The following is a 139,716-nucleotide window of genomic DNA, read 5'->3' as shown; positions in this document are numbered from 1 at the left end:
CACACATTTTAAAATTCAAATATTCCATTTAATATTTATCGCACCGGAGTCAAGCTTCTTGCAATTTTATTTACTCAACGAGCATAAAATTTTTCCATGTATAAGTAAGTATAGGAACGGGAGACAGCATTAAAAGTTGGATTTCTTCATTTATCAATTTATTCAAAATTAATTCTTTTTTAAACTTGAGATTTCGAAAACGTGAATATTTTCGTTAATTAAAGCACCCGTATAACCGGAAGTGCCGCGTAGTTATAATTAAACTTCCTCTCTAAACGGCATCCTACAGCGCAAACGGGTGAACGGAATGCAACGAAATTTTATATATGGGCTATACACGAGACGCGCTCACGGAATTTCGAAAAAAAAAATTTTAGTTCCAAAATGTCCACTAGAGCGCGCCTTTTCGGGAAAAACATGAAATTTAACACAGTAAACGACCAAAACAGAACGCAGAAACAATATTAAAAATCCAGAAATAAGAATTATGAGTAATAAAATGCAAAATCGGGAAAAGCTGTCAGTTGTAGGAGAAAAATGTCGAGATTTGCATCCTTCGGGAGAAGAGAAAACAGGTTAGGGTATACAACGTTTGCAGACGTTGTCATATAGCGAAGCTTCATTTTGCTATTTTTAAGCTAAGGATAAGCAAATCGTCTCATTTTTGTGAGATTAAAAATCTTGGAACTAAATACTCGGTTCTGTAGCATAATGTTTATTGATCACCCTTCTCGCTTAAAATGTTACTCAGAAACGATATAAGTTTAAACTACTAGTCTGTTATACAATGTTGTATAATGTTAATTTAGGAGAAAAATAGTAGTTAAAAGTCTTTCTTTTTAATTCAGAATTGAATTAATTTTTTCAAACACTAAATTTTCCCGCTTCTTATTTCGAAAAAGGTACTGAGCGCCGCCTGAGATAACCACTGACCTGACTTTGTTGTAAAAGTCTTACAGTGTTAGTAGTCATCCTGGCAGAAGGGAAAATTTCCTCCGTGTAAAAATATACATATAAATATTACATAGTCATACAAGGCCTGTGAATAAGCATAGATATGTTGATTACAATCATTATCTTGTACAAGTTACATATGACAGATACATAAAATCATGACAGCTATGTGTACATTTAGACATTATATGAATTCATATTTACAATATTTTTACTGAGATAATCAAAATTAAACTTGTAATTCATTTACACATTGACTGGATTTTCAATATCATTTAAACTGCTTTACAATATTATTTTTATCAAGTACATACAAACTGGATAGTAATATGCTTACATTACAATAGTTTTGCTCTTACAGTCCTGTTATTATTCTACAGGGTGAGCTAATTTTCCTAGTGTGGATGTTCAGTTGTTGTAGTATTTTGAATTGCTATTAAAATTATGCTGTGAAGATACAATTCTCAAGAGAGGGGGAGAATTTCTTAGTATCTTGCTGAGCAAATCCTGATTACCTCCTCTATTTTAGTTTTCGTCTGCTTGCAGCCAGTATTCACTGCTTGGCATTTTTAAATGCAGTTTGTCGGTTTGTGGGCAGTTGAAGAGGAAGTGATCTGCATCACCTACCGCACCACATTCACACAAATCTGATGCTCGTATGCCGAATCTCTTAAGGTAATGTGGGAAGGGACCATGGCCAGTGTAGAATTGAGTTTGTGCTCCGCTGTATGTATTAACTGAGCACGTGACTTTTGGAAAGAACTTGTAGGTTCTCCTCCCTGTGCTTTCCCTTTCTCAACAGTCCCATATACAAAATATACATATTTACATATTTAGGTGTTCTACTGCTAATCGTTTTCGAGTTTTGTGAGATACATTACGAAAAACACCATTTTCAATACATTTAAAACCTGTTGTCGAATAAAAAGTTCTTTAGTCTGTCCGTAGATACAGAACATGACGTAAAAAAATAGTCAAACTGGATTCGGGAACTGTCAAAATGCATATTTCAGCTGAAATCCGAAAACGAAATTTTTCTCTATCACAGTGCTTCCTTTTCTTCGCATAAGGCAGTAAAAAGGTATTACCATTTTTTAAATCACTTGTTTACATTTTGTGCATTTAAAAATTATTCCTTGTCATTGGTAATAAATTTGCCAACAAATAAGTTACAATTCAAATTTGTAAAAGACTAAGGTCCTGTATGAAATTAAAGGAAAGAAAACATATATATGAATTTGTCCATATGAAATCTGACTTTCATATGGACCTCCTGGTTCTTATGCTGCGTACATTTTCGAAAATGTTATGCTCATTATAAAAAATGAAAAACAAAAATTTTTCTCTCCATATGATGAAAATTGCTCTAGATATTTACGAATAGTTTCAAACTTTTGGATATCTGATGTCATTTTCAACTTTTTTAATTATATTTCTTTTCGGATTTACTAGTAAGTTACATTCTTTAATTTATAAATTTATTGCATTTGACGCACCGAAAAAATTTCGCACAAAATTTATAAATTTTCAAACGCTAAAAATAAGTTATTAAGATTCTCACGCAGTTTTATTACTTTAGAACCACAATTCAATAATCATGCAAAAATTTCTTTAATGCACAAATATTTTTTTATTTTTATTTTTAATTTTAATTAGCAATGTTGAGAGTTATCTATGCGCTAGTATTGGAGGCTGTGTTTTCAAAAATACGAATTGGCCCACCAGCGACCGATCGATAAACTTGCTGAACACTATAGTTTCGGTCCAAGGTTCGAATCCAGTGAACCGCCTGGCTGCACGGGCGTTTTTGTAGTTTTCACCATATGTAACATATATACGAGCCAATTTCCTTTAGAAAGTCCTCCGCGAAGACATTCGTACCCTTAGGCAGATAGTCCTCGAAGCTTTGCCATAATGAAATGAAAACAAAACTATTAATTATATAAAACTTTGTTAATAAAATTTTCTTTTTGAAAGAAATTATGTTCATCAGCGTTTTCTTTTCAATGCAAATATGCGCATAAATCCTCGTCACTTAATATATTTAACATCAGAACCTTTTCTTAAATTAATGTTTTAATTTTATTAAACACAAATGGAAGCACTTCGTCTTCTAGTTTGTACACGCCCCTTGGATACGATGTGTAACTTTGAAATGAAACATCTTGGCTAATTTTTGTCGTTCGGGTATTAATCTTTTTTTTTTTTTTTTTTTTTTTTTTTAATAGTGAGTATAAAAATGTTCGCAAAACCGGGAAACCGGTAGAAACCGGGGAAAAATACAAAATAATTAAATTTCGTCATTTTTTATACAACAGTTTTTTTTTTTTAATTTAAAATTTCCAAAACATAAATAATTGCGTCATTTAAAACACTTTTGTAACCTGAACTACAGAAGTTTTTAACACTTTTAGAATAATTTCTTTAAATAATTTTAAAAAAGGAAGCAAATGTTTTGGAATGAAAATTTCGGGCAACAGCTTACTATTTGAAATGAGAAATATCTGCTACTTTTTTAATTTATTCTTCTTTCAGAATGTCGCATGCAAATACGTTGGGGTTTGAAAGCATGTGTTTCTCAGCCCCGCTCACGATTATTACAATTTTTGCCAAAAGATGGAGCCACGTTTACTAGACTTCTAGAGACCCTGCACTAGGAGCAAAAAGTGCGTTCCATCTTTCTAGATTCAACTCATCATTAAAGATACCCTATTTATGATATATTGGTAAAGGCCGCACTAGGCCGATTGCCTCTTAATTGCGTTACGACATAGACATAGACATAGCATGTGTTTATGCGCATTTCAACGATAAATGTTCCTGTTCCATCATTTAAAAGCGCTGTGAAATTTACGCATAGTATTAAAAATTTTTAATTTAAAATAAGCATCGTTATTAATCAGAAAAGGAAAAGCTTTCAATCATTTTTTCTGCATGGAAAGAAGACTCCAAAGAATACCGGAAAAAGGTACGTACCGTTTTTAACGTTTCTAAAATTAACTCGATTGTAATAAGCCATAAAAAGTAGTCTATACATTTTAGACATAAATTAAACGGCCTCAAAAATCGTTCTAAAATTGTATAAACACCGTCTCTATATATAGTTATGATCAACAGTTGTTAAACTAAAGGCCGTATAAGGAAATTTCTGGACACGTGCTTAGTTACATAATCATTTAAAGATGTAAAGCTGCTAAGAGTTTAATTTTCATTTGAGTCCATTTGAGTCATTCTACAACAACACGTTTTTTCATTTTTTTTTTTTTTTTTTTTTTTTTTTTTTTTTTTCCATTTACTGATTTTCTACGAGTTTCTTCTGCTACAGGTTTTCTACAACAAGTTTCTTATCTTATACTGATTTTCTACAAGTTTCTTCTGCTACAACTGTTTCAAATGCTTCATTTTACAGCTGTGCCTGGGAGATGAGATTTCCTTCTGCTCTTTCAGCTTCGTACATATCTAGCAACTTCCTGGAAGTTGTTTAACGCTAATGTCCAATTAGAGCAAGAGTGATAGATGATGGGAGATAGGAACATGATAAGGTTTGGAAGCTGTTATGCAGAGTCTAACAACGTGGTTTTAACGTGAGCAGAAACAGATGTGAGTGTGCGATCAATGAGAGTAACAGTCAGTATCGAAAGTGCTGCAGTCCCTTCGTGCAGAGATGGCTTTCATCTTGCTTATGTCGTGGATATCAGTGTTGCTTGTACTCACCACGCTCCCATTTCAATACGGATGCCCTACGACTCCGAATCCTGTTTCATACCGCTGCGAGGGTATAACCATCCCGCTGTGCCAAGCACTTTATAATGAAACCATCATTCCAAATTGGCTTCACCACCAGAATCAGGAAGAGGCCAGTCTGGCACTCCAGCAGTTATACCCTTTGATTGAGATGCAGTGCAGTCCGAATTTGAAATATTTTTTGTGTCTTCTGTATGTCCCTGTGTGCCTTGAAATCAAAATAGTCATACCACATTGCAAAGAACTTTGTACTAAAGTTTATAATGATTGTAGGCAATCCATGATTAACTCTGGATTTCAGTGGCCAACATATTTGAACTGTGGCGAATTTCCAAAAGCTGGAGGCGAATATTTGTGTGTTACGAACAGAGATTTCGTAATAGAAATGTAGATAATTGGCACTTCAGCGAAGTTCACCAAACAAGTTTCTTCACTTATACTGATTTTCTACAAGTTTCTTCTGCTACAAGTCTTCTACAACAACACGTTTATGCGCATTTCACGCGAGGGTATAACCATCCCGCTGTGCCAAGCACTTTATAATGAAACCATCATTCCAAATTGGCTTCACCACCAGAATCAGGAAGAGGCCAGTCTGGCACTCCAGCAGTTATACCCTTTGATTGAAATGCAGTGCAGTCCGAATTTGAAATATTTTCTGTGTCTTCTGTATGTCCCTGTGTGCCTTGAAATCAAAATAGTCATACCACATTGCAAAGAACTTTGTACTAAAGTTTATAATGATTGTAGGCAATCCATGATTAACTCTGGATTTCAGTGGCCAACATATTTGAACTGTGGCGAATTTCCAAAAGCTGGAGGCGAATATTTGTGTGTTACGAACAGAGATTTCGTAATAGAAATGTAGATAATTGGCACTTCAGCGAAGTTCACCAAACAAGTTTCTTCACTTATACTGATTTTCTACAAGTTTCTTCTGCTACAAGTCTTCTACAACAACACGTTTATGCGCATTTCACGCGAGGGTATAACCATCCCGCTGTGCCAAGCACTTTATAATGAAACCATCATTCCAAATTGGCTTCACCACCAGAATCAGGAAGAGGCCAGTCTGGCACTCCAGCAGTTATACCCTTTGATTGAAATGCAGTGCAGTCCGAATTTGAAATATTTTCTGTGTCTTCTGTATGTCCCTGTGTGCCTTGAAATCAAAATAGTCATACCACCTTGCAAAGAACTTTGTACTAAAGTTTATAATGATTGTAGGCAATCCATGATTAACTCTGGATTTCAGTGGCCAACATATTTGAACTGTGGCGAATTTCCAAAAGCTGGAGGCGAATATTTGTGTGTTACGAACAGAGATTTCGTAATAGAAATGTAGATAATTGGCACTTCAGCGAAGTTCACCAAACAAGTTTCTTCACTTATACTGATTTTCTACAAGTTTCTTCTGCTACAAGTCTTCTACAACAACACGTTTTATCACTTATACTGATTTTCTAAGAGTTTCTTCTGCTACAGGTTTTCTACAACAAGTTTCTTCACTTATACTGATTTTCTACAAGTTTCTTCTGCTACAAGCCTTCTACAACAACACGTTTTTTCCCTTTTTTTTTTTCATTTACTGATTTTCTACGAGTTTCTTCTGCTACAGGTTTTCTACAACAAGTTTCTTCACTTATAATGATTTTCTACAAGTTTCTTCTGCTACAAGTCTTCTACAACAACACGTTTTTTCACTTTTTTTTTTCATTTACTGATTTTCTACGAGTTTCTTCTGCTACAGGTTTTCTACAACAAGTTTCTTCACTTATACTGATTTTCTACAAGTTTCTTCTGCTACAAGTCTTCTACAACAACACGTTTTTTCACTTTTTTTTCATTTACTGATTTTCTACGAGTTTCTACGAGTCTTCTGCTACAGGTTTTCTACAAGTTTCTTCACTTATACTGATTTTCTACAAGTTTCTTCTGCTACAAGTCTTCTACAACAACACGTTTTTTCACTTTTTTTTTTCATTTACTGATTTTCTACGAGTTTCTTCTGCTACAGGTTTTCTACAAGTTTCTTCACTTATACTGATTTTCTACAAGTTTCTTCAGCTACAAGTCTTCTACAACAACACGTTTTTTCACTTATACTGATTTTCTACGAGTTTCTTCTGCTACAAGTTTCTTCACTTATACTGATTTTCTACAAGTTTCTCTGCTTCAAGACTTCTACTACAACAAGTTTCTTCACTTCACCAAACAAGTTTCTTCACTTCTATTATTTGCATATCTTCTTTTGTTTTCAATATTGATTTAACTTACGTAACCAGATTAAATTATTCACCATATTAAATTATTCGAAAGTGCAGGTACATTACATTGCTAACAGTATTTTTTTCTGTTAATAAGAACATCGGTTATTCCCCTTTTCTGTATTTTTTTCAGGTACGCTCGGGTTAAATGTGATTTTCAACTAACTGTAGACAATGTTTCTAATATTATCTTGATAAATGAGGAGCTGAAGTTCCTTTTTGTGGTTTAATAACTTTGAAATGTTTAAAAATATATTTTTCTGCTTTTAACGTGATTCTGTTTTCCGTTGGATGTATTTAAACTGAACAAAAAAAAATATCTGAATCAAAATGCATTGCACTCTAAAGATAAGGAAGAAAAAAGCTGCATTGACTAAACAGACTTTTATTCCTTCATTTAAGACATCTTCTAATTTTTATGATATATTCTAAATGTATTCTTAATTTTTATAAACATTCTAAATTTACAAATGTATTCTAATATTTTCGAAATGTTATAGAGTCATTACAATGCGGTAAAAATGATTTACGCTAATATAAATTAACAAGTATTTCTAATGAAAAGGAATACTCGCATTGTAAAAATATTATGTATTTAAAAAAGCTAAAAAAATAAAATATTGCTTTTAAGCATGGATTATGTGTGTGGAGGGTGCTGGTTGTCATAAATATATTGATTAAATCATAAAAATATGTTACCATAGTTTCAATCTATTGCTTATATTTTGAGTATTTAAAAAATATTTCTTACCATTGATAATAAATTTACCAGCAAATAATTTACATTTCAAATTACTGACAATTTTGCAAATTTTTATGACTTTTCTTTTTAAATTATTCATCATTTTTAATGCAATTATTTAGAGTAAATGAAAATAATACCTGCTTAAATACCGAGTGAATGAAAATAAAATGGAAAACAGCCTGACCAAAGAGAATGAACCTAGAATTTGATTATGTAGAATACCTAAAAATTGTCATAATTTTTTTATCTTTTAATTCTAGATGATTGAAGCTGCCAACTTTCATGATTCAATGATGGATAAATTTCACGGTCGATGAGTAATACCCATCGACCGTGACCAAATTTCACGGTCGATGGTGTATCTGTAATTATTCTATACGGTATGGTAATTAATTTTCTTCTTCTCATTCTGCAGTTTTATTAAAAGCCAAATTCAAAACAGCCTTTTATAAGCCCTGCCGCTTTTGGAACAAAAGTATAACATGAGTTTTTTTTAAGTAAATTCACTTCTTCGAATACGGTGAAAAGTCTCTGCATTCCTTCATCCGCTGTAGTTCGCATAAAACGAGCTTTCAGTTAGAATCCCGGCCATTTAAAAGTGTTACAGTTTTAAGCGCTAGTAGGAAATTCGAAAACATTCTTTATTTTGAAAAGGCAAAATTTCTTCAGACTGCTGACGATAAATGGAAATGAACTTATATAACACTAAGCAAATAATGCATAGCATAAAATTTCACAGAAAGTATATTTTCAGTTCCCGTACAAGTACCTCAAGCGGATGATCTTTAAATTACAGTAAATTATAATAAATATACAGTAAATAAGTAATTTACAGTAAATTACAGTAAATAAATATATTTGTAATTTTACAACAACAAAGTTACATCATAAATTTTAAACATCCATATATGTATATGAGTTTAAATGTGTTACAACACATTTAACATATAAATATGTATATGTGTTATAACTTTGCACTTTTGCACAGTAAAACTCGGCAAGGTCAAAAAGAAACAAGAGTTTGTTTTGATTTTTTTTTTTTTTTTTTTTTTTTTTTTTTTTTTTTGTCAAACAAAAAAAATTTCAAACAATATATTGCCGAGAGAGGATTCTACCTATGTTTTTTAAATGCATATTTTGTATTTGAATTTAAAAGATTTTGTACTTGAATTGCATTTGTGCTTCATTCTTTTCAGCATGTTACCTTTTTTTATGGAATATACTCCGATTAATCTTTGGATTATGGTAACTTGGCGATTTTTTGGCGACCAACAATGCTACAGCAACCTTCTAGATTTTGTTTGGACGCCATTTTGTTTTCACGAAGTAAAGGCATTTTTTTTTTTAACTCAACATTTCCAACATTTTTTTCCAACAATCTGCTAGCCGAATTACGCTTATGCTAGAACTTTTATGGAACAAAAGTGCTTAATCATGACAAAGATTAGGTGCGAAATTGGGACAAAGTGCAGAATCGCCCACTGCTTGCCGCGTTTTTAAGAATTGCACATACACGGTATCATCCATGTACACGTCGACCTATTTTCACTCAAAAAAAAAAAAAAAATCTCAGAATTGCACAAAAACGGCATTGCGCACACTCTTGACTATATCCATGTACACTGCTAAAGTCCTAGTTAGTACCCTTTATCGCCTTACCAAAATGTCGCCAAACTACCTGTTACCATATTCCAAAGATTAGCCATACTCCTGATAATATTGCTTAATACGTAAGCCTGAAGTTACTTAAAACTTGTCAATGAATCTTTTGAAAGTTTTTTTTTTTTTTTTTTTTTTTTTTTTTTTCAACACTTCAATTTAAATGTTTGTAAAGATTTTTAACTTTGTATTCTATTTCAGGTAAGCAAACTCCCTAATTTGTTAAATAAAGTTTTCATAGTTATATTAACTTATGATTCTTTTATAAAACTGCTAAATAGAGGATAGTGTACTGAAACGATTTAATTATGTTAAATGCACGACATATCAGTTTAAGCTACAAAAATTTCCTCTTTCAGGATTAAATTATAATACCTGAGTTTCCTATTTTATGTTAATAATTTTCGATTCTTTTTTTAGAATATAATTGTCTTTACGCTCATGTTTATTGAACTGCATTCCCTAATTCTTTTTCTTGTATGCGTTCTTAGAAAACTAATATATTATAAGAACTATGTTGGTATGCGTCGTTTGATAACGTATTCATAGAGTAGTTTATACGAATATTGCAAAATCCAGATACTTATAATCTAATTTAAACGAATATTTTCCATTTCCTAGGGAGACGTTAAAGTTCTCTCTAAAACTGTTGAGAACATTCATAAATTATTTCTATTATTATAACTATCTTTAACAATATTACTTGTGACGAATATTTTTTTCCCCTTTTTTTCTTCCTAGTACGAAGCAAAGGAAATATTGTAATCTCAAAAAATTTCGGGTATCATATTTCAATAGAAATATCCATTTCCTCGGTTACCGAATCCTTCTGGAGGATTTTTTTTGTACTTGATATCTGTAAGTACGGACAGAATAAAGAACTGATTTTTTTCAAAATGAACTGTAGAATGAATTTAAAATGGATTAAAAATAGATTTTTTATCATATCCGAGACGTATACCAGGACCCGTATCGTGTATACCTATACCAGGACCCGTATCGTGTATCTCGTAATAACTCAAAAACGATTAGCCGTAGAACGTTGAAATTTTGTATATAGGACTACTATAATATCTAGTTGTGTACCTTTCTTTTTTATTGCAATGTATAGTACGAAAAGTGTAAATTTAAATTCTTAACAAATACGTATAAAAGTAAAGAAAGTAAAAAAAGCAAATTTAAATTCTAAAAAAAAGAAAAAAAGCCAAAATAATTTAAAATAATTTTAAAATATGCAAACATGTAAAAGATTTAATTCTCGAACTATATATATGTAATTAATAAAGTTCATAGTCAAGAATACACTTAAAAGTCCCGCCTTTTCTACACGTACAGTTATAGAATGTTCTGGAAATATCTAAAGCGAACTGGATTGGCTGACGAGGCTGACGTCATTTCTTGGAAGCTCCGCCTTTCCAGAGGCTATAAAAGGACTCGCAAAAGAATATCGGGGGCTTTTTCTTAAATGTCACGATGCAGTAAACTTCATACAAAAAGTTATTAGTAATTCTTTTTATTTACTCCGGATATCTGATTTCGTAACTGCTATTTCTCCTGAATAATAATAAATGGATCCTGTTTTTTTTTTTTTTTTTTTTTTTTTTTTTTTTTTTTTTTTTTTAACTTATCGTCTGATAATTTAAGCTACGACTAAAGCTTTGTACATCACATATATGTAAGGTTAAAAAATATATAAATCAAAGTTGTAATTTAAAAAGCCTCTTAGTGGATTATTTTTTAATTTGGGTATTTCCTCTTTAGTAATAGCTTTCTCGAAACTGCGTCATATCTGAAAACTAATTCCGTATTGTGTCATCTTAAACTTCTGTACTGTCTATAAATTTTAGCCAATCGGATTAACAAAAAATTTTACTATACATACCGTTGCAATCCAAGTACCCCCCCCTCTTTCTCTACCCATGCTTGCTTAAGGACGTCTCTTGCTTAGCTGTTTCTATTAAAAATGTAATGCGTCATCACCAAAATTGTGGAGTGTAAATTGGCCCCCATTGTGCTGTGTCATTTAATAGAATAATCAGCAAGTCATAAAGCTATATTTGGGTTATTAAGTGATTTTTGTCATTCTTCAAAAGTGGCCCCGCATCTTCTACTAAGTAATTGATATTTTATTTAAATTTAATCCTCATTCCACTCGCGACTGCAAATTAATGTCTTCCCTAGTCAAGCACTTATCTCACATCAAGTCACTGCAAAGAACTAAAGTCATATCATTACATACATACCCACCTCTTTACACTGCTAATAAGCCTTACCCGACCTTTATTTCCTCAATCATTGGTCGTAGTCATCTTCCAGTTATCCATTTGCGGAAGTGTTTTAAATTACGAAATTTTCATGTTTTCGCAGTATCAAATTTTTAAAAAAAACCTAATTTTGGACAAATAACTTTTAATGAGGTCTCTCAGTTTCTACACTTATATAAGGGAAGTTTTATAACTCGTTATGAAAAATTAAAATTATAAGAAGTATGACTCTCGTAAGACAAAAATTGCTTGCGATATTTAATTTAAAAATTTGCACTTTTTGATATAATTTTAAACTTATCTTGAACGATCGGTTTATTAAGTTAGAATAATTCGACGAAATAGTAAGTTTAAATGAAGCCCAGGGAAAAGTGTGTGTAATTTAATAGGCCGTTCAAGGAAGTCATGTGATGTCCGCATCATATTTTTTTTTTTCATTCAAAATGTAATTGAAATTAACCATGTTCAAGCTGAAGAATTTGTAGTTCAAAATTTATTTTTTTTATTCGCTAAATGTTTGATAAAAGTGGAAGAAAGAAATAAGAAAAAAAAAAAAAAAGCGCACTGCCGTGACCAGGATTCGAACCTGGGTTATTGCGGCCACAACGCAATGTACTAACCACTATACGATCACGGCACGTTAATTCCGTACTTTTAAAAGGAATACTTCGAATTAAAAGGAAATAAAAACCTCTAGAAGAAGTGCAAAAGGAAATGGAGCATTGCAGTAATCTGAACTAGTTGCCGTTAGAGGGCAGCACTAAAATCCTTGATTAAAATAATTTTTCATATCCTCTAAATCCCTTGTAAATTTATTTTGCCACTAATACCACATAATTTTCAATACGAACACCACACAAAGATATTAACTTTAATGCTTTAAGCAATTCAAATCTTATTAGAAATTTCTTAGGTAATTGCATTCTGAAGATTCTTTTATTACACATATTTGCCAAAAAAAAGGTGAGGGGGAATTACAGAATTTTTCTTGAGAAATTCCGTATACACGATTCATTGTTAAATCTGGTCGACGAAATTCTTTGTTTTCAGTTTTGTCAACTAAAGAATTTCTTTAAGTGTATAATCTTTTTGAAATAAAGGCGATAAAAAATAATTCAGTATTTGTTAATAATATTAAGCTATATAGCTCTTAACATTTAAAATGTATTCCTTCTAAGTAATCTTAGAATTTTCTCAACTCTTCTCGAACTTAAAAACCTTGGGGAAAAAAAAGCAGACATGCAAATCCACTCTCCAAATTAAAAATAAATAAATAATTGTTTTCAGAAAGCAGTTCGAATTCAATATTATTGAACGCAACTTTCCTACTTCAAAAGCTATCAAGTTGCGGGGTACCAGTAGCGGAGCAGTTCAGACCGCTGGTAGTTCGATCTCGACTGGAATTCCGGAGAACTAGCTACCTGAAGAGGAACTTTCACGGCTTTCCCGAGGTATGGTGTAAATAAAGAAATCCCCCACAAAAGCATCTTTCTTGTCGTGCAAAGAGACTTCATATGTTTTCCTGTAAACAAACAAACAACTTCACGAGTTTCAAAATCTCTAGCATGTATTATTATCGTATTACAATGACTTCACATCTCGGATTGTAGGGTACAGCTCCATATATCCGTATCCCATTTCAGGATTTCCCCCGAAAAATGTTTTACATTCCGTAAATATTTTGTATATTATTTGAAGCCTATCATGAAACTCAGCTACGTCAAAAACAAACGAGCGCCAAACGATATATTGGCGAGAAAGGATTCTACATATATTTTTTAGGTGCAGAAGTCTTAAAAAGGTTTTGTGCTTATATTGTATTTGTGCTTCATTCTTTTCAGCATGTTACCTTCTTTTATAGAATATACCTTCTTAACAATTTACATTCAAGTTACTTCAAAACATCTTTCGAAATAGAACTTACTAAGTATGGATTCACTCTTTTCAGATAATTCTACTGTAATTAATCTTAGGAGATAATATAATCAATATTATTTAGTAAACACACACACAATAAAATATACTTGAAGCAAGTAAACATATATATATGTTTACCTGCTTCAAGTATATTTTAAATATTTTTTATGTAGTGTTTAAGTATTTTCTAGATATGAAATTTTTAAGTATATATTTGTTTTTTTAAAAATTACGAATTAGTTCTTTTTGTTTCTTATTGGTTTTTATAAATTATGTCTAGTTCCTTTTTAGTTTCTTTTTATTGATATGCATATTCGTGTCGGGGAGGTTTCTGTAACCAAGGGTTTCTAAAATGCATTGGTTTCTGAATTAATTTTTCTGAAAAATTAATTTTTTTTTAATTTTAATTTTTAACTTTTAAAAAGTTTAATTTAATACTTGACTTTACATTGCTTATTTCTCAAAAGGCTTTATTGGTATTTTTCTTTTAGAAATTTAATTTTTAATTGCTAATTTCTAAAGGTACCACTTTATTGGTATTTCTTTTTGGACATTCTTCACTCTTTACTTTTGGTTTTGACTTTTTACCCTTGCCTGCATGAATGACGAAACACGAATTGAATGATTGGAGAGTTAGGTTTGGAGGCAACTTCCCCTTGATAAGTCTGTCTCCTGCCTGCTCAACAGTCATTCACTTATGCATTTTTAAAAAATTTTTTAGATTAATTTTAATTTGCTAAATTGGTGAATTTATTTTCATGGTTTGGTTTTGCACTTGATTTACTTATGCTATCTGAATTTAAATGATATTGTAGATTAGTTCGAAAATTAAATCTTTTATATGTTCGCACATTTTTTAATTATTTTAACTTTCAATTTGCTTTTTTACGTATATACATGTTTGTTAAAATTTTAATTTGTTTAAATTTAAATTTCAGTCCTTGCAGCAATGGCGCAAAGGATTAATTAAATTTGTATTTAAATTAAATTTATTTAAATTCAATTTATTCTTATGTTTAGAAGCATATATATATATATATATATATATGTTTACTAAATGATATTAGTATATATATATATATATATATATATGTTTACTAAATGATATTAGTATATATATATATATATATACACTAAGTTTGTTTTCGTTTCGCATCTATATTAATGTTCATATTTTCCCAAAGCTACTTATGTACTGCTGTGTACATCTTTCCGTCCGTACTATTGTGTACATCTTCCCTTTCTGCCTGACAGTTTCCATTACTAGCTCGAACAGCTACAAATCTCTCGCCATCCACACCAGGTGTTCTGTTTTTGTTTTATATTAACCACCAATGGCCGAGAGCATTACCATCTACAGATTAGAACAGCAGTGTCTGTATGCCTGTTCGACCCATCATGGTCAAAAATCAGTGGTCGGTACTCATTGCACCATGAATGCTAAAAAAACGGTATAAAAGGGAATTTTGACATATGTATGACATCTGAATTTACCAGTGAAATTTATAGGTGTTTCTAGCAGCATTACCACCACCAGTGGTCGAGCTAGAACACTGGTTACTGGAAGTTCGACACGGGTTCGAACCCAAATGAACGGCAACTGCATGATTAATTTTTGGAGTTTTGGCCATGTGTAACCTGATTACGAGCTAATTTTCCTTATCAAGTCCTCCACGAAGGAATCCCTTCCTTAATGTAGATACTTCTTTATGAGCTTTTTCGTATTCATATAATCTAGTTAATCTAGCAGCAATGTGTGCAGTGTTTTGCCGATTTAATGATGCTTTTTTTCCAAATCCAAACGTCTTTTAATGTAAATAGCTATTATTTATGTCAAATCTGCGCATACGTACGTAAGTAGACTCGATAACAATTAATTTTGCGTATTAGTACGGATTAAATTATTTCTGAAGGAGAAAACGTATATAATAGCAGTAAAGTATTCTCAGAAATTGGGTCGATAAAATGAGTACCAAGTTCGCTTGGGGACTAAACACTGGCGGTCCTGCGACCAAGCTGACCACTTGTTCAGGGCATATGCTTACGCACCCCGGGGCCCACGGTCAAGAAAGCAGATTTCGGGCACTGCAGGCCTTGCCCCATTACACCTATTAGGCCACTGAGTTTAGTTTAGTTTATTCTCAGAAACGTTTCCCTCACATGGGTGCATCAGAAGATAAAAATGATAAAGATATCTTTTCAGGTCCCTTATTTGTTTTTTAATGCAACAATTGTTCTTTTATTCTGAATATAAACTTAAAAATAATGATATTTCTGAAGGGAAAAATGCAAAAACGCACATCTGCGTTGACCAGGATTCGAACCTGGGTTATTGCGGCCACAACGCAATGTACTAACCACTATACGATCACGGCACGTCCGAAACCTATCCCAGAAAGGTATTGATTCATTGCTTTGAGGAAAAGATAAAGTTTATAAATAGGAAATTTTTCTGGAACAATTGGAGCATTACGTTTAAATGCATCTTGAATGATCACCACTAGATGGCAGCACTATTCGTTGTGACTGAAACGAGCAATCAAAAATGGGAACGGAACATATGAGTAAAATTACAGAATGAAAATTTTTGATGACTCCTAGTTCATACTGCTACAAAATAAGGTTTCTTTGAACCATGTTACTGAACGAGCCAAAATTCCAATTTCTTTCTGTATATTTTACAGTTATAACAACAGTACACTGGGGAGATGGGGCATCTAGATATGGCTTCATTTAAGTGCTTTACTCGATTAATAGCCCAATCCCTGCAGGCGATTCAAGGAGGACTAACCCGCCCCCCCCAGTCACCAAGGTGCTAGGTCAACAACACAAATCAAAAGCAAGCAATTGGATACTAATGAGAAATGAAAGTGACTGCTCTAATGGTATTACTTTCCATTATAAAGAAACGTATGAAATAAAATAAAAGAATATTTCTGTTCATTAAAAACTGTTCTTTTATTATTCTGCTTTATTATCAAATAACAGAAGATTAAAGAATTATAGAAGGTTCAGCAGGAAAAAAACAATCAAATAAGTTTGACAAAATTTCAGACTAGATTCTAAGAAAGGTTTGGAACATTTTGCGAGGCTTGGATTTAAGATCTATTTTGTATTTGCATCTGTACTGTCGCAAACTCTAAAGTAGAAAAAGGGGAAAATTGAGGAGTAAGGAAATTAAAATGATAATTTTAATTATCCTTGCAGAACTCTTAAATTTCTACTGCTGCCGAAATACTCAATTTTAATAATGATGATAAATTTTCTTCTCTATGTCTTTGATCTAAAATCATATTAGGAAAAAAAATTAGACAGGGAACCCTCTCCTAGCAACCTACTTACTAATACCATCATCAGCGAAAACTAGAATTCTAAGCACAAGAATAAATATCGGTATTGAACGTCAGCTCTCTAAAATGGCCACCTTTACAGAACAAAATCATCTGGAACTGTTAGTGGTTGTCTTTGACAGAGTTCTTAGTATATCCTTAATAATCGAGAACTAAGATATACACAGTCTTGTAATATTTTCAGTGTTAATTTTTTTTTCAGGGGGAAATGCTAAAAATTCATTTGAAATAAATTTATCTATAAAAAAATAAGTAAAAATTAGAAGCAGCATTTCAGTTAATTTCAGATATCAGTTATCAATATAGTTATCTTAAAATAATATTTTTTATTCAAACCATGATAATTGTTAGAAAATACAACAGAAAATAAAACTTGCTATAATAAATACTAATGATTGAAAAATATAATAAAAAATGTGTTAATAAAAAATAATAATGTTAAAAGAAATTTTTAATTCACCTAACAATATCTTATTATTAATAAGTTATTAGTATTTCCCACTAGTGTTAACTTTCTTCAAAAATTTTACCATTCACTGCTATTAAGTTCATTTTTCATTTTGCATTTTGCAACTCAGTAAAGCTTTTACTGTTGATACAGACATTCTACCTCTTCCTTCAGAACATATGATATCTGAGAATACACTTTCAACCGGTTCCTATGTGCCTGGCGAGCTGAAGGTACATTCTGTTATTTGAAAAATACTGGGTAATGAAAAGTTTTTTCCCTTCGAAATCACTGAAATCACCGAAAATACACTTTTCTGCCCAACTTTTATTTTTCCAAATTTCATAATTAACTGAACAAACTGTTCTTGCAATCATTACTTGTTCAAATAGATGATCTATATTTATTGTATTATTTGGGACAGTTCCATTAACTTTTTCCCCCTAAAGCTTCATTTCATACCATGTTAATTTACTGTTTTTTTATTTCTAATCCAAATAAAAGATTTTGCTCCACCAAAACTGTTTTCTCATAACTCAATATAAGGCAGACATCTGTCAAAAATGCTTTAAATACTTCTACGATTGTAATGATATTAACTGTGCATGTTCCACGAGCAGGAACAAAATGATCAACTGGCCTGGACGCAAGGATCCCATGGTGAAACAGGGATATTCCCACTCAAAGTGAGAAGTAGTAGTAAGCTTAGTTATAAGCACGCTTATTTCATTTCAATAATTATATTAGTTCAAAGGGCGCTAGCCCAGAAGGGCTATTAATTTCGTTTTGGCATTTTGCGTTCAATTACTTTTTGCATTGATTCACTTCTCAAAGTGTTGTCACCAAATATTATCGCCATGTATCATATTTAAAGAAACTAAATAATGAAGAATCTGCATGAATGCATTAATGTTTCTCGCACTGTGATAAAACACTGGTACCTAGAGCCATCAAATTTTGAATAACGTAATCTTCGACTGAATATGGGCATCTGGAAGCCCTAATTTGGAATTTGTTTTATTATTGATTTCGTAATTTGTGACACTTTAACGAATTTTTTGGTTAACAAACTCAACGATTTCAGCGAAAATAAAACTCTGAAACATTCTCTTTTAACGGGGAATTCTGCACGTATGAATGTCACTATGATCCTAATAGTTGATATTCGGGGGAAAGTGCAGAATCGCCCACTGTTCGGCGTGTTTTTAAGAATTGCACATACTCGGTATCCATGTACACATCGACCTATTTTCACTTAAAAAAAATCCCAGAATTGCACAAAAATGGCATTGTGCACTCCCTTGACTTTATCCATGTACTGTATTGTATTCTGCAGTAATTAACAAAACAGATAAACTTCTTACTAAAACATAAATTTTATTTTTAGTTTATGGAGATATATAATTTGTATACAAATCTTAAGTGGCAAAATTTTGATACATCCGCTAGCTGGTCAAACTTCAGAATTCCAATCTTAAAACAATTTCTTACGTTGCTGATCAACGGTTACATAATACAATTATGGCGTTGCCACTTCAACAATAAATATAGTTATTTGATAAATAACAAAATATTACAGTACACATCGACCTACTTTCACTTACAAAGTCAAAGAAAATTGACAAAAATCCAATTGTTTTTACCCTTGTAAAAAGCGCCAAAAAAATAATCGGGCGATTCTGCACTTTAGCCGATATTCGTAATTTTCATTAAAAATTTTTGACAGACTAAAAAATATATAATAGCTGTTGAAATCTCGTGGTAAATGCTCAAATACTAATAATTCAATATTAGAATAAAAATTATTACTATAATGCTTCAAGCGAATAATGCCCCTAGGCGGACTGCTCTCTCTCTAACTACGCCTCTAACCAAGCGTACATATATAAAAATGGAACCCTTAATAATTTAATGTATTTGTATTGGTTAAATCATTTCTAAATGAGAATGCATATAAAACATATATACGAGCTATAATATATTCTTAGAAATATTCATCACATCTGTGTGCTTTATGATGGTAAAAATTGTAGAAATATCTTCTCAAATTCCTGATTTATTTTTAAATGCATCAACAGCTCTTTTATTTGGAACGTAAATTTTAAAAAAGATGATATTTCTGACGTGAAATGAGTAAAAATGTGAGCATGCCGTGACCAGGATTCGAACCTGGGTTATTGCGGCCACAACGCAATGTACTAACCACTATACGATCACGGCTTATTGAAAATGTTTCCTTTAAAGTTCAAATTCGATCTGTAAAAGAATTCGGGAAGTTTCAAAAAATGAAAATTTTCTGAAACAAATGGAGCATTTCAATGAAATTCTCTTCAAGGAGATCACTAGATGGCAGCACCAATCTTAACTCTCTCGTTGGATATGAGTACAATTAAAGAACTTCAGCAATGTGTATTCAGATAATTTTTTTACAGGCTGGACCTTTATTAATCAGTTGCTTTAAAAGATGAGATTCAAAATTCATTCCTATTGATCAATTGCTAAAGAGACAGGAAAGTATTCTTTTAAACAAAATTTCTAATTCTTAGAGTGTTTTTTTTTTTTTTTTTTTTTTTTTTTTTTTTTTTTTTTGTGCATTAGTAAGAACTTAGTCGCTATACAGCCCAGAATTGACGTACCGTTCAGAAAATGAAAATCCTTGAAATCAACAGCTTTTATATAGGTTCCTTCTTTAGATCTGTAACGCATTTGAAAATGTTATATTTATCAGCTCAATGAAATGCAATAAAGAATGTAAGTAAGATGGAAAGTGTTTTAATAAATATTTTATACTTTAAATAAAATTGTAAAATATATTACCAGATATACAGTAACAAAATTTCAAGCTACCTCCCTACTAAGCCTGCTAGCCCCAGCCCTAAAAAATAAGTTTGATTCCTGCATTAAGACTCGCCAAGTGCAAGTTTGCTTTATTCCTCCTTCCTCGCGGGTGCAATATCGGTTGCAATCTGTGGATGGCTGTGATGTACCCTGGAAAACGTTTGCGGTAATGAGAAGGTTCAATGATCAACTGGTTCGCATTCGACAACATATGCTTATAAGCAAGTGTTCGGCCATTAGAAAAGCTAAATAAGGAAATTAAATCTCAAACTCTAAGTAGTATTGCTCATTTCGAGTGTGAAATGATTTCAGTAATGAATTATGTGTGCTGCAATTTTATCAGTTGGAGTTTTATACATTTTTGGTTTCTTCAATGACATCACAACGTGTCTAGGTAGATGTTCTCAAACTATGTCTTCTTTATCCTTACTCTCAGTCACGGGATGCGGGGAATGCGTCAGTTAAGGATTTCGGAACATCAAAACTTTTTTTTAAGCCGAATGAGGCGTTAGACCCAAAGGGCTACTAGTCTCAAAACGGCGCCTTGTGTCATTTCACTTTCTGCGTTGGCTTGTTTTTCAAACTGTTGCTACCATATATTATATTATAGTTAAAGAAACTAAATAATGAAGAATCTGCATGAATGTTTCTCGCACTGTGAAAAAACAACGGTACCTAGAGCATACAATTTTAAATAACGTAATCCTCCAACAGAGTACGGGCACTTGGAAGCCCAAATTTTGAATTTTGAATATGTTTTGTCATCTATTTCAAATTTTGTAAAACTTTAACGAAATTTTGATTAACAAACTCAACGATTTCAAAGCGAACAATGACAACATTGTACAAAAAAAAAATTGTCTCCAGCGCACGAGACTGGGTTTCCCTTGGCAACAGCCTTAAGCCCCTTTCAGGTGACAGTTCTGATTTATGCTTAAATTCATCAACATCTTCAGTAGCTCTTTGATTTCTGATATAAACTTAAAAACAAATAATATATATAAAAAAAAATCAATTCCTACTTAGGTCAACAAAAAAATTTAAAAATACTAAAAAAAAATTTTTAATAAAAATTTTAAACATTTCAAAAATGTTTAATATATGAAAAAACTGTATTAACGTCAAGTGTCACCCACTACAAGTTTAAAAAAGTGTATTTGAACAAGGTACAGAGAGAGTGTGAGATAATACAGTCAAAAGCCCTTAATCCGGACGTCCATAATCCGAAATGATCTATAATCCGGACCTCAAAGCTACAAACTTTCTGCGCATGCGTAAACGAATTATGCGTTTAATGTATAACGGACGGTATAAGCTAAGCTAAAATTATCTAATTATCTATTTCAGTTAATGTTGCAGATTGCGTTGTTCCTTAATCTTCGAATTAGATCCGGCTTATTATTTTCTGCAGACTGTTAGAGCAATTTTATAAAAGTAAGCTTGAACTTTCGATTATGTCAAATAGAATTTCCGATTCTGGAGCTGCCAAAGGATCAACACAGCGAAGGCATGTTCCGATGTCCATTAAACAAAAAGTGGAATTGCTGCAAAAAATGGATAAAGGCAGGAAGAAAGTGACAGAGAGGTGATTTGTTTCTCTAACCATTCCGAAATCTGTTTGGGGGTGGATTTCGCGGTGCCCAATGAACTGGAAGTTGATCTGTCAGCACTATCCTCATCTTCAGCGCAGATGTTTTTATTTTATTCGGCTTATAATTCCTTACTAAATGTAGTGTTTCATCTCGATGAACTCCGCTATGATTTAAATCAGTTTCCTCGTCATTATAAATATCACGAATACACATCAAATAGTTTTCTGGTTGCAATTTTCTAATTTCGACTATGCGTAATGTATGCTTTACGCATGCGCGTGTTTAAACAAATGTTTAATAAAGTAAACAAATAAATATTAAGCTTTTTTTGTAAATTTTGATACCCTTTAGATCACAATTGCTCTTTATTTCATAAATTACGATTTCATATTTTTAATTGTATAATTTCTGCATGCCATCTTACCAGACTAAACTGATGATCTATAATCCGGAAGAACCGATAATCCGGAATCGCCGAAGTCCCGATGAGTCCGAATTAAAGACTTTTGACTATAGTAGGAATTTAATAATCAAGGCCCGTCCACACGACCACCCTCGAAACGGAGCGGATGAACACGCTTTTACGTTACGAGCCAAAAAGCGTCCAAACGAGCAAGCTTGCAAAGAGTGCGTTTAACCAATAGAATTATTTTGCGCAAAAATTACGTGGCGCTGTAATATAGCGTCAACGGAGCTGTATCTTCCAAGTTCCTCTTGAAGCTGCGATTTAAACGTTATTACTAGATATGTTAGCATATTAAACGCATGCCTGGAACGCAACTATTTCCCAGATAAATGGAAAAATGCCAAAGTTATTTTGTTACCTAAGCCAGGAAAAAATGCTACTACCCCAGAGGGTTATAGACCTATAAGCTTACTGCAGGCTTGGGCAAAATCTTTGAGCGTGTAATTTATAAAAGAATTGAATCCTCATGGATGATCTGAATAATTGATTTTTGTTTGGCTTTTAAGTATGTTTACCAATTAAAAATGGAAACCCAGTGTTAGATACGAAAGTAAATATTCCCCATTTTGTCCATTTATAAACTTATTTCTACCTAAATAATATCTGTAAAAATTTACACATAACCAAACAAGTTTATTCTACCAAAATAACGTTTTACAACTGCTGTCACTTAAAGCAAAACTAAAGGGAAAATGATACACTGCTTAATAATTCTACACTGGTTGAATGCTACACTCAACATCCAGCTACGTAGGTTTCGTAAAAATGAGGAGGTTCCGAGAAATGTTTCTTTCGACCTGTGTCCCAGACAGGAAAAGCAGAAGTGATAGCGATTTTAGGGCTTCCTCTAGATGAGCTGATTCTAAAGTGGACTCATGGCAAAATGTATGGAAACCGCTGCTGTCGATAATTTTTAACAAAGAATTATTTAATCTGTTTTCCCATTAAGCTATATAATAAACGATTCTCTGCATTTCATTAATTTGTAGCCTTGGCTACTAATGTTTAAAATTATTTTATTACTAGTAACAGCATGAATTATAAACAAATAGCTAAGTTATTGCATTTTATTTTCCGGCTGTCGAAATGCGACGTTACGAGCAACGTTTTGAAACCAAAACCTCGCAATCATGAATCAGAACTAGAACTAGTTGCCATTCAGCATAAAGAAATTTAAATATAAATATGAACTACTTATTGCCATTCAGCATAAAAGAAATGTAAATATGAATATTAACAAAATATTAAAGTTAATTTTATAAAATAATTAAATATATGAACAAATATATGAAATAAAAAATAATTATTTCTCATGCACTAACTGGGCCACTACACTACTCCCCCACCAGTAACTAAGTTACGTTACGAAGATGGAGAAATAGGTAGTAACTAGTATTGCAGTGTTAACCACTATCAAAATAATTTAGTCAGTCCTTGAATCTAACAGGTAAACGTATAATTCTGCCTGTGAGAGAATGTTTTTGATTCACATCCGAATTTGAGTCCGGTCTCTGCAAATTAGTGTAGTCAGGTTGTATCAACTGAGAATTTTCCTCAGCTAAAATATATGCTGGTTTCAAGCGATCCAGGGATACATTAACATGTTTTCCTTTTATGCTAATAGTAAAATATTTGTCCTTGCGATCAATAACAGGAAATGGTCCTTCATAAGGAGGTTCCAGAGGTTTTTTTTACCCGATCTATTCGCTGAAACACATGAGAACAAGTTTTTAAGTCTTTATGTACAAATATCTGTTCAGAGGAATTTTTGCGAATTAGTCTCGGTCCAACAACTTCCATCTGTTTCTTGAGTTTATTAGCAAAAGTCTCCGATGATGTCTGGATACTTGGTTCGCTGAACTCTCCAGGAAGTCTGAGACTCTGGCCATAAACTACTTGCGCAATAGAATGATTGGTATCTTCTTGAATAGCAGTACGCAAACCCAAAAGTACTGTTGGTAACGTGTCCGTCCAAGATATGTTGTTGTGGGCTTTTAATGCTGTTTTTAATGTTCGATGAAGGCGCTCAACTTTGCCATTACACGAGGGGTGGTAGGCAGTAGTGTGTTGTAAATTGATGCCACAGATTTTGGACAAAGCTCGTAATGTATCACTTTTAAATTGGGATCCACGATCACTAATGAGTTTACTTGGCGTTCCGAAACGCGCAATCCAGTTGCTATAAAAGGCTCTTGCGACGTTCTCAGCGGAAATATTTTCTAAAGGAATTGCTTCCATCCAATTCTAAAATCTATCTATGCAAGTAAGGCAATAAATATTCCCTTTAGATGGTGGAAGTGGTCCTATGAGATCGATATGGATGACAGAAAATCTTCCTGGTGGTACTTCAAACTCACCTAATTTTGTTTTGGTGTGCCGACTGATTTTAGCTTTTTGGCAAGGAATGCAGGTTCTTGTCCACAACTGTACATCTTTTTTTATGTTAGGCCAAATGAATTTTGATGTCATTAATTTCATAGTCGATTTTATTCCTGGATGTGATAAACCATGAATTCGTTGAAAGACGTGTTGTCTGAAAGCCTGAGGAATATACGGCCGAACATGTTTAGTTGATGTATCACACCACAAATATTTCCCCGAAGGTAGAGAACATTGCTTGAAATTCAAGGAAGTAGTGGTTTGCAAACTTTTCAGTTCTTCATCTTGAGTTTGTTCATCAGCTATTTTATCATAATCTATCGATGAAATTTCATTAACTCTAGATAATGTATCCGCCACAATATTATTCTCACCTTTTACATATTTGATATCAGTCGAAAACTGGGAGATGTATTGAAGTTGGCGAGCCTGTCTAGGTGCTGCTTTGTCAAGTTTTTGACGAAAGGCGAATATTAAGGGCTTGTGATCTGTATAAATTGTAAATACTCTTCCTTCTAGATAATGCTTAAAGTGTCTAACTGAAAGATATATGCTTAATAGTTCTCTATCATAGGTGCTATATTTTTGCTGAGTATTACTTAATTTTTTAGAAAAAATGCTATTGGCTTCCACGAGGAGTTTTCATATTGTTGCAACACTGAGCCAATCGCCGTATCTGAAGCATCTGAAAATAACGCCAGAGGTAATTCAGAGTTGGGAAAAGCCAACAGTGCCGTGTTCACCAGGTCATTCTTGCACGTTTCAAACTGTTTTTCAGCTTCTTCAGTCCATTCGATTTTACGTTTGTCCCTCTTTTTAGCTCCCTTGAGATACGCATGTAACAATGCTTGATTCTTCGCTGCATCCTTTATATAACGACGATAAAAGTTAAGTATTCCAAGAAAAGTTCTAAGTTCATGAATTGTTTCTGGTCGTTTGTAGTTAGTAATAGCTTGAACTCTTTCTGGCAAAGGACGGGAACCCTTAGGTGTAATTAGGTAGCCTAGAAACTCGATTTGGGGAACAGAAAATACAGATTTTGAAACATTAATTCTTAACCCAAATGTATGTAATCTTTCGAAAACTAATGTAAGGTGATTTTCGTGTTCTTCATGGGTACTGGATGCAATGAGTATATCGTCTAAATAGGGAAAAACGAATTCTAATCCTCTAAAGACTTCATGAATAAATCTTTGGAACGTTGCAGGAGCATTTTTTAAACCGAAACTCATTACATTAAATTTGTATAAACCGAAAGGAGTGATGATAGCCGTTTTACATTTGTCTTCTTCTGCAATGGGAATTTGAAAATAAGCTTTGAATAAATCAATTTTAGAAAAAATATTTGTACCTCTTAAAATATGATGAAAATCTTCAATGCGAGGAATTGGGTATCGATCAGGTATCGTCTGCGCATTCAATCGTCGGTAGTCTCCGCAAGGACGATATGAACCATCCTTTTTCGTAACAAGGTGCAAGGGGCTTGACCACTGGGAGTTTGATGGACGAATTATTTCATTGTCAAGCATAAATTTAAATTCCTCTTTAGCTATAGCTAAGCGTTTTGGATCGAGCTGTCGTGCCTTTGAATAAACGGGTTGACCATCAGTCGTAATAAAATGTGTAACACCATGTTTAATTTGTGTAGGAAAAAGGTTAGGTTTAGAAATTTCGGGATATTTCGACAGTAAATCGAAAATTTTTATGGATTTATTTAATGTGGTTACTGAGTAATCACTGGAAATAGCAGCGACATCACACTGGACACAAAGCTGTGTTACGCCATCAATTAACTTTTTCTTATTTATATCGATACGCAATTTATATTTGTGAAGAAAGTCAGCTCCTAAAATACCTTTTGTGACATCAGCAATTATGAATGGAAACTGAAAATCACGACGTAATCCCAAATCAAGAGTTAGCGTTTTTATGCCATAAGTGGAAATATCGGTGCCATTAGCTGCATACAGTTTATATTCAGTTTTACATTTATTTTGTGAAGTAGCAGGAATTATGCTTACGTCAGCTCCGCTATCAATAAGAAAGTGCAAATTTGATCTTCGGTCACGAACGAATAAACGAAATTTGCGACAATCCTTATTTCATATTTTCTGCAGCAGCGTTTGCCGCTGAACCTACTGCAGATTCGAGTTTTCCTGGTTTTTGAAATCGTTTTTTACCCAAGCACACGGAGGCTTGCATTTCTCTGGAATGCATTTTGCTCCAAAACGAAAGTGATAAAGACAAAATTTGCCAGTAGTGTCATATCGTTTACGAGATCGGCTTCGAGATCGTGAACGTGAATTACGTAAATCCGAGTCCCTGCGTCTTGAGCGAATGGTTATTTGATCAATTTTTTGTTCATGAAAGGTAATTCTTTGCAACAAATCATTTGCGGGAACGGAAGGAGCATTAGTACTAAATACTTCTGGTTTCCGATTCATATCACTAATTTTATCTGCCATAGACGCTAACTTGGTTACATCTTCATCACTAACTAATAATAAATTTTTTATGGAGTCAGGTAGCTTCTCCAGCCATAAAGTTTTGATTACATTTTCAGACACATCTGTAGTAGCAACTGATCTCAACTTCTGCAAAAGTTGGCTTGGTTTTATGTCTCCAAGTTCGATACCAGTAATTAAACGTTTAATCCGTACATTTTCACTTTCTTTGAATAAATGTAATAACCTAATTTTAGCATCCGAATATTTTGTGGCACTATCGTTCGTTACAATGTCCCAAATATTTTCGACGAACTTAGGTTCCAGATGTGAAACTAAATAATTAAATTTCGTTTCTTCTGAAACGATATTACTAATTTTGAACTGAGCTTCAACTTGAAAAAACCATATTTCCGGTTTATCAATCCAAAAAGGAAGTATTTTTACACTCACCTTATGAAGCTCCGGTGACTGCATCGTATCTTTCATAGCAGTTTCAGAAGAGTCATTTGTTGACATTTCGAAAATTAATCAGGGTCACCACGATGTAGCCTTGGCTACTAATGTTTAAAATTAATTTATGACTAGTAACAGCATGAATTATAAACAAATAGCTAAGTTATTGCATTTTATTTTCCGGCTGTCGAAATGCGACGTTCCGAGCAACGTTTTGAAACCAAAACCTCGCAATCATGAATCAGAACTAGAACTAGTTGCCATTCAACATAAAGAAATTTAAATATAAATATGAACTACTTATTGCCATTCAGCATAAAAGAAATGTAAATATGAATATTAACAAAATATTAAAGTTAATTTTATAAAATAATTAAATATATGAAATAAAAAATAATTATTTCTCATACACTAACTGGGCCACTACAAATTATTTGAGTTTTGAATTAAAGCTTATTTTTTTATTATTTATTATTTTACTGGTCTAATTATTATTTTTTTTTTTCATTCCATTGGTACAAAGCCGTAGCAGGTGCAAAACTATGAACCGATGGGACATCTGTATTGTTCAAGAATCTTGGGGGATTGGCGGGAACTTTGGGGTAGTTTTCAGACTAGGATTATTTGCTATTAAAATCAAGACTTTTATGTTCAGTTTTTTTTTTTTTTTTTTATGTAACATTGCAAGAAAGGTAAATATACTCTATACGCGTATAAATGTTTTATCGACTTTATTCTGATATTTAACCTCTAACTGCTGTGACAATTTTGTCGGCATAATTACTGTGAGGGGTAATATATAATATATTTTTAACATAAACCATTTAATTTTACGCAGTTAAATTCATATGAAAAAATGACGATTTTTTTCGTTTTAAGGAACAAAGCTTTTAAAGAACAAAATATTTTATTAAACATGCATGAAAATATGTGACTTTATTAAGCATTACTGTCAATTAAACCATAATTCTACAACAATGAATTTAATTATTAAAAATAATAGATTAGTATATCTTTGTTTACAAAGATGAATCGTAAGATGGTATGCAGTCAAAAGACATTTTTTGAAAGAGCATTGAAGACACTCTTCCCTTTTTCCTCTTCTCACAAGGTTGGTGCAGACTACATGTTTTTCTTCTAACAACGCCATTGAAAAATTTTCGTTTTCATTTTCTTTGAGATTCTAGGGTGGAATCAAGCAATAAAATTATACTTATTTATTTTTTTTAAATTATTATTTACAATTTTGTGAGATTTCATCGTACTTTTCCGTTTCGCTGCCGCAAATCTCGCCAAGCAGGCTTTATTGGCGACAACACACTGTGTACACATAAAAAATGTTAATAAATGTTAGTTCTAAAAATTTTTTATTTTTAAGGCATTTTAATATCGTTTAAAATTTTTTAAAAAGTTAATAAATAAAGACAATAAGTTTCTAAAAAGACATTAATTTACGAATTTACTATTTTTTCATGGTACAACATCCTGATTCGCTGGTTCGTATCACATGACTCCAAGTGAACGTATCACATGACTCTCATCTCACGTAAACTATGCTTCAAAAATTAATTCTCTCAGTAATTATCTACATTAATTTCAAGTTAAATCTTAATTTGGAATACAAGTTTAAATTCAAGAATGTTTGTAATTCTTAGGGATAGCTTACTCAGAAATTATGTAAAACCACAGTGCTTTACTTCGCTAGTGCATTCTCATTAGAATTGATGAATTTAACCTTTGACTTAGCCTTTTCTATATTTTCACCTTCAAGTGAACGTGGACAAAAATGATGTATGTTTTCAACTCAGTATTTAGGGTTACCATAAATAACAAGGTTATCATGGTTTGGTTTGGTTTGGTTTATTAGATTATGGCAAAGCACTCGAGGGCTATCTGCCTTAAGGGAGGGATGCCTTCGTGGAGGACTTTTTAAGGGAAACTGGCTCGTATACACGTTACACATGGGGAAAACCACGAAAACACCCATGCAGCCAACCCGTTCGCGGGATTCGAACCTCGGACCGAACTACCAGTGTTCAGCGACGTTACCGCTCGGCCGCTGGTGGGCCAAGGTTATCATGATTTTCATTTATCACGCCGAAATGTCGCCAAAAAGGACTAATACTAAAGCTGTGCCATGTAAACTTTATATATATAAACTTTATTCAAGTTTTTGGATTTATCAACTTTTTTTATGTTTTTTAATTTATAAAGCAAGTTGAAAATAATCTAAAATTAAAGGAATTTATGTATGTATTTTTCAAGTTTTGGAAAGGAGGGGAGGGAATGATCTTTTACCAGTAGTTGAAAGGGGTGCATGGGACAAAGAAGTTGAGAACCACTATACTAACATAATGTAAATTATAAAGAGTAGAATGATGCAAATACCTAAATACCTAATTGCAAATACCTAATTACACAATATGGGAATAGAAATTCAGGCTGTTTTATGTTTGTATAATTTGGGCAAGAATTTATATAGCTGTGCTCTTAAATTTAGAAGCTTAGTAAGGATGCGTGTACCTAAGCTATGAGCATAGAGCATGGTCTCAAAATAGTGTTTCATTTATAAGCTATATGGATACATATTTCAATAGTATGCTCTATGCTCACAGCTGAGGTATGTATACAGCTTAAGAATGGTTAGAATGGAAATAAGCCAAATTTCCAATGATGTAGAGCTTTGAATTTTCTCTCACTTCCACGTTTACAACAATGATGTACCATGTAAATTTTTTTCTGTCTTTTTTGTAGCTTCTTTTTTATTAAAACTTTTTTTTGAGAGATGTCTGTTCTTTTAATACCATTTGATGGCTCTAATGTTGCAATAATAATAATGTAATTTTTTATATTTATCTATCCTTTCTGTGTTTAAATGAAATTCAAGGCTGTGTAAATGGAATTTCTTCCACTCTTCAACCATGTTAAACCAAAACTGTAAATAGAATGCCAGGTAAATCAAAGGTTACCTATATTTTATCATGTGAATCTTTTCTTCGATCCAATAAAATGCTTTCCTTTTTCAGTGAATTATCTAAAGTTTATACTTTATTCTGGAATTTCTTGCCAACAATATTTATTAAAGTAATCTCAGTGTACCATATTATCAAATTAAATGTAAATATAAAACTATCAGTTTCAATACAAAAATATTTTCTTGGTGCTCTTTTCAATTAATGTTGCCAAAAAAATTCTCGCCAAAAAGGACTAATACTAAAGCTGTGCCAAATTATGATTCCTAATTTATAATGTTTTTCATAATATTGCATAATAAATTTCCCATATATGCTAACTTAAATGTTGAATTGTTTTGGTCAATATCTGATGTATCATTTATTAGTAAATTTACTGTATGAGTAACAGACAGACTATAAAAATGCCCTTGGATCTGCATTTTATAATTTTCACATTAATTTTCTCTTTACTTATTCACTTCATTGCAATAACCTTGAGTCTCACATCATGAGAAGTAATATATTTTTCCGAAATGTTTAATTATTGCTTTAGATATGTGATTACATCTAAGTCATCAATGTCCAGAAACTCCTGAATGTTCTTGCCGACTTTGATTCTTCCATTAACTATACCTTCAGGATGGAGACTAGAATTTTTATTTTTTAGTAATTTCTTATGAAGACCTTAAAAGTAGTATTTCTTGAATAATAATTATAATTTGCATTTTTTTCCATGATAGACAATCTTAAATTATTTAGAAATGAAAATGATAACAAGTAAATGATAAAAACAGCTTTTATATCAGGTTTGCCACTCTACCTGGAAAACCTAAAAAGCCAGGAAAACTCGGGAAATTCAAAAATTGTCTAAAAACATTAGGGAAAAGTCAGGGAATTGAAATATTTTAGTCAAAATCTGGAAAAGTCGGGGGAATTTTCCCCCAAAAAACAATTTTTACACCAATGTTGGAAGTGATCACGTTCTTGACGAATTGTGTATTGCATGAGCATCATTTGGACAGCTAGGGTAGAGCCAGTTTTCGCAGCTCCAATTAGATTTTCTTTTCAAAAGGCAAAACAAGTTTCCGGCAACTTTGGTTTCCAATAACCTCGAGAATCGAGAGATTCACATGTCCATGTGCTGTGCATGTTGAACTGAAGAAAATACCTTCCCATTCTCATAAAAAACAAAATCGCTTTAATCCTAATATACTGTGCGCATGGGATTTGACGACATTATGATGAGCAGTAAACAGCTCATTTTGGTGTTGGTGACAGTTTTCAAAATCATGCCAAGGCCGTACCATATACTAGGATTTTACCACAAAATCTTTAAAACTTTTTTTTAAATTTTAATATATGCCTTATTTGTCATTTTGCATTAAAATAAAAAACTGGTAATCAGTCATTTAGACTAATCATTTAATACAATTATATTTGCCAAAATATTGTTTATTATTGTAATTAAATTTTTTAAATAAATATTGTAATTAAATTTAAATTTAAAGTCATTAACTTTAAGTAATTAACTTTATCTTAACGTTATTTGTAACCTTTCATGTGGCTTATTCCTTCTAAATTTATTTATTATTAGTTAATAATACTTTTAAATTTCGGACAGTTTTCTCTGGTATACATACTCTTGAAACTAATTCTAGCAGTATGATGACATATCATCACAAAATTTAATGCACATATCTTTTGCTTATGTATGCTGCTAAATAAATACAGTCAAAAGTCGATAATTCAGACACCCATAATCCGGAATGATCTATAATCCGGACCTCAAATCTACAAACTTTCTGCGCATGCGTCGCGTTGCATAAGACCTTTACGGCTGAGAATATGCTTGTGCGCGTGTGCAAAATACGTTTATGAGTGCACGTTTAATGTATAACGGACGGTATAAGCTAAGCTAAAATTATCTATTTCAGTTAATGTTGCAGATTGCGTTGTTCCTTAATCTTCGAATTGGATCCGGCTTATTATTTTTTGCAGACTGTTAAAGCAATTTTATAAAAGTAAGCTTGAACTTTCGACTTTCGATTATGTCAAATAGAATTTCTGATATATATTTATTAATATGTAAGGATCTACAAAGCGAAAGTATATTTCGAAGTTCATTAAACAGAAAGTGGAATTGCTGCAAAAAATGAATAAAGGCATATCCTTTGTTTATCTTTAACGCCGCGGCACACAATGAAGTGGAAGTTGATCTGTCAGCACTATCCTTATCTTCAGGTCAGATGTTTTTATTTTATTTGGCTTATAATTCCTTACTAAATGTAGTATTTCATCTCGATGTACTCCGTCTTTGATATGATTTAAATCAAATTCCTCATCATTATAATTCGCTTCCGATAGCGAAGAAAGTGACAGAGGTTATTGAAAACGAAGAAATTTCAATTGACAAATTAGTCGGTAGACACAGCAATTATAGGACTTGAACAGCGGAACTTTGTAACTGAACAAGAAATTATGTCTGTTTATAGAATTAAAGAGAATGTATTATCACATAAAAAACGAAGCAACTTAAACAACTTACATTGAAAGAAATGTTTAATAAAGTAAACAAATAAATATTAAGCTTTTTTTTGTAAATTTTGATACCCTTTAGATCATAATTGTTCTTTATTTCATAAATTACGGTTTCATATTTTTAATTTTATAATTTCTGCATGCCATCTTATGAGATTTAAACTGATTATCTATAATCCGGAATCGAAGTCCCGACGAGTCCGGATTAACGACTTTTGACTGTATAAAATACCTAGATTTATTTTAAAATATAAAGAAGATTTATTTCTTTCAGTTAGCTGCAAAATGTCTGAAAAAAAAGAAAAAAAAAAGACTTTTTAAATCCAGATTGGGCAGATTCTAATTATATTCTTCAGTGGAGAAAACAAATTCTGTGATAGTTATAATAGCAATGCTTTGGGGATAAGTCATATGTAATTGGAAAATTTTTGTGTTTTCATGTGGTGCCATAATTAATTTACCCCTCAGCACATCTAACATGCACTACAGAACTAGACTGGAATTTTCTTAAAACATGCCTGGAAAACCTGGAAAAGTCGGCGAATTTCATTCTCATGTTTGAGTGGCAACCCTATAATATGATTATTAAAAATTAAAATAAGATATAATTGTTAAAACTGTTATATCTTATAATACTGTAGTATCATGTAACTGATAATAAGATATGGTTGTGAAAAATAAAATGAACTCTTGTAGCTCTTGGTGTTCTGGAAAATCAAAAGATCTATGAAAAGCATATAAAACAAATCCACCACAAGAATAAGGCACTGACATTAGCATCTTATTCTTGTAAATTACATTTACATAAAGAGGAATATCTTAAATTATATTAAAAGATATACAGAATTATATATGGGGAATAATTTTTTTTCTTTCATTTGTACTACAAAAACTGCCTTGAATAAAGTTAAATTTGAAACAAAACACGTTACTTTTTGGGTGAAAGCATTATAATTTTTACACATTCTTTTTGCTGATAACAATTACATAGGTAAAGAGCCTAAGATAATATTTAATAACCTTTAGAATAAACATATCTACACCATATTATATTACTTAAAAGTTTCCAAATTACTCAATGTTAAATTGAAGTTTTGCTTTCTTTAAAAATAAAGAAACAGGTGCAGCAGTTTTAATTCTGATTCTTCTTCAATAAGGATTTCCATAATTAAAATTGTGAATAATTCATGATGTATTTTATCTAACAAAGAATTCATTGAAATTTAATGAATTTTTTTATATGCAACATGTTCAATAATCCCTGAAGAGGTTCATTTGGACACCAGAGAACTATTACTTTTATTTCATATATGTATTGCAGTTAAAAATTGAAAGTGGTGGTTTTTTTTTAAATTTTGTTCTAAAAAATTTTCTGTGTATCACACTATTTCTGTACCGTTGTAAAGGTGTGGTAGGCTTACTGTAAAATCTGTTAAAAGTTTGTATGAAGCATTCCAGATAGACCTTGTGTAATTTTCAGATTTTATCTTAAAATTTTGAAAATGGATCAGTTATTTTGTTCCATTTAATAATTCTTTGCCAAGATTTAAGAATAGTGCCACAAACTAATGACGTCATATTTTTAAGAAACTAAATGTAAAAGTATGTATTGTAATATAAAAGTCACTTATTTTAAATTGTTATTAACCTTCTCTAAAATGACTATCAATAATTTCAGATTAATTTATTCTTTTGTGGAATTGTTCGTTTTAGAAAGCTAGTATTTAGCATGTATGTATATTCAATAGCAGTGCTTATTTCCATTTTAACATTGATTGCTTTCAAAAGTAGTTGTCTTAAGGAGTTTAGTGCATAGAAAGCATTCAGTCTATTTTCGCAGTTTTTATATAAGTAAATCTTAATTGAACCGGAAGATGTAAAAAAAGGGCTAAGTATGTCAAATTTTACAAAAAAAAAAAAAAAAAAAGAAAAGAAAAAAAAGAAAGAAAACTCATTTCTCACAAGAATGTCATGCGAATTTGTTAACTCAGAAATGGTAATTTCATGTCTTATGCTAGCTCAGTTTATTTTTAGTAGAAAATGAAACAAAGTTACTGATTTGCTTAATACAATCCAGCAGCAGCTGTATACACATTGGCTAATGGCATTGTTTGAAAAATAGGGCAAAAAAATTATATACATGCTGTATGTTTCATTTTCATGACATTTTTGTTTTATCTTATATACTTTTCCAGCGGACTAGATGTATTAAAACTACTGAAATGAATTTTAGGTGACTGTCATATGTTCATTTGATGTCCTTTTTATATTTTAGAAAAGGGCACTAGATAGATAAGTGTGAGTCTCAACAATTATTCTTATAGGAGAAAATCTGGAGAAGAGATATAGGTAATAAAAAAATTTTTATATTTTAACTTTGCCAAAAAAAATTTGTTTTTTTATTTTGTTTTACAGAAATTAAAATGTTTAATTTTTTTATCTGTAATTGTAGTTGAAATAAAATGCAGAAATTAAAAAATGACACCATCCTGTTATAACAATAAATAAATACAAGTCTATTGAAAAGATAACCTATAGCCAAAATTTTCTTTACTATTAAGGTAGTCTGGGTATTTGAAACCCTATTTGAAAAGTGTATTTCTACTTCAAAAGATATTATGTATATGCTGTAAAATATGTAGTTGGAAAATTTTTGTGTTATCAACAATTTGGAAAATTGTTGTAATTGGAAAATTAGAATTAAATTTTTGAGAAAATAACCGATTGAAAATGAAGCTACATCTCAACAATTCTGCCCAGTTTATATTTAAAAATTTCTTATTACTTTGATTTTTAAAGGAGAAATATAATTTTTCTTTTGATCTTGATAAAACTTCTCATAATCCCACCTTTCAGAAGCAATTCCATATTTCTATACTAAAAATAAAATTTGAGCTAAGTTGTTACTTTCGAGAAATGGTAATTTGAGGGTGTAGAAATACCAAGAAACAAATCTTAGTGTTGTAATTAAAGAAAATGTTGAAAGCCAAGCTACACATGTAAATATTTAGGAAAATTTTATATTTCTGTGTTAGGCAGTAATTCTAAAAGTTACACTAATATAAAATATTTGGCAAAAATATACATTTCTATGTTTAATTATATTTGAAAAAAATAAATGATTATCTCTGATTATCCATCCAAAACTGACAATCACTGGCCAAACCGCTGCATCATTAAAGTATGCCACTCAGAATTTGACGAAAATGTATTTATCTATATGTTCATTAATGGTTTTAGGTGCATTGCATGCATGTAATTTGTGGAGTATTAAAATTCAAGAGTTATGTGTGTTGCTTCTGCTTTTTGTGATTAGTGTCTGAATTGTTTTAAGGAGGGGGGTAGCTTGTAACAAATCAAATTGTAATGCCACTGTGGAGTTTATCTGATAATGAAAGTGTTCCATTTTTTCAGAAATATTGCAATTTGTTTATTAGTAGAGTGTAGAATGTATTCTATGAAGCTAATTTGTGTAATTCTGTGTTTTTTAGCCCAAAGGGAGTTGGCCCAGAAGGGCTATTAATTTTGTTTTGGCATTTTGTGTTGAAAACTTTAAAAAGTCCAAATCACTTTTCAAATTGTTGCCACCAAATGTTATCTCTCTGTCTTATATTTAAAGAAATTAAGTAATGAAGAATCTACATAAATGTATGTATGTTTCTTGCATTGTGATAAAACAACGTTACCTAGAGCCATCAGATTTTGAATATCATACGTCGCCACGATATTATGAGAATCTGGAAGTCCAGATTTGGAATTTATTGTACAGAGTGAACTACAGGGTGGCGCGTGACAGATGCATAGATTTGAAAAGGTCATTGCTCCCTTCCCAATGGTCATAGAGGCTTGAAAGGAGCAGGGTTTTAAAGAGGGAGAGGGGAGGTTGTTTCCCCAATCAAGGTCAGTTCCCAATATGGAGTGGTCCACGAAGCAACATTTGTTTTGTGTGCAAGCCTATTTTTCCAACAGCCACTCGATCATCCGCTTGCAGCTTGCTTTCTGTTTTGAAGTTTGCCATTTGGCTGATGCATTATTCAAAACTGTCTAAACTCAAACCTCCTATCTAAGTGAATATGAAAAATATAAAGAGCTTGTTTATTCTTGAATATTTTGCATTTTATTGATTTTTGAAATTCATGCCTGTGCTGCATGCCACACCATATTTTGTAAAACATTTACAAAACAGGTGAGGAAAAAAAAACATTTTTATCTCCAGCACGTGAGACTGTATATCAGAAATTCTAGAAATATGCTTTTTTAAAATTATTTTGTGATATTGCTGTTGAATTGAATTTTATGTGGTTTAAGCGGACATGATATTAAAGAACATGTTATTTAATAAATAAAAGTAACACACAAAACGTTAAAAAAAAGCTCCTTTGGGTGTAATACAAAATCTGAAAACTTTTTTTCAAGTTAAAACAGGTTGTTGTGTAAATGGAGTGCAGGGCTGAGAATTCTAGAATTCTGTGGCATTTTTCGAAGTTAAAACAGAATACTGTGCACGTGAGTAGAAGACCAGGAAAAAAGAAAGCTTTATCGTGGATTCTGAGTGCATTCAATCCATTACAAATTAGTGTACAAGCAACAATGTATGTAATGCATAATATAATTGTTTTACCTCTCTCTTAGGTCTTCAGTTTTGAAGAATTAGAATTGAAATATGCTATAACCACTTCAATTTATAATATGGATCATTTACCAGTGTCAGTGGATCCAGAGTCAGATAATTCTCAAAGTAAGCTAAAATTTTATTGATCTTTAAATGTAGCAGTGTTACAAATAAGCAATTTGTTTTTATCAAAATTTGTTGTTGTTAATTTGATATTATTCTGTAAAGTAATTAAGTTTATTTTCTAGTTTTCCTACCTGTATTTTACTTTGTGTACTTCTTTACACATAGACTCCAACTACTACGGATTCTCCGTAGTTTCTACGGAAATTCATGAAAAACTACGAGCTACGAAAAGTATGGAAAAAACTACGGATTTTACAGAAACAAGAGCAGGAGAACCAGTATGCAAAACGGAACCAACTAATTCATTCGATGATTGGCTGAATACTCGTGTTATCATATATCACGTGTTGAGTGCGTTCCTAGTTTTGAAGAATTAGCCAATCGTAGATCAGTAACTCCAACCGTTAACGACTTATCAATAGTTCCACCCAATTGTCTGTCTCCCAGGTTCCTCGCTGATGCGTGTTTAGGCTGCATTCGGCTGCATTGTGTAGTTTACGGCGAGAGCTTAGCGTGTGTCTTGTGAACTGTGAATCAGGTGAAAGATTTTTAATCATAATGCTGCCTCGAACGAAGAAGCCAAAATTATCAAAGCAGAAGTTTAAAGATTCATATTCTTCAGAATTTCCATGCATTAAAGCGTCCGAAATTTCTGTGAATCACGCACACTGCAGTGTATGCAACAAAGACTTCTCAGTTGCTCATGGCGGAAAAGATGACTGTAAACGGCATGTGTTTTCTCAAAAGCATATAGAACTTGGCACCGTAAAATCTAAAGAAATAACAAATTTCTTAATAAAAGATGATGAAACAGATCCTATAAAAGCCGAATGCTATTTTGTTCGTTTTTTAATTGAACATAATCTACCGCTTTCTGTTTCGGATCATTCCAAAGAGCTTTTCAAAGCAATGTTTCCGGATTCTGCCATAGCAAAAAAATTTAGCTGCGGTCATACCAAAACTGCTGCTATTGTGAAAACGCTTGCAGAAAATACTGTTGCTGATATTATAAAATCAGTGTGCAGTACATCATTTTCTCTAAGTACTGATGGAAGTAATGATAACAATGATAACAAACTGTACCCATTGGTTATAACATACTACAGTAAAGAAAAGGGAGTGATAATTACTTCATTGATTTCTATTTTAGAATGTACAAATAATACAGAAGGTATTTTTAATTGTATAAATGAAAACTTTAAAAACAAAGGTTTAGAATGGAAAAATTGCTTATCATTTTTTTCAGATAATGCTAGTAATATGATTGGAAAGTTTAAAGGTGTAGCATCATTTATCAAAATGCATTAACCAAGTATAATCGCCCGAGGTTGTCCATGCCACCTCTTGCATATAGCTGCAAAAAAAGCTACTGAAAAATTAATTGGCTCAGAAATTGAAATGTTGATAATAGATATATGTTTTTACTTGGAGAAAAGTTCGAAACGGAAGCATGGCTTCAAAGTTGCTCAACAAATTTTGGGACAGAATGCAAAATCTCATAAAATTTTGAAATATTGCAGTACGAGTACATTGGTTGTCTCTTTTAGAATCTATAGCAAGGATTTTGGAACAGTGGGATGCTGTGATAAATTTTTTTGGAGATAAACCAGATAACAGTGAGAATGAAGGAAAGAGATTGAAAACATTAAAAAAATTTTACAGTCACCGACCACCAAATTGTACTTGTTATTTTTGAAAAATACTTTGTTTATAACAGTAAATATTAATTTGCAACAACAAGCTCCTTATATACATAAATTCAGAAGAGAACTTTTTGAACTTTTAATGAATTTATTTGTTAGATTCGTAAAACCATCAGTAATTTCTAAAGAAAATGAAGATGTTACTCTAACATCTATTCCATTTCAGAAGTATAGTAAACAAAAAGAAAATGAAAATTTAGCGATTGGTGCAGAAACAAGACTATATTTAAAAAATGCCAAGTTTTTGAATGAAAGTGAAGTGAAATCATTTTTCAATTCTGTGCGAGCTTTTTTTGTAACTGCATGTTCATATATAATTGATAAATTTCTACTGAGTGATCCATTTCTAAAACATGCTGAAGTTGCTGACATCAACTTGAGAACTGAAGTCTCATTTTCATCTGTTCTTTACTTGATGAATACTTTTCCATCCATTATTGATGAAAAAATGTCTTAATCAAGTAGAAATTGAATTTTCCATGTATCAAGTAGATGATTTGAAAGAAATTGTAGATTTGCGTATTGATATAGCATGGGGAGAAATTGCCAAATTAAAAAATATGAATGGATGTATTAAATACAAAGTATTGCCTTCTGTAATGCTTGCTGTCTTAATAATACCTCATTCAAATGCAGCATGCGAAAGAATTTTTTCTATTGTTAAAAAAAATCAGACGGAATTTTGACCAAATTTAGGTCTTAAAACTCTTGAAGCAGTTTTGATTGAAAAAATAAATATGCAGGCAAATGAAGAACTGTGTTATAAAAAAACATTCTCAAAATCAGAACTTAAGCTTGCTAAGCATGCTACATATAAATATTTGCATTCATAAATTATGCGTATTTTGTTTAATACTTATATGTATCATTCTTGGTTATTTAAATTTTATTTCCCTGTAGAAATCATATCCAGAATAAAGATATGATTTATAGCTTCTGATTTTTTCTATGATTAGTAGTGATTTGAAGTACTTTTTATTAGTGAATGCTTGAGGAGTTAAAAGAAAATTTCTAATTAAATGTGCATATAATTTACAAGGTATATTTTTAATTATTCAGTTTTATATGTATATGGATTTTAAATGTAATAAAATTGATTACAATTAATTATTAATTTAAAATTAATGAATGGTTAATTACAACATACGCTACGCGCACATTTTCAAAGTTGTAAAAATGTCGTTCGCGCGTTGACTACTGACAAGGTTTGCTGAAGGTTGGAGTCTATGTTTACAGTGTGAATTTATGAAAAGATAATAAATGTCCTTTATTAAAACAGAGTCAGGATGAGATTTCAAGATTCCATGAAAAAGCATGCCTTTTACTTTCAATGACTGAATTTAATTTTTCTAACTTTCTTCTTTAATTTTCTAATTTTATTTTTAGTAGACAACCAGATTATTTAACCGTTTGACTGTTATGTGGCGCAAAAGCGTTGCGTTCATTTGTCTCGAAAACCGCGACGCAGCGCTAGTTTCACTGTGCCTTTGTTGCTTTATAATACGAAAAGAATTATTAAAATTGATTGATATTTGTCTAAATGAGAGTGTTTTATTTGACAACATCAAATCAAAATGAGTCCCACAGTTTCCGTGCTTTCTTGCAAGAATTGCTTAGCAGTCAAACGGTTAAAGTCCTTTCACAGTAAATATAGTAACTGATTTTAAGGTGCATAAAGATAAAATAACATTCTATAACTTAAGCTTTCATTTGTGAGGCCTTTAATCTGGCTGTGAAGGATGCAACATTTTATTTGAAAAATTAAATTCGGTCATTAAAAGTAAAAGGCATGCTTTTTCATGGAATCTTGAAATCTCATCCTGACTCTGTTTTAATAAAGGACATTTATTAGTTACAAGTATGCTAGTTTTAAACATGCCATTTTGGTATTTTCTGATTATTTTTACCCTTACAAAAAGTCACCGGTTCATTGGCAATGTTTTGAAGTGCCTAAAAATATTTGTTATTTTTATGGTTATTGATCTTTTCATAAATTGTACTTCCTGTGTTTTGCAAATAACTTAGCTAGGTCAATAAGGTGTTATGTATGTTACATAACATGAATTATCACCACCAAAATATTTAATCAATCATCAAGCAAACATACACAGAATTAAAACAGCAAGTTTATTTTATTAATTACCACTTGTGAGTGGTTAAATTAAAATACACAAATGCAATTTTACCAACCAACCTGGTCCTGATTTAAAACCTAAAGCTTCTTTTCACAGCGGATATAAATTTAATGATCTAAATCTAATTAGACTAGAGGTTGCAGACTTTACCTAAACTATAACAGTTATTCAAGCACATTACCAAAACGGGATCTAACCTTAACTTACAGTAGTCACAACAAGACTTGCACTAGAGTCGTTAACAGACTTTGCTTTAATCAGGAAGGCTGCAGACAACAGACCAAACTCTCACTCTCCTGTTCGTAAATCTCTAAACTTTATATATAAAAACTGTTTACCTAAACAAAACTGCGTAAACTCTGGAATGAGCGCATCTTGCAGGGGAGGGAAAAAAATAGGAGAAGTAAATTAAATAACATTTGATTGAAAAAACTTAAATACAAATGCCTCAAAATAGTAATCAGTTCCATCTGAACAGTAATAAAAATAAGTGATATATTAAGTTAAAATTTAAGACGTTAATTAAATGGTTTGTTAATCTTTTGTAAATATATATTTTGAAACATATGATGGTAATCAAATAGCATGCCAGTATTAAGAACTCAATGCTAGTGAAATTATCAGCAAATCAATTTTTTCAGTGAAACTGGTTGTTGCTGGAAGTAATCTGACATTCAGAAATCATTCTTACATCCAGTAATCTCTTTGTTTAAATTTCAGAGTAAATCTAGTTTTGCAATATCTGATACTTTTTTTACAGGTAATTTGTCAGATGTGGCCACAGAGACGTTTGGAAACACTGCACTTAAATTTATTGATGAATACACAAGACAGAAGAAAAGACACAGGGAACTTTTCGAAAATTTATTTAAGAAGGTTTGTTATAATGAAATTTTTGTAGAATAATTAACACGTTGACTGCCGTGGGGGGGTCACCGGTGGGCAGCACTCAACTACATCACCATAGGGGCCACCGGTGACGCGACCAACAGTAAAAATACGTAATTAGGGTAAATATTGATACAGATGAAATTTTTAAAATAATAACCACTGTTACTATAATGGTTTGAAGAGTAATAGATCGCAAAAGTTTAAATAATAAATCGCAAAAACAGTCTGCAGTGCCTCGGGTGTGAGCGGTGACCCACACCACGAAAAATGCATTAAACACGATTACATAACTCACCTTATCTTTTATAGATAATATTTCATAATATACATCAACTAATAAAAAAATAATGTTGCCGCCATGGGAAACCACATGAAATACGTGCGGCAGTCAACATGTTAACTACCCATGCTTCCAGACAATTTTAATTTTCTGTAAATGTGATCATCTTAGAAAATATGACTATTTGTGAAAGTAGGTGCCATTGTCATCCATCACTTCATAAATGCTGGTACTTGTACTGTAGAGATAATCGGTTATTTTGAAGCAGGAGCCATGAAAAATGTGCTATGCCCTCACCGAGACTCGGACCTCTCGAATACGCACTGACTGTGCTGACCACGAAGGAATGCTAAGAAGGTTGGAGAAATACCTTATATACTTCCCCTTTTAAAGGGTGACTGGAGATTAGGAGACCCATTCCCCAAATCCTGGTGGTGGACAATCATCATTTCCCCTCTTTTTGTTTGGGCGCCACTGTAGACACATTAGGTTTTTTTTTTAGCAGGACCAAGTGCGATGACCATTACATCATGAAAACATGCTAAAAAGGCAGGTGAAATACCTTATAGTAAATTCAATGGCAATTTCAAAGAACATCAACAATCAGAAAATATATGGGTATAAAAACATGCAAAGAAAACAGTTGCTAACTCTTTCAATTTAGGCGGGAGACACCTGCAAACCTGATTTACAAAATATTTCTCCAAACTTTCAGTTATTCTTAAAATTTCTCACGATTTTTATTTAGCTTAGCTTAATACTTTGTTATTTGCACACACAAACACACACACACACACACAAAAGTGATTTGAGGCATTTGAAAGCATTTGGTTTTTCTCCAGATTATATATAAAAGAAAGCCAAAGTCGTTTCAGTGAGAAATTATGGCGCACTTTTGCTTTGTGAGTGAGAGCGTATGCTTCCGAAAATGCCATGTTCGAGTTTTCCGGTGAGCATCTGGCGCCACTACGTGTTATCTGGCACATAATTACCCAATAAGCACAAAGCAAGATCAAGATTATTTTGTTCATCTTCTCGCTGAACAGTGCAAGTGCAAATGCTTTCAAAAAATAGTTTAAGAAATTGCGATCTTTTGTTTTAGTTATGTCTGCAAAAAAGGTAAAATACTCATGTGCATTTCAAAAATTGCACACAGATGACTTTACTTCTATTATTTCCTAGGGGAAATGTAATACATTTGCAATGTGTTGCCGTTTGTCCCTGTGATATTTCAATTTCGCATGGTCTACCATGCGAAATTGAAAAATCGCCGATGTTCCGATGTTCTTAAACATGTGTGTACACAAAAACACAAGGGCAACACGAGTTCCATCACAAAAAAAAAAAAAAAAAAAAAGAATTTTTCTCTGGAAACAAAAAGGACCAAAAAGTTATGAATGCAGATCGTCTGTTCTCTGCCTTTTTATTGGAGCACAACCTGTGACTGAATGCATCTATCTGATCATACTGCAGCTTTATTTAGGAAAATTTTTCTGACATCAAAATCTGTAAGCAATACTCAAGTGCAAGGAAAACAAGTGACTGTGGTTGTTAAAGAAATGGGTGTGAAAAATAAACCTTCGGTTACTGATTGCATTAAAAAACAGTTTCATTCTCTGTCTCTACGGATGGAAGCAATAATACCGATTCAAAACTGTAGCCAATTGTTGTTTCTTTTTTTAATCCAGTGTCTTCAAAAATTGAGTGTAATTTATTTTCTGTCCTTACTTTAGGACATTCGACAGGCCTTTAATATAGCACAGCAGATTATTAAAAATTTAAGAGAAAATGCAATTCCTATGGATAATTGCTTGGTGCCGAATAATGCACCACTAGTGGTAGGCATGAAGACTGGTGCTGCAAGCATCTTAATGAAGGAAAATTCAGATTTGCAAATTATGAGGTGAACCTGTCACCTCTTAAATTTAGCAGCTGAAAAAGGGATAGCTTCTTTGCCAATAACTGTAGTTGGACAGTTAGTTGATATTTATTTATTGTATTGAAAAGAATTCTAAAGGAAAGGAAAAGTTGAAACAATTCCAACATCTACATAGTACATATTCTTACTTTATTTATTAAAAGTAAGAAACATTTTGAAACTTGTATGTACACTCTGGCTATCTTTAAAGAAATGTTTATCTAGAATCCTTGACCAATGGAACTCACTTTTTGCATTTTTTAAAGAAGTAAAAGCTTCTAGAATTAATATAAAAGGCTCTGTTCAAAGTTATAAAATACATAAAGTAAATGGAGATGTAGTTACTACTTTCATTGTTGAAAATAGCTTTAAGAAAAATAATTTCTACACCAATAAGCAATTTAATTGGCAGTTCTCGAAATAATACTGCAAAATATAAGCGTAAAGCTGGTACTATAAGGCAGTGATTCTCAACCTTTTGACTAACGCGTACAATCTGAACAAAACTTTAAAACCTTTAGTGCCACCTATACAAAGTACTACCACCACCACTCCTGAACAAAGCTCAGATCGCATAAATTTACGAGTGTTAGAGAAAAAAACTCAATCAGGATGTTGGGGTTTTAATTTTTGAATTCAATAGTTAAAAATACTTTGCTTCTTTGCATACCGCCTATTTTTCTCTTGTGTACCACTAGTGGTACACCTACCACCAGTTGAGAACCTCTGCTATAAGGTATTTCCTCCCCAGCATGCCTTTGTGCTGTAATGGTTAACACACTTGCCACGTATTGGAGAGGTCCTGGCAAGGGCACTGCTAATTTTTATGTCTCCTGTTTCAACATAACCTGATAATTTTACAATACAAATTTCTCTCAAAGTAATTAAAAAAATTACTCAACAAGGGAAACATTTTCCAATTACTATAAGTTTATCTTGTGAAGAATGAATTAAGTACAAAGTCCAAGATCCTGACTCATTGGGACTTCGGCGCTTCCGGATTTGGGATTTTTCCGGATATTTGGTTATCAATTTAAATCTAGCTAGATGACATGCAGGAATTATAAAATTAAAATTTGAAATTGTGATTTATGAAATGATGAGTATTTAAGATCTAAAGAGTATCACAATTTACCAAAAAAAAAAAAGGCTTAATATTTATTTGTTTATTTTATTAAACATTTCTTGCAATGTATCGTATATACCCGCGTATAAGTCGAGATATTTTGGACAAAAAAAAGGCTTCAAAGTGGGGGGGGGGTCGACTTATACGCGGGGCCATAAAAAATTAAAATAATCAGAAGTTCAAAAATTTCTTTATATAATGCAGTTGTTTTCTTCCCGCATTCAAATTGGACGACTTATCAAATAAGTCACTTACTTGAAGTAATTTCATGACTTAAATTATGTGACGAACTAATCACAGAGTTTCATACTTTAACTAGAGTAAGTTTCGATAAAACGTACGTATAAGTCTTTATAATAGTTATTGTTCATTCATGAAATACTTTTGTTAACAGTACACGTCAAAATTAAAAAAATAGCCCACGCAATAACTGAACAGTTTTTAATATTTCTTTTAACTTTTAAAATGGGGAAATGCAGGTAGATTTTACGTATGCGAATCTTTTCCGGAACAAATTCTAGAATTAAAATTCTAGAATTCTAGAATTTCCGGAACAAATTCTAGAAGAAGGATTTTGATTTTGTTTATTTACCAAGGTATTTTTTATCGTATATTTACTTCTTTTTTTTTTTTTTTTTTTTTTTTTTTTTTTTTTTTTTTTTTCAGATGATTTTGAATAAATGTAGTACTTAAAAGAATTTTTTTCGAAGTTTCTCGATCGATTTCGGAAGTGGGGGGGGGGTCGACTTATACGCGATATCGACTTATACGTGGGTATATGTGGTAAGTTGTTTTAGTTACTTTATTTTTGTTGCAATTAGTTTTTCTTTAATTTCCAACATAATTTCAACAGAAATTTCTTACCCTAAAATTCTTAACCAGTTACCAGCCAACATAATTTCTATTGACTGACTGACTGATTATTTATTGCTGGACTACCACACATTGTGCGGTTTTTCCGGCTCGATCAGAAAATTTGCCAATGGCACATCACATAGAGCTGCCTGTACATGGCACTCCAAGGAGGGCCAAAGAGTGGTGAAGAAGAGTCCAAGGATCACAGGCGAAATCAAAGTTTTTAAAGTAAAAACTTTCACTTGAAAAACAGTCCAATGAGTAGCACCATCTAGTGAAGCCCAGGTCAACTGAAACAGGAAAGTTAAGTTAGTCGTCCAAGCAGGAATTAATATTCTATTTTGATCAGTTCTTCTACGATACCCAGGGTAAGAAAAAAAAAAATTCTGGAGAGATTTCATCTTCTTGCACTTGTTCACAAACTCCATAAATTTGAAGAATAACTTCCTAATATTTGAAATCCGTCGCATCCTTCTTTACTGCAGCAGAATATGATTTCATTGGAGGTCTTCTGGCTTTGGAGGCAGGCATCTCCGTTGGCAGCTCGTTAATTGTTGCTTTGGAACTTTGGAGACTAGTGGGCAGATTTTGTTTCTTTGGAGCAGTTCTAGTGCGAATTTTCGGACGAGATTCGCAAATCTTTGCTGAGGCAAACTCATCAGACTTACAATTCACCCAAATTGGTTTTTCCTCCCTTTTCAAAGTGCAAGTATAAGTCAGATTATTCTGACCATACTTCATGCGTCTTTGTAGGTTATTGCAGAAAATCTGCTTATGTCCAAAATGCTCGCATTGGAAACACATTATCGTATTCTGGTTGCTTCTGTACTTTCTAAAAGTTACTCGGAGTTCAAGTAAATTTTTCTTTTTGTCTTGTTCAGTTACAAAGTTCCACTGTTTAAGTCCTGTAATTGCTGGGTTGAAAATTCCGACTAACTTGTCAGTCGAAGTTTTTCGTTTTCAATAACCACAGTGTCACTTTCTTCACTATCAGTAGCATTATTTTCTGGATCTAGAACCATACTGCAGATTTTAATTGTTAAACTTAATCAATTAATTAACTGTCCGTTAATTAATTGATGATTGGGGCATTGTCATTGCAATAAAAAACTTCTGTTATATCATCTTCATTTATTACCACTTCTTCACATTTCATTGCAAAATCCATTAATTGGAAATTTCACCTTTGGTTTGCGATATCCAAAGTCCTTTAAATTTGTGGCTATCATCTTCATTGACTTCACCGTGAAATATGGTAGTTGGCGATAAATTATGCCAAGTATTTTTTAAAGTACCTGGAATCACATCCACCTTCAATCTTGTGTTGCTCCACACAGCAGATTTTATATTAAAACATTTCAAAAATTCTTGAATAGTCTTGCCATTGTTCAAGAAATTTAACATGCATTTTAAAAATGCTACTTTATATTTGCATTTCAGCGTGTGCACTATTCCAATATCCATAAGCTGAATGATCCTCCTGCTAAAAGGTGTAGACACACCCTCGCCTCTTCAGTTCCAGCCCCGCGCCGTGAAGAATGGACATCTCAATCTTCTACAATTGCTATTCCTCACTGACTGTACCAAATTGCTATCTTCTTCTCAAGTTCAACTGAAAAGTGGCCTTCTTTGCCCTATTATCAACTTGTTCATTTAAAAATAACATCATGCGTGCAAAATTAATTTCTGCCTTGGATATTTCCTTGCGTTTTCACAAACTTTACTACGTTCTGATTTAGCATCATATGCCATTTAGCCTCTTAATCTAAAAAATCTTTCCTCTTCACTTTTTGCTTTTGTGTTTCATTTATGCTATAAAAATGTAAACTACCAAAAAAAAATTTACAAAATAAATAAACATCATAAAAACTATAAAAAAGTTTTTTTAAAAAAATCTAACCTTTTGACTTCATATTTTTCCCCTACACCTAAACTCCCTTGAGTTCATGTGGCTTCGTCTAGCTTACATCAAGCTAACTATTTATGCAATTTTCCTATTTCTGCCCTTACTAAGATATTTTTATAATGTGGAGGTGCATGGTTTAGAACCATTGGCACTCCGAAATTGGATTATATTGGGATTTACAGGCTTAATTATAGATGTGCCATTCGGAGGACAGGATAATACAGGTAAATTATCTTTCACTAATCAGGTTTGTGAAATCAGGTAAACCAATCGAATTCAAATGTAGCCGAGCCTCTGACGTAAAATAATTTTCAAACCAATCATTTGTTAACGCTTATGTCATCCAGACTCTTTTATTTGCACAATATATAATGGGAAAAGTCGTTACTCCTTTAAATGCTTGAGATCGTGCATATTTTCCAATTATGAAGCGTTTGCACTTGTGTGTTCCTGCAGCATTTGTGCCTGCTAAATTGTTCAGTTTTATCAGAGTTATAAATTTGTTCTGGAGATAACTTTACATTATTAATGAGTTCATCGAATTCATCTGCAAATAGTTCAGCAGCTTCAGTATCAGCTGAAGCTTTTTTACTTGGAAATTTTAAATGCCTTATACCATGGCAATTGTAAATTTGGCTAACCAACCTGTCAAATATGTGCACTCAGTTTTTAAGTTCATTTCGTCATGAAATATTTTGGCTTGCCATTAGCATTGGACCCATCAATGGCACACCTTCACTGCGGCGCTCACACGGTTCAGTCGTCACTTTTAGCATAATGACCAATTTTTCTGTTATTCATTGCAAGTGGAATGTCGAAATTCACATAAAATTAAAAAAATTCTTTTTTCTTATGTCATACACAGTTGACTTTCCAATGCCATATTCATTGCATAATTTTGAAACATATGATTTTATTCATTTTTTGCAGCAATTCCACTTTTTGTTTAATGGACATCGAAACATGCTTTTGCTTTGTAGATTCTGTTGCAGCTCCAGAATTAGAAACTCCTTTCGACATAATTGAAAGTTCAAGCTTTAATTTTTATAAAATTGCTGTAATAATAGCAGTCTGCAAAAAATAATGAGCTTGATCAAATTAAAAGATAAGGAACAGTGCAATCTGCTATATTTACCAAAATTCCTTACAATCAGTAAAGTATACTTTTAGCCTAGCTTAATAGGGTCTGCTATACATTACTGGCTATGTGCCATGAGAGAGTAGCAACGAAAGGCAAGTTGTTCTGCTAAATTTTGTCTTGCATCTATCGCATACTGAGAGAATTAAGTTTGAATTGTATTAATTATTATACCTACATCTTTTTCTTGTACACGCTTAAGGCTAATCTGAGTTCTGAATAAATAAACTCCTACATTATACTTAAGGTATCATCAGGTGCTAGGTACCGCCTGATGCAGTCTCTGTGGTTTCTAAATTCTGCTGCAGTCTCCCTAAGTTCCAGTGGCTTAGGTAGGAGGGGATATCTATCTTCGGGCGCAGCATTCAGGCAGCACCAAATTGATGCTACGCAATTATTTAATGAAATGTTTTCCATTCTTGGCACACAGAAAAGGGTGCAAATTCTTCAGTTGTATCTGGGTGCTGGAAACCCTAGATACGCCACTGCTAAGTTTATAATTTTTGCCATCCCTAAACTTTGGATCCCAGTGCTTTCCCTAAATTATAAAAAATTTTTCATCCTTTAATTTTGCCGCTTGGTGCTTGTATAAATTCCAAAATATTTGTCTTCTCTTAATTATGTCACCCTGTGCTGCCATACAAGCTCTGACATCAGTTCTGTGTTTATATGAATAACATATCTAAATTCTGCCTCCTCGTTCAGCCACACGAGTGCTGACGCCGGTTCTGTGTTTACGTGAGTAACATATCACTTGTTCTTAATTCAAATAGCACTAAATGTAATCTTTTGGCCCATGAGTTTCATTAACATAATCTATTTTTGCCATATGAAAAGAAATTTTTCGTTAAATTTTTCCTCATCAACATTTCTTAGCACATTTAACTTAAATATATAAACATCGTCAAGCGTAATGTCAGCATAAAAGTTTTTCATATTCTTTTTTATACAATTATTAATATAAAAAAGATTTTAAACATCGCTGCATGAATCATTACTCCGGTTGTCGTGTTGATAAGTATGCAGTGATAAAAGCAAATATTATAAAAAATAATTCCCCAAGTTGGCATCAGGGATATAAAATACTAGTAGGTGTAAAATCAATGATGTTCCTATGTACATAGAATGTTTCAGTTTGAGATGTATGCCAAGCAGATAACACAGCTATGGAGCCAAATTATTGATCTCACAAATTTATGCTCAAATGATTGCTTCTTCAATAACAAGGTATTTTTTTGGTGCCTGGAAAAAACCAAATGCGCATGCATAAAGCATACAAAAAAAAAATGTTGTTTGTGGCTTTGAGGTTTGGATTTTATATCATTCTGGATATTGGATGTCTGGATTTCGGACTTTACTGTATTTATGTTTTTGTCCTCGAACGTTAACAAAGCTTTTCCTTTTTTGTACAATTAATTTGCCATCATTCGATGCTCTTAACACAGTTCTACAAAGCAGAATTCTATTAATTCAGGTTTTATTTTTATCAAATTTTGTAAAACTAATCTTTCTTTTATCTTCTAATTCTATGTGATGTGATTTATGATGAAGCAGAAAATCAGAAGAAAGATTAAAATTTGGTAGTGGGAACTGCGACTAACAAATTAGTGAAAGAACTTTGAGAGGATGGCAAAAATAAATTTTATTTCCACGTTAGAAGTTATTTCTGCTGAGTATGTCATTACATACTACATAAATTTCCAATCAATGATGAATTGATTAATATGCTAAAGTTGCAGATGTTTCTGCACCACTAGCAAATACATGTTTTTCTGATATGAGATATTTTTTTTTTAAAGATTTCCTATTTTATTTCATTTAGCCATGAGAAACGATGTTGATAGTGCAGCTACTAAATTCCAGTCGCAGTTTTGCAATTTACAATTAGAAAACGAAGATAAAGCTATAAAACCTGCTAGAATTGATGCCCAGTAGAATTTAGTTGTAAAACTGAAAGGTGCTGATGGAATTTTAAAGTATAGTGAATTATCTGTACTTTAAAATTTGGCCATCTTGACAATTCTCCATAGTAATGTAGAGTGCAAGAGCATTTTCAATGTTGCTGCAAAAACAAGGACTAAATTTAGATCTAATATTAGTAATGACACATTAGAAAAATTTTTTTAGCAAAAGCAGGCCTGTGTGGCAATATTTGAGATACATTCATCAGCACTGTTCCTGATGTTATTCCTAAATTTCAGAGTGGCAAGTTTCCTTCTGTTTTCCAGCTGTGTTAATCCACATTCAGTCTCAGCCTTTGAGTTGTTTGTGGGCAAGACAACTCCAATAATAATCTTGGAGGCTCTAAATTGGACAGGATTGATCCTTTCCTTTACTAAACAAGATGCTGAAGCACTGTTAGGTGCAACGTAGTCCAGGAACAGTCTTATGACTCTTGTATAAGTATGCAGAAGTGTCTTTGGTCTGGAACCCCATGTCCAAAACGTTTTCTTAAGTTGCTGAGTTTTCTCAAGGCTGGATGTGAGATTTCCTTGAGATGTCTGGTAAATCTCAGTTCTGCATCGAGTGTAAGTCCAAGGTATTTAGGAAGAGTGATTTGTTCAATAGCCAGAATTGCAAATCTTGATTGCAGGATGATAAGTGTGTCTGCCTTTTCAATCAGTTGTGGATATCTACAGTTTGGTTTTCTCGGAATTAATCATTAACTTAAGATTTTTAGCCCAAGCCTCAATGCCATTCAGACTGAGGTACAAGGCATGCTCGGAAGCCTTGATAATCAGAGCCAAATAACAATGTTCTTGGCATAGCAGGCTATCTTAGTGTCATTGTCGATATACTTATGAATGGTCTTCATATAAACAAGAAATAACAGAGGCTAAGGACAGCCCTGTGGGATGCCAGCTCAAGATTTGTGCATCTAGGAAAATTTTCCAGCGACCTTAATAACGAATTTTCTTTTCCTAAGAATGTCATTAATCCAGAGTAAGGAATTGCCAGAGATGCCTACCCTGTGTATGATCTCGATGAACTTCCATCTTCAGACTCTATTGAAGATTGCAGTGAGATCAAGGAAAAGAGCAGTTGTCTTTTTATAAGGTTTTTCCTGAACTGTCTATGATTGATTGAACCAAGTAGAAAAGTTAGTCAGTCAGTAGTGCTATGTTGCGATCTGAATTCTGTTTGGTAAAAATAAAGCACACTTTGATCTGTAAGCCAAGTCATGATTCTGGTGTGAATATTCTTCTCCCTCTGCTTGCGCAGAATGCTAATCAAATATATAGGCCACTACTTGTTACAGTCTGTGGTCAAAGAACATCTGTGTAAAGAGTTCCATAAACATAATGTAAACCAGTTTGCTATCACGCTGCTGGAAAGCGGAGGGAAAATTCACCAAGGGATTTGGCGACAAACCGGTGGCGAGAATTTTCCCATCCGCGATGTGTACAGGAAATTGAGGAACACATGTTAAGAAGAAACGTTCTTTGACAAATGGTTTCTTCTTTGACATTTCACAATAATTTAAACTTGGATTATTGTACTTTTTCTTTTGCCCAAAATAACTAATCCATTAATTAATTTACTTGTGTGAAAAAACCTTTTCTTTCCCTTTAAGTTTAAAGAAATTTAAATAAATATTCTTTTTATGAACTCTTGATAAACGTGCCCTTTGAACGTCGACACGAGATTTGAGCTTTGGTATATTTTGCGCATTCACAGCTGTTTCCCTCTACGTTGGGAAGGAGCCACTCCTGTTGCAGAGAAGTTTTCTTTCTTAACACTACATATTCTTAACACTACATTCTGTAACTTCGACTGATCATTAGAAGAAAAGATCTTTGAATAGAAATTAAGAGTCGTTTTTCATGTGTCGTAAGAGAGTAAGCCCATATTGCTGAACAATATAAGATTATTCTTTCTATTACAGTTAAGTACCATATTTTTAAAATCCGCAATGAGATTCCCCAATTCTTACTAGTTGTTCGTTTCATGTGAATTGTCAGTAACATTACTTTTGTTCTGATTGCCTTCAAGTGAGTCGTCCAAGAAAGATTGAAGTCAATAATAAGACCTAGGTATCTCAAGCTTCCTACAAATTTAATAGATTTGCCTTGCAATTTTAAAGGTGGTTTGCATTTGAGGGGTTTAGATGCCCCTATCAACATTTCTTGAGTTTTACTGGTAGAAATAATCACTTTATGCCTTCGTGCCCAGTTTGCTATAACATCCAGATAAGCTTGAGCCGCAGAAGAAATACCCGATTTACCTTTAACAATTAGCATAAAATCATCTGCAAAAGCTATGAGTTTACAATCTGACTCACCTCATTGGGGTACCATCGTTTGTAGTTCTTTGAATGACCATTTTACAGGAAGATGGATTGGGCGAGGAGGTCCAATTCCTTGGCCATCCAGATCACCTGATATAATGCCGCTGGACTTTTTCCTTTGGGGATTTGTAAAGGACAACGTTTACAGGAGGAGAGTGTCGAACATTGATGACCTAAAAGCCAGAATTACAACCGCAATAGCCTCTATGGATGCCGACAATGGGTCCAGGACTTTATAAACACCCTGTATATTTAATAGGATAGCTATAACTACTACCACACTGCCATTTTGTAAACAATTACTTCTGTTCCAGGATTCATTTGTAATACTTTTTAAAAGAATAAAGCTATTTTTCATTATACAATTTTATCACCATTAATGGTAGAAAAAATCCAATGTTTAAAAGTTTATACATAGTGCTGAAAAATCAATAAGTTTCATTTCTTTATTTATTACTTAAATGGAATGAATTGTATTTAATTTCTTTTGTAAATGAAAGTTTTTATGCATGTAAAATTATACTTTTAACTAATTTTATTTGTGCCACCATTTTATTTAAATACGTATCAGTATCAAGGACTGCAAACATTTCTGATGCACTATCAGTCACTTCTGGTATGATATAGTCTTTTTGTTTAATTAAAAAGTAAATGTATTTGTACTTTACTAATTTTGTGATAAAATTGATTGCTGAAGAGAGTGTTGGTTGAGTATATAAATATTGTATAGCAAATTTACGTAGTTTGGCAAAAATTTAATTTGAAAGTTTGTGAGAACAACTCCTATTATAGTTATAATAATGATGCTTTGGGCATTCAAAAGTAAGCATTTTTCTAAATGAAAGTCATATGTAATTAGCAAATTATTGTGTTTTCAAATGATACCATAATAAATTTACCCTCAGCACAGCCTATGTGCACTACACGTCTAGACTGAAATTTTCTTAAAAGACACTCAGAAATGTCAGGGAATTTCATTTTCCTGTTTGAATGGCAACCTGTGTAAGGATTACTAAATTGTTTTATGCTGTACAACAGCTGATATAAAAGTAACAGTTATCATAGGTGAGAGCGAAACTTCTTTTTTATTCTTTTATTAGCAAACATAGATGCAAATACTGTATGTAATGTTTTGTAAAAGTAGTGGTGTAAGGTAAACTTCTGTTCTAGTTAAACAAAAGGAAAACTTGTTATTGAAATTATATAGAGTTTCACCAAATACTTTAAAAATGATTAAAATTTTATTTAAATCTGAAAAGCTATCTTTATTTAAATTATCTATTTTCTTTATTTAAATCTTTTGTACATTATTATATTTTTATCTGAAACAAAAGTTTTTGGTAGTAATATTTGAATTTTTTTTTCTTTCTTTTTCAGTATGAGAACATGGAAGTATCTGGATTAAAAATACGTCTGGAGGACATTCCGGATATAAGTAATTAAGAATTATATTTGTTTGACTTATGCTGAAACAGAAAATTTTAATATGTATTTAACTTAATATTACTCTTCTTTTTTAACTTGATGTTTAATGGATTATTTTCTAGTAACAAAGCATTTGCTTTCACTTATTTTATAAAAAGTGGAGCTCAAATGCTGATATATAAAATCGTGTTGCTTCAGATTTCAAGTACATCTCTAAGATAAATGACTACATGTCATTCCAGATGATTTCAGTTTTCTATGGATACAGTTAGCTTAGAGAGATCATACTCAGTACTGATATGTCTTTATACTAATAGAAGTAATGGTGTCTTTCAGAGGTGTTTATCATGAGAGGGTTCATCATATTTTGGCTTTTGTGCTATTTTGTGCAGTAATGTACAAGAAAAAATTAATTTTGTGCAAAATATTTTCAGGAATTTGGTAAAAATTTAAATGAATTTAGCATATTTGACCTAGATATGTTTTTTAAATTCTATTTTTTTAATATTTAATATATAGGACATCTGTTACAAATCATGCATTATGTTTTAGTCCTTTCCATATTTCTTTATTTATATGACTGTGTATTTAATAATGAATTTAAATTAATATGTTTTCATTTCATTTCACCTAAACTGTTTTGTATTAAAATTCCTGTGAGAAACTGCATCTAACAAAATAATTTTTTCTAAGCTTTTGTTGTTGCAGTGCCATTTTCCCTATGCTTCTTTTTTATTGTGTCTTGAAAGTTTCTTTTTTTTTCTCTCCCTCTCTCTTTTTTTTTGGGGGGGGGTGCTGATTGAGCATTCAAATTTATTGTAAGTTAAAAGAATTTATACAGTACAAAGTCCGTAATCCGGACGTCCATTATCTGGAATGATCTATAATCCAGATGTCACAGCCACAGCCTTTTTTTTTAGTATGCTTTACACATGTGCATGATGTGTTTAATGTGTAATGGATGGTATAAGTAGGCTAAAATTATCTTTACCGATTCTAAGGCATTTCAGTTAATTTTGCAGATTGCGCTGTTCCTGAATCTCCTAATTGGATCCGGCTTATTATTTTTTGCAGACTGTTAGAGCAATCTTATAAAAATTAAGCTTGAACTTTCAATTATGTCAAAAAGAGTTTCCAATTCTGGAGCTGCCAAAGGATCACAAAGCGAAAGCATGTTTCAATGTACCGCTTCCGATAGTGAAGAAAATGACAGAGAGGTTATTGAAAACGAAACAATTTTAGTTAGTCGGTATTCTCGACACAGCAATTACAGGACTGAACAAGAAATTTTGTCTGTTTATAGAATTAAAGAGAAAGTATTAGAACAAAAAAACAAAGCAACTTAAACAACTTACATTGAATGAAATGTTTAAATAAAGTAAACAAATAAATATTAAGCTTTTCTTTTTGTAAATTTTGATACCATTTAGATCATAATTGCTCTTTATTTCATAAATTACAGTTTATATTTTTAATTGTATAATTTCTGCATGCCATCTTACCAGATCTAAATTGATGATCTATAATCTGGAAAAACCCTTAATCCGGAATCGCCAAAGTCCCAATGAGTCCTGATTACGGACTTTGTACTATATAAGCTTTAATGAAAGGTTTTGAGCTTAGCATCACAAGCTGATTGTGTGACTATGTAAGGTAATTAGATAAACCAGATATAAAAATCTATTGCAAACTTAGAACTTTGGTTCCCCCCCCCCCCCCACATTTCGCAGCACATCACTCAGTCTCTTCTTTTAAATTTTAGCCTAAGGAAAATGTTTCCCTACAATAAATGAAATTTGTTAGATTAATAAAACTTAAATTCAGCTAATTCCATTCTCTCATCCTTCGCGATTTTCATCATAGTTTTTTTCTTATTAAATTTTCTTTAATCAGAATTGTCTACAGTAAATAATATATTATTATACTAAGTTTTTCCATGCAATAGTATGTACATTAATCATTAATTTTATTTTCATGATATTTAAAAGACTGATAAATATAGTTTTTACCTGATTCTCAGGATTTTTTTCAAATCAAGCGTAAGAAAGTTTGAAAATGAAATATAAAATTTAGAATATCAAATTAAATACTGATTATACCTCGAAATCACATTATAAATAGTTCAATAGCCTTATTCATGCATTATAAAGCAGTTCTTTTGAAATGGTGCTACTGCGCAGCTTGGAAACCTCCTAGAAACTCCCATTTTTTCATATAATATGACCTATATATAGTTCTGCAGTATCCCAAGCACTGTTAATGCTATTTGCATAATGTGCGACCATGCTTTCCATTTGTGGTGCATACTATTTGTGTGCTATTCTCCTAGCAATTCTTTGCTACTGTGACTTTGATTAGTCCAAAATAAATTTTTTCCTGTGATGAGAACACCTTAAATGCTTGGTTATGGGAAATACTGTATATAATGAAGAAATTTAACTGCATTTAAGCAAAAGTTTTTCTTGTTAAATTTTATCCAAGTGATAAGATGGCAGTATAGCAACATTTATCAAGAAAATCGTGACTTTTTAATTCTTTAAAATCTGACGTTATGACATGAATCTTGGTGCAAACTGTATTCTACAAATGAAAATGAAATACACTTCTGTGATTGAAATGAATACATGCATGTACAGACATATGTACAAAATAGAGTATCAAACTACTAAAATCAGCATGCTATCTAACATGAAGGCAACAAAAATTAAACAATATCAAGCATAAACCTAAGTCCTGAAACAGAATATAAATTAAAACAAAAATAAAACTAGTTCAAGTTTCTCCTGTGCTTGATTTATTTAAGTATGGTTTTACTGGCTGCCAATGATAAATCACGAGGTGATTTTTTTTAAAAAAACATTCACAAGATCTCTGTCTCTCTCTCTCTCTCTCTTTTTTTTTTTTTTAACATTCATGAGATCTCTGTCTGTCTCTCTCTCTCTTTTTTTTTCAAACATTCACAAGATCTCTCTCTCTCTCTCTTTTTTTTAATTTTAAAGTTATAATAATTTTTGATTGACCAAGTGCAAATGAAATTATTGCATTTTTCCAAGGATGTTTACAATGAACATTCCTAATAGCAGTAAGCTGCAGTTTCTGATTTATGGCCACGTAAAAAGTAACATGTAATTTTTTTTTTTTAAGTAAGAATTTACGATATTAGAAGTAAATTAAGCTAAGTTTTTTGTTTTAATATATTTATTAAATTTTTGTTGAAAAGTGTCTTTTTTTTAATTTTTGAGGGATGGATATAGCTCCCTAAACTTTGCATTTGTAGCATATTTTCGTTGGCACTTCACTTGCCAATAAAACTGGCATGTGAAAAAACTTTGTCACTTGTAAATTATAAGCCTTTTTTTCCCCTACAGAAGTAGGTCATCTTGAACTTGTTGGATGTTAGCACTGGTATATTCTTCTTGGTGATGGGTTTGAGCATCCTCTGATATTCATCAAATGAAAAGTATATTAAAGTTTAGGATAAGTAAATTGAAGTTTGTTTTCCTGCATTAGATGCATAGACACATTTTCCTTGAGAAAATGTAGGTTTCAAAGACATTAATTATTCTTTCACCAGTTTTGATCAAAGTAGAATGAAGAAATCACTATTATAAGATATACACAATATCTACTGACCACCTGTTTGCACTAAGTATAAGCATAGAGAAGGTATATGCAGCTATACGTAATAATGGTTCTCATATCAAAAGGCTCTGAGATCATTATTTGTCAAAATTGCTTCATATTTTTAATAAGGTAATTAAATTTGGTGAGGGAAAAAGCTAGTTTCAGAATGTGTTACAATGGGAAAATGATGAAAGCAATATGGGAAATCCAAATACTTATTTTGAAGCAAATTTCAATTTAATATGCTAATTCTTCATTTTCTGTTACTAATTGAAACTGCAGAATATGGTCAACAACAGATAAGTATATTTGCAGATGCTGTAGATATTATACGTTCATGCTAGCCGCATTGTTTGAATATTGGATATTGATTTCATTACAATATAAGCACATAGCTTCTGTGTGAAATTGAAGAATGCAGGTATTAAACTATTAGAGTGCTGGAATCGTGCTTTTGCAAAAGCTGTAGAATGTTGAAAGTTATATATATGGGACTGCTATGACATCTAGTTGTGCATCATTCTTTCTATTGAATTCAGCTATGCCTAAAGGGCTCTTCCAATTGGAACACTGTATCTCACTTTCAAATGAAATAATTTTAAATGAAATGCAGTAAAAAATATGTATAATTTAATAGGCATATGAGGAACATGTGTCATCAAATTATTTTTCATTTTTCATGAGATGCCTGTGAAGCAGTCCAACTGTAACTGTGAATTATGTAGAAGAGCATCTGGCTGATGTGTCCAAACAATATCAAGCGACTGAATGACATCCAGCCTTTACCTTTGTGATGTTACTTAGTTTTCTTTTACTATTGCTTAATGAAATTATCCACAATTCATATTTTTGGATGTTTATTATGCATACAAAACTACACACCAAATCACTAAAAGTGCACTACTAATAACTGAAGTTATGTAGACCACACACAAAAAAAGGGGGGGGACTGTTGCAAATATGGCTTATTGTAAACTCCTTTTGCATCATCTCTCCTCCTTGAAATAATTCTAACTTTTACATGAGGTTTAGTTTTTATTTTAAGGGATATAGCAATTTTTCCTACTTTGATTTTACCGCCACTGTTTGTATTACGAACAGACTGTTCCAGCCTTATTAATATATAAAAACAAAACTCGAGGTTACATCATCTGGAAAGCAGAGTCGTGCTGACAGCTTGGCTGCTGTGCTATGACGTCATGTCTACTACGTATATAAATATCTCACATCGCTCTGGCTTAGTCCTTCTTGTTCCTGTTTCCATTGCTCTTTGGATACTGTTCCAGCTCACATTCGGAGACGTTCTTGTGACACTTGTCGTCTAGTCTTAAGTGGCTCTTCAGTGCCGTGGTTCCAGGCTATGTTTGTTTTCCAGGATTCTGCAAAGCGGCGTTGTATTTCAGTTGTGGTTTCTGGTGAGCAACTGCTGTGGTCGGCATCATTAACACAAGTGATTTTCAAGGTTTAGCGGCAATGTTTTTCAAGCTGTGGTTTCCCATAACAGAGTTGCCAACTCTCCCGATTTAGGCGGGAGACTCCCGATTTTCGACCGATCTCCCGCCAACCCGATTTACAATATATTTCTCCCGACTTTTTCTTATTCTTAAAATTTCTCACGATTTTTATGGAACTTGGCTTAATACTTTGTTATATGAACAAAAGTGATTTTGGACGTCTGAAAGCAATTGAATTTTCTCTAGATTATATCTAAAACAAAACCTTACGAATCAGATAACTTATGCTTTGTGAGTGAGCTTTGTGAGTGAGTGCATTATACGTATCCCAGAAACGTCGTTCTCCAGTTCTCCAATGGGCATCGAACTCCACTGCGTGTCAGCTGGCATATATTAGCCAATGAGGACAAAGCAAGCTGTTATTTGGATGTTCTTTAGTTATTTCGTTCAATTTGTGCTGAGTTGTGTGAGTGCACGTGCCTTCGGGAAATAGTTTTAGAAATTATCATCTTTTGTTATGTCTGCGAGAATGAAATACTCGTGTACGTTTCAAAAATTGTCCACAGTTGACTTTCGTTCCATTATTTCCTCAAGAAAATGTAATAAATTTGCGATGTGCACCGCCTGTCGTTGCGATTTTTCGAATTCGCAATGTGGAAGAGCGGATGTTCTCAAACATGTGCGAACACAAAAACACAAGGATAACATGAGTTGTTTTTTAAAAAAACGAAAAATTAAATTTTTCTTCGGAAACAAAGGACCAAAAAGTTATTAATGCAGAATGTCTGTTCTCTGCCTTTTTACTGGAGCACAACCTCCCACTGAATGCATTGGATCACGCTGCAGCTTTATTTAGAAAAATGTTTCCCGATAGTGAAATTGCTAAGAAATACTCAAGTGCAAGAACCAAAACAGGTGCAATTGTTAAAGAAATAAGTTTGAAAAATAAATCTTCAGTTATTGATTGCACAAAACAGCTCCGTTCTGCCTCTTTACGGATAGAAGCAATAATACCGATTCAAAACTGTATCCAATTGTTGTTTCTTTTTTTAATCCAGATTCTTAAGAAATTGAGTGCAGTTTACTTTCTGTCCCCATTTTAGGACATTTGACAGGCTTTAATATACCACAGCTAATTATTAAACTTTAAAAGAAAATGCAGGCCCTCTGGATAATTGCTTAGCACTTGGTGCCGATAATGCGCCAGTATTGGTAGGCTTGAAGACTGGTGTTGCAGGCATCTTAAGAAAGGAAAATTCAGATTTGCAGATTATGAGGTGCACCTGTCACCTCTTAAATTTAGCAGCTGAAAAAGGGGCAGATTCTTTACCAATAAATGTGGATGAACACATTGTTGATATTTATTATAATCTTGAAAGGAGTTCTAAAAGGAAGGAAAAATTGAAACAGTTCCAACAGCTGCATAACAGCAGTTTACAATTAAAAAACTTGAATGAAGTTATAAAATCAGCTAGGATTGACACCCAGTGGAGTTTGTTTAATTGGAAAACTGAAAGGTGCTGATGGAATTTTAAAATATAGCTAACTGTCTAGAATTGTGTTGGCCATCTTGACAGTTCCCCATAGTAGTGCAGAATGTGAGAGGATTTTCAGTGTTGTTGCGTAAACGAGGACTAAATTTAGATCTAATATTAGTGATGACACATTAGAAAAACTTTTCTTAGCGAAAGCAGGCATACGTGTCAATTGCAGTGAACAAAATTAGTTCTTTAAGAAAGAAACTTCCTAAATTTCTAAACTAAAATTCCCTCCCCCCCCCCCTTTTTTTTTTTTTTTTTTTTTTTTTTTTTTTTTTTTTTTTTAATCCGTAAACGATGCAAGTAATAAAAATGTTTTTTTATGTGTAAGGTATTTTTGTGTTGCTTGCATTTAAGAATTAGTTACTATTAAAGTTAATTCATTATTAAAAACCATATTTTTATCATTTAAAAAGTCTTTTTAACATTGTGAAAAATCTCCTGATTTTTGAGTGTCATAGGTTGGCAGGTATGCCATAAGAAACTGCGGTGAGTGGCATCTATAAATACAAGTATATTTAAGGTTTAATTTTCAGGTGCCTTCTTGGCCAAAAGCATAGTGAAATTCAACTTAATGGTGTAGTTTTTGTTCTGTGATATGTTTTTTTGCAAGTTTTTGAATGCCAGTATTCATAGAACAGGTAATATGTTTGTTATATCATTAACAGTGTAATATTCTTAAAGGAAAAACTCTTGGGGTTTAATGAATAGTTAACTAAGTGCAATTTTTGGCAATGATTATGTTACAATCTTAATTTTAAGTTCTTGGTATTTATCAAATTTATTTATTGTATTTTTATTTCTATATATATTGTTAATAAATTGGTTAATTTTAAAACTTTTGTCATCCATGTCTGCATATTACATAATCTTAGGGTGTTTCTACTGTGATAGTTATTTCTGCTAAATGCTTTCTATAACTTTAAACTTTGTTTTTGCATCAGAAACAGTTCTATATCTCCGATTCTACTGGGCCGATTGACGAAATTCAATTGCGTTTTTCATGTCTCGAAAGCGCAACTTAGGATATGTATTGGATTTATATACAGCATTGTTCTAATATAGGTATTTTGACACAAAATTGGACTTTTTCTGACATACCAATTTTTTCCATGTTCCGATTCTACAACTCAAATAATGCCAAGTTTTGTAAAAATTGCTCGAGTAATTTTAAAAAAATTATCTCTCAAAATTTTAACTCCTCAATGTTAATTGAATTTGATATATATTTATTAATACCTTTTTTTTATTAACCTTACTTGTTTTGTTCCTTCTCCGAGAATTCAAAATTTAGGCTTAATCCAAATATAATTCGAGCATTTTTTTATGATTTATTTTTAAAATATTTTTTATAAATATTTTGATACAAAATTTGTATTATAACCTATAAAATTTTTATTATCATTTTAAAATAGATATATTTCTAGGCACACCAGTGGAAAATTAGATTTTTTGCTACTATTCCGTTTTGAGGACTGTAAAAAATTGCAGCGAAAATGTATGCGCAAAAGCGCCAAATCTAGCAAACACGCCCATTTAAACAGTGCGCCAGATCTAGCGTATGCGCTGATTTTAAATTGCGTAAGTTGTATAGTTCTATATTTGTTAAGACGCCATTGAAATACTAGTTTAATTTTTAAATTCTTTTTTGATTTTACATCCTTTTTTTGATATCCTATGGATTTAACAATATGGGAATTGCCCATGACAAAAAATCTGCAATAGAATTTTTTTCAAAGAAAAGGCATCATTTATTATGGAAAATTATGTTTGAACAACCAACGAGATGAAATTATGCTTTAGACGATAGCTCGGTAACGAAATAGCGATGCAGTTCAGTTATGTTTAGCAATTTTTATATAAATTATAATAATGATCTGAAATAGTTATTTATTCTTATGCTTCCATTCAGTTATGTTTAGCCTTTTTTATATAAATTATAATAATAAAAAAGTATTATATGAAATTAACCTTTCATATCAATTAAAACAATAATCTTTAGATAGTTACTTCCTATTATAGGGTTGTTGTAATTATTTTTGGCAGCACTGGCATCAACAATAGTTTGGCAATTTTTTACAGTCCTCAAAATGGAATAGTACTTTTTTTTTTTTTTTTTTTTTAATTCTCAGTTTCCTAAGATATATGTGAATTTACCTATTGGCGTGCTTGGAAATTTGGCATATTTGTTACAAGTAATAATATCGCCAAATGTGGTTCACGTGCTGTGTTAAAATTACTTGAAAGTAATGAACGGGACCTTTTTTTCCTTTCGTTTACAATGAGAAAAAAAGAAAAGAAAATAGGTTGCTATAAATTAAGAAGTTCGCCAAGTGAATTATTCCTGACGCAAACTGAAAATAATCTGCCAAGATAAACTTTTAAAAGTGAAATTTCGGTTTTAAATTTCTCCTTAAATTTCGGTGTCAAAATACATATATTAGAACAGTGCTATATATAAATTTATTATGTGTACTAAGTCATGCTTTTGAAATCTGAAAAAGCAATTTGAATTTCGTCATTCAGCTCAGTAGAATAGGAGACATAGAACTGTCCCCCCTTTTTTTGCACAGCATATATTAATTATTACAGAGTAATTTAATTTTCATTATGAGCCTTCCTCTTTGTGATCTGCTAGATCTATCTCTTAGAAAACTAAATTTTTGGCATCTCTCAGACTGATAGTTGTATGCTTCACCCTGTATCACCCTGTATGCTTCTCGTTAGTTGACACGACCAATACAGCACTATCATGTACCCAAACTATGATACAATTAGGAAATTTTTATTTTGACAATGTCTTTAGTTTAAAAATTGCTCCTGTAGTTTTTAGTTGGTCTTTTTATTTATTTATTTATTTATTTATTTAAGGGTTGTTTACTTTCTGAATGAATTGAAGAAGGGGAAAATTGCATGATTATTTAAAAAAGTTTCAGTGCCTTTTGCTAGGAAGCTGGGGGGGGGATACATGAATAAACACAGTTTATTGCCTTTTATGTATCATTAACCACAATTATGTAAGTTCAAAATGGTGCTTTTGCCAGTCCTTATTTTGAATGATGTTATTTGTTGTTCACCTATGTGCTGTTCTGTTGTATAGCTATTGAATTAATAAATGTTATTACTTTAGGGAAGGAGAAAAGAAGGAAGACAAAAGGGAACAAAAAGAAGTCTTGCAGTGTAAAAAAAGGTTCTTTTCTTTACATTTATTGCAGGAATATTCTTAATGTATAAAATAAATGCATTATTCTTGTGGGAAAACAATTCAGATATTACATTTGCAAAGATTTGGCCTACTTAATGATATTCTGTTTCAATCCATTATATTGTTCTTTTCTATTATGCAAATATGAAAGCATTTTTTAACTTCATAAATGTATCTCTAATCAAATTAGTATACATTGCATATAAAACTGCAGTATTAATGCAATATTTAAAGTGAGCAATAGAATTAAGTTTGTAATTAATTTCTGATAATTTTTATGAAATAATGGTATTTGTTACTTTTTTCACTGTTTTGTTATTGTATGGCAAAAAAAAAAAAAAAAAAAGCTTACAGTAGTTGATCACATCAAAACGTAAAATATACACAAAAATTTTTCATTTTTACAATAAACGCTGAAATTTCCTCCTGCTCTTAAGATAAAGCTAAACATGCTCTGTGTTACTTGCTGTTTATGGGAACACTGTTCGATAAATGATGTTGTTTTGTTAACAATATCTTGCTTTGGTCAGTATCCTAGATACCTGAAGCAGAATATTCAGTGATATCAATGAGACATATCTGGGTTGAATGGGCAAGAATATGGAATTTATTCAGTTGTACTTTCCAGAACTGGAAGGACATTTTCAACTGAACATTTCAGAAACTGCAAAGGTCCAAAAGGGGCTGTATATTCGAATTGTAATAAATTGATTCTAGCTTTAATTTTTTTCATATAAATGGATAATAAAAGATACCCGCTTTGTATAAATCACTCCACAGAAACATAATAGTGGATTCAAACAAAGCAATTATGTTGTACCATGGCACATAAATGAAAGTTGATGTAAAGCTATGAGTGTTCTGTTTGCCAGTACGATAGTGGTTCAGTGTTTGACTTCAGAATTAACTCCATGTAAATGAAACAGTGACATTTCTTTTTATTTTGTTTAGTTAATCAATGATAAAAAAGGAGCTTTAGTTCAATTTTTATAAATTTATGTTTCTCATTGATTAGAAAATGAAAATTTAAGATTATTGATGTTTACTACCTTGTAATTTATTTTAATGCCATCTTTATCTGATATTCATTTTAACGGAATTGAATTGTATTATTTCAGCATACAAAATAATCCCCCCCCCTCCAATTTCCAGTTGTAGCTGTTTACAGGCATTGGCCACTATAAAGGGCTGAAAGCAATAGTTTCTTAATTATGGAGGCACTTTAGAGGTGGGCCATCTTTGCCTCCTATGAAAGAACGGTCAAATTACATTCATGCTTTCTCCAGGATTTGAACCTGAACCCTTCGGTATGCAGTCAGACTCGCACTAACCATTGTCCTATCTGAGCAGTGCAACGTGAAAATTTGTAAACAAAATAAGAGCATATAGAAATCAAGACTGGAAAATTACACTAGTAACTAAATTTCCAAAAGATACAGTTATGATAAGAATGTAACAAATTAAAAGTATTCAGGGATAAACTACCAGTAACTATCACAGTATTATTTATTTAAAAGCAAAGTACATTCCATAAAGAATGCACAGTAATATTACAATATGTGATAAGATATATTTTTTCTGCTTCCCCATATTTTAAATTTTGTCTGCTGATATTACTATCCACCCCTATTTCCCAGGCCTCAAATGATTAATTGCAGCTAAAACTGCTGTCAGTGTCATGCACTGCAGTTTGCTGCTGGTCACTGCTGTCATCGCAGCTATCATCATATTCATCACCATTTGGTCTGTCTTCTCATATACATTGATCTTCAGAACTATCAAGAGCATTTGATATCCCTGTTTGCCTGGAGTTCACTACTACTACTTCGTGTATCAGAGCCCATACACTAAAATCCACAAGCAAATCACTCCAATGGAAAGTCTTTGGATTTTTCCAGTTACAGTAAATTTGTTGACTGCTGATATCCACTCATTATCAAACTTTTAAAGATAGTCTTTGAACAGTTTATTTGCTGATACTTCCAGTGTTTGCAAAAATTATGTAATAATTCCTTCTGGAATGATAAACAAGAAGGTCCATTCTTTTCCATTTTTTTAAACTTTATTTATTTTTTTTTTTATTTTATTTTTTTTTTTTTTTTGTGATTAAAATGCTTCCATTACTTTGTAAAGAAAACAAAGATAGTATTATAATGGTAAAAAAAAAAAGTCAGATTTCAACAGAAATGTCAGTTTTGACTGTTTCTGAATACATTTCTAATAGTTTCGTCATTAGGTCTATACTTTCAAAAATATCTCAAAACTCAAACTCACTGTAAAATGTTGAAATTTTGTATTTAGGATTTTTGACTAGTATCGGCGTGGTGTCTTTACGTTTGTATCTTGCGTAACTCATAAACGGTTAGCCATAGAATGTTGAATTTTTTATATGGCAGTGCTAAAACATCTAGTTGTGCACCTCTCTTTTTTATTGAAATTAGTTGGGTGTGCCAAAAGGTTACTTTGAATTGAAAGAAGTTTAAATGAAGTGCAGCAAATAAATATGTATAATTTAATAGGGATGCGAGGAAACTGTGGTATCCGCTTCAGATTGTTTTTCTTTTTCCATGAGATGTGTGTCGAAGCTGTCATCTCTAGCTGTGACTTATGTAGAAGAGCATATGGTTGATGGGTCCAAACAATTTCAAGTGACTGTTTCATACATTAGAAATCATCCAGCATTTATCATATACCCAAACTAAGATACCATGAAAGAGCTTTTGATTTGGCATCATCTTTATTTTAAAAATTAATCCTATTTGCCCAGATTCGTTTTGGCATTGATTCGCTATTAACCGCGAATAGCTTTTTAAATTGTTGCCACCAAATATAAGAGTCCTGTATTATATTTAAAGAAATTAAATAATGAAGAATCTGCATAAATGTATGCATGTTTCTCGCACTGTGATAAAACAACGGTACTTGGAGCCATTTTGAATAGCATATGTCTCCACCTGAATATGGGCATCTAGAAGACCAAATTTGGAATTTGTTTTATTTTCTAGTTCATATTTAGTAAAGTATTTATGAGTTTTTGATTAAGAAACTCGATGATTTCAAAATGTGCAATGGCAACACTGTACAGAAAAGAAAAAAAAAAAATTAAGTCCAGCGTGCAAGATTGTGTATCGGAAATTCTAAGATATGCACTTTTAAATATTTTGTGATTGTGATATTACTGTTGAATTGAATTTTACGGTTTAAGTGTGAAGAACATGATCTTTAATAAATACAGGTAACACATACAACGTTAAAAAAACACCCCTCTGGGGCATAATATAAAATCTGAAAGCTTTAATTGAATTGAATTATATTATTTCAGCATACAGAATTATTTATACATAGCTGATTGTTGTGAAGTTGCTTAAAATAAGTCCATATGAATCTAATTTTTTAGAGATCATTTGTAATATGTATTAGTATGTGGATGTCTGTATGTCTGTCTGTTTGGAATTCAGTGCTGTTGCTCTGAACTTTGGATAAGTGAAGCATGAGAAACAGAATCTCATGTTTAAAGTTTATGAGTCTATGATTTTAAAAGAAAAAAGTTTTAACAATGAGCTTATCCAGAAACATGAGTGCTAATCTCATTGATATTCTGTAGAAGAGAAGTAAAAAAAAAAAAAAAAATGCACAGAAAGCCAGCATAGGCATTTTTTCTTGTATTATAATTCTTCTTTTCCCCCCTCCTTGTTTTATGAGGATGGACAAACAGAAATGACTCATAAAAAAGATAATTGCTTCTGCATGTAAAAGAGAAGTTGCTGTTGTAATATGCATATAAATTAAATATTCTAATATTTTGTTCTTAATTCAACTGAAAATTGTCACCAATGTTTTTTTTTCATAATTCAGTTGTCAGATTTTAAAATAAATGTTACTTGCTTATTTTAATTAAAAGTGGAAAAGGCCGAATGTATATATGTGTATGTATACTGCAAAATAAATTTTAAAATAATGCATTTAAAACTCATGTATATTCAATTTGGAATAAATGCATGCAAAATCCAAATACTAGTAGCACACTGGCTAACTTTTAAGAAAAAAGAACCATAGAAGGTAAGATCATTTGTCCACAGAAATGTTAACGAAGCATTAGCAGGATTCATACAGTCCTTAAAAGTACTTAGGTTTTTTTTCAAATCGATCTTTAGTCCTTAATTTTGGTACAAAATCAACAGAAGGTCCTTAATTTTAATCTTCGGAAATTTCTATCTGTTTTTACGACTGTGATTTTGAGTGTGAATTAGCATTTTGGAGGAATATTTTTGGTAATTCACTGATAAATATGGTTATGTTTTGAATGGGTTCATGGATTATAATTTGTTCCTATTTCTAATATAAATGGTGGGATACTTGAGTTTCTGAGCAAGAAGTGAAACATAAGCATTTCAAAGTTATTTCATTTTTTCTAACAAAGAACTTTTAGTTTTTGGGGATGCGAATTTTTTTATTAAACGGTTCTAAATTTCACGACTTATCTACAATGATACTAGAACATTTTGGCGATTTTAAAATCAGTTTCTAAAGAAAATTTTTAATTCTAAGATCTGGGAATTTTTCAACGATGTTTCTAAAACATTGTAACATTGATCAATTTCATTAAAACAATGGTAATATATTGAAATAATATTTAGAAAATAACATTAAAATTTTAAAAAAATCACTTTCATATTATAAAATTTCATTTTGGTCACTTGTTATGCAATAATTCGAATTGAAAAATGAACAAGGTATAACATTGTAAAACACAATTTACAAAACGGTTCTTATCAAAAGCAAAATAGCTATGCAATGAATTAAAAATATCTCTTTGAATTTTTTGATGGTAAGATTTTTTCCCATGTAATTGTCTCAGAATCTGTATAAAATTAATTTTACACTTTTTTCCTCTGATTTTTTTCAAAATATTTCTGGCCTTTTGCTGTTACAGAATTGGTAGGGATGATTTTTTTTTTTTTTAGGATTTTAGACATTGCATAAAGGAAAGTTAAGAAGAATTTGAAGGCAAGATTTATAGACTCACGATTCTAGAAGATTCCAGAAAACATAACAAAATGAAAAATTGTCCCCATGGTATTAACACGTAATGGATGCATTTTATAGAAAATGTGTGATGAATTTCTTACTTTTTGGAGAATGTCTGGAAGAACAATGAAAACACAATATTTTAATGTTTTACTTCTGATACTAGAATCTTTTTCTTAACATGTTTATCTTCCTTTTATTTCTTCTATTTTTCTCTAGACACAAGCATGAAAATATCAAAAAGGCTTCTAATCTTATCACATGGACAGCATTATAAGAAAGGAATTTTTTTATAAATAAAGAAATTGAAAATTGACAATTTAAAAGATTCATCTAATAATTCAAAAAGTTTTGACATTTCTAGATTTTGTTGCTGTGTGTGTCACTAAATTCTAAAAACTCTGCCACAATAGCTCTATAACCAGCCCTTACCATATATATTTCATATTTCTTCTGAATGCTCATATTACTAAAGAAATGAAATTAGCCACTTTTTCTATACATTCTAAATACATATAGTGTTTTTAAGAATAACAGAAATCCTTAACTAAATCCAAAACTTCTAAAATGAAAAGGAAACATGTTGAAGAAAGAAACAGAATACACAAACACAGGAACAGAAAATTATTCTTCAAAGATATGTGCAGTCATTATTATGTAAATTATCCAATTGTTTACGATTTCAGCCTTTACTATATTTTTGCATTTCTATCTCCTCATATGATAGAGTTACTGAGCCAGATTAAAGTAAAATTAAATTGTATAATCTTTGACCACTAGTCCACATTTTTAGTTTGAATTTGACTGTTCTTGTTTAATTACGTCACCATGAGCTGTAATTGATTTTGTTAGCATCAGAACATGCATTTATGTTCTAAGTTCTTTTTAAATAAGAGGCTTCTTTAAACCTTTGTCTGATAATATAGTTACTTTCAGACATAGCAATAATTTGCTTCATGTCTGTTGGGGGTTTGTGACTGTTTTTCTTTTACCAGATCAAGTAAAGCCTTATAGGTGCATTGTGGAGAGGTTGACAAGTTAGGAGATAAAGCATGCAGAAACTAGCGAGAGCACTGGTTTGAATATTGAGACAAATCTCTAATTGTTAGAAAAGATGCTTAAAGAGAAGGAAATTGATGTAAACTAGCCAAAATGTTTGGGAAGGCTTCAGATTAAAATGACGGATAAATATTTTGTTGAATGTTGTTGTTACAAACATAAATGTTTTGTAGCTTTTAATGTGTAATTATTCTAATACCATTTAAGAATCAGTGTCATAAATTGCATGTATTTTAAACTGTGAAATTTTATTAGATTTTGATTTTAATAGGGCTTTTTTAACAAATATTGTTAAAAAAATAAAATTTAATAGTGGCCATGTAAATCCATAATGATTTACCTATTTTAATTATTTATAACTAACTGCTTACCCTTAAAAATTATCTCTACATATTAAAGCAAGTTATTGCCTTTCATTAATATTCACTGTGGTCACAAGATAAAACACAAAAATGTAGAAATTCAGGTCAAACTTATTCTTTGCATCTAGTGAGACTTAAAATAATACAAAACAACTTATTACCTCTGGTGCTTTAATGGCTTATTGGATTGGAACCTGAAAGTATATTAACTGAGTTACAACCCATGGAACTCTACACAAAGTCACGACACTAACTGCATCAAACAGAGCCTGACTAACTTTCAACACTTGCCAACTGTGCCTACATCAGGCCTTTCAGGTTTGTTCTAATCAGCAGGTCTCTCTCTAGTCAAGCAGCAGCGGTAATAACATCTAGTCTTTTGTTATGAATCATGCTGATTATGATCTTACTTTTCATTTTAGCCAATGCCGTTTGACATAAAATCTACCTGCTATTTACCAAACCTCTAGACCAGTGGTTCTCAACCTTTTGACTAACGTGTACCATCTAAACAAAAATTGAAAACCTTTTTAGTACCACCGCTACAAAGTACTACTACCACCACTCTTGAAAAGATCACATAAATTTACGAGTGTTAGAGAAAAAACTCAATCAGTTTGTTAGGATTTTAATTTTTTAAATAAATAGTTAAAAATACTTTGCTTCTTTGTGTACCACTTATTTTTTCTTGCGTACCACCAGTAGTACACATACCACTGGTTGAGAACCTCTGCTCTAGACTGACCAAATATGTGACAAAATGAGACATAAAAAAATCAACATAAAGCTAACTATTAGTAAAACGTAAATGTCACTTATCTTCTTTCAAATATGTCCAACCTATTACAGTCAAAAGTCTTTAATCCGGGCTCGTCGGGACTTCGGCGATTCCGGATTATCGGTTTTTCCGGTTTATAGATCATCAGTTTAAATCTGGTAAGATGGCATGCAGAAATTATGAAATTAAAAATATGAAACCGTAATTTATGAAATAAAGAGCAATTATGATCTAAAGGGTATCAAAATTTACAAAAAAAAAAATCTGATATGTACACCACATGACTTCCTTGTACGGAATATTAAATTATACGCATTTTTTCTTGCATTTTATTTAAACTTATTAGATTGAATTAAACCTACTTCACCGACAGTGCATAAACCACAATAGAATAAATGCATTCTTTAAAATTCACTTTGTTTACCATAGCGACACTCTGGCGCTAGGTTTACTTAACAGTATTATATTTCATTCATATTATAACTCAGAATGCACAAAATGTATATCATTTAAAGAATTATCTAATCGTTGCCACATGTTCTATTCAAATACTATAATAAAGCTAGAACTACGTATAAAAGAAATTAAGCAAATAAAACAAAAAAGAAACAGTTTTTCACAGACGATTGAGTATTTCTCATTTAATTAATTCAGTTCCTACTTCGCGAGAAGGCAAAAATACATAAAAACTCAAAATATCTATATTAAAAATTACGAAGTAAATCTCAAACGCTTATTTCCTCGAAAAAATTCCAGAAAGAATTAAGCATGATTTAATTGGCAATAATAAATGAATGCGTTATCTTTGTTGTTGCGAAGCTAAGTTTCTCTAGATTGGCAACAAATCCACTAGTCTCCTGTTTCAAATGTAAATATCAATGGCCACCATTAAAACAGGCTTAGCGGCAATTAAACAACTTTAAAATTGCTGATAATTCTAAAAATATTGCACACAGATTTACTAAAGGCATAAAATCCTTAACTGGAAGATAAAAACAACATAATTCAATCAATTTTAAAGCAAAAAAATTTACAATTTACAAACATATAAGAGTAAAGAAACTGAGATCACTGAGCCGGGTAACAGAGTGGATATATATATAAATATATTTATATACGTTTGGTGCGGCCGATTGCAACGAAAATACGAGGTGCACATCTACATGTTATAGCAGTCCTATATACAAAATTTCAACGTTCTGAGGCTACTCATTTTTGAGTTATGCGAGATACGTAACATACGTTCGTACAGATGCCACAAAACATTCACTTCAGAATTAATTTTAAAGCAGTTTTATAATTTTTTTGAAGGAAAAGAGTATTTTATTCTGTCCTTACATACAGATATCACGCAAAAACATCGTTAAATTGCATTCGATAACTGTCAAAATGGATATTTTCGTTGAAATATGCTGCCTGAAACTTTTCGCGATTACAATACTTCCTTTTTACTTGGTACAAGGAAGGAAAAAGCTTAATATTTATTTGTTTACTTTATTAAACATTTCTTTAAATGCGCGCTTACATAAAGCATACATTACGCATAGTCGAAATTAGAAAATTGCAAGCAGAAAACTATTTGATGTGTATTTGTGATATTTATAATGACAAGGAATTTGATTTAAATTGTATCAAAGACGGAGTACATCGAGATGAAATACTACATTTAGTAAGGAATTATAAGCCGAATAAAATAAAAACATCGGCCCTGAAGATAAGGATAGTGCTGACAGTTCAACTTCCAGTTCATTGCGTGCTGCAACTTCTCCCCTTCTTTTTTCTTATGTCATATACAGTTGACTTTTTATACTCCTCACATAATTTTGAGATGGATATATCTTTATCCATTTTCTGCAGCAATTCCACTTTTTGTTTGATGGACATCGAAACATGCTTTCACTTTATAGATCCTCTGCCAGCTCTAGAATTGGAAATTCTTTTTCACATAATCGAAAGTTCAAGCTTACTTTTATAAAATTGCTCTAACAGTCTGCAAAAAATAATAATCCGGATCTAATTAGAGGATTAAGGAACAACAAAATCTGCAACATTAACTGAAATAGATAATTAGATAATTTTAGCTTAGCTTATACCGTCCGTTATACATTAAACGAGCATGCGTAAACGCATTATGCTTTTATGCATGCGCAGAAAGTTTGCAGCTTTGAGCTCCGGATTAAAGACTTTTGACTGTATAAGTGTAAAATATTTAATGCTACTTGATAAACTGCATGAAGTTTTATTTTATTCTCAAACTTATTAATAATTATGTTAATTCATGTAATAATGCATACTACTTAGGGATCTGTTTTATTTTTAAGATGGTATTACAAAAGTGAAATTCAGGCATAGAATAATATTTTTAATTGAATTTATTCAGTTCCTATTTGCTCATAGCTCCTTAATTTTTTCATTAATGGTCCTTAAAAGTCCTTAATTTCCGTGTGCAGAAACGTGTATGAACCCTGATTAATTGTCCTTAAAAGGCCTTAATTTCCATCCTTAATTGCAAACCCTGGATATAGAAAAATCATACATGCACCATATAAGAAAAATAAGTTGTATTGCATAAGAATAGTAACACCATACATAAGCGCATACAAAATAATTTTTATTGTCTGCATTCATAAAATTTTATGGCACCCTTCAAGAATATCGCGACACATTAGTTGAGAATCATTGGAATAGAAGCAGTTTCTTTTACAGCATTGGGAATTCTTTCGCTGCCCTTCAAAATTGCCGATAATGTGAAATGAAGTATCTTCAAATTACAGGCATTCATTCTTTTTTTCCTGCTTTCATATCATTTAATATTTCTCCTTTTTATGTCTTAATTAGCTGTCTTTCATTATTTTTTAGCTTGTTGATTGTTACATGATGTTAATTTTTTCTTTTTAGATTCATTAGTCACAGACACGAGGATTAAACACAAAGGAAACTCTGAGGCACATGGAATGACTGAATGGCAAGGTGTGTGCAATGTGTATTGTTGCCAAATGTGTATAATTTCTGAATTCAAATCTCTTGATTCAATGCTTGATTTTAATTTAATTTTTTTTTCCCAAATAAGCATTATTGGTAGAGTATGATGTTACAAAAAAGCTTGTAATGTCAATCAGACATAAGCTAATTGGTCTAAAGTAGACAACCACCCATAGTTGGAACCAAAAAGCTATTCATTTGAGTCAAAATGCATTTTCAGTTTTTTAAGCTATTCGAAATGTAATTCCTGTTTCTTTTTTAAAAATAGACTTGCATCTTAAGGGCATTGATCATCTTATTTCAACCTTAAGGGCACTGATCATCTTTCTTCAACCAAAACTTCTTCAATCTTTCATTTTGCTCATATGGAATAGTGGTTAGTGACTCTGACTACAATATTGAAGGGCCTAGCTTCAATTCCTGGAGAAGACATGGATGTTTGTAAATGTATAGTGTCTTTGGGGCATGAAGCTGTTCTAAATTTGTGAGCCAAAAGTTCTCTTGTGTTGTTTCGTAGTAGGAGACTCAGGCTTATCCCCCGTAGTGCTCTTTCAAAATTGGGATGAAATTGGATAAAATTGCAGTCACCTGTATGGTACTCAATAGGGTTCTTGCCAACAACAGACTTAACCTTGTACTCACTGCCATGTTAAATTTCATGGACATTGTTCTGATGATGAGGTCAGACAAGTGAGATAAGTCACAACATACATAGATACCCTTGCTTTTCGTATGTAACTTTTGGCAAATAATTTTACATGAGACTGATGAAGCACAGCTGATATAATTTTCATCCCTGAATAATGTTGTTTTTCAGTATTTCTGTCTCGGACTTGTGTTATTTTCTATTATTGATGTTATAACAAGAAATTTCTATTGCCTCTGGTCTTTTGGTATTTTATTTTAGATTCTTTGCCATTTTATATTACCTTATCCTTTTAAATATTTATCTTAGTTTCTTTGATCTTTAAATCGTTGAAGTTATGTGAAAGCTGAAAATGAAAGGGGTCTTCTACCCTCTCTTTCCCTACTCTCAACCTCTCGAAAGGACTTTCGGCTCATTTCATATTTAGAGTGTCCCCAGCCGCACAGACACTATACATTTACAAACATCCATGTCTTCTCTGGGATTTGAAAATCTGGGCCTTTTGGCACGGCGATCAGCAACGCTGACCACTATACTGTTTGGGTGTCTTCTTTATGAATGGAATTAGTATAGTAGATGGCATGTAGATCCTAATATCGTAAAGGATTTTAATAATTAGTAAATTTCTTTTAGAAAAAATATGAATAACACAAAAAAAGTTCCAATCAAAGATATCCGTACAGTTCATTATATCTGATTTTCATGGTCTTGGATGTTCAATATGGCAGCTAAAATTTACATTAAATGTATAGGAAACTGCATGGAACCAAAAGGTTTGTTCATTACACCAAGGCTTGACTGTAATGTACCCTATCTATAATATTCTGACTGTAATGTCTGTTACTTCTGTTTGTATACTTCTGTTTTATTCTTAGAATTTATTTCAAAAAGGAAGATACTCCATAGATATACTGTTTTCATTTCATAATTATATTCTTTATTTTATTATTATTATTTTCATTGATGATCCTTAAAAATCCTTAATGTCCATGGGTAGACATCTTTATATATTTTGAAGAGAGTAATAAATAGTCATGATATGGTTAGAAATAAACTTTTATTTTTATGATGTTGTATCTGCCAAAGCAGTGCCATAAATATACATACACTATACACTCTATGTTCCTTAATATGCATTTTTTTTTTTTTTTTTTTTTTTTTTTTGCTGAATGGCAACAGTTCAAGTAAATAAACTTAGAACGTACATTTGTGGTTTGCTTATTTCTTTCTACTATATTTCAAACATATATCTGCCATTTAAATTATTTCTATCACGTTATCAGCACGATATGCTCTAAAGAAGTTTATTTGGCAGAAATGAAGAAGAAATTTTGATTTTACCAAAAGAAAAAGAAGCAACATTCACAGCGATGCCGAAGCTAAGCCTAACACGTTAAAAACGATCTGATGGAAGAAATTAAGATTTAGAAACTCAACAGAGATAATTACAATGCTTGGAAAATCCGAGCACGAGCTGTTTTAGTTGAGAAATTGTTGGGAAGCTTTTGATCCATGTTACGGTGCTGAATTAAAGAATGACAAAAAGAAAATTAAGGAGAAAGCCTTAACTTTTCTATACTTAGTGGCTGAAGACCAGTTCTTAGATGACATCGCTGACTGTGAAAGAGCGAAAGAAGCATGGGATACTTTAAAAGACATCCATACAAAATTCGGACTCTTGCATTCTCTACAGCTTTTAAAAGAATTTTTTAATGTGACTTTAAAACCAGGAGAAAGCGTCAGTTCTTATCTAAGTTGATTGATGGACCTTCACCGAAAGGTATCATCTTGCGGACAGAGAAGTTGCCCTCGTTATGTTAATGGGTTTGCCCGAGGAATAGTAAGGACTTATCCTCAATTTAGAACGTGAAGAAGGTACATTGTCAACTCAAATCATAAAATCGCGTCTCATCGTTGAAGAGAAAAAATTACTGCACTACACATAAGTGAAAACAGAAGTTGCTACCAGTAAGGTCATGGGAGCGAAAGCTCTCAAAGCTCGAGATAAGTACAGAACTAAAACTATGCAGCTATTACAGAAACAGCATAAAAATACTGACAGAAAACTCGTTGCTTTTCTTGTGAGAAGTGGGGTCATATTGTCAAAAATTGCTCTGCTGCTAAAACCCCACGTGCAAAAATGGTTTCTAATGAAGTATTATCGAGCACTGTTTGTTGATTCTTGCGGTGGGAAGCCTGCCTGTGATAGGTACCTTTATAGCAGAACCACTGAACATATGTGTTCTCAAGAGCAGAAATTTATGAATTTAGCTTTTAGCTTCAGTGAAATCACGAGTTGAGATAATCAATTGTAAAAAAATTGAAGTCTCTGGCATGGGAGACATTGTTTTGAATCCTGTCAGAGAATGTGGGAAAGATGCTATTCATCTAGCAAATGTTCTGTGTCCCTGATCTTGATAGTAACCTTCTTTCAGTGGGAAGAATAGAAGAAATGGGAATGACTGTTTCTTTTGAGAGGCGCAAAGGAATCATAAAGATCCAAGACAACAAGATAAGGTAATTCTCACTGCACTGTATGGAAAATTATACAAAATTGAAGAGAAGCAAACACACAAAATATACCTTTCCAGACATGACGAAATTATGCATCGAAGATTAGGACATTTCCACCATGATGCAGATAAGAAACTTATGAAAAGGTATGATTCGAATATGACGTGTGAAGAAATCCAAGAAAAGGGGACTGTTTGCTCAACTTCAGTTTTGGGGAAAATGAAGAAGACTCCATTTCCCAAGGAAAAAGCCGAACATTCAACTAGATTACTTCAGTTGATACATACTGACATAATTGGACCTATCGCACCTACATCAAAAGGTGGATCAAAGTATGTCATTACCTTTGTTGATGACTACTCAAGGTATCCTGTGGTTAAAGCTATGAAATCTAAAGATCGAGTCCTTGAAAAATTCATGGAATACAAAACAAATATTGAAAATTTCCATGGACTCAAAATCACTACTCTACGAAGCGACAATGGAGGGGAATATGTCAACAATGAATTTGATGATTTCCTAACTAAAAGTGGAATAACAAGACAACTCACAGTTCCCTGGACACTACAACAAAATGGAGTTGCAGAAAAAATGAACCATACTCTATTTGATGTGACTACATGTCTTCTCCTAGGTTCCAACATCCCATAAGAATTGTGGGCAGATGCTGTGACTACTGCCTGTTATTTGCACAACAAGTGTCCATCAAAAGCTACCAAAGGAAACATACCTAAAGAACTCTGGACCAAGAAGCCTGTGCAAATTAGTCACCTGAGAATATTTGGCTGTCGAGCTTTTGCTCAAATTGATAAAATGCTACAGAAAGGGAAGCATGCTCAAGAATACGTGTTTATAGGATATCCCGAAGGATACAACCTATGGAATGCAGTGAAAGATAAGTTTTTAGTGAGCAGAAATGTTAAGTTTGATGAGACTGTTTTTCCACTGAGGAGAAGCCAGACAGCTACTCAAGCAAAGAAGGAAAATGAAGTGACCTTTAACTGAAATCATGAATACAATTCTGACAGTGAAGTAAATGTTGTTCCATTACAAGTACCCATCAGTTGCACCACCATTGGAGTCGAAAATGGTGAAACCCCATTAAATGACACTGCAGAAGAAATTGAAGACACAGAATCAGTATTCCTGGAAGATTATGATAGCAGTAAGGAAGATCCTATTGGAATCAGAAAAAGCACTAGAGAAAGGAGACCTAAGACTTACTATGGGGATCCAGTGTTATATAAAGCTGTTTGTGAAGAACAACTTGCCATCAAAATCTGTAAGAAGCCAACAAGTGTAAAAGAAGCTATGAATTCTCCAAATGCAGAGATGTGGAAAGAAGCCATGAAGGAAGAATTGTGTAATTTGTACAAAAACCAGACATGGGAATTGGTTCCAAAGCCAGCTGGCATCAAACTCATAGGATGATAGTTGGTATTCAAAGAAAAGCAAAATGCAGAAGGAGGAATAATCATATTTAAAGCTCGATTAGTAGCTAAAGGCTACTCACAAGTCCCTGGTAAAGATTTTTCAGAGACTTTCTTCCCTGTTTTAAAGATAAAATCTATAAGAATCCTTCTAGCCCTTGCTGTCAAGTTAAAATGGAAATTCATCAAATGGACATCACTGCTGCCTATCTAAATGGCTTACTCAAGGAAGACATATACATGTCACAACCTGAAGGATCTCAAGAGCGAGGTAAAGAGGATCTAGTGTGCCATTTAAAAAAAAGCTTGAATGGCTTAAAGTAATCAGGAAGACAATGGAATGAATCCTTTGATACTTTCTTGAAGAATTGTGGACTGTCATGCTCAAAATGTGATCTATGCATTTATTAGCATCCAAACAAAGCATTACATCTTGGTATCTATGTATGATGACATGTTAATTGTTGGGATCCTAAAGGAAATAACCACATTTAAGCATAAAGTTGTGCAAAGATCCAAAGCGAGAGACCTTGGTGAAGCAAATGAAATACTGTATGAAGATCCAGAAGCATACTGATGGCACCTTAACATTAGATGAAACAGCTTATATAGAAGAAATTCTGGAAGAGTTCAAATTAGAATCAGTTAATGGAGCATCAACACCCATGGATCCCACTGTAAAACACCAAAAGGTAGATGATAAAGAGTGGAGAAGTATAAAAGCAGAAAGGGACCAAATTCCATATAGGCAAGCCATAGGTAGCGTATTATATCTTGCTTGCGGAACACGTCGTGATATGCTCATATTTAGTGCAACCTATATGAGCCTGTTTAATGAGAGGCCATCTGAATTTCACTGGAGGAGTGTTAAACATCTTTTCCAGTATCTCAAAGAGCTCAAACATCTATCCCTTACATTCAGAAAGACAGGAAGAGCCCTTGAAACATTCTCTGATGCTGACTGGGGTGCTGACAAAATCGACAGAAAGTCCTTCAGTGGATATGTTCTGATCTTAGGTGGTCCTGCAATATCTTGGTGCAGTAAGAAGCAGTCTACTGTTGCCTTATCGTCGGCTGAAGCCGAATATGTGGCTGCTGGCCTTGCTACAAAGGAAGTTTTATGGATAAGGGGATTGTTGAAGGAACTGGGGATGTTGAAGTTTATCCCATCACCCTCAGTTATAAAAGTAGACAACCAAGCGGCTATGTTCATCGCACAAAACCAAACTACATCTGAACGCAGTAAGCACATGGACATCAAGCATCACTTCATCTGGGACTATACTGAACAAGGTGTGATTAAATTGGAATATGTAAATTCCATGGAAAACGTAGCTGATCTTCTGACTAAAAACATTTCAAAGGCAGTGTTAACAAACTTGAGAAAATATTTAGGTTTTCACAAATACTCCTCCCATGTATGATATAAAAAGTGCCTGTGTCTGCTCATCACACTTGTAAATTTCTTTTACCTTTTTTTTTTTTTTTTTTTTTTTTTTTTTTTTTTTTTTTTTTTTAAAATCCCTCATTTTTTGTAGGTTGTATTTAATCAATTTAGGTGAAGTTTTTTTTAAGGCATACTTTGCAAGGAGGAGTCTTAGAAATAAACTTTATTTTATTTTTATGATGATGTATCTATCAAAGCAATGCTATAAATATATGGTCTATGTTCCTTAATTCCTTAGCCCTCTGAACATTATGACCGGCTTGATCCGGTCATCAGAAGTTTTGCTATTTGGCATATATTAGATTATAATTTAAGATATTTTGCTTTCTTACTTTCTGTAATGATGTAAATATTATCTTAATGAATATAAGTTTATGAAAATACAGACTAAAATAAGTAATTATACATACTCAATTAATAATTAATAATATTTCTACTATATTTCAAACATATATCTGCCATTTAAGTGATTTCTATCAGATATATGGCATATAATTAGCAAAGGTTTATGGCCACTACCATTTTCTATATTGAGTTAATTATAAATAAAATATTATAAATTATATAATTAATATAAAATTAGGCATGAGGCCATGGTTATAAAGGATAAAATGTGGAAGGATTACTTTATTAAGAATAATTGATACTTATATGAATTATGATCTAACAAACTGATATTAAAAAAAAGTAATAGAAACCCAACATTATATGAGCCATTTTTTTTCCCTTCCCTTGCGATCATGTTAACAAACACAAACTGTTATATGAAAGAGAAGTACTTATTCATGCAAGAGAGAGGTTATCAAATGTGTGTAAATCATATATTCTAAAGTTCTAGTCTTGATACATATGCAAATTACTTCCAATGTTTTTCATAGCCTGTTTTGCATAAATTTTGTCACATCATAGAAAAGATATTTTTTTTTATAGTTTTTAATTAAAAGTTTAAAGGACCATTCATGTATTACTGTTAGGGATTGGAAGTGATAATTGTGTTGTAGAACTTTCCTCAACATAGTGAATGCTTCGTCTGAATGAACAACATAAGCTTTAATTTATCTTCATCTGAAACATAATAGGATACAAGTAAAAGTGAGTTGGATGCCAGAATTTCACCATTGGTTGTGCAGGTACAGTCCCGCCATACAAACTGGGCAGTTTTGCAAAAAAAAAAATTTTGAAGAACACCCTGGCGATGGTCCAAGGTTCTCCTACCCCTCTTTTCCTACCAGCAACCTCTCAAGAGGACTTTTGGCTTGCCATGCATTTTGAGTGTCTGCTTTCCAACCAGACACTATACAATTAAAGACATCCATGCCTTCTCTGGTATTCAGCCTGTCAGTGGTCAGTGCAGCAATCAAGCATCACTGTATCGGCTGGCTAGCCAATATAACAAGATAGATGAACACATGTGTGTCAGCCTTTGACATTAAAAAAAGGACAAGAGGAGATAGATAGATTTTTAACTTGACCATGATAACACTGCTGCATGATGTCTGTTGGCTTCATTTAGCATTATATCCGTTGGCAGGCACTTGGCTTAGATTCGATGGGTAGATAATAGATACTAACTGGGACTTGAATCTCACATTCTAATGGACCCCTGCCATTTAGGTCTTCAACAGTTACATTCAATGCATCACAATGGAGAGGACTACAATTACAATGATAGCCACCTCAGTGTAACTTCCTACTAAAAATTAAATATTATTTGCTCTCCTTTTTAGCGCTGTGTAGATGTAAGGGGGAATGCAAATTTTCCAATAGTTATTAATACTCATAAAATATTTTTTCATCATTTCAGCTTTTTTTTTAAGAAAAATATATATTTTATTTTACAGCTGAAATGGAAAGTGAATCTGACAGTATTACAGATGTGCTTGAAATGCAAGATATATCTACAGTGTGTAGTAATTCAGGTAATTAATTTTATATGTGATAACTGCAATACCTTTAAAAAGAAAAAGAAAAAAAAATTATCTTTTCAGTTTAGTTCATTTCATATTTAAATAAATTCTATTTTACCACCCCCCCAAAAAAAAAAGCTTTTGGGGCATTACAAAATATATGCCAGATTTACCTACTGTAATTATTAATTCAGATAATGAATTTTTCATGCAGTGTTTCATGAGGTAATAATTGAAGCACTGACAGATAAAAAAAAATATGTAAATCAAAATTCTATTTTGAGTTTGCAGTAGTGCCTTAATTTCTCAATTTTCAGTTTGATATTTCCCCTTTCTGTCCTTTACATAATGCTGTATGATGTAATTTATTGGGAATTGAAAGTTAAAATTTGCAAACGAAAACTTTTTTCATGTTCAAATAGACCTTCATCTTGTATTCCGTCACATTTTGTTTCTGCCAACTTGCATCTGTGGCTGCTCTCTTAAAAAAGTGCCAGACACTCAAGAAGTGGTGCATTTATTGCTCTAGTTTAGTTTGTGTTGGCTAATTGAAATTTATCTGTTTGCTTCTCGAGTTCTAATAGGATTCTTAAAGAAAATTAAATAGATTTTAAAGTTATTTTCTTCATTTCTGTTCTCAGTATTTTATAATAATATATGCATTTAATGGAGTGCATCCATAGACTATACTGTGAATATTTCATCAATAACATTTATCTGGTAATAAATGTTGAGTATTGAGCAACAGCCAGATATGATCATTTGAGCAAATACCTGACAAATTAGATATGTATAAAAAGAAAGGAGAAGCATATTTAAGAAAAGAAAAATTATTTTTTAATAAACTATCAGCTATTTTAAGCTTTTGTGTAAAAATTTACAATTTTGTTTACCCACTTGGTATAAGGATCAACATACTGAGGTCAAATCTAACTGTAGGTATTTGAAAATAAATTCAGTAAATACAGACTGAATTACAAGTGCACTTTTTTTCCCTTACATTCTTTTTTTTTTTTTTTTTTTTTTTTTTTCCATTCTAGGTCTTGTCTTGAAAATCTTTTATAGTATTTAAATTTAAAGCTCGGAATCGTAGGGCTTTTTTTTGGGGGGGGGACATAGATAATCTAGTATTATCATATGCAGCAATTCATGATGTAGTAAATAAATGTTGCATTGCACACATATGGTAATTATTGCCTATCAGTCAAAATCTTCAGCCATGGTTGTTGAATTCTTAACTGTCTTTCAAATGCAAGGCGTTCATATTTGAAGGAACAGGAAGAAAACATGCATATGATTACTGCAATGAATTGATGTCACAACTGCAAGTATAAGATTAAAATTTAACTCCATGAATTTCTATGGATATATATATACCTTCGATGAGGAGGCCTTTTGTGACATGTAGATGTCTGTACAAAAATTTAATTCCTGAGTCTTGCAACACAGTTGTCAGGATCAACCCTGTGCCAGCTGTTAACTGCTGAATACATAAAGACAGTCACAATTTATCAAAGCAACAGTTGAAGTAAAATACATTACAAAGTCTCTAATCTAGACGTCCATTATCCGGAATGATCTATAATCCAGACCGCAAAGCCACAAACTTATGCATATGCGCTTAAAGCGTTTACGCATGCGCGTTTGATGCACGTGTCCGCTACGCATGTGCGTAAAGCTACTAAGCGTTTACCCATGCGCACTTCCGATAGTGAAGAAAGTAACAGAGAACGTTATTGAAAACAAAAAAATTTCAATTGACAAGTTAGTTGGTATTCTCGACAGACCAATTACAGGACTTGAACAGTGGAACTTTGTAACTGAACAAGAAGTTATGTCTGTTTATAGAATTAAAGAGAAAGTATTAGCACAAAAAACGAAGCAACTTAAACAGCTTACATTAATAGAAATGTTTACTAAAGTAAGCAAATAAATATTGAGCTTTTTTTTTTTTTTTTTTTTTTTTTTTTTTTTTTTTTTTTTAGATCATAATTGCTCTTTATTTCATAAATTACAGTTTCATATTTTTAATTGTATAATTTGTGCATGCCATCTTACCAGATTTAAATTGATGATCTATAATCCTGAAAAACCCCTAATCTGGAATTGCCGAAGTCCCGACGAGTTTGGATTATGGACTTTGTACTGTATTACTTGCAAGACAAAGTGTGCTTGAAAGTTTCAGCTCAGGCCTTTTAAGTTCTCCCGAACAGTTACAGCTAGCACTGTTAAAAATGAAATTTGAAAGTAAGAGAGTTACTGGGAGAAGTAATAGCAAGATGGTAAGCGATAGCTTAAAAAGCTCTGTCTTGAACTCAAGAACTCTGTGCTTCAGAATGTTAACTGATTTGCTTTCTGGTAGAAGATGAAAACAGAAATGAAAGTAAAAAGAGAATAATAAATTAAAAACTATGAAATCCTGTACAGATAAAATAGTTTGTTCAGTTGACTCGACAGCCTTTCCTGACCGCTGCTGTTGCTATAAGCCTTGTTCATACTGGAGTAAGAGCATCTTGTTTTTCATACACTGCCAAGGAAAAAAAATCGCAAACCTGCACCCTAAACTCACTATATATGATTAATGTGCAGAAAATGTTTATCGTCGGAGTGCCAGTGTAGCAAATATATATTCTATGCACAAAATATCAAATTACACCAGTTTTCATTTTGCCGTGTAAATAAAACATTGCTTCATGAGTGAACACAAGTCTGGCCATGAATGCAGAACTATGCTGAACTGTCTTCTGGATGGAAGTTTTTAGTGCCTGCATTATGCCAAATTTGTAAGATCTGAACTGCAGAAGGTTGTACAACACAGGCCATAATTTTACTTATGTTATGTTTATTTATCTGTTGGCATGATGAAACTGACACTTCATCGCTAAATCACATGAATACCTTTCTTTATTCTATTATTGACCTGTGTTTGGTGGTTGATATGGTCATCCTAGGCTTTATCTTTTGAATAAGCAACCAGTCTCCTTAAACTGTTTCTTCCTCTTTATAATGTTGTGTGAGGATCTTCTTTAGCAGATTTGTGTTCGCTTACGTGTCAAACTATTACGCTACCAGCATATCAAGGACTCTAAAGAGACTACTATATTCTAAAGTATTCATTTATTTAATAAAACATCACTCAGGTATATAACATATAATTAATCTTAAATAAGCCTAACTACAGAAACATATTTACCTAATTCTATGACTTGCCCTGCTGCCACTCTCATGAAGCCAAACTAACAACAATTATTAGTGGCCAAAAAGTAAAAGTAATAAGTATTGTAAAATTATAAGTATAATTTAAGTGAAACATTAAAGGAAAGTAAGTACAAAATACAAACTACATTGTTTTGAAATCCAACAATTTGATCCAGAAATGTCTCTGAAGAACAATTAGTGATAGAGATTTTGCCTGTCACACAATGAATTATTTCACTAGAGCTGCTATTTTGAATACCATCGCCTTGAGTGGATTTTTTGGCGTTTTCAAATGATTTGTCAAAAGTTAGTGTTTGTTTTAGTTAAGAGTTTTATCATAACCATATCTGTTAAATATAATTATTACAGAAATCAAAAGTATGTTTTGTTTCTGTACAATTTATTTTCAATTAACTGATGTGTTTGTTAAATTGTGTCCAGAAAAGGAATTTGAAGATTCAAGAGTTTATCTATGTATTTCTCCAAATTTGATGTGTATCTTTTTAGACAGTGATGTATTTTTAAAATACATGCCCTTAAACTTGTTTTTCATGTAATGCGGATATCAAATTTTGCTTCAAGATACATATATATAAAGTATTGTAAATATCCGTGTTGTATACCAAATGACGATGTTACTAATTCTATTTCGAACTTACTCCATCTCAAAACCTATGCAGAACTGCGTAATGATCCATATGAACAATAGCAAAAGGTCTTCTGTGAAGTTTTACGGAATGTTATAGTCTTTGTTGCTTGCTACTTGTCACTTTAGCCCCTGAATATTAATTAAGGCTGGTCCTTTTAAGAAAGCTTTAAGATAATTAATTATATTTATCTAATTTAAGCGTTTGTTACTGTGGATCGCATTTTCAAACTGTGACCAAAATTCCTGAAACTGCTCGAAATTACCCATTCAAACGGTTCTACATGAAGTTTCAGCAAATTTATTCTTGCTCTGGTTCACTATTCAAAATAAGTGAAAAATTACTCTTCAATAACAAACCTGCCTTATTTCTATCTGAATTCTGGAGATAATTCTTAACTTTTGATTTCATGTAAATAATGCGCTCTGTATATTCCTGATTATTTTAGACTTCTGTTCCGAGACCTGATACTTGAGGAATTAAATTAGCAATTTTTAGATCAAACTTTATCTGTTCTGCTTTTTCTTGTAGACTGATCTCACATTTTTCTAAGGATTTTATGTCTGCAATATCTTGTTCCAGTAACTAAGATATTCTGTTAATTACTTGTGTTGTTATTCTCCTTAAAGTTTGCATTTCGGTTTCGCTTTATGTACAGCTTTCTTAATATTCTCATCCATAATATTAATTAATAATTTAATTCTATACTCTGTTAAAATTATCACAGGTGTTTCAATATAATTATTCCACAGTTTGCACATATTCAAATTTTTGAAATCAAAACTTACCCCTTCTTCGATGTTCATGATACACGAATGATTCGATGAGCATTTTGCATCATAATCCCTCTTCTGAGATGCTAAAGATGTCAAAAGGTGTGAATTTTTCTTTCTTTCTGCAGGATGACTCATAGTATTTAACAAATTTGTTTATTACTACATTAATTATATACATATAGCTGTAAGTTGAGGAATTCTGGTCATATCGCTCGTGTTCTCTAGCCTTTAGATTACTTTTTTTACTATCCTGCACCCTCTATTGGCAGCTTTTCTACAATGCCATCTATCAACTGATTATAGTTGTATATATAAAAAATTTAAAAAACCAAGTTACCAAAATTTTAGCATCTATGTGGAATTTTGTAACCAAGCTACCAAAATTCCATATAGGCCAAACACATATATAAAATTTTACCAACCTGGCTGCAAAACTCAGTGCCATTTGTATCAGTACTCCCAAGAACTCTGATTTGTACTTTTGACAATTTTATACTGGTACATCTGTCTTTAAATTTTAGCCTTTGATTTACATCTAATTATGAAATGATATTCTAGTTCTGTGGTAATTTTTTCTAAACAAATTATGCTCCACTTTTTAAATCTATCCAACCTGCTATTGGAGCACACAAAGGCTGTTTCTTTAAAATGTCTGGAAATTTCATTGGCTTTTGTCTGAAGTATTTATCCTAATAATGACAGATTACAGCTTTTTGAATGGTGAACCATTTCAGCAGTTCTTCATCAACATATTTATGCTTAGCTTTTCTCAGTTTTTTACCCTGTATCACACTTCTTTTCCATAAGCAAAAATTAGCAAGTACCAATTTTGCCAAATGCTACTGTCTGCAGATTTGGATAAACTGTAAGCAAATATCAGTTTGATTGCATCCACTTTGTATTTTTTGAATAATGTTCATCTTATTTTAAATAGCAAATGCTTTATGTTTACAGCTTGCCATGCAGATGGATTTTTGACTCGAAAAATTTCTTCAGTACAAAATCATCAAGAGTTAGGCAAAAAAATGAGATAAATTGTTCTTCTGAAAATATGAAAAAAGGGAGATAATTTCCTCGCTAATGCGTCTTATCCAATATGAAATGAAAATATACTTATTTCTCACAAAATATGTATTTTTGCAAAGCAAAGATTCAGTAACATTTCTAAAGAATAAACCTAAACTGATTATAGTTGTACAGATGACAGAACTTTGAGAGCATTTGTACTTAACATCAAACAAGGAATAACAAAATTTTCATTCCTTAAAAAATTAATCAGCTGTGTAGCCACTAGTTCATAAGAATGTATTCACTACTAATACTTTCCCTGAATAGTAAAAATTTTGAAATTTCCACTATATCATCAACATGGAACATAGCTCCAGTCAAAGAACTTGAATGGAATTGGAGACCCCATTCGCGCATTTTGCTTCAGCGCACATACACCATATAGTGTCTTACAATATGCTTACTGTATCCTAGTTCTCTTAGAATTGAGTGTCACACTTGTAGTCTTTCTTTATAACCCTGAGAAAAATTAGGGTGAAAATAAAATACAGTAATGTAAAGTTGTTTCGCTTTATGGATGAAATGTGCTTGATTTTAATGGTTAGTAATTTCTTCATTAAAATTTGTATTTGACTATATATAAATAGTGACATTTGACTATGCATTAAGTAATTGACTGAGGAGAATTTGTTTTATTCATGCTTCCTGTTCTTGTTTTACAATTCCATTTGCAGAAACTCTTGTGATATCTTTTAATGATTTTCAGAAAACGTGTGACTTGAGTAAGGAAGAATTTCAAAGTCTTATACAAAGCTTTAATATATTTACATAATGACTATTTCTCTATGAATTTTACTATATTTCCTTTTTTATATTAAACATATTTTAACATAATGCATGTTAGAAAAATATTCCTGAATAATCTTTCCTTTACATATCATTATTATTTAATATGGTGCATTTAAATAATTAATGTTATTTTATATGTTTCTTTATTTAACAGATACGTTGCCTAGGCAATATTTTCTTGAACAACAAATGAAAAGATTTGGAGCTTTCATGCAAGACGAACTCATTGCTTGTAATAACTTTCAGCAGTCTGAAAGGAAAATTGAAGAAAAGCAACCCAAAGAAAGATGCAAAGAATCCAAAAGAAAACGGCTGCCATTCAGAAAAGAATCATTCACAACACAATTAGGTAATAAATATTTTATTTTCTTCTGTGAACTTTTATTTCTTATTAAAATTTTAATTTAATACCATATCTTAAGTTTTATGCATTGAACTGTAGATTTATATTTCATGAATGTTTTAAATTTAAAATAATTTACCCCCCATTTTATATAAATATATGCATTTATATATATGTATATATATATATTTTTAGGTTTATTTATATATTAAGTTGTATGCTATATGTGTATATTATCCATAAATTCAATATTTTTGTTAATAAAAGAATAGAACACCTTTTCACAATTTATGCATGTTGTGTAGGTAGCAGCCTTTTTGCGGCTGACCCTCGTTGACCATACTTAAACTGTCAGTTTTGCAAAGTGTCAACGAACTGAATAGGTAAATAATAATAACAACAACAACAAAACCATCATTTTAAAAGTGTCATACCATCTGATAAGCAGTTATTTTTTATATGCAAAAAAAGCTATTTTTCCCAGTTCAGAGGTCAAAGCCATTTCAACCTCAGAAAGAAGGAGCTAATAGTGCATTGTCTGTCTCCCTCTTTTTTTTTACTCATTCATAAAATAACTGGATACGTATATTTGTGGGAAAATAAACAGATGGGCAGTTTTTGGCACACATGCTCAAGTTGTTTTCTTGGGTCTTTCCTGATTTTCTTTAGTTTGAAAGTTGAAACTTGACATACATTTCAGAAAATTTTATCATTTTCGGAGTGTTATATAAACAACATAAATTCATACTTAATAATTACAAATGAACACCATATTTGTGAAACAACTAGAGAAAAAGTTCATTCTGTGTTATGCGGTAGGTAACTGTGTGTATAAGTCACTTAACTGAACATATCAATCAATATTTTAACAATAACATACTAAGTATTGTGGGCAGTCATAGTGAAACATAAGAACAAAATATGTAAACAAATCAATAATTTCCAGGAAGTTGCATTGTGTTAAACAAAACCCATTCTATGTTTAAGGTCCAGTGCAAAAGATAATTACAATAAATACAGACAGGAGAATAAAATCAACTTACGTTTATTTAAGGTAGGAAAATATTATGATTACAAAACATAAAAAGAGAGTCATGACCTCACTAAACATTACAATTAAACGTGGTGGCTGGATCAATTAAAGAACTAATGTGAAAACAACAGAAAAGGATGACATACCCTTCTTTAACATATTAGGGATCCTTCATATATTTGAGATTTGTTAGCGAAACTTATTTCTCGGAGAAAAACTTGGGATAGTATCTGAAATTAGAAAACAAAAGGGGTTAGATTGACGAGACTCAACCAAGATATTGGTTCGGAGGCCAGGCTTCCCTCCTATTACTGCTTCCAACCAGCAGGACACAGGTCTTCCCTCCATAGGCCATCATGACAGCGTAAATTTTAGGATTTTAGAAATATAGGTGTTGCAGCCTCTCTTCAGTGTTGGTTAATTTACGTTGTACGTCTAAGATGGGGCTCCCTCCGAGCTGCTCGTCCAAGTAGTCATCTTATAAGTTCTCGTGAAATTTCTTTTTTCCGTCTCTCTTCTGTCGTCTCCGTCACTCTCCTCGTCTCCCGAAGCCTCTCGAAAAACACTGCGCAGCCGTTTTAGTAGCTGGCGCGTTTTTTGAAAACTTGGAGTAGATGGTGACTAGCAGGAAGCCAAAAAAAGGCAACCCACACTCTGGATCTTTACGGGAAAGGGCTTCCCGACTACCAAAAGGAGCTGTTTCTCGCCATTCCATCGTTCAACTTCCAAGGCCACACCAATGTGTCGTCACAACTGCAGGCGGAAACAGGGGGAAAGAAACTAGCCTCGCTCCAGGGTCCCAGTCGATAATTCAGATCTTCTGTCTCAACGTGTATTTTCCCCCACCATAAGTATGCTGTAGAATATCACCCTGCTAGCCTGGTCCAGCAAAACAGGGTCCCCTTTTCGTGAAACCCAGATGGTAAAACTATCAAGCACTTTCGCCCCACACACATGGTGGAACGCTTAGCAGAAAGGAATTTTGGGGTGCAGTACAACTGCTGATAAGAATTTCCGCTGAAGGAAAGAGGGCAAGAGGTGAAAATCTCTGAACTAAGTTAATACAAAATGACTTTGGTAAATTAAAAAAAATGAAGTTTCTAATTACAAAACATTATAATACATAATAAAAATGTCAGCACTGTAATAAATGTTTCCTCAGCCACCAATTGAGACTAAACACAATTTTTACAAAAGAAATACAAATAGAATCAAATTATTTTTCTTCTACCGCCAGTCAGAAAGTATGTATTCGTTTAACGTTAAAAGAAAGAGGGATACCAATTAAATTACTCAAAGTTAAGGAAAAAAATTAACACACAAAAGTGCAACAGCAAAGTTTTAAAATAAAAATTAAAGTTAAAAGTTAAACAACCTTAAGGGTCAAAACAATTAGAACAAAAACAAAAATCTTAAGTCCCTAAACTCAAATTAAAATTAAACAACTTCAACTCAGAACTTTTAAAAGCAACCTAACCAAAACTTAAAGTTTACAAAAGTTACAATTTAAACTTACAACCAACTTTAAACAACAAAAAAAAATTAGAACTTCAATTACAAATCAAAACTGAAATAAGCAAAACAACTTAAGCTTAAAAAAAATATATATATATATATATAACGATTAATACATAACAAGAGGGAGAGAAATTATCAGTGAATTGCCTTTGCAAAAGCTCGTATAATTCCTTGAACACAGTTAATTATAATTTTATCATCAAAAGACACTGTAGATTGTGATTTAAAAAAAGAAAGAAAAGGAAAAAAAGATGTCTCCCTATGAAAAAATCAAGAAAGCTATAATCACCTGAATAAAATATGCCGGGATGCAAAATGTTGCAATTTGTACATTAGTTTTGAAGGCAAAAGTTCTTCTAACTGCTGATGAACTCACAGAAGGAAAACTTTGCAGTTGGTAATAGATGGTTTGAAAGGTTTAAGTTAATGCATGACTTAACATTAACAAAAAGCTGCCCAGGCGGGAAAGCTATTAGCAACTCTGACTGCCGTACCAAAGGGTTTGCGTTCGAATCCCGTAGAAGGCATGGATGTAAATTATCTGTCCCTTCATAGGAGGCAGTGGTAGTCTACCTGTTAGGTGCCTCCATAATAAACTGACCTCTACTTCTGACCTTAGTAGTGGCGAACGCCTATAATGGCTAATGCCCGCAACTGGGAAAAAAAGAATTCAAGAAGAAACATCTGAATTTATCCAAAGTTCTGGACTGGAAGAACATAGTGATAAAAGAAGTATGTGAACAATATGGTCCAAACCGCATTTTTAATGTGGATGAATGCAAATATATAATCTTGGCTGGCAAAACTGTTTTTTTTTTTTTTTTTTTTTTTTTTTTCTTTCAAGAAGGAAAAATGCATCAGGATAAACTGACTGTTTTGCTGGGGTTAGTGGTGAAAAGCCGAAACCTATTTTCATAGAAAAATCAAAAAATCCCTGGTTTCTTACTGGTGTAAAACTGTTCTTAGTCATCTGTGAATGCCTACTTCTTGAAAAATTTTAGAGCTATGGGAAAAGACAGTCACGAATTTAGGTTAAAATTTTCATTGAAAGATGCAAAAAATAGCTTTAATTATTGATAACTGCATGGCTCATACCAGAGTTAAAAGTGATTTACCTACCTGTTGAGAAACCCGACAAATGATTGATTTTTATTGTCATTAGAGGGTATTTCTAAAAAAAGAAGATTAGTTTCGTTATGATGCTTGGTGAGTAAAGAAGTACTGATGGCTTCCGAGCCTTTGTTTTAGAATAAAGGATTATTTTTGTAATCTTACAGTGTAGTCTTCTCACTATGATCATCCTTATATATTATTATTTATGGCAATCAGTGCCAGCCACTTTTATCCTACTAAAGGTTCCGTAAACAATTTGCACTTTGAATATGGAATATGGTGTATTGTCTTCAATGATGTTTATGCATTGTGGTGGGCAAAATAAAAGTCTTGTGATGTGTCGCAATATATAGAATAAACAAGTAAGATTAATAATCTGCAATGAGGTAAGATTTAATATTCTTTATTCTTGAGAAATAAATCTTTATATTGCAAATTACTTCTAACTCATTTTCTTAATGTTATTAAAATCAAAAGAGAAATTTAATTAAATGAAGATATCAAGTTAATTTGAAAGAATTGTTTGAAATTGATTTTGAAATGGAACTAGCAAAGGCTGAAGAATTAGAACTTTCAGAATAGATAAATTTGAAATTTAATCAGGTATTTAATCAGTTAAGTGAAATAGATTCTGATGTTCAGAATCAAATTACGGATGTTAAAAAAATCGAAACTGAAATTATTAAGTGGGATGTGTATCATGAAAAACTGATTAATTTCATATGTCAGTTGAAGTCCGCTATTAATAAATGCAAATTAGATACACAAAATCAGAACAACTTATTTGCTTGTTAAAATTAGGAAAACAGTTTGTTAAATTACCCTCATAACATGACAATAAGAAGATTTGGTGGCGTTCTTGCCAATTGGCAAAGATTCCGAAATCAGTTTTGAATCTCTGCTACACAAAAAAAATGAAGATTTATTTAATGTAGATAAATGTAATTATATTTAGCTGAAGTAAGCCATGAATGCAGTTAAAAGAATTACACTGACAAATACTAACTACGAAGACAATAGGAACCTTTAAAATAAAGATTTGGTAAAAAGACTTTAGTCATTAACTCTCATTTAAATAAATTGCTGAATGTAACTGCTGTTAGGAAATGTACTGATGTTTCCCTGCTTTGAGAATTGTTAGATGATTGTGAAATAGAAGTTTGCAATATAGAAGCCTCGGGTAAATTCAGAGATTCACAGTTCTGTGTTGTGTTTCATATTGATTAAATCAACACCGCAAGATAGTGTTCTAAAGATCACTAAAAAATGCAGATTGGACGAAAATTGGAAGGTCTCGAAAATAATTAATATTCTATAATCAGAAGTTCAAAGCAGAAAAAAAAGCCTTATTTTTGACACAGAACAAGTATGCAAATGAATGTGGAACAAATTTTCAAATCCCATCAGGAAATCGTAATGATCCCAATGTAAAGGCTCAAAACTGAAAGACTTGTGAAAAGGACTTATAAAAGTACACTGTTAGCAATTGCATTCAATATGATGCTGTCTACTTGCATTTTCCATTCTGTGCCACATAATTCATTTAAATGTAAGATGTCACCACAAAATAAATTAGAAATATTGAAGAGTACTTAATATTATTTGAAATGTTTTAAAATGTATCGCATTAGTAAAAACTGCCGTTCTAATAAACTTTCTTGTCTCAAATGCAAAAGCGAAAGTCATCGTAGTTCCATTTGTCTGTTTAATGACTAAAATAATAATACTGCAACAATTAATCAAGGGAATAATACTGGAAATAAAGGAAAAGAATCATAGAATTTAAATTGTAATGATAGGAATATTCAAATATCAAATAATTATAATTCTGAAATTTTCCATTCAGTTCCACAGTATAATTCAAGCATGACATGTTAAAAAAATTTTTATTTAAAACATGTTCAATTCTTGCAAGTTTAGAATTTAATTCTAAATTCCTACTTGATAATGGGAGTCGAAGAAATTTCTGCAGTGAGCATTTAGCAAGTACTCTTTTAAGTTAAAACCTATTGGCTATGAAATATTTTCCATTTATTTCTTTGGAATGCAACACACAACAGAGAAAAAATATCCAGTCATAGAATTGGAAATCAAAGCAAGGAATAATTCAATAAAAATTGAAACTTATTATCCCAAACATTAGTAGAGCCATAATTTCCCCACCAGATAAACAACCATCAGAATTTATGGCTGGTCATCAATTACAGCTTGCTGATTCATGCTACAGAAATAAATATTTGGATGTTAAAATCCTAATAGGATTCAATATATTTCGGAAAATCTTCTCAGATTAAAAAATCGCAATAAACAAATGTATAGGTGCGATAAAACTGTCTGAATGGGTAATTAGAGGTTCAGAATTTGGAAAAAAGAAAGCTTGTTCACAAAATATTGCTGTTATGAAGGATAAGGATGAGATATGAGAGTTCCAGGATTTAAACTCCGTTTGTGTTTCAAAAGAAAGCGTAAGATTGTCTGTTAAAGATAAACATATAATTGATCAATTTGGAAACTCTTTATCCTTTAATAATGGTGCATATCAAATTAAGTTACTTTGAAAATCTAACCCTGATGAATTAACTAAGGATAAAGAAGACCGTGAAGAATATAATTATTATAAAAATAATTGAGGAACAGCTCAAAGATAGAATTATTGAAGTATATCAAAGTAAAGATCTCAAATCAGGCTATTATATGCCCCATAAAGCAGTGATAAGACCAGATAAAGAAACTTCTCATGTTAGAATTGTTTTTTATCCATCATGTAATGGAGAAAATTCTAAATCTGTATATGATTTATTGGAGACAACCTAATTTAAATCCTAACATATTAGATGTTATTCTTAAATTTCAAGATCACAATATTGCTTTTTCCGTTGATATAGAAAAGGCATTTCTAATAATAAGTATTTCCGAGGAAGATCACAAATATTTAAAATTCTTTTGTTTTCAGAATGACAATTGTAAATTGTTCAAAATTATGAACATGACACATTTACCATTTGGTATTAATGTCAGTCCATTCATTCTTTTAGCTAAGATAAAGTATCATATTAAAAAATACATCACTAAAAAGCCTGAAATTTATGTAGTGTTGAATTCATCTTTATATGTTGATGATTTATATAATGGAATGGAGCAAATACAATAGAAAAAACTTACCAACTGTTATCTGATGCAGTTACCATTTTAAAGCATGCAAATATACATAAATTTAAGTCTTCTAAAAAGTTAAAAGACATCTGGTTAAAAAACGGTTTATCAATGAATAATTCTTTTATACAAGCTAAAATTTTAGGCCGTGATTGGGATACAGAAAATGACACTATTGAACTAGATTTAAAATCTTTAGAATCATCTTCAGCTACCTATGTGTTGTATACCAAAAGAACAGTGTTGATATTAAGTTACAGTTGAAATCCATAGATTTCAACTGTAACTTATGAACTAATAACTATAACTTATGTAGATTACGAAACCAATTGGATTTACACTGAAGAGCCCCCCCCCCAAAAAAAAACTGGTATAATCATATGTATGCAAACAGCAAAGGTATGGATTCATGGTAAGGGGCAGTGGTTGGCAGCACCTATATAATACAGTAAGTGTCTTGTAAAGTTGTTAGATCAGTTACTGATGCTACAATGGCATGTTATCAAGATTTAAGTGAGTTTGAACGTGGTGTTGTAGTCAGCACATGAGAGATGGGACATAGCATCTCTGAGGTAACGATAAAATTTAAATTTTTGCATACGACCATTTCATGAGCATACCGTGAATATCAGGAATCTGGTAAAACATCAAATCTCCAACATTGCGCGGCCAGAAAAAGCTCTTGAAAGAACAGAATGACGACGAGAATTATTAAACATGAACAATGTGTTCTTGTTCACTTTGGTGGTTTGGATCAGAATAGTTACAAAATCAGTACATAAATTGGCTAGTTCAACAGAATTTTGCCATAGGAAACAATGAACAACTGTAATGATGTACTAAAATATATGTTTATGACATTATTGTGAAAAAAAATTATATGTTATAAAGATGATATCAGTTATGTGTTGCAGTTAGTCAGCATTCTCGACACAGCAATTACAGGACTTGAACAGTGGAACTTTGTAACTGAACAAGAAATTATGTCTGTTTATAGAATTAAAGAGAAAGTATTAGCACAAAAAACGAAGCAACTTGAACAGAAATTTTTAATAAAGTAAACAAATAAATATTAAGCTTTTCTTTGTAAAATTTGATACCCTTAAGATCATAATTGTTCTTTATTTCATAAATTATGGTTTAATATTTTTAACTGTACAATTTCTGCATGCCATCTTACCAGATTTAAATTGATGATCTATAATCCAGAATCGCCGAAGTCCCGACAGGTATGGATTACGGACTTTGTACTGTAACTGTTCATTGATGACAAATTCTCCTTTTCATTTACTTGCATGATGTAATTTTCTACATAGTGATAAGGTGGAGCGTGATTTCCATCAAACTGTTACCGATTGCTTTAGGCATGCAGGTTTCAAAATCAATTCTTGAGAAGCCGATCTTGAAAAGACAGAAGATGATGTGCCTTTACTGCACTTTGTCTATGAATTTTTAAAAATGCAATTTAGAATTTGATTGGATTGAATATGTATCTGTAGACAGGTGTTGATTGACACAGTTATATAGGGTGTTTATAATTTAATCACTGGATAACAAAATTAAATTGAACCATAATTTTGCAAAATAACTGGAAATAATTTATATTGATGTAATCTGTAGTTAAAGAAATTTTGTTTTTTCTAATTTTGTGAATGTTAACAGGCAAAATGGCATCATGCAGTAAAAAAGCCAAGTGCTTTCTGTGGTTATGGGAAATGAAATCTCAAAAAACAATCCCAGAGGTGAAGTGGACCTGAATTTGAAGCTTCCTTAACGGAACAATAAATTATAAAGTACGGTAATTTCGCACGTATAGTCCGCACCATCGTATAGTCTGCACGCAAGATTTTATATAAAAAAAAATTTCAAAAATCGTCAGATAGTCCGCACCACCGGATAGTCCGCGGGCTATACGTCCGAAATTACGTTTTTTTAATACGGCAATATCCCCATGCTTTTTAAACACATCCTTTGCGCCAATTTCTCACCGCTTTCTCGTCCACTTCAAAATAACGGGGTAAAATCCTAGTATACGGTGCAGCCTTGGCACGACTTTGAAAATTATCGCCAACACCAAAAATTATCCAAAGAACGTCTATATATATACTATGCACTATATACTATGTGTGTATATACATAGTATATATACTATATATGTAGTATGTACTATGTTAAACTATATATTTTTTTTAAATGACCCGTTAACTACTCATCGTATATGTCCCGTTTTTACTGCTCATCATAAAGTCGCCAAAAGTAGCCAAATCCTGTGTGCACCGAATACTAGGATTAAACCAATAACGGCCCGCTACTCTATTTCCATCTTTTTCCTGGCGATGTTTCATCAACGTTATCGAAGATGAAATACAAAATACTGTGCAACGTGCTATACTCGTCATAAGTGGTAATGAAATGTGACCTTCGACCCCACTCACTCGGTGTTGCCAAACCACCGAGTAAACGAATCACGCTTTTTTTTTTTGTACTCCAGGTGCTTGCTACTATGGCTCCTAAAAACCGAGCTGACGCATCACTTACTTTTCCCCCTCCCGGCAGTTGCGCTAAAGCAGTGCGAAGGACACTGGGATACAAGACTCTGGTTGCGCTAAGTGAGTGTTCATACAAGACTTTCTTTGCTCATATCCCGGCATCGCTTGATGTGCCGGCCTGGATTTTAGGAGCTCTACTTGCTACTACTCATTCATTCTGCACTATGCTCTATGGTTTACTATCGATACGATACATACGAATGTTTTCTTGGAATCTCGTGCTTTTTTTATATTTGATCATCGGCAGTTCACGACAGCGTGTTTTTTAAATTTCAAGGATTTTAACCGTGAACAACCAGCGTATTATCCGCAGCTTCAAAAATTCGCATTTTAAACACAGATAGTCCGCGGACTATACGCGCGAAATTACGGTAGTTAAAACAGTTCCGAAAGACCAATCATGTTTTGCACAAAGGAGGTGCAGGTAGGCCAAGTGTCAGAGATGAAAATTTTTATGCCATTCAAGGACGTGTTTGTGCGCTATCCCAGTAAATCCGTTTGCCGTGCCAGCCTCCAAACGAGAATTCCCAGGTCAACTGCTCATAATATTTTTCGTGAGTGGTTGAACCTAACCGTGTAAGAAATGTTCTGTAGACAGTCTTGAACACATCATTAATATGATCAATTTCTTCAGAAAATTGTGCCGCTGTCAGAAGGATACACATGTGCATGATTTCCTTAATGAAACATTCCCAGATCATTGGATTGGTAGATGGGAACAAATTTCATGGCCACCTAGTTCTCTAGATGTCACATCATTCAACTTCTTTTTCTGAAGATCCTTTAAGAACCAAGTTTAAGCTGCAGAGATTCACACAATTGAAAAATTAAAAAGTTGAATCACCACAGAAATAGCTGCTGTAACTCCGCAGATGCTTAATATCTGGAGGAAACCTGCCATATTTTTAGAGCAGCAGAAAAATAAAACATTGCTGTGCAGTGTTATTTTATTATAATTATTGATATTTTATTGCACTTTCATTGATAGTTGATAATTCATTAAAAGTTTTTATCTTTGTACTTTATTCAGGACAAATGGTTTTCCTTTAATATTTTGTTTATTACTGCATTAAAAGTGAAATTTGGAAAGTGTAATGTTGTGTATCCACAGGCTAACAAATGAGAGAGAAAAATGAAAAGCATGATGCAATAGATATCCAGCTAAAATCAATAATCTGGTGTTTATGCTGAATATTTGATAGAGGCCAGATTTTATTATTATATTGCAAAATACTTAGCAAATTAAATATGTGGGAAAATGAATGATACATAAAGTTTTAGGTAATAAGTTCAATGTACCATAACTTAAGAATTTCAACATCATTTTAGCAATTTATTATTATCATTCAAATGTTTAAATGAAAAATATGTAATCAACAGCATATTTCCATTGAATTTTAAACCTTTGACCACTTTGTATGTGGTAAAATTTCCATACTGCCCACCAATTCCACAGTAGCTTAATTTAGCACAACTGCCTAGAATTTTTTGAGTGGCAGGTTTAGTAAAACATAAAATTTACCCATTTATTTATACTTAATGCTTATACAGTCAAAAGTCGTTAATTCGGACACCCATAATCCGGAATGATCTATAATCCGGACCTCAAAGCTAAAAACTTTCTGCGCATGCGCAGCGTTCACACATGCGCATAGGCGTTTACGCGTGCACGTTTAATGTACAACGGACGGTATAAGCTAAAATTATCTAATTATCTATTTCAGTTAATGTTGATGATTGCGTTGTTCCTTAATCTTCGAACTGGATCCGGCTTATTACTTTTTTTCAGACGGTAATTGCAATTTTACAAAAGTAAGCTTGAACTTTCGATTATGTTAAAAAGAATTTCCGATTCTGGAGCTGCCAAAGCAAAAGTATGTTTCGATTTCCATCAAACACAAAATGGAATTGCTGCAAAAAATGGATAAAGACATGAAGAAGGTGACAGAGAGGTTAGTGAAAACGAAAAAATTTCGATTGATAAGTTGGTATTCTCGACACAGCAATTACGGGACTTGAACAGCGGAACTTTGTAACTGAACAAGAAATTATGTCTGTTTATAGAATTAAAGAGAAAGTATTATCACATAAAACGAAGCAACTTAAACAACTTACATTGAAAGAAATGTTTAATAAAGTAAACAAATAAATATTAAGCATCTATAATCCAGAACCGCCGAAGTCCCGACAAGTCTGGATTAACGACGTTTGACTGTATTTAATAGACATTCCATTGCATCAGAGAGGAGGCTCAGACCCAAGCAGCATTAGCTGCCCATACACAAGTTATGTCATTCTCCAGGTCCAAAAATCCAAATGTCGACCTTTTTCATAATCAAACATTTAACTTTTTCATAATCAAACATTTAACAAATGTTTGATTATGAAAACGTTAGGCTAAGTTCAGGCTTGACAGCTCCATTATGAGTCCCTGCCATGCCTGAACGGACCACTGTATAAAGGATGGTTCTAGTCCTATGAAAGCAGCAAATCTCCCCCATGATAGCCTCTCCTAAAATATAGACACAGCCAGCGACCACCTTGATAGGATTTATAATAGACAAAAATTTATTTAAAAATAATAAAGAAACTGCTTTAATTGAAGAAAAAAATTAGATGTAAAAATTTTAATTATTTACTGGATCCTTTGGGCTGGTGCTGTAAGACTAAATATTTAACATATTGTTCAGTTTTAATTAGGAGCAAACAAAAATCTCTTTTGAAACTATTCAGTTGGTGTCTCTATTTGGTCATAATACACTGCCCTCCAAAAGTTAAGGAACAACATGTTTTTCAAAGCTCACATTTACAGAAATGTCAGTAACGTTTAAATTCACAGCTCATATGCATGATAGTAATGAATTTTAAGAAAATATATGCAGAAACAATAGCTATCACTACTTTATAGAAATGAATACTTATATAGGAGTTGGAGAAGAAATGTAAAAATTGTAATTTTTGTTCATGACTGTTGGTCTTCAGTTGTTATTACAGTTTCGTGGACAATATTTAGGAGAGTCTATCAATGTCCAGGAGAAGTCTGCCTGATTCATTGAGGTAGCGGACGATCAGACGGATAGAAATGGGAATGTCACAAGCTGATGCCATCCCAATGTCTCTCGTAATGTGGGCCACCGACTATGGAATCAGTTTGAATCCGAAGTTTCTGTCTCTAGAAGACGTGTTCCAGGCAGACCTCGAGTTACAACACCTGTGGGAGACCGTTATTTAGCTCGAAGGAGGAGTCTCTTCTATTCTGAACCTCCTTCACTGCAAACACTTCCCATAACATCCTCACTACTTCTTTGCAACTGTATATAATTAAAAGTCCCATGACATCGCTGCCTGTGATTCAGTGTGCATGCTTATGTAAGTTATGGCTACTTTTCTTCATTTAGTTCTCCGAAGTGATGATAAGTGAAGCCACAGATATTAAACCAGAAAATTACCGTAATTGTGAAGGGAGGACTTTGTTTGTGTGGCCTTCTTAAAAAAAAATGTCAGCAATATAGATGACTTAAAGTGATGTAAAAGGACAGATAGAAATCAAATATGGTATTAGCAATTTTTTTTCTTTTTGATGATAGAAGCAAATAAAAATAATTCATAAAAAAACTGCTTATGTATTTATGTGAGAATTTACTATATTTCAATAATTCAACGTGTATTGAATGTTGTAAAAATTTGGCAAGAATTCAAATGAAAATATTTCTCCCCCCCCCCCTTTTTTTTTTCTTTTTGTAGTTCATTTTGCTTAAAATTTGTCACACTTTAGTTTTTTTTTTAGTTAAAAATATGAAAAGGCAGTTATTAAAAAATGTATTTTGTGATTGTAGATATGTAATATCTTTAAGAAGAAAAATAAATTTCACCATTTCAACTTAAATTATTTTTGTATTTTATTAAAAAGGAAAGTTAATTTTTTCAACATTTCAACTTAACTGTTTTTAGATTTATATAAATTCTGCTTTATGTTCCAGTAAAAAAAAAAAGCAAATCTGCCAACATTACAGAAGCGGATGAAATATCAGTTGTATCTACAGCTGGTTTTAACTCAGGTAATAAATTATATGTATGATGTATGTATAAAAAGAAAAGTACAGTGAATGGACAAAAATATGGAAACACCTTGTGAAATGCATGTTTGAAAAGAAAGATTGATTTTAATGAAATATGTAGGTGGCGCTGGCATTTTTGACTACTGACGCCACCTATACAACTTCGTAAATGTGCTAAACAGTTCAGTTGTTATCAGAGTACTGTTATGTGAGGTTGTCATTGCATTATGTCAGAGTTAACAGACTTCGAACGTGGGCAAATTGTTGGAGCACGTACAGTAGGTGCTTCCGTAAGCAAGGTAGCCGAGGTGTTTAGTGTTTCAAGAGGTACTGTATCGAAGATTTATTCCGCATATTTGAAAAGCGGAAAAACATCATCTGCTAAATCACAGCGCGGACGAAAGTGTGTCCTGAGTGATCGTGACAGACGATCATTAAGGGCAATTGTGACGAAAAATAAGAAGACCACAGCTGCAAAAGTTACTGCTGAAATGAATGTTGTGTTACCGAACCCTATGAGTACCAAAACAATTAGAAGGGAGCTTCATAAACAGGGAATTGCTGGCCGTGCTGCAATTGAGAAGCCTCTCATCAGTGATGCTAATGCCCGTAACAGGAAAAGGTGGTGTTTAAATCATAAAGCCTGGACTATAGAGCAGTGGAAGCGAGTAATATGGTCTGACGAGTCTTCTTTCGCATTGTTTCCCATTTCTGGCCGAGTTTACGTCTGGAGAACGCCACCTCAAGCCTATAATACAGACTGCTTGTTGCCAAGAGTGAAACATGGCGGGGGTTCTGTTATGGTTTGGGCGGCCATATCGTGGTTCTCTGCTAGCCCCATGATAACTGTGTCAGGGCACATGACTGCCAAGACTTATGTGAACATTTTGGCCGATCAAGTTCATCCCATGGTACAAACTTTGTTTCCCGATGGTGATGGTGTCTTCCAAGACGACAAAGCCCCTGTTCACACAGCTCACATTGTCCAGGACTGGTTTTCTGAGCACAAGGATGAGTTGTCCCATCTCCCCTGGCCACCACAGTCACCAGACCTGAATATTATTGAACCTTTGTGGTCTACATTGGAACGGAAAGTGCGTTCTCGTTATCCGCCGCCGACATCGTTATCTGAACTTGCCACCGTTTTGCAGGAAGAATGGTATAATATTCCCTTGGCAAACATACAGGAACTGTATTTATCCATTCCGAGAAGACTGCAAGCTGTTTTGGATGCCAACGGGTTTCCTACACCATATTAAGCAAAGAAACATGTTTTTTTAAAAGTTTTTCCATATTTTTGTCCAACCCCTGTAATTCATTCCATCATATCAACTCAACTGTTTTTGTATTTAAATAAATTCTGTTTTATGTTACAGCACAAAAGAAAAACAAATCTGCCAGCATATCAAAAGGGCATGACACATCAGATTTATCTGTAGGAAGTATTAATTCAGGTAATAAATTGTTTCATGATATATTCCATACTTTGTAAGACTATGAATAAAACAAAAATATTATTTAGTTGAAGGTAAATGTTGATAATGACAAAAAAACCAAAGCACACAGTTGCATTCACATCCGATTTAAATATTTTATTATTCTTGTTAATGCACATATCTGATGCATCATTGATGAACTCATTCTAAGCATGCTCTTTCTTAGATGAAAGATATTGCAGTAAGAACAGAAGCCACGATCAAATAATAATTCTCATTACATTACTGCCTGTGATTCAGTGTGTGTGTGCTTATGTAAGTTATGTTACTTTTCTTCATTTAGTTCTCCGAAGTGTTGATACGTGAAGCCACAGATATTAAACCAGAAAATTGCCATATTTGTGAAGGGAAAACTTTGTTTGTGTGGCCTTCTTTTTTATAAAAAAAAAAAAAAAAAGAGTCAGCTGTTATAATATTGATTACTTGAAGTGATGTAAAATGATAGATAGAAATCAAACATGGTATTAGCAATTTTTTCCCCTTTTTGATGATAGAAGCGAACAAAAATAATTCATAAAAAATAGAGCTCCTTATGTATTTAAGTGAGAACTTAACTATATTTCAATAATTAAATGTGTATTGAATGTTTTTTTTTTTTTTTTTTTTTTTTTTTTTTTTAGTTTAAAATATAAAAAGGCAGTTATTAAAAATTTTTATTGTGGTATTGTAGATATACATATAGTATATATGTAATATCTTTAAGAAGAAAAAAATCATCATTTCAACTTAAATTATTTTTCTGTTTTATTAAAAAAGAGAATTTATTTTTTCAACATAACTGTTTTTGGATTTAAATAAATTCTGTTTTATGTTACAGTTAAAAAGAAAAGCAAATCTGCCAACATTACAGAAGTGGCTGAAACATCCGATTTATCTACAGTTGGTTTTAACTCAGGTAATAAATTATATGTGTGATGTATATATAAAAGGAAAAATAATTCATTTAATCATATCAACTCAACTGTTTTTGTATTTAAATAAATTCTGTTTTATATTACAGCACAAAGGACAAGAAAACCTGCCAGCATATCAAAAGGGCATGAAACCTCAGAGTTATCTGTAGCAAGAATTAATTTAGGTAATATTTTTTTTCGTGTTATATTCCATTCTTTGTAAGATTATGAATGAAACAAAAGTATTATTTGTGTGTTGATGTCATGGATGTTGATAATGGCAGTCAAGGCATGCAGTTGTATGCATGGCCGATTTAAATGCTTTATTATTCTTGTTGATGCATCATTGATTAAACTCATTCTAAGTGTGCTCTCTCTTGTATGAACGAGTAAGAACAGAAGCCAAGATCGAATATGATGTGCCCAAGATTCAGATTTGGTTCAGAGTGATAGCTTCAGTTAAGATTTGCCCCCATTGACTGACTAAGTTTTAGTTCCCAAATTTAAAATTTCTGAAGTTTTAAATATTATATTAGTGCATGTGTCATTAGCATTGTGCAAGAATATATGACACTGATAAATTTTCTAATGTTGCAATTTATGTTGATTTATTTTAACCTTGCAGCACGCGCGTATGCGCAAAATTTACAAGAAATTCAGTTTTTAATGCACATTTTTCGCATATTGAAACTGTCTGAAGATCATTTCCATTGCTCCTTTCTACTCTTCCCCACATCATGGAATGTGCCAATAGGAAGTCATTTGACTTTTTTTTAACTGGACTTTTGTTCTACGTGGTAGCTTTTTCACAAAATTTACGATACGTGCTTGGGCGTGTTTTAAAATTCGGAAAATATTTTTTTTCTCAAATATTTTGTAATTTTGTGTTATTAATTGTCATGTATTATTTTAATTTGAATACATTTGCGTGTGTAAATTTTATATCAGTTTTCAATCGCAAAAAAATATGTGCAACCAGTTGATTTTGCTCATATTCTTCAAGAATTATCTGATGAAGAAATGGAAGACAAGGAAGCCTTTGGATGGGAGAACAATAGTGATTTCAATTCCTTATTTTCTTTTATTTCTATTTTTTAGAAATAAATAAAAACATTAAATTTAGTTTAAAGTGCATTTTTGTAACCAGTAAGAAGTAAATTTCCTTGCAGAAGTAATGCTACACTTACTTTTTTTCCTACCAAGGTGTTTTCCTTTTTTATTGTCTTTACTTGTTGTTGATGAATATTAAAATTAGCTTCGATTTTAAAATATAATTATTAAATAATAAATTTAAAATTTTCTGTGATGAAATACATCATTGCATTTCCATCTTACTAACATAAAAACTTAAAAATAATTTACTTATAGTTGAATGTGATAATGATTTATATTTTGCAATAATAAGATTAATATTTTATTTCTTAGCAAATTTATTATCAATATTCACTCATTTCTGTCGATTTTTCATGCCAAAAATGATAAAATAACGGATGCCGTAAAAAATACTACGCGCGCGTGCTCATGTAAAATTGCCAAGCGCTCGTACTGGAAGGTTAAATTGTAACTCTTTTTAGGAAAAATAGCCAAATTAAAATTGAGAGTTAAGGGAATAGTATGAACTCAAGCTAGTATGTTTGTTTAAACCTTTTTTATCTTGCATTATATATATATGTGTGTTGAAATTTATCTGAATATTAGTTGAAGAATGCACAATATAACTTGAGACCTTCTCATTTGGAAAATTTATATCTGTAAAAGAATATACTTTGTTCTGTACTTTATATATATATATATAATAAGGCTTATGAAAGTGTATAAAGGTCTCCTTAAGTTTCGCTGTATTTATATAATTGAAAATTTTTGTTAATTTGTACTCATTATATATTATGTAGGAATGGTATAAATGTCCTCTACTATATTGGAATTGCTTCTCAGTAATACTCAGGTGGAATGTACTAATAAAATTTTTCAGTATATCTAAGTTCATTGAGCAGTATGATACCAATTCTTCTTAGGGTAATAATTCTGCATGAACATACTGTTTTATTTTCCATAAGTGTATTATAAATGGAAATTTTTTAATTTAATCTAGTAAGGAACAAAAAGGGAAATAAACATGCATAAGATGTACCATGTAATTTGGTAAAATAAGTTTTGTAGTTATTAAAAGTGTTCCTTCGTTCAAAAATATAACTACAAATATATATAGGGCATTTATTTTCAGAAATGTGAAAAACTTTTACATTTTCCTTTTTGAAATAGCATCCATTAGTATAAACAAACCTGCTTCGCTCTTGACATTCCTGGTTACCACTAAAAGTTGCTGAATATATCTTTTAGCTTTTAGTATATGCAGAGACTCCAATACTACAGTTACTCCAAATTTTCCATGAAAAATGCTTAAGAACTACAAATTTAATGAAAGGGGACAAGGAAAATAGTATATAAAGCTGAACCAACTGCTTCTTCTGGTGATTGGCAAATCTCATGATATCATGTGCTAAGTTAATGGCTAAGTTAATTCACGTGACTATTTGTAGGTCAGCAACTTACCATTCCAAACTTTTCAGTGAAGGTTTTTTATTTAGGGGAGGGGGTGTCACACGCATTTCTTATGAGTTGTGATTAACTTGGAAATTTTTCAAGCTTGTGATTTATATCACCTTAGAATAAGAAGCTAAAATTATCAAACCAAGCCTCATATTCTACAGAATTTCTGTGCTTTAAAGCATCTAAAGTTTCTGTAGAATTATGCACTAGCGAAAAATTTAACTATGTGACTTATGCAAGTTTCGCATAATTTACATAATTCAATTTACATAAATTAAATTATATAAATTATGCAAGACTTCTCAGTGCAGCATAGTTTAAAATTTGATTGTGTTTAATAGTTTAAAATTTGACTGTGTGTAAATGTTTTTAAAGGCATTGCTGTAAAATCCAAAGAGATACCGAATTTTTTCATAAAAGGCAATGAAGCATATGATATAAAAGTCAAATGCTTTTTGATTTGATTTTCATTTGAACGCAACATTGCAATTTCAGTTTACGATCATTTTAAAGCTTTTAAATGCAAAGTATCTGAATTCTGTCTTTAATCTCCCCCCCGCCCTAAAGAAAAAGAAAGAAAGAAAAGGCACTACATTCAAAGGCAACCTCAGAGAAAATATTTTCCATTATTTTAAAAAATAATAATAATAAAACCCCCAAATAATTGGCTTGTGTTTCAATGAAATTAGGTGCTTTTCTGACAGGTAAATCTGTCAATAATTAAATTATTACTATTTTAGGTGGTGTATACTTACATAAATATTAAATATTAATAGATTTTGGAGACATTTTTGCTTAGTAGAAATAAAAATATTTCATTTACTAAATGAGCTGTGATGAAAAAGTTTCAAAATTGGGTCCAAATGTACAAAGTAAACTAAGCAGGACAAGGTTGCTTGGCACAGATTGACACTGGATCATGCCATGCATCCAAACTGAGACGTAACATCGTAGCTCAATTCACTTGCATAGAGGGAAGCTTTGAGTGAATATTTGAAGTATCTTGTCACGGCATCTGCCCTGAAAGAAAATTTATGTCAAATTTTAAAGTTATCTGAGTTAAGACTTGTACACGGTTGCAGACACATATAGTAAGCGTTTATGAGCCATGTGCGAGTGGTTCAAATGTTTCTAAGACGAACAAAAAAGTATAAGAACTTATAATTGTCCCAATTGAGTTGTAACCAGCAAAACTGAGAAAAGCATCAAAGCTATTCATTCAGCTTTGTTGAAAAATCATCAAGTCATCCTCCATGAAAATATCTGAATAGCTGAACATCAGTTATAGTCCAATATAATCCATTCAATTTTTATCGCCCTGTTTTTTTTGTTTTGTTCATCATATTGGTATATATAGTTCATCATATTAGAATGAAACAATAAAATTATCTCATAAAAATTAGTTTTAATGAACAATAACATTTCAATTTTAGTTTTCTCTCATAACTTTTTATTCAACAATCACTCAATGGATACTGGAAATTTATGCACACTGATGCTGCTATAAAGCAGAATTTTTAAATCAGGTCAGCAGCAAGGGTGTTTGTTTAAGCAGGCAGTTGGACTTCATTTAAGTAGTTCTTGGAAGCAGCAATTAAATATAGGAACATTTTTCTCTGAATTACAAATTATGTTTTATTTATGTAGGGAACCAACCATACTAACTGTCTAGGATTTCAAAAAATGCTAGAGATGATGCTGCTTATAGCCAGCTACCGTGTCTCATCATGATGATTGCTTAAAATCTGTTGATTTTTGGATATATTATAAGCATGAAGTAAAACTTTTCAATTAATGGATTATGTGAAGAAATGCTAATTGAAGATGATGTAACTGAAGTCTTCTGTTTCAGTGACAATGTCCCAATTATCAGTAGTTTAACAGCCAAAAATATCTGTAGAAAACCAAAAGGAAGGCAGTATTACCATTTTGACTTAAAATCACATTTTAATTTCATGATGTGGTTCAACAAATACACTCTTTTTGCATCATGGCCCTTTTGTGTGTTTGTGTCTTTTTGGGGGAATTAAATTGGTGACACATGGCAACAAGGAAATATACCCCACCCCAAAAAATGTGTTTTTGGGGGGAAGGGGTTACTAATTTTAAATTTGACATTGCCATGTTTATGCGCATATTGTTTTATATTTTTTAAGTAAATGAAAGTTTTTTCTGTTAATTATTTAAGGATTTTCTTTTACTATGTCATTTAATGCAGAATTGAATATGGGAAATGAAAACTGGAATGAAGAACATCCTATGGGTCCAGAGTATGATAATGAGGTGGTGAAAGAAACAAAATCTAAAGAGGGGTCCCTTATTCCATATGTTGTGCTTGAAAATTACAGAAAAAATCAAAGTATGTATATCAGTATAACTATCTCTATTGTGTTTCTATGAAAACCCCATTGCTGTAGCATGTCCCAATAAGTTTGCAGTAAAATGATGATTATGACTGCAATATCTTTCCCCAATTATATTCAAGAAAAAGTGTGCTTTCTGACATATGTGTGTCACTTTATTCATGAACTGACATAAGTTCTAAATATTTGATTTGCATTAATAATTTATCTGTTTGCTCCTTGGACTTTCAGAGAATTCTTATAACAAATGGGATAGATTTCAAAATTCATTTATTTAGGTATATTCTCAGTATTTTATATTTGTTCATACATATTAATGTTGTGCATCCATACACTAAAAAATAGTACAGGAAAATAGTATGTGATAGATATTTTTGTGGGCTGTCAGGTCGTTTATAACTCTCTGAAACACCACTCCATATACACCAGAAGAAATTAATAATGTATTGTAATAATCAGATACAAACAGCGCAGTAATTAACCTTAAAGAGCTTAGGCAAAATGCAGGTGTAAAGCATCTCTTCTTAGTGTGCAAGAAATAGTGAAAATCACTTGTGAAGTCTTATGTTCTGCACATAGCGATCAGCAAAATTGACAGTTCCGTTATTAGAAACAATAGCACATAAAAAAAATAAATGTTATCACAAATACAAAACATATAATGTAGTAAAAGAATTTAAATGTCTACAGATATATACATACAGCAACATCTAATTAAAATAAACTGTCTGGCACAGATGCTGAATATTCGACAGCAGTTAAATATTGTTGCACTGTACAGGTTGGTGGATTTAGAGTAATTGTGATATCACTTGATGAAGACTTAAAACACAATTTACACAGGACAGTGGTTTAAAAACTACAGTAAACATGCTGAAACAATTAGCAACACAGCCTTCAGGTTGTAACGGTAAAAGCAGCTTCACTGCAAAGCACTAAAAATGGATAAAGACATGAAGAAGGTGACAGAGAGGTTAGTGAAAACGAAAAAATTTCGATTGATAAGTTAGTCGGTATTCTCGACACAGCAATTACGGGACTTGAACAGCGGAACTTTGTAACTGAACAAGAAATTATGTCTGTTTATAGAATTAAAGAGAAAGTATTATCACATAAAACGAAGCAACTTAAACAACTTACATTGAAAGAAATGTTTAATAAAGTAAACAAATAAATATTAAGCATCTATAATCCGGAATCGCCTAAGTCCCGACGAGTCTGGATTAACGACGTTTGACTGTATTTAATAGACATTCCATTGCATCAGAGAGGAGGCTCAGACCCAAGCAGCATTAGCTGCTCATACACAAGTTATGTCATTCTCCAGGTCCAAAAATCCAAATGTCGACCTTTTTCATAATCAAACATTTAACTTTTTCATAATCAAACATTTAACAAATGTTTGATTATGAAAACGTTAGGCTAAGTTCAGGCTTGACAGCTCCATTATGAGTCCCTGCCATGCCTGAACGGACCACTGTATAAAGGATGGTTCTAGTCCTATGAAAGCAGCAAATCTCCCCCATGATAGCCTCTCCTAAAATATAGACACAGCCAGCGACCACCTTGATAGGATTTATAATAGACAAAAATTTATTTAAAAATAATAAAGAAACTGCTTTAATTGAAGAAAAAAATTAGATGTAAAAATTTTAATTATTTACTGGATCCTTTGGGCTGGTGCTGTAAGACTAAATATTTAACATATTGTTCAGTTTTAATTAGGAGCAAACAAAAATCTCTTTTGAAACTATTCAGTTGGTGTCTCTATTTGGTCATAATACACTGCCCTCCAAAAGTTAAGGAACAACATGTTTTTCAAAGCTCACATTTACAGAAATGTCAGTAACGTTTAAATTCACAGCTCATATGCATGATAGTAATGAATTTTAAGAAAATATATGCAGAAACAATAGCTATCACTACTTTATAGAAATGAATACTTATATAGGAGTTGGAGAAGAAATGTAAAAATTGTAATTTTTGTTCATGACTGTTGGTCTTCAGTTGTTATTACAGTTTCGTGGACAATATTTAGGAGAGTCTATCAATGTCCAGGAGAAGTCTGCCTGATTCATTGAGGTAGCGGACGATCAGACGGATAGAAATGGGGATGTCACAAGCTGATGCCATCCCAATGTCTCTCGTAATGTGGGCCACCGACTATGGAATCAGTTTGAATCCGAAGTTTCTGTCTCTAGAAGACGTGTTCCAGGCAGACCTCGAGTTACAACACCTGTGGGAGACCGTTATTTAGCTCGAAGGAGGAGTCTCTTCTATTCTGAACCTCCTTCACTGCAAACACTTCCCATAACATCCTCACTACTTCTTTGCAACTGTATATAATTAAAAGTCCCATGACATCGCTGCCTGTGATTCAGTGTGCATGCTTATGTAAGTTATGGCTACTTTTCTTCATTTAGTTCTCCGAAGTGATGATAAGTGAAGCCACAGATATTAAACCAGAAAATTACCGTAATTGTGAAGGGAGGACTTTGTTTGTGTGGCCTTCTTAAAAAAAAATGTCAGCAATATAGATGACTTAAAGTGATGTAAAAGGACAGATAGAAATCAAATATGGTATTAGCAATTTTTTTTCTTTTTGATGATAGAAGCAAATAAAAATAATTCATAAAAAAACTGCTTATGTATTTATGTGAGAATTTACTATATTTCAATAATTCAACGTGTATTGAATGTTGTAAAAATTTGGCAAGAATTCAAATGAAAATAGTTCTCCCCCCCCCCTTTTTTTTTTCTTTTTGTAGTTCATTTTGCTTAAAATTTGTCACACTTTAGTTTTTTTTTTTTAGTTAAAAATATGAAAAGGCAGTTATTAAAAAATGTATTTTGTGATTGTAGATATGTAATATCTTTAAGAAAAAAAATAAATTTCACCATTTCAACTTAAATTATTTTTGTATTTTATTAAAAAGGAAAATTAATTTTTGTAACATTTCAACTTAACTGTTTTTAGATTTATATAAATTCTGCTTTATGTTCCAGTAAAAAAAAAAAGCAAATCTGCCGACATTACAGAAGCGGATGAAATATCAGGTGTATCTAGAGCTGGTTTTAACTCAGGTAATAAATTATATGTATGATGTATGTATAAAAAGAAAAGTAATTCATTCCATCATATCAACTCAACTGTTTTTGTATTTAAATAAATTCTGTTTTATGTTACAGCACAAAAGAAAAACAAACCTGCCAGCATATCAAAAGGGCATGAAACATCAGATTTATCTGTAGGAAGTATTAATTCGGGTAATAAATTGTTTCATAATATATTCCATACTTTGTAAGACTATGAATAAAACAAAAATATTATTTAGTTGAAGGTAAATGTTGATAATGACAAAAAAACCAAAGCACACAGTTGCATTCATATCCGATTTAAATATTTTATTATTCTTGTTAATGCACATATCTGATGCATCATTGATGAACTCATTCTAAGCATGCTCTTTCTTAGATGAAAGATATTGCAGTAAGAACAGAAGCCACGATCAAATAATAATTCTCATTACATTACTGCCTGTGATTCAGTGTGTGTGTGCTTATGTAAGTTATGTTACTTTTCTTCATTTAGTTCTCCGAAGTGTTGATACGTGAAGCCACAGATATTAAACCAGAAAATTGCCATATTTGTGAAGGGAAAACTTTGTTTGTGTGGCCTTCTTTTTTTAAAAAAAAAAAAAAAAAAGTCAGCTGTTATAATATTGATTACTTGAAGTGATGTAAAATGACAGATAGAAATCAAACATGGTATTAGCAATTTTTTCCCCTTTTTGATGATAGAAGCGAACAAAAATAATTCATAAAAAATAGAGCTCCTTATGTATTTAAGTGAGAACTTAACTATATTTCAATAATTAAATGTGTATTGAATGTTTTTTTTTTTTTTTTTTTTAGTTTAAAATATAAAAAGGCAGTTATTAAAAATTTTTATTGTGGTATTGTAGATATACATATAGTATATATGTAATATCTTTAAGCAGAAAAAAATCATCATTTCAACTTAAATTATTTTTCTGTTTTATTAAAAAAGAGAATTTATTTTTTCAACATAACTGTTTTTGGATTTAAATAAATTCTGTTTTATGTTACAGTTAAAAAGAAAAGCAAATCTGCCAACATTACAGAAGTGGCTGAAACATCCGATTTATCTACAGTTGGTTTTAACTCAGGTAATAAATTATATGTATGATGTATATATAAAAGGAAAATAATTCATTTAATCATATCAACTCAACTGTTTTTGTATTTAAATAAATTCTGTTTTATATTACAGCACAAAGGACAAGAAAACCTGCCAGCATATCAAAAGGGCATGAAACCTCAGAGTTATCTGTAGCAAGAATTAATTTAGGTAATAAATTTTTTCATGTTATGTTCCATTCTTTGAAAGATTATGAATGAAACAAAAGTATTATTTGGCTGTTGATGTCATAGATTTTGATAATGGCAGCCAACGCATGCAGTTGCATGCATGGCCGATTTAAATGTTTTATTATTCTTGTTGATGCACATTTCTGATGCATCATTGATGAAATCATTCTAAGTGTTCTCTTTGTTGGATGAAGGATATTGCAGTAAGAACAGAAGCCACGATCAAATAATAATTCTCATTACATTACTGCCTGTGATTCAGTGTGTGTGTGCTTATGTAAGTTATGTTACTTTTCTTCATTTAGTTCTCCGAAGTGTTGATACGTGAAGCCACAGATATTAAACCAGAAAATTGCCATATTTGTGAAGGGAAAACTTTGTTTGTGTGGCCTTCTTTTTTTAAAAAAAAAAAAAAAAAAAAGTCAGCTGTTATAATATTGATTACTTGAAGTGATGTAAAATGACAGATAGAAATCAAACATGGTATTAGCAATTTTTTCCCCTTTTTGATGATAGAAGCGAACAAAAATAATTCATAAAAAATAGAGCTCCTTATGTATTTAAGTGAGAACTTAACTATATTTCAATAATTAAATGTGTATTGAATGTTTTTTTTTTTTTTTTTTTTAGTTTAAAATATAAAAAGGCAGTTATTAAAAATTTTTATTGTGGTATTGTAGATATACATATAGTATATATGTAATATCTTTAAGCAGAAAAAAATCATCATTTCAACTTAAATTATTTTTCTGTTTTATTAAAAAAGAGAATTTATTTTTTCAACATAACTGTTTTTGGATTTAAATAAATTCTGTTTTATGTTACAGTTAAAAAGAAAAGCAAATCTGCCAACATTACAGAAGTGGCTGAAACATCCGATTTATCTACAGTTGGTTTTAACTCAGGTAATAAATTATATGTATGATGTATATATAAAAGGAAAATAATTCATTTAATCATATCAACTCAACTGTTTTTGTATTTAAATAAATTCTGTTTTATATTACAGCACAAAGGACAAGAAAACCTGCCAGCATATCAAAAGGGCATGAAACCTCAGAGTTATCTGTAGCAAGAATTAATTTAGGTAATAAATTTTTTCATGTTATGTTCCATTCTTTGAAAGATTATGAATGAAACAAAAGTATTATTTGGCTGTTGATGTCATAGATTTTGATAATGGCAGCCAACGCATGCAGTTGCATGCATGGCCGATTTAAATGTTTTATTATTCTTGTTGATGCACATTTCTGATGCATCATTGATGAAATCATTCTAAGTGTTCTCTTTGTTGGATGAAGGATATTGCAGTAAGAACAGAAGCCATGATCGAATAATTATTCCCATGACATTACTGCCTGTGATTCAGTGTGTATGTGCTTATGTAAGTTATGCTACTTTTCTTCATTTAGTTCTCCTAAGTGTTGATACATGAAGCCACAGATATTAAACCAGGAAATTGCCATATTTGTGAAGGGAAAACTTTGTTTGATTGGTCTTCTTTGGAAAAAAAAAAAAAAAAAGGGAGTTAGCTGTTATAATATTGATGACTTCAAGTGATGTAAAATGACAGATAGAAATCAAACATGGTATTAGCAATTTTTTCCCCTTTTTGATGATAGAAGCGAACAAAAATAATTCATAAAAAATAGAGCTCCTTATGTATTTAAGTGAGAACTTAACTATATTTCAATAATTAAATGTGTATTGAATGGTGTAATGTTTTGGCATGAATTCAAATGAAAATAGTTCTCCCCTCCCCCCCCCTTTTTTTCGTAGCTCATTTTGCTTAAAATTTGTCACACTTTAGATATTTCTGTGTTGTTGTTTTTTTTTTTTTTTTTAGTTTAAAATATAAAAAGGCAGTTATTAAAAATTTTTATTGTGGTATTGTACATATACATATAGTATATATGTAATATCTTTAAGAAGGAAAAAAAAATCATCATTTCAACTTAATTTATTTTTCTGTTTTATTAAAAAAGAGAATTTATTTTTTCAACATAACTGTTTTTGGATTTAAATAAATTCTGTTTTATGTTACAGTTAAAAAGAAAAGCAAATCTGCCAACATTACAGAAGTGGCTGAAACATCCGATTTATCTACAGTTGGTTTTAACTCAGGTAATAAACTATATGTGTGATGTATATATAAAAGGAAAAATAATTCATTTAATCATATCAACTCAACTGTTTTTGTATTTAAATAAATTCTGTTTTATATTACAGCACAAAGGAAAAGAAAACCTGCCAGCATATCAAAAGGGCATGAAACCTCAGAGTTATCTGTAGCAAGAATTAATTTAGGTAATATTTTTTTTCGTTTTATGTTCCATTCTTTGTAAGATTATGAATGAAACAAAAGTATTATTTGGGTGTTGATGTCATGGATGTTGATAATGGCAGCCAAGGCATGTAGTTGTATGCATGGCCGATTTAAATGCTTTATTATTCTTGTTGATGCATCATTGATAAACTCATTCTAAGTGTGCTCTTTCTTGTATGAACGAGTAAGAACAGAAGCCAAGATCGAATATGATGTACCCAAGATTCAGATTTGGTTCAGAGTGATATAGCTTCAGTTAAGATTTGCCCCCATTGACTGACTAAGTTTTAGTTCCCAAATTTAAAATTTCTGAAGTTTGAAATATTATATTAGTGCATGTGTCCTTAGCATTGTGCAAGAATATATGACACTGATTAATTTTCTAATGTTGCAATTTATGTTGATTTATTTTAACCTTGCAGCACGCGCGTATGCGCAAAATTTACAAGAAATTCAGTTTTTAATGCACATTTTTCGCATATTGAAACTGTCTGAAGATCATTTCTATTGCTCCTTTCTACTCTTCCCCACGTCATGGAATGTGCCAATAGGAAGTCATTTGACTTTTTTTTAACTGGACTTTTGTTCTACGTGGCAGCTTTTTCACAAAATTTACGATACGTGCTTGGTCGTGTTTTAAAATTCGGAAAATATTTTTTTTCTCAAATATTTTGTAATTTTGTGTTATTAATTGTCATGTATTATTTTAATTTGAATACATTTGCCTGTGTAAATTTTATATCAGTTTTCAATCGCAAAAAAATATGTGCAACCAGTTGATTTTGCTCATATTCTTCAAGAATTATCTGCTGAAGAAAAGGAAGACAAGGAAGCCTTTGGATGGGAGAACAATAGTGATTTCAATTCCTTATTTTCTTTTATTTCTATTTTTTAGAAATAAATAAAAACATTAAATTTAGTTTAAAGTGCATTTTTGTAACCAGTAAGAAGTAAATTTCCTTGCAGAAGTAATGCTACACTTACTTTTTTTCCTACCAAGGTGTTTTCCTTTTTGTCTTTACTTGTTGTTGATGAATATTAAAATTAGCTTCGATTTTAAAATATAATTATTAAATAATAAATTTAAAATTTTCTGTGATGAAATACATCATTGCATTTCCATCTCACTAACATAAGAACTTAAAAATAATTTACTTATAGTTGAATGTGATAATGATTTATATTTTGCAATAATAAGATTAATATTTTATTTCTTAGCAAATTTATTATCAATATTCACTCATTTCTGTCGATTTTTCATTCCAAAAAAGATAAAAAAACGGATGTCGTAAAAAATACTACGCGCGCGTGCTCATGTAAAATTGCCAAGCGCTCGTACTGGAAGGTTAAATTGTAACTCTTTTTAGGAAAAATAGCCAAATTAAAATTGAGAGTTAAGGGAATAGTATGAACTCAAGCTAGTATGTTTGTTTAAACCTTTTTTATCTTGCATTATATATATATGTGTGTTGAAATTTATCTGAATATTAGTTGAAGAATGCACAATATAACTTGAGACCTTCTCATTTGGAAAATTTATATCTGTAAAAGAATATACTTTGTTCTGTACTTTATATATATATATATAATAAGGCTTATGAAAGTGTATAAAGGTCTCCTTAAGTTTCGCTGTATTTATATAATTGAAAATTTTTGTTAATTTGTACTCATTATATATTATGTAGGAATGGTATAAATGTCCTCTACTATATTGGAATTGCTTCTCAGTAATACTCAGGTGGAATGTACTAATAAAATTTTTCAGTATATCTAAGTTCATTGAGCAGTATGATACCAATTCTTCTTAGGGTAATAATTCTGCATGAACATACTGTTTTATTTTCCATAAGTGTATTATAAATGGAAATTTTTTAATTTAATCTAGTAAGGAACAAAAAGGGAAATAAACATGCATAAGATGTACCATGTAATTTGGTAAAATAAGTTTTGTAGTTATTAAAAGTGTTCCTTCGTTCAAAAATATAACTACAAATACATATAGGGCATTTATTTTCAGAAATGTGAAAAACTTTTACATGTTCCTTTTTGAAATAGCATCCATTAGTATAAACAAACCTGCTTCACTCTTGACATTCCTGGTTACCACTAAAAGTTGCTGACTATATCTTTAGCTTTTAGTATATGCAGAGACTCCAATACTACAGTTACTCCAAATTTTCCATGAAAAATGCTTAAAACTACAAATTTAATGAAAGGGGACAAGGAAAATAGTATATAAAGCTGAACCAACTGCTTCTTCTGGTGATTGGCAAATCTCATGATATCATGTGCTAAGTTAATGGCTAAGTTAATTCACGTGACTATTTGTAGGTCAGCAACTTACCATTCCAAACTTTTCAGTGAAGGTTTTTTATTTAGGGGAGGGGGTGTCACACGCATTTCTTATGAGTTGTGATTAACTTGGAAATTTTTCAAGCTTGTGATTTATATCACCTTAGAATAAGAAGCTAAAATTATCAAACCAAGCCTCATATTCTACAGAATTTCTGTGCTTTAAAGCATCTAAAGTTTCTGTAGAATTATGCACTAGCGAAAAATTTAACTATGTGACTTATGCAAGTTTCGCATAATTTACATAATTCAATTTACATAAATTAAATTATATAAATTATGCAAGACTTCTCAGTGCAGCATAGTTTAAAATTTGATTGTGTTTAATAGTTTAAAATTTGACTGTGTGTAAATGTTTTTAAAGGCATTGCTGTAAAATCCAAAGAGATACCGAATTTTTTCATAAAAGGCAATGAAGCATATGATATAAAAGTCAAATGCTTTTTGATTTGATTTTCATTTGAACGCAACATTGCAATTTCAGTTTACGATCATTTTAAAGCTTTTAAATGCAAAGTATCTGAATTCTGTCTTTAATCTCCCCCCCGCCCTAAAGAAAAAGAAAGAAAGAAAAGGCACTACATTCAAAGGCAACCTCAGAGAAAATATTTTCCATTATTTTAAAAAATAATAATAATAAAACCCCCAAATAATTGGCTTGTGTTTCAATGAAATTAGGTGCTTTTCTGACAGGTAAATCTGTCAATAATTAAATTATTACTATTTTAGGTGGTGTATACTTACATAAATATTAAATATTAATAGATTTTGGAGACATTTTTGCTTAGTAGAAATAAAAATATTTCATTTACTAAATGAGCTGTGATGAAAAAGTTTCAAAATTGGGTCCAAATGTACAAAGTAAACTAAGCAGGACAAGGTTGCTTGGCACAGATTGACACTGGATCATGCCATGCATCCAAACTGAGACGTAACATCGTAGCTCAATTCACTTGCATAGAGGGAAGCTTTGAGTGAATATTTGAAGTATCTTGTCACGGCATCTGCCCTGAAAGAAAATTTATGTCAAATTTTAAAGTTATCTGAGTTAAGACTTGTACACGGTTGCAGACACATATAGTAAGCGTTTATGAGCCATGTGCGAGTGGTTCAAATGTTTCTAAGACGAACAAAAAAGTATAAGAACTTATAATTGTCCCAATTGAGTTGTAACCAGCAAAACTGAGAAAAGCATCAAAGCTATTCATTCAGCTTTGTTGAAAAATCATCAAGTCATCCTCCATGAAAATATCTGAATAGCTGAACATCAGTTATAGTCCAATATAATCCATTCAATTTTTATCGCCCTGTTTTTTTTGTTTTGTTCATCATATTGGTATATATAGTTCATCATATTAGAATGAAACAATAAAATTATCTCATAAAAATTAGTTTTAATGAACAATAACATTTCAATTTTAGTTTTCTCTCATAACTTTTTATTCAACAATCACTCAATGGATACTGGAAATTTATGCACACTGATGCTGCTATAAAGCAGAATTTTTAAATCAGGTCAGCAGCAAGGGTGTTTGTTTAAGCAGGCAGTTGGACTTCATTTAAGTAGTTCTTGGAAGCAGCAATTAAATATAGGAACATTTTTCTCTGAATTACAAATTATGTTTTATTTATGTAGGGAACCAACCATACTAACTGTCTAGGATTTCAAAAAATGCTAGAGATGATGCTGCTTATAGCCAGCTACCGTGTCTCATCATGATGATTGCTTAAAATCTGTTGATTTTTGGATATATTATAAGCATGAAGTAAAACTTTTCAATTAATGGATTATGTGAAGAAATGCTAATTGAAGATGATGTAACTGAAGTCTTCTGTTTCAGTGACAATGTCCCAATTATCAGTAGTTTAACAGCCAAAAATATCTGTAGAAAACCAAAAGGAAGGCAGTATTACCATTTTGACTTAAAATCACATTTTAATTTCATGATGTGGTTCAACAAATACACTCTTTTTGCATCATGGCCCTTTTGTGTGTTTGTGTCTTTTTGGGGGAATTAAATTGGTGACACATGGCAACAAGGAAATATACCCCACCCCAAAAAATGTGTTTTTGGGGGGAAGGGGTTACTAATTTTAAATTTGACATTGCCATGTTTATGCGCATATTGTTTTATATTTTTTAAGTAAATGAAAGTTTTTTCTGTTAATTATTTAAGGATTTTCTTTTACTATGTCATTTAATGCAGAATTGAATATGGGAAATGAAAACTGGAATGAAGAACATCCTATGGGTCCAGAGTATGATAATGAGGTGGTGAAAGAAACAAAATCTAAAGAGGGGTCCCTTATTCCATATGTTGTGCTTGAAAATTACAGAAAAAATCAAAGTATGTATATCAGTATAACTATCTCTATTGTGTTTCTATGAAAACCCCATTGCTGTAGCATGTCCCAATAAGTTTGCAGTAAAATGATGATTATGACTGCAATATCTTTCCCCAATTATATTCAAGAAAAAGTGTGCTTTCTGACATATGTGTGTCACTTTATTCATGAACTGACATAAGTTCTAAATATTTGATTTGCATTAATAATTTATCTGTTTGCTCCTTGGACTTTCAGAGAATTCTTATAACAAATGGGATAGATTTCAAAATTCATTTATTTAGGTATATTCTCAGTATTTTATATTTGTTCATACATATTAATGTTGTGCATCCATACACTAAAAAATAGTACAGGAAAATAGTATGTGATAGATATTTTTGTGGGCTGTCAGGTCGTTTATAACTCTCTGAAACACCACTCCATATACACCAGAAGAAATTAATAATGTATTGTAATAATCAGATACAAACAGCGCAGTAATTAACCTTAAAGAGCTTAGGCAAAATGCAGGTGTAAAGCATCTCTTCTTAGTGTGCAAGAAATAGTGAAAATCACTTGTGAAGTCTTATGTTCTGCACATAGCGATCAGCAAAATTGACAGTTCCGTTATTAGAAACAATAGCACATAAAAAAAATAAATGTTATCACAAATACAAAACATATAATGTAGTAAAAGAATTTAAATGTCTACAGATATATACATACAGCAACATCTAATTAAAATAAACTGTCTGGCACAGATGCTGAATATTCGACAGCAGTTAAATATTGTTGCACTGTACAGGTTGGTGGATTTAGAGTAATTGTGATATCACTTGATGAAGACTTAAAACACAATTTACACAGGACAGTGGTTTAAAAACTACAGTAAACATGCTGAAACAATTAGCAACACAGCCTTCAGGTTGTAACGGTAAAAGCAGCTTCACTGCAAAGCACTAAAAATGGATAAAGACATGAAGAAGGTGACAGAGAGGTTAGTGAAAACGAAAAAATTTCGATTGATAAGTTAGTCGGTATTCTCGACACAGCAATTACGGGACTTGAACAGCGGAACTTTGTAACTGAACAAGAAATTATGTCTGTTTATAGAATTAAAGAGAAAGTATTATCACATAAAACGAAGCAACTTAAACAACTTACATTGAAAGAAATGTTTAATAAAGTAAACAAATAAATATTAAGCATCTATAATCCGGAATCGCCTAAGTCCCGACGAGTCTGGATTAACGACGTTTGACTGTATTTAATAGACATTCCATTGCATCAGAGAGGAGGCTCAGACCCAAGCAGCATTAGCTGCTCATACACAAGTTATGTCATTCTCCAGGTCCAAAAATCCAAATGTCGACCTTTTTCATAATCAAACATTTAACTTTTTCATAATCAAACATTTAACAAATGTTTGATTATGAAAACGTTAGGCTAAGTTCAGGCTTGACAGCTCCATTATGAGTCCCTGCCATGCCTGAACGGACCACTGTATAAAGGATGGTTCTAGTCCTATGAAAGCAGCAAATCTCCCCCATGATAGCCTCTCCTAAAATATAGACACAGCCAGCGACCACCTTGATAGGATTTATAATAGACAAAAATTTATTTAAAAATAATAAAGAAACTGCTTTAATTGAAGAAAAAAATTAGATGTAAAAATTTTAATTATTTACTGGATCCTTTGGGCTGGTGCTGTAAGACTAAATATTTAACATATTGTTCAGTTTTAATTAGGAGCAAACAAAAATCTCTTTTGAAACTATTCAGTTGGTGTCTCTATTTGGTCATAATACACTGCCCTCCAAAAGTTAAGGAACAACATGTTTTTCAAAGCTCACATTTACAGAAATGTCAGTAACGTTTAAATTCACAGCTCATATGCATGATAGTAATGAATTTTAAGAAAATATATGCAGAAACAATAGCTATCACTACTTTATAGAAATGAATACTTATATAGGAGTTGGAGAAGAAATGTAAAAATTGTAATTTTTGTTCATGACTGTTGGTCTTCAGTTGTTATTACAGTTTCGTGGACAATATTTAGGAGAGTCTATCAATGTCCAGGAGAAGTCTGCCTGATTCATTGAGGTAGCGGACGATCAGACGGATAGAAATGGAGTTGGAGAAGAAATGTAAAAATTGTAATTTTTGTTCATGACTGTTGGTCTTCAGTTGTTATTACAGTTTCGTGGACAATATTTAGGAGAGTCTATCAATGTCCAGGAGAAGTCTGCCTGATTCATTGAGGTAGCGGACGATCAGACGGATAGAAATGGGGATGTCACAAGCTGATGCCATCCCAATGTCTCTCGTAATGTGGGCCACCGACTATGGAATCAGTTTGAATCCGAAGTTTCTGTCTCTAGAAGACGTGTTCCAGGCAGACCTCGAGTTACAACACCTGTGGGAGACCGTTATTTAGCTCGAAGGAGGAGTCTCTTCTATTCTGAACCTCCTTCACTGCAAACACTTCCCATAACATCCTCACTACTTCTTTGCAACTGTATATAATTAAAAGTCCCATGACATCGCTGCCTGTGATTCAGTGTGCATGCTTATGTAAGTTATGGCTACTTTTCTTCATTTAGTTCTCCGAAGTGATGATAAGTGAAGCCACAGATATTAAACCAGAAAATTATCGTAATTGTGAAGGGAGGACTTTGTTTGTGTGGCCTTCTTAAAAAAAAATGTCAGCAATATAGATGACTTAAAGTGATGTAAAAGGACAGATAGAAATCAAATATGGTATTAGCAATTTTTTTTCTTTTTGATGATAGAAGCAAATAAAAATAATTCATAAAAAAACTGCTTATGTATTTATGTGAGAATTTACTATATTTCAATAATTCAACGTGTATTGAATGTTGTAAAAATTTGGCAAGAATTCAAATGAAAATAGTTCTCCCCCCCCTTTTTTTTTTCTTTTTGTAGTTCATTTTGCTTAAAATTTGTCACACTTTAGTTTTTTTTTTTTAGTTAAAAATATGAAAAGGCAGTTATTAAAAAATGTATTTTGTGATTGTAGATATGTAATATCTTTAAGAAGAAAAATAAATTTCACCATTTCAACTTAAATTATTTTTGTATTTTATTAAAAAGGAAAATTAATTTTTGTAACATTTCAACTTAACTGTTTTTAGATTTATATAAATTCTGCTTTACGTTCCAGTAAAAAAAAAAAGCAAATCTGCCGACATTACAGAAGCGGATGAAATATCAGGTGTATCTAGAGCTGGTTTTAACTCAGGTAATAAATTATATGTATGATGTATGTATAAAAAGAAAAGTAATTCATTCCATCATATCAACTCAACTGTTTTTGTATTTAAATAAATTCTGTTTTATGTTACAGCACAAAAGAAAAACAAACCTGCCAGCATATCAAAAGGGAATGAAACATCAGATTTATCTGTAGGAAGTATTAATTCGGGTAATAAATTGTTCATCATATTGGTATATATAGTTCATCATATTAGAATGAAACTGAATAAAATTAACTCATAAAAATTAGTTTTAATGAACAATAACATTTCAATTTTAGTTTTCTCTCATAACTTTTTATTCAACAATCACTCAATTTATACTGGAAATTTATGCACACTGATGCTGCTATAAAGCAGAATTTTTAAATCAGGTCAGCAGCAAGGGTGTTTGTTTAAGCAGGCAGTTGGACTTCATTTAGGTTGTTCTTGGAAGCAGCAATTGAATATAGGAACATTTTTCTCTGAAATACAAATTATGTTTTATTTATGTAGGGAACCAACCATACTAACTGTCTAGGATTTCAAAAAATGCTAGAGATGATGCTGCTTATAGCCAGCTGCCGTGTCTCATCATGATGATTGCTTAAAATCTGTTGATTTTTGGATATATTATAAGCATGAAGTAAAACTTTTCAATTAATGGATTATGTGAAGAAATGCTAAATGAAGATGATGAAGTCTTCTATTTCAGTGACAATGTCCCAATTATCAGTAGTTTAACAGCCAAAAATATCTGTAGGAAACCTAAAAGGAAGGCAGTATTACCATTTTGACTTAAAGTCACATTTTAATTTCATGATGTGGTTCAACAAATACACTCTTTTTGCATCATGCCTCTTTTGTGTGTTTGTGTCTTTTGGGGGGGGGATTAAATTGGTGACACCTGGCGACAAGGAAATATACCCCACCTCAAAAAATGTTTTTTTTTGGGGGGGGAGAGGTTACTAATTTTAAATTTGACATTGCCATGTTTATGCACATATTGTTTTATATTTTTTAAGTAATTGAAAGTTTTTTCTGTTAATTATTTAAGGATTTTCTCTTACTATGTCATTTAATGCAGAAATGAATATGGGAAATGAAAACTGGAATGAAGAACATCCTACGGGTCTAGAGTATGATAATGAGGTGGTGAAAGAAACAAAATCTAAAGAGGGGTCCCTTATTCCATATGTTGTGCTTGAAAATTACAGAAAAAATCAAAGTATGTATATCAGTATAACTATCTCTATTGTGTTTCTGTGAAAACCCCATTGCCGTAGCATGTCCCAATAAGTTTGCAGTAAAATGATGATTATGACTGCAATAACTTTCCCCAATTATATTCAAGAAAAAGTGTGCTTTCTGACATATGTGTGTCACTTTAGTCATGAACTGACACAAGTTCTAAATATTTGATTTGCATTAATAATTTATCTGTTTGCTCCTTGGACTTTCAGAGAATTCTTATAACAAATGGGATAGATTTCAAAATTCATTTACTTAGGTATATTCTCAGTATTTTATATTTGTTCATACATATTAATGTTGTGCATCCATACACTAAAAAATAGTACAGGAAAGTAGTATGTGATAGATATTTTTGTGGGCTGTCAGGTCGTTTATAACTCTCTGAAAGACCACTCCATATACACCAGACGAAATTAATAATGTATTGTAATAATCAGGTACAAACAGCGCAGTAATTAACCTTAAAGAGCTTAGGCAAAATGCAGGTGTAAAGCATCTCTTCTTAGTGTGCAAGAAATAGTGAAAATCACTTGTGAAGTCTTATGTTCTGCACATAGCGATCAGCAAAATTGACAGTTCCGTTATTAGAAACAATAGCACATAAAAAAAATAAATGTTATCACAAATACAAAACATATAATGTAGTAAAAGAATTTAAATGTCTACAGATATATACATACAGCAACATCTAATTAAAATAAACTGTCTGGCACAGATGCTGAATATTCGACAGCAGTTAAATATTGTTGCACTGTACAGGTTGGTGGATTTAGAGTAATTGTGATATCACTTGATGAAGACTTAAAACACAATTTACACAGGACAGTGGTCTAAAAACTACAGTAAACATGCTGAAACAATTAGGAACACAGCCTTCAGGTTGTAACGCTAAAGCACTAAAATACAACTCCCAACTTGGTCTTTACTGCCAGGCTAATCTCTGAATTCAAGTTACTACTACACTACACTCTCTGCATACATGCAGGGTATATATAACTTTACGTTCAAGAATATTCTCGAGGGAACCTCTAAGAATGCATTCTAGAATGTTCTTGCTCCGTCTATGGCATACCCTACTTTTCTGGGAAGCTAGCTACCTTACCTCAGCTGGGCATTTCACAACAGTATTATAATTATATGACCAAATATACTTGCCAAATTAAATATTTGTAAAAAAAAAGTTATATGAATTGCATACAATGTACCAAAAATGTATCACTTATTAATTTCAGTATCATTTTAAGCAATTGTTTTCCCCTTTATCACGCAAGCAGTTAAAATGAAAAGTTTTTAATCAGCTCATATGTGTTTCCTATAAAAACCCAGAAGTTTCCATTGAGTTTTAATGACTTCAAATTTGTTGCGATAACAAAATTTAGATTTTATTCCATAATTAAAGTATGTTTAATTAATAGATATGCAGAGAATTTAAATGCTTTTATCTGAACCTCCTTTTTTAGGCCATTTACTTCTGTAGTATTTAAAAACATTCACCGACTCTTCATACAAAGGATGTGTTGTAAATTGTTTTATGCATTAATGTCAGCAATATTTTGCATAGAATTTGACTAAAAAAATTTCGCATCTTACAGCAAGATCATAGAGTACTAGCTTACAATTGAGCATGATACTTGCTGTTTGCCTGATCTGATATCTGTTATGTTCCTGTAATAAAGCTTTGTTTATATGCCTTAGAATGCACCTTGTTTTACACAATGAAGAATAATTTCTTTATTTATTTTTACCGTGAAGGAAACTAATAAAATATTGTCTTTAGCGTTAGCAACCCTGTACCCCCTTTTCCCCAAAAAAAAGTGTAAATGTCTAAACCAAACTGCCTAAAAAGCATCCCGTCTCAAATTCATTACTTTGTTTGCATGACGTTTTTTTGGATTTTTTGGTTTTTTTGGTATGTGAAGAAAAAAAAATTTTTTTTTTTGCTATAAAATTGACAGATAAAGACATAATTGAAATTTGAGATTAAGATGTTATATATATATAATTCAATGTAGAATTTTCATGCTTACTGGTAATAGAATGTACAGACAGAAGGCGGGAGTAAATAAACTGGGATTGAATTCATGATTGAGGCAAGTTAATTTTTTTTTAAAATTCAGTTGATGTGATGTAAAAGCTTTATTGATGAGTGTCAGCAATATTTTGCACATAATTTAATTAAAATAAATTTTCCATCTGTCAGTAGGGTAACTGAATATCTAACTTAAAGTCAAGATGCGTATTCAGTGTATGGCTTATCTGATATCCATCCTATTCATTAACTATAATTTTGTTTATATGTTTTTCAAAACCTCAGTCAAAAAAAGTGGATAATTGAATATGAGTTTAAGATGTAAGGTATATATTTCAGTTGTAGGAGCTTTAGTCTGCTTTGGAAAGAAACTGAAAATGAATGTATGATTGAGATTAGTAATTTAAAAAAAAAAATATTTTTAATTATAAAGTTTTTCAAAAATATGTTTGTGATTTGTAAGTTTTATTGGGAAATGAAATTTATTACAAAAGAAAAAGCAGATTTGTATGAAATGTGTGTAGTATATTAAAAGTTATCAAAGATCTTATAAAGCTCATTACCAATAGTACAGTTGTGTTCCTGTGACTACAAGTATTCCTGCAACTATACCAATAGTACAGTTGTGTTCCTGTGACTACAAGTATTGTAACAACAAATGTGATATAGGATGTTAATTTAATTATCATCATTATCAATAACTGGCATATTATGCAAGTAAGACTTTCCAACATGTTTAATGAAGTAATAATGTATTCAGTATATAATGTATTGCTATGCTAAATAATGTTAGGCTTGCTGTATTCAGGGGGTATACTATACTCTCTCACACCTATGAAATTATATAATTCTGATATTTTAGCTTATTCTGCTAAAAGAAAAAAAAGAAAGAAAAAGAAATTCACATCCTGCTATTTGCATCTCTTTTTAAAAAATAGTATAAATAACAATTTTTTATTTACAACAGGCTCGTAATTTTCAAACACTTGAAGAATTTTTTACTCATTCATATCACCACATTTTTAGTTTTTATTATTATAGGTTAGCTGAGGATGGGGATGATTCTCCCCCCCCCAAAAAAAAAAATTCAGATAAACTGTGATTTTTTTCTAATTTTGGTTCAATGTGAATTATTTAAAATTTTACCATGTCAACTAAAACTAACACAGGGCCATTTAATGGTTTTAGTAAGAATTGATATTTCCTTTGTTATCAATTATACATATATATATATATATATATATATATATATATATATATATATTTTTTTTTTTTTTTTTTTTTTTTTTTTGAAATGAGCTTTCAAAAATTAGGCCATAGAAGGTTAAGGTCATAGAATATTGGTGGTTTAATCTCAAACTGCCTGTATGATTGGTTTTTGTAGCTTCACCAGTGTCTAATGTGACTGTGCACCAGTTGCCGTTAGAAAGTCCTCCATGAAGCCATTCTTCCCTTTAGACAGATAGACTGCATGCTTTGCCAAGTTGCGTAAACGTAACTTAGTTGTTCACATTGACCAATTTATGTACCATTTTTTGAAATCTTTGTGGGAAACTCATAGAGATTACACTTAAATTCTATTTTAAAGGTTTTGAACTCTTTTAAAGAATAAAAGTATTTTGTGCGATCTAATGGTTTTAAGCAGTGATTCTCAACTGGTGGTACGCAAGAGAAAAATAGGTGGCACACAAAGAAACAAAGTATTTTTAACTGTTAAATTCAAAAATGAAATGCCCAAATGTCCTGTTAAAGCTTTTTCTCTAACACATAAATTTATTCAATCTGAGCTTTATTCAAGACCTATAGCCGCTCATAGACTTTAGCAAAATAGACATTGTTTATATTGGACATTTATTTATTTTATTTCAAATAGACATTTTTTTTTTTACTCCCTAGGCGATGTTTGGTTATGTCCTGGGGGGATGTCACACATGGTTCTTATGAGTTGTGATATCGTCGAGATAAGTAAGAGAGTTGACCTTTAATCCATTCTGGACCTTTAATCCATTCATCAATCCATGGAAAGTGGCTGGTGCCATCTTAATCCAGAAGGCATCCTTATGAATCTATAGACTCCTAACTGACATACAAAGGCAGTTTGTGTCTTTGTCTGGAAGGTACATCTTAACTTGGTGATACTCTGACTTTAAGTCTATGGTAGAGATGTATCTAGTTTGCTTTGCAGTATGAAGAAGTTCATCCATGCGAGGCACCGGGTATGGATCAGACTTAGTCACAGAATTCAGTTTCCTGTAGTCAATATATAATCGAAAGTCACCGTTCGGCTTGGGAACTAAAACAGTGGGTTCTACGTAGGGCAAATCGCACTCTTCGATTATGACAGATGCAAGAAGTACATGGATTTCTTTCTTGAAAATCCCCTTTCTTGCTGGAGATAAACTGTAAGGGGTTGTAGCCACTGGAGATGAATCACCAGTATCGATTCGGTGTTCGATGTAAGGAGAGAACATGGTTTCGTATTTTTCTAATAAAGCATTCAATCGTTTTCACTGCTCTCCAGTTAGATTTTCACCTTTGTCTGGACATAGTAGGCAATGATTTTTTGACATGTCACAGGATTGGACTTGAACTCTTTCAACAAATGGAAAACATTTATTTGGATTGTCACCAAAAAAACCACTTTTGCTCTTTAATATTTAAAACTACTCCAGCTTCCTTTAAGAAGTTTTCTCCCAGCAGTATTCGATTACCTTTAGCATCAGGAAAAGCTATCAGTGTCAAAGGGAAGGTTCGTCCTCCAAGGCCAAGTTTCACACAAGTTGCGTAAACGTCTTTCGTTGTTTGGCTGCCGTCAGTAAGACCAACAGTGCAAGAGGATTTCTCGAACTTTATCCCATCTTCTTTCAAGATATGTTACAGTTTTTTGCTAGCGATTGAACGACTTGCGCCACTATTCGCACAAGCTGTGCCATATATTCCATTGATGAAGATACTTATCACTACAGTTGTCTTAAAGTTGCTTAACTTTTGTATACAAATATTGTCAAAAAGAACTGAGGTTGAACTCGTGGAGTGTTGACAATCTGGGCATTTTGATTTAATAAATCCAACTTTGCCACAACCATAGCATGAGAGGATCAGTTTATCTACTACATTAGTATATGTCTTCTTCACTGGCGTGGATTTTGGGATAACATAAGCAGCTATAATTAGCTGCTTCAAGTCATCAAATTTTGTAATATTTAATTCTTTAAGCCATTTCAAAATAACTGGCAGTTCAAAGTAGAAATCACGCTGAGTACTTTCTGCTTTCTTCCGATGTAGAGCGAAGAGATGTCGGAATTTATCAGCGGTGAGCTTATATCTCTTTAGAACAATCTTCATCTTTTGGTAATTTCTTGATTCCTCTTCTGGCTCACGAGCAATCAATTTTCCAATTTCCAACCCAAGTTTCTTCTGGAACCTTTAAAAACTTCAGTTGTCTCTCAAAAAGATTTAGGAACAAGGCAATGTTATCCTTAGGATCATATTTAGGTAAAATTCTCTCAAGACCCAATTGGTTTTTTTCAACTTCACCAACAGGACCTGTGAAGTCTCAAGCATTCCAATTCATAAGTTCACTCTTCTACTTTTTCTTTGGCTAATTCTTGAGCAATACGTTCTAATACAGTTTGTTTCTGTTTCTCAAGTATTTCTTCTATTATATTAATTAATATATTTTTCACTAATTCATCATCATAATTATTGGGTTTTCTTATGAGTTCTTTTAATTGCATCACTTTTAGATTGTCTGCCACGATTAACTCCAATTCAAGGGCAAGGAGTTTTAGATCCTCTTTTCTCCCCCTATCCAAAAGGGACATTTTGCCTTTACACACTGTCATAAAGTCTCGGTTAAAGTTCATACTATGATTGTTAAAACTTAAGATTCTAATTTTATACTTTTTTGAATTTTAAATGTATTTAAATTCGTCCTTCAGTCCTTAGATATCATTGATGTTGATAGTGTTAAGCATTTAGGGTCATACAAAAGAAATCAACTTTGCAATAACTGGAAATAAACAGTATTCGTTCACAATACTTACAATTCACACATTTGTCAAAATTTGGTATCAATTAAAATTCTAATACTACAAATAATCAAATATTATTCAATAGTTTTAAGTCAAGATTACTTATCTTAATTATACACATTGGGGTAGATGTTAGCAATGCACCTCTGGGGTAAGAAGATCCATTCCTTTCTTAAAAGACAACAAAATGACTATTCACAACATCTATATGAAGTATCTTGAAACAAAAGTAAATTTGACGCGTTCTGAAATTCTATACTGCTGCCGTGAGTTGGGTGCTAATTTCCTTGTATTAATCCTTAAAAAAAAATCAATCAGGAGTTAGTTTTAAATGTTTTATTACCACCTAACATTAACATACAGAAAAGGTGTGTTCAGCTGAGTATTTTCTCTATGTTATCGGTAGAGGGCATTGGCGATGATATTCATTTGTTACAAACTGAATTAAACTGTTATCTCATAAAAATAGTTTTAATGAAAGATAACATTTTAGTTTTACTTTTCTCTCGGAACTTTATATCCAACAATCACCGAATGGATACTGGAAATTTATGCACACTGATGCTGCTATAAAGCAGCATTTTTAAAATCAGGGCAGCACTAAGGCTGTCCTAGAATTCTCGAATTATTTTATAAAACCTGGTGTGTGGAGCATTGCAGGGTCATGAGAAGACCCTGTAGATATTTTTTTAAATGGCTATGGTGCTGATTTTTGAAGGACTCTATTTAAGTGGTTCTCACAAGCAGCAATTAAATAAAAGAACCTTTTTCTTTAAATTACAAATTTATGTAGGGTGTCAACCAGTCTAGGATGCCAAAAGTGAGTTGAGCCTGTTTATAGCCAGCTGTCATGTTTCATCCTGATGATAGTTTCAAATCTGTTGATTTTTGTATGTATTATAAGCATAAAGTAAAATGTTAAAACTTTTCAATTAATGGATTATGTGAAGAAATGCTAAATGAAGATGATGTAATTGAAGTCTTTTATTTCAGTGACAATGTCCCAATTATCAGTAGTTTAACAGCCATAAATATCTGTAGGAAACCGAAAAGGAAGGCAGTATTACCATTTTGACTTGGTCACATTTTAATTTCATGATGTGGTTCAACAAATACACTCTTTTTGCATCATGCCTCTTTTGTGTCTTTGTGTCTTTTTGGGGGGGGAGGATTAAATTGGTGACACCTGGCAACAAGGAAATATACCCCACCCCAAAAAATGTTTTTTTTTTGGGGGGGAGAGGTTACTAATTTTAAATTTTACATTGCCATGTTTATGCACATATTGTTTTATATTTTTAAAGTAATTGAAAGTTTTTTCTGTTAATTATTTAAGGATTTTCTTTTACTATGTCATTTAATGCAGAATTGAATATGGGAAATGAAAACTGGAATGAAGAACATCCTATGGGTCTAGAGTATGATAATGAGGTGGTGAAAGAAACAAAATCTAAAGAGGGGTCCCTTATTCCATATGTTGTGCTTGAAAATTACAGAAAAAATCAAAGTATGTATATCAGTATAACTATCTCTATTGCGTTTCTATGAAAACCCCATTGCCGTAGCATGTCCCAATAGGTTTGCAGTAAAATGATGATTATTCATTGTGCGGGCGCAATGAATTGGCAGTTGATCTGTCAGCACTATCCTTATCTTCAGGGCAGATGTTTTTATTTTATTTGGCTTATAATTCCTTACTAAATGTAGTATTTCATCTCGATGTACTCCGTCTTTGATATGATTTAAATCAAATTCCTTGTCATTATAATTCGCTTCCGATAGTGAAGAAAGTGACACAGAGGTTATTGAAAACGAAAAAATTTCGATTGTCAGTATTCTCGACACAGCAATTATAGGACTTCAACAGCGGAACTTTGTAACTGAACAAGAAATTATGTCTGTTTATAGAATTAAAGAGAAAGTATTATCACATAAAATGAAGCAACTTAAACAACTTACATTGAAAGAAATGTTTAATAAAGTAAACAAATAAATATTAAGCTTTTTTTTTTTTTTTTTTTTTTTTTTTTTTTTTGTAAATTTTGATACCTTTTAGATCATAATTGTTCTTTATTTCATAAATTACGGTTTCATATTTTTAATTTTATAATTTCTGCATGCCATCTTACCAGATTTAAACTGATGATCTATAATCCGGAATCGCCAAAGTCTCGACGAGTCCAGATTAACGACAATGATTTACATTTCATTCTTTATGATGCTTCTTCATCGCTTTAAATGATGTAGTTTGTGTAGCTTATGACAAATGTTAAGGAAACAACTAAGTAATCTGTATGAAATACTGAAGAGAGGATCTGCAAGTTTTATTTTATTTACTTAGTCAATTTTGAAATTTAGCTTTTGTGGTCTTTTCTTGCCTAGTGAAAACGGAGCTGTTTTCAAATCCATAAAGTCGTAATGGAAGATGGTACTTATACATTAGCCTGTCACCGTGAGATTATCACTTGCCAGCGTAATTTAGTGCCAGTTATAGTTAAGCATGGCATAACGACACATTCATAGTATCTGTGCTTTCGTTTGATGTTACCCCAAGATTCCATCATTCCCTATAGCCACACTTTGTTTTTATAAACAAGGCTATAAATGAACTGTCGTTGCTGTATTTCTTTCTTACATTAATGTATCAATGGACACCATATGATCAGCTGCATATCGCTGACAAAATAATAAAAATTGGAATAATTATTTCCTGGAGGTTTGCATTGATAATATTCTAAATTATTTCCAGTAAAATCGGAGAAATGGATGAAAACCTTAAAAAGCAGGCTGAATAATAATTGTTTATTAAATGTGGAGAATTCTTTCTGATTGGCATATTTTTGATGGAATCTCCACAAACTTTCATGGTTTGAAGGTATCTCACTTTTGCCATTGGTGCTATAATATGTAAGTAGGTAGAAAATATGCTTTTTATTTCCAGCCAGTAGTGATGCTGCATCTGCATACATATAATTTTTTTCCATTATTACAAAAGTTATGTTGAATTAAAAAAATTGTTTCCTAAATATTTCAGTTATTATGTGGGAATTGTGATCAAATTAACCATCCCATGGCAGTTCTAGATACAGACACCTGTAAACTTGATCCTAAATGAACATTTATTTTGAAATTATGCATGCTACGTAAGTAACTTTAAGGAAAAACATGTCATTCCATCTTTGAAACTGTAATTCTTTTGGAGATAATTAAATTTTATAGTGGTGAGTTTGACGACTATCATGCTTCTAGTGTTAAATGGTCTAACTAAAATGGTTAAATGGTCATTATGCCTAGTAACGAAATTAATTAAATATGTTTTACTTTAGTGTTAAATTTAAGATTTGGATCATTATTTTAGCATCTTTTTTAATTGCAAATGTGTATTTGTAATATGACTATGGTTTCCCAAAAAATATTTTAATGGGAAAACATCGTTTTATTTTTAGACTAGAAAGCTATTAAAAGATGTTCTCAGTTAAAAGGCAAGTGCAGGTGGTTTCTTAATAAGATCTTATTTATTTCAGAATTGAATGTGGATAACAGTTCCTGCAAAGAAGATGTACTTGGTAATCAGTCACTGAAAAAATCGAGATTCAAAAAAGGACATGTTTTGTTTGCTGACCATGTTACTAAATCAAGTTCAAGGAAAAGTGTAATTTCTAACACTGGTGAAAATTTTAAATGTGTAAATGATGTTGCTAAAGTATCTGCTAATGCCTTGGCCAAATCTTGGAAATCTGAAGGATTTAAGAAACATCTTTGGCATGGTATAGTACCTGTTTGTTCTTTGAGTAGATCACCACAGACCTCTTCAAGATCGACACTAGGCTTTGCACCAGTTAGTGCAATGTCTCCTGTTCCTAGACTGCTCCGCCCTTTGTCTCCCCAAACTTGCTAAATTTTCCCAACTTGAAATCCTGCTGCCCAATGTGGCTGTACTGGTTTCTCTTGCACTGGCTCTGGATTTCCTACAGCAAATCTGACAAAAGTGTAGTACCCATTTAGTCTTTTAGGTTTCCACAGAATTGCTACATATTGCGTGTTATTTTACATATTACATTTATTTGTAACAAACCTGAAAAGTATGCTTAAAGAATTAATTTTTTTTTTTTTTTTTTTTTTTTTTTTTTGTGTGTGTGTGTGTGTGTGTGTTTGAATCAGTCGCACAATTCTTAGAGTGAACCTGAAAAATGTGTATGTAGGTGAACTTTGCTTTTTATAAATAAAATTGTTTTTATATTTCAAAGTTTTGTTGTCCTGTTATTTACAATGCTTATCTCTGAGTTGTTTTTCGGTGCTACAGAAATTCCATGCATGTAATCATTCTTATTTATATTTTCCAGAGGCAAGCACATTTCCTGCATATGTATCAATTTTTCATTTTATTTTGCCTAGAATTTTTTTTTTTATCTGTTATTTTGTTCTGACTATGTAAAATAAATTCCTGTGAAAAAAAATGACCAGTTATGAAACATTTACAAAAATATGATTTCTTAAATTGTGTAAAGGTCTGCTCCTTATTTCCTTATGTGATGTTTAACTTGGTTTATAATTTTAATGAATATTTTATGTAAAGGAAATGTATCTCTTCTTATTGTTTTGAGGATATCCCAAAAATGATAAACGTACTAAAAATTAGGGGTCATAAACCTGTGGCCTGTCAAACATTTTCGATAAGTTAAAAATGAAATTGTTCATACGACTGTATCAAATCTTTGCTTTTCTTTAATTTTCCCTATAGAGAATTTTGCAAGATGTCAGTTATTTATCTCACCCGACTCAGTTTTTATTGAGGGTCAATATATTTGAAGCATTCCACCATGTTGACCTTCACTAAAACAAACACAAAAGAAACTACTTTGGGTTCCTTTCTCATACCTTTATGTGCATCTTGTTAAAAAATGTAGAGTGGTGAGGTTGAAAATGAAAGGAATTTTATTTTTCCTAATGTTACAATCAGTTCATTAAGGAACTGGTGTATGTAAACTTCGTGATTGGTTGGAGATAGCAGTTTTGGCTACTTAATTTATGCTAGGTTATTTCTACTGATTTCAGACCCTGTAATTCAAAAGCATTTCTGGTCTTTGAAGGAGGGCACAATGGCAAGGCATGATAACAAAAACGAAAAGCTGACAAAAATTATTTTTTTCCTTCCAGGAAAAGTTGGAACACCAAAGTAAGACAGTTTGCCTTATTTGCAACGAGAATATAACATCAAGAACCATTATGATACTAAGCACAATGTGAAATATTTTGCATTGGAAGGACATTTTTGAAGAAATGAAGTCAGTGAATCAAAATCAAAACTAAATTCTTAACAGTCTTTTTTCTTCAGGGTGAACAAAGAGTCTGAAAACAGTGTTCATGTTAGCTACTTCCTAGCAGAAAAATAGAACTTGGAAAACCTTTTGTCGAGTTTGTAAAGGAATGTCTTCAGTGTTCAACTGATGTGGTTTGTCCATAACAGTTAATCGAACATTAGCTTGTCTGGTGTGACAGTAACGAGTTGTTTAGCGGATCTGGCAGCAGATATATTCAATAAGTTAAAATCCAAATGCAAGGACTTTGTGTTTTATATTGTAGAGATTGATGATTCAACAGATGCTGCACTAGCAGGCGCTTTTATTCAGGCCGTTGATAGAAACGTTATGATTGTAGAGGAATTAGCCAGTCTTGTTGCAGCATGGAGATACAATTAAAGGTAGATTAGAAGCACTTTTAGCTAGCCATCAGAAAAGCATCAGTTTCAATCCTGCTGAATCCCTTTGTATGGTTTTTGATGCAAATGCCAAAATGTTTGTGGTTAAGAAGAGAATTAGGTATTGATTGAAGTGCATAGAAAAGGAAAGTAATAATTGCATCTTTCCTACCCGAAATCTACCATTCTGGATACATATAAGATGAATTCAAAATTTTGTCTGAGAAAGCAAAATTAGTACTACCGTCTTTCACAAACATTCCTGTAAAGTAGAATTCTCTGTTTCTGCAGGTACCACACCAATATACAGAATCTACATCAATGCTGAACAAAGCATTCGCTGCAAATATAAATAGTTCAATCTAAAATCAGAAATCTGTTGACAAAAACACAATTACAGAAACTTATTAATTTTTATTTTTTTATATATTATGTCTTAATTTAAATGTAGACCTATGGTGCATTACAGTTGCGCAATAATAAAATTAAATTGTATTTATTTTCTATAATGCATTAAAAAATTTCAAACAAGTAGTAATAATCAAATTTGTATTTGAACTGAAGACTCAGGTGTTAAACACACTTAGTAACAGGCGCCTGGATGAAAACCGCATCCTGTATATCAGGGCTGTGGAGTCGGGTTGATTTTGGGGTAAAAGGAGTTGGAGTCGCTAAAAAACACTTCGACTCCGACTTCAGTTTTTGTTGAATAATTTCAATTTGAAACGATAGTAAAGTGAATTGGAAAAAAAATAATAATAATAATGACAAACTGAGATAATATTTTTATTTATAGACTATATACATTAATAAATAGTTATTTTCTATTTTATTGACATATTAGTAAATAAATATAAGGGAGCAGGATGGACATGATATTTGCCATTATTGATTAAACTGATTCATTTAGTTACTAATCTCATTGGTGAATTTAGGTAAGCAGCAAGAACTCCCAAAATTGATGCCATTCTTAGGAAGCGAGCAGGAAAAGGAGCAACGCAATGGATAAGTACATATTTTATTATATAATGGTTGTTAGGATTAAGAACTTTTTCAGAAGACGTAAATAACCCTAATATTTTACCAACAGAAAGACTGTGGAATGAT

General features: G+C 31.9%; 1 protein-coding gene and 2 non-coding genes across 11 annotated transcripts; 1 reads left to right on the top strand and 2 right to left on the bottom strand.

The window, feature by feature from the left end:
• Window positions 1–12,198: 12,198 nt before the first annotated feature.
• On the bottom strand, window positions 12,199–12,270 carry TRNAH-GUG (transfer RNA histidin (anticodon GUG)). The gene has a single exon. It is a non-coding gene; the product is annotated as a tRNA-His (tRNA).
• A 7,226-nt stretch (window positions 12,271–19,496) lies between these two features.
• TRNAH-GUG (transfer RNA histidin (anticodon GUG)) lies at window positions 19,497–19,568 on the bottom strand. Its single transcript has one exon. It is a non-coding gene; the product is annotated as a tRNA-His (tRNA).
• Window positions 19,569–28,069: 8,501 nt separating this feature from the next.
• LOC118196646 (uncharacterized) lies at window positions 28,070–137,395 on the top strand. Of its 9 annotated transcripts, XM_085822761.1 has the most exons (28): window positions 28,070–28,215; window positions 35,291–35,364; window positions 37,648–37,753; window positions 42,352–42,467; window positions 55,371–55,428; window positions 65,165–65,224; window positions 75,365–75,436; window positions 83,327–83,404; window positions 90,025–90,219; window positions 103,560–103,637; window positions 105,014–105,091; window positions 105,951–106,028; window positions 106,134–106,211; window positions 110,795–110,935; window positions 113,946–114,023; window positions 114,129–114,206; window positions 115,052–115,129; window positions 115,234–115,311; window positions 116,159–116,236; window positions 116,341–116,418; window positions 117,378–117,455; window positions 117,561–117,638; window positions 122,217–122,357; window positions 125,525–125,602; window positions 125,708–125,785; window positions 126,682–126,822; window positions 134,278–134,418; window positions 136,436–137,395. In XM_085822761.1, the coding sequence occupies exons 3-28, from the start codon at window positions 37,705–37,707 to the stop codon at window positions 136,807–136,809; spliced, it is 2,658 nt and encodes an 885-aa protein (XP_085678887.1). In that variant the 5' UTR covers window positions 28,070–28,215; window positions 35,291–35,364; window positions 37,648–37,704; the 3' UTR covers window positions 136,810–137,395. The 9 variants fall into 9 exon arrangements, with proteins under 9 accessions (XP_085678887.1, XP_085678888.1, XP_085678890.1 ...); XM_085822762.1 differs by lacking the exon at window positions 105,014–105,091; XM_085822764.1 differs by lacking the exons at window positions 117,378–117,455; window positions 117,561–117,638.
• Window positions 137,396–139,716: the final 2,321 nt, after the last annotated feature.

Source organism: Stegodyphus dumicola, chromosome 8 (genome assembly GCF_044657685.1).
Source record: "Stegodyphus dumicola isolate Sdum_Otavi_A_Nest chromosome 8, ASM4465768v1".
In the NCBI taxonomy this organism is placed as follows: domain Eukaryota; kingdom Metazoa; phylum Arthropoda; class Arachnida; order Araneae; family Eresidae; genus Stegodyphus; species Stegodyphus dumicola.
This window is presented reverse-complemented; position numbering and strand designations above follow the sequence as displayed.

Excerpts from the sequence above, each read along its gene's own strand:
- LOC118196646 (XM_085822761.1), top strand. The coding sequence starts at position 37,705 with ATGGATCATTTACCAGTGTCAGTGGATCCAGAGTCAGATAATTCTCAA. Across the intron at positions 110,936-113,945 it reads AAATTACAGAAAAAATCAAA|TAAAAAAAAAAAGCAAATCT; the intron begins GTATGTATATCA and ends TTTATGTTCCAG. Across the intron at positions 114,207-115,051 it reads TGTAGGAAGTATTAATTCGG|TTAAAAAGAAAAGCAAATCT; the intron begins GTAATAAATTGT and ends TTTATGTTACAG.